Consider the following 105,806-nt stretch of genomic DNA (forward strand, 5'->3'; position numbering starts at 1 on the left):
GCGGCGATCTCTACGCGGAAGATGTCGAAGGACACCTAGCGGTACTTCCGGAAGTCACACCCACAACAGAAGATGTCAAGATTGAAGACCTTCAGGTGGGAGACTCAAGAGACAACACTCAGGAAGAGATCGACCAGCTACGGAGCATCATCTGGCGCCGGCGGCATTTACTGATAGGCAAAGGCAACGCCTTACCACCAGCCGCAAAAGGGGCGATCTGCGACATAGATGTGGGGAACGCCAAGCCTATCGCTCAACGGGTCAGGAAAGTCGCACCGCAGTTTCGCGAGAAGCTCTTTCAATTGATCAAGGGTCTTTTGTCAGCCAAGATCATCAAGCACTCTACTTCACCATGGGCATCACCTATTGTTGTGATCATCAAGAAGAATGGGATCGACATCAGACTTTGCATCGATTATCGCGTGGTCAACAGCTTGACACGCCTGATGGTCTATCCCATGCCATTGATCAATGACCTACTAGACGATCTCGACAAAGTACTATGGTATTGCTCACTGGATATGGCAAGCGGGTTCTGGGTCGTATCTATGACAGATCGAGCCCGTGCGATATCAGCATTTATCACACCATTTGGACTGTTCGAATGGAACCGAATGCCCTTTGGATTGAAGAATGCACCTCAAATCTATCAGCGACTACTTGATAACGCGCTGTATGGCTTCTTGAAGATCACCAACGACCAAGATCAACAGGTCCAAGACTTGGGAGATCGGGATCAACCCAACCCGGTAGATCTGTTTCGCGAAGGTGAACCCGACGTGGGGAAGAAGACCTCAGTACTAGGTCGTAGATCTTATATCGACGATATCTTGGTCACGGCAGGGTCGTGGGATATGCTGTGTATCCGTGTGGATAAACTTCTGGATGCCTGTGATGAGTGGAATCTGTCTATTAGTGTGGCGAAGAGCTTTTGGGGGTTGAAGAAGGTTGATTACCTGGGACATAAGGTCTCTGCGAAAGGGATGGAGGCTCAGCCGAAAGACTTGTCGTCCCTTGCTGGCTTGCCCTTCCCAACGACCCTGAGATCGATGCAATCATTCCTGGGTAGCCTCAACTACTATAGCAGGTTCATCGAAGATTTCGCGATCTACGCGTCAATCTTGTACGAACTCCGGGAGGCTGACTTTTTCGAAGCGAGTAAGGTGTCTAAGAGCAATACCGCAGTCAACCCGACAGGGGACGATGACGAGGAGCAAGATAAGTGGATCCGAGCAACCGAAGCATTCGCGGTACTGAAGAGCAAGATCATCAACGCACCCATCCTGCAACATTTCGATCCCGAGCGAGAACCAGTGGTGATAGTGTATGCTAGCAAGTGGGCGATCTCGGCTGCATTGGTGCAAGAACATGATGGCATTTATTACCCGGTGACCTTTACCAGCCGCACACTTAAGGCAAACGAGATTAACTACGGTATTGTGGATAAGGAAGTGTTGGCACTGCTCAGAATGTTGGATATTTGCTACACGCAACTCGTGACAAGATCGACCAAGGTGTTGACACGCCACTCGACGTTGGCGTGACTGATGAATTCTGCAGGGTTGCAAGGCCGGTTAGGTAGATGGGCGGCATTGCTTTCGAGCTGGACGTTGGAGATTGTGAAATGTACAAAAGGCGAAGATGAGATTTTGGGTGTGATGGCTGCAAGCATCACGCCCCGAGAGGAAGTCGATTCGATTCTGACCTCGATAGCACCCAGGAAGCAGCCTCGCCAGACCATCTCGATGCCCCCACCCACGGTGGAACCCGACGAAGAACCGTTAGTGGTTAGTTTCGATGGATAAGCCCGGGTGAAACGCAATGGCGGAGCCTTCAGCGCGATTGTGTGGAGTCTGCCCGGATGGCAAGTAATTTCGGCCGCCTCAGAGTATACGATGGATCTTACGGTGAATGAAGCAGAATATCACGGTCTGCTCCTATGTTTCGATCTACTGGCCGATCTACATGCAGACCGGGGGTGATTGATAATCTACTACATGACTACCTGCGAGAGCAGGCCAACCAGCATCGATTTGAGGTTATGCAGTCACATGAAGATCACTAGGCGTGAAATCGCGGATGAGTTGGTCTTTGCGCGAATGTAGTTGGGATGAATGGCTTGTAGGAAGGCTGCAAGTCAGTTGGACCGGTGGTGTATGTGCACGTTTGTATATGGTCAATCTGGGTGTCACCTAAGTTCGACGTGACGACTACGGTCGCCTAAGAAGGAAGTTGATGCAAAGAATACGTGTATTACTACGGGGAAAAACTCAAGTCGACCGCATCGGTCTAATGGAATGGAGATTATGAATTATAGATCGACGACAGCAGTGCCCTGAGCATGCCGAGGGTCGAGGAACTTGTGCTTCTCTCACCCTCGATCTCCGGTATTACATCGTCGGAGAATTCATCCGTGACCTCGATCTCTTCATCCTGGCTCGATCCTGAACGGTGCCGATCTTCGGGCCTTCGACTCGCAGGTCCCGCGACCTCGGTGACGGCGTCATCACTTGCAGCTGTGAGATTACCTCCTGTAGGGGGTCTGACGCTGGTAGATGTCTTCCACGTAGGCGATCGAGATCGTGGAGTGGGCACATTTCGAAGTGCCGCGGGGGACGCACCTGTGCGTGGAATTTTTCGGGCCCTCCCAATGTGCGTGTGCAAATCATGATGTGTGAATGAGGAAGGATCCGGGAGACCAGCATCCATGCCCATGACAGCGGCCACAGCTGAGAAGCGGTTATAGGCATCGAGACAGTGAGTCTGGAGCGAATGGTAGTCGGCGACAACGGCATTGCGATCTTGGGCGGCAGCGTCACGATCCTGGACAGCGGTATCACGATCTTGGCGATGTAAGTCGGCCTCCTGTTGCGCGACATCTCGAAGGCGCCCGTTTTCAATGCTGGTACTACGCCACTGCGCCATCTGCTGCTCCAGTCGCGCAATAGAAGCCCTCATCGAGGTGACATGCGCCTCTGAAGACGAAGACAACAGGAAGATCAGGGTGAGCATTAAAGCCGAGACAGATCAATGTACCGCGGGGCGGAAACGAACCTTGAGCCTGCAGATCAGCCCGTCGCCTGATCACCCGCTCGGACTCCATCTTGCGCATGTCCTCCGCTCGATCACGCTGGCGTAAAGCATCCGTTAGACCATCCTGAAGACTGTCCCTCTCCTCCCGAAGGCGAGATACTCGGCGGCTGAGAGACTCGGTTTATGATCGAAGCCTGGCGGCAGCCTCGACTAAGGCGATCTCGGACTCCTCGAGCGTCTGACAACGTTGCTGCGCCGTAGTGAGGGCGGCAGCAAGGTCTTGCAGCTCTCGATCTTGGGCCTGCAGTCAGAGTGCCAAAGCTGGAGGTGGGACCGGACCTATATCGGGGTGATTCGTCACCGCTGTGATCTGGGCTTCAAGATCACGAACATGGTCGCGCAGGTGCTGGATGGTATTGTCGGATTCTGATTGCCGCTGCTCCAACTCACCCCGGCGCTTGTCCACGCGTTCAATCTGCTCACCGAGGGCGTCTACATCCGCCGTGCGCGAAACTAACAGCGAATTCGCCAACTCGAGCTCTTGAATCAGCGCGTCATGGCGATCTTGGCAAAATCGAATGAATAGATGGGCGCTGGCTTCTGCTGAATAAAGGCGACGGTGCAGCTCGGCTGAATGACGAAGAGAGGTTGTGTGGGCACGCTGGAGATCGGCGTGTTCATCCTGAAGTTCGCGGGACAGCGTGTCCCGCGCCACAGCCTCTTCCACACGCTGGATTGAAGCTTGGATAGCTTGGACGGAGGTGCGGATTCCAGCGAGGTCAAGAGGGGGCCGATCTACATGCACGGTCGGTGCGCACGCAGCCTGGGCGCATACAGGACACGGTAACGGGTCTTCCGGTGACGGGTGCTCGTCGAAAGCGCCACCAGCGTCCTCGAAGCCCGCAGCAGCCGCCACCACATGCAAGCCCAAGCCTGTCGACGACGATCTGGAGCTGGAAGGAGGCACGCGATCTGCGGAAGACGACGGAGGCTGATCCCTGGAGCCTTGATCTGGAGAGCCTTGATCTGGAGAGCCTTGATCTGGAGTACCTCGATCTGGAGTGCGCTGGCCGCCGGGCATGGTATCACTGCGATCCATCGCCAGCAAGGACACGAAGCGCGCGAATGGGAGAGGATACTACGCGACTGAGAGACGATGCAGCGAGCGAATACCGTTGCGCGGTGTTCTCTCGTGCAGGGGACGATTGTGGTGGAGCGGGGAATTAAATTATGCCGCGATCTCAACCCATCGATCAAGGGCAAGGGATGTAATACCTCGGAAGAGTGTCAAGGTCACAAGAGAGATGCCACGGAAGCCGAAAACCAATACCTGACATATTCGATCAGAATCGACGATATCGATCTCGAAAGGGATGACGCTGATCTTGAAGATAGACACCGAATCTCAGTCCCACTGATGACGCAAACACCGTAGAGAGAGTCAGCGAGGTCCAAGGAGCCAGTAATAACGCGCCAAGATTAGCGGTGTAGGAGAACAAGCAGGGTCAGTAATAGGACATGGCAACACATTAAACAGAGTTGATTTTTCCTTCTTCCTCACAAGTGGTCTTCGCCTTCGCGCTACCGGGCACGGGATATACTTTGGCCCACCCGACGTTCCGCCAAGTCAGCGACGCCACCACCCCGGACGCCAGGATTGCTTGGCCCAGCGTCCGTCAACCCTCGTTTCAACCCACCGCTAGAGGAAGCGGCAAGCAAGGAAAGGCAAGACAAGGTCACACACGAAACAAAAGGCAACCCCAGGCCAAGATCAACATCGGCCTACGAGTCTCGATCCAGGTAACCCAAGATCAACGACTCGAACCTATACCGGCGCAGCGCGTAGAAGTATCCCCGCTGCTGCCACAAGTACCCGCTGTCCGCCAGACAGTCCAAGTCTCGACCGCAAGCGCGTCTTCCGAGGTCACCCCAAGAGCGATCCAGCCCACCGACGGGTACACAAGGTGCGGATCAGCAACTTCACGGAAGATCGGAGTACCCCCTCCGTTAGTCGGCAGTTCGGGCGCCGTGTACGAGAGGAACCCCGCGATCTGCAAATTTCGCGGAGCCACTTCGCCACAAAACCGTGAAGAACCATCTGGATGCAAGTTTCATTACGATGAAGCAGTTCCACAAGGAGCCTCAGTTCATGAACACTGAGCAAAACAAAATCAAGCGCAGGGACTTCCTCGTCCGATTGGAACAGCTGCAGGCCGATGGAAATTCCATTATCTACATGGACGAGACCAATTTTAATCTTTGGCCGTCCCGCACGCGTAGTCGCAGCATTTGCAGTCGTCGCGCTGTCAAGAAAGTGCTTGCAGGGGGTAGCCAAAATCTGCAGGTGATTGCCTGTGTGGGCAAGGGTGGGGTCATTCACTACGAGACGAAGCTGGGCAGCAACAAGTACCACCACTCGAATGACTTCATTCGCAACACATTGCGAAAGTTCGCGGACGTGAGCAAGGTGGTGGTGGTGCTAGATAATGCACAATGCCACGCCCGCGCAGAGGCCGTCTTCGAGGAGCCGGAGTTTGCGGCAGCAACTCTCCTACGTTTGGGCCCCTATTCACCTATGCTTAACCCGATTGAGAACGTGTTTTCAACGTTCAAGTCGGCTGTTAAGGACTTCATGACAGAGCACCGGGCGGAGATCCTCTCTGTTCCGCCTGGTACAACGATGAAAGCGCACCGCCAACGCTTCCTGATCGAGGCTGCCGAAACGCTCTTCCCCCGCGTTGCGACCGCGCAGCTTTGTGCGTCATGCTACCGCCACACGCTCAGATTCCCCGTCAAGGTGGCGGCGCTCGAGGACATGCCAGTTGGTCGCTAAACTGCAGCAAGAAGCAAGTACTTACAATTTTCATATTTGTCAGGGTATTTGATTTGGAAGGTCTACTGTACTTGCTTAAATGCACTTGAACTTGCACATTGTGCATTTGATTTGGGTTCCAGTGCATTTGATTTTGTTCTTTGTTAACTTGGCCTTGTTCTTTGTGAACTTGGCCTGGAAAAGGTGTAGTTCGTATGTTAAATGATAGGTTTCCTCTCCATGTACCCCATGCGGAATAGTAGTTTGTATGTTAAATGATAGGTTCCCTCTTATAACAGCAATAAATCTATAAGAGAGCTTCGGGGGTTGGTGACCAAACACCTCCACTATAACCGGTGTTCTCTGTAGTCATCAAGGAGAGCTTCACGTCAACAGGGCGTCAACTGGCAGCTGGTGATGCGTCAAGGTGCGTTAGAGTTTGTCTTGATTCGAAGCTATTTTTTTCGCGTTTCCTTTTTTCATAGAATCATTCAATAGCCGCGGTTTGGCTTGACACGTCGTTCATGAACTACCATTTCACGAGCAAAGTATCAGCAGACTGAAGAGAACTGTCTTCTCAGTTTGACCCTGATAGGTTAGGTGGGCTTCCTCGAAAAGCCATGGCAGCTTCCCAATCGCACAGTCTAGGCTTCTCCTTTTAAATTTTAGCTTCATTAGACGCCTTATTATCTACTTCGACGTACTAACGGATTTCACCGATTACAAACCCTTCACAAAATAGAAACCCGGTCACGTTTTAAAATTTGGATCAGAGAATAAAAGCCCTGCACAAAATATGAACCCGGTGGAACAGTTGGTATCGAACGAATAGCAGAGGTGAGAGCTTTATTTTTCAGCCACCAATGCACCCGGTGCATTGCATTGCACCGGACCAATGGCACGCGCGTCGCTGATTGAGGAGCCCGGTAACGGACTTGGCGACGTCGAATCGTTGACGAGTAGGGCGAATATGTATTTTGTTATAACGTGACGTCATATAGAACAGGCTTTGATATACCCTTTTTCGAATGATCGCAGAAGCTCGTTAAACACGGTGCTCGACGAGATAATATACACGATATTTGAAGTATTGTAGCACAGTCAATCTTACGAAATACTTCGAAGTAAGTAACACGTTTTGATCCGATACATTTGTAGCGGAGGATTTTCCCTGCAGTTGTTATGGAGTGATTCTGAAAAGGTATTCTTTGTCGAGTTGGAGTTATTCTCTACGAGTGCCTCCCATCAAGGCGCTTACCGCATTTTTGTAACCCTACACAATTTAGAAGCCCCCCCCCCCCCAACTGTGATTGCTTTTTGTGGGCAAAAGTAAATTGTGACCCGGGTACTACTGTATTCCGTGAAATCCGTTACTTTCTTCTGGTCTGTGTCGCTTTTCGTCGCTACCGTAGGGACACTTGTACAAACTATTTGTACCATTAAAACAATAGCCCAACACAGCAAAACTTGTTATCATCGGTTAGAATTTCATCTCCGTTGCTCCCTTGTAATCTCACCGTCCTTTTGCCACGAGCGAAAATGTAGCGCTTCCCACAACAACACAGGAACAGATATTCGATGGCGCTCTCAACCCAGCAAAAGAATAGCCCTCAATATGACCAGCTTTGAAGCATCATTTCGAAGTACGGTGTCGTCACGCGTCACAACAATGTGTTCTCTCTCCATCGTCGGTTGAGGTGAAGCAAATGCACCAAACTCAGTCAGACTCTCTCTTTCATACCTCAGTCGATCGACTCGGATCGCAATTTGTCGGCGTCGTAACGGACCAGTGATACCAGACCCGGTATCACAAACCTGCAGCGCATTCTCCAATTTGCGAGCGACAAAGCTGTCATCCTCCCCATCGACACCTTATTTTCTCTGTCCCTCCAAGTCGCCGGTTTTCGACAATGAAGAGCACCGCTGCCGTTGCTGTATTCATAGCGCTGAGCATTCTAGCCGTCACGGATAGAGAGCAACCTTCGCCGAATACGCCCGCACTTCGTGGTTTACGACAGAGCGCTGACACACCAGCGACTGAAGGCGACGAAGACTTCCACCACCATCACCATCACCACCACGTGAAGAAAGTCAAGAAGATCGCCATTCCTGTTCCCGTTGAAGTGCCGCAGTATATCCCTGTTCCGGTCAGCGTTCCGTCCACGGTGGTGGCTAGCACCAACACCGCAGTGGTTGCCCCTGGAGCACCTGGAGCCCCTGGAGCACCCGGAGCTCCCGGAGCACCTGGAGCACCTGGAACACCTGGAGCAGCTGCGGCCCCCGGAACTCCCGGTGCACCTGGATCACCCGCCACTCCTGCTCCGACAACTACGGGCGGGCGCCCCGCAGCAACCCCAGCTGCGACGGTGCCCCGAAAGGCGAGGGCCACACCAGCACCGACTAGCTTTGCGGGTGCAACCACACCTGCAGCTCAACAACCCGGTGCATTCTTGCCCCCAGCAGGCGCCGCTAGTAACACCAACAACGCTCTTGGTGCTGGACTTGGTGCGACTGGTGCAACTGGTGGTGCCTTCGGTGGCAGTCCGATGGGCGGCTTCGGGGCTGGCGGTCCGATGAATGGCTTCGGCGCTGGCAACCCGATGAGTGGTCTCGGTGGCGGGATGTTCGGCGGTGCTGGTGCTGGGATGAACGTCGGTGGTGGATTCAACGGAAACGGCATGGGTGGCTTCGGTATGCAAGGCGGGAATGGAATCAGCGGCCAAGGCGCAAATGGGAACTTCGGCTCGGTTGGTGGTAACGGACTCGCGGGTGCAGCCGGAGGCCAAGGTGCGGCAGGTTTTGGAGGTGGTGTGCCCATGGGCTCTGGCAATGGCTTCGGAAGAGGATTCAATCGCCAACGCCGTCGTTAACGTCACAGTTGAGTGAAATCGTGAAGCGCAGAGCTGGCGCATTGTTCATGTTCCATACAACTTGAAATTTTGTTTCGGAAGTTGAAGATAAAAAGAAAACTTAGTTGTAGCGCGGCCACAAAAGCATCTCAAAACGGTTGTACAGTGTCTATCCACATTATTCACCAGTGGACGAGTTGTCATATGCATATTTTATGAAGGACCTCGACGCACAATTTTAAACAGTTCTTCCGCTGGAAATGTCCGAAATCTGGAGGAGGCACTACTTGTGTTAGTCCGCGATCGACATCATACGCTCATTGCGTAAGAATGTGTGGTGTGACGTTGGGTGTCAGTTCGGCGCTTGCGTTTCCTACCAGAGGACACCGACTCCAGTTGCAAAGGCAGCACCTCGCGACGGACAGCTTGTGACGGGCTGCTCAGATACTCAAGTGTGCGTGAAGGCGAAGTATACTGCGAATGGCGAACTCCAGCTTCGGTTTTTGCATGCTTCAGTTTTCGCTTCCTCAAGGGAGTCGTGACAAGGCAACGGGGAGATAGCGACTGGAAAACCTTGGCTGCACCGCCATCCGACTCAGACTCCGTTGTAATATCACTGACGACATCGTTTGCACTCAACTTTCCTCCGCTAACGTGGCCGGGTATGACATCGGGCTCGCTAGGCACTGTCGGTTCGCTCTTTTCAGAGCTCTTCTTCGGGGATGCCAAGGCTCTCGTTTTGACCTTGTCCATCGCGTTATGAACGGGACTAACTACCATGGACCCACTGCCCCCTTTCAGACTGCTGCCATTTGCCTTCGTCTTCGGTTTCAACGCTGGTTTGATGGTACTTGGACCACGTACAGCAACATCACCACTGGATTGGACAGCCGTTGGCTGCGAAAGAGCATCCCGACAGCAGGAACAGAACCAGTCGCCCTCGGGGACATCTAACAGAGCTGGTCGTACACAGTTGAGGTGATATGCCCGTTCACAGCCATCACAGCACAGTAGCTTGCCGCCCTTCAAGCACATCTCGCAGTATTCCCTGTGTTGGTCTGCACCAGGCCGCAGTCGAGCCAGTCGCTTGGCTTCCTTTGTTCTCTTTTTCTCCCGCTGTCGCTCATGCCATTGCTCGTAGTCAGGCGTTTTCTTCCACAAGTAAAACTTGCTCACCAACTCGCGAGTTGTCACCTGCCGACCAAGTCTCCTCTGATCATTGAGCACATGTGAAAGTTAGTCGTCATATTTGCTGCCAAATGCCGAAACTTGGCCCATCTACCTTGACGAGGTGAAATTTCTTGCCGTGTCTATCGATGGCCTTCTCAAATATGAATTTGTGAATCCGTTCCGCCTCTTCTCGTTTTAGCCTCAACTTCTCCCGACGAGCGTCGTGGATGATCTCCACTGCAGCAGGGACGGCATAGTCCGCTTCGAACAGGGATTGCAGTGCCTAAACAACACAATACATTCAGCCCCCACAATTCAACAATCCGTTCATTGCAAAGCATAATTCACCATCTCCGTCTCTTTGGGCCACGCATACGTTTCAACGAATTCCACAATCTGGACAGCGGAGAGTTTGGGGCGCTCGCCGCCGCGCCAGCCCCACCGCTGGCAACACTGCGGCGCGTATAGCTGCTGGTCCCGCTGTTGCTCGGCCGCGGTCAGCAGCGCCGGGATCTCCGCTCGACAATCGGCGGCGTCCGGCTCGGACACGGCCATTCTCGAATTGATGACACTCCACCCACCCACTGATTTGGTCTTATCCTGTGTTCTTGAGAAATGAATCAATTTTTCTGTCGCATCTCTGGAAACAGCTTTCAAAAAATAGGCTTGCTCTACGATCGATGACCAATGAGCTCCACCTGTTTGCTGTAAACTTCTACTGTACATGTACAAAGGTATAATAGTACCGATGAGCTTCAGAGGATGTTTTGCATCTGGTGTTGGGGACACAACGCTGCCGGAGTCTCGATCCATATTACGGCAACGAAAAAAAATAATAAAAAACAGAAACATTATCCTGACGATTCAGCTGTCGAACCGGGATGGAGGGATGCGACGCGGTGCCAGCATCTTCCGATGACGCTTCCTGCCCGAGCCCGGCCTCTCCAACTGCGCAGGTGCAGCTCTCCTTACGCCAGCTGGAGAAGACTCGACAGAATGCTCCACGAACCCGCTTGGTGCCGCGTGAGATGAGTCACTTGTCGGCCCAGTAGGCTGGATTTCTGCTCTGGGTTGCCGTTGCTGCCCAGCAGGTGAGCCCTCTGCAGGGCTTCTTGACTGCTGAGCCGCTCCACTGCTTCGACTACTACCTGCTCCAGAAGACGATGACGGAATTTTTATGCCGGTACTATCCGACTCGTTGTCTGTCAGGCTTCCAGGGTTTCCGGCGCTCGGGCTCAGCTCTTCTGTACTGGGAAATTCAGATGTGTTGCTGCCATGATCGCTCCGTGAATCGTCATTAGAGTCTGAACCAGCACCTTCGTCGTCATCTTCATCATCATCCGAGTAATCGCTTTGGTCGTCTTCGTCCTCGTAGCTACTGGCATCCGTAATTGCTTCGCTCAACGAGCGCGCGACACCAGGGAAAGGGGCACTAGCAAGACCGAACTCGCTTGGCATAAGCTTCGGCTTTGGACCTCCAAATGCCTTCTGGCAGTGCGCGCAGAACCAGTCTTCATCTTGGCGGGGTATTTTAGTGATCGGCGGCTGGACGCAGCTGAAGTGGTATGCACGCGCACAGCCGTCGCAGCAGAGCAACTTCCCTCCCGTCGCGCACAGCTCGCAGCGCTCGTTGTGGTAGCCCAGGAATGTCTTCGTCTCGGAATCTTCATCCGAATCGTCGCCCCAGTGGCGCATCAGTGCGGCTTCCTTCTTTTTCTTCTTGGTCCTCTTCACCGTCTGTCGTAGCCTCCACTCCCTGAACTCCGGCGTGCGCTTCCACAGGTAATACTTACTCACTACCTCGCGCGTTATCACCTTCTTCCCAAGCGCCTTCTGCTCAAGAAAAAAAAAATATCAATGTGAATATTTATCTGACCCCACGGGGGTTAGCACTGCTAACTTAGCAGCTCCGTACGTACCTTTACAAGGTGGAACTTCTTGCCGTGCGTCGTCACTGCATTTGTAAACTCTTCGGACGGCAGACGCTCGTCCCGATCACGTCGCGCCTTGTATTGTTCTCGGCGGGCAGCGCGGAGCAGTCGCACGGCCTTGGGCACGTCGAACTCGCCCTCAAACAGGCACTGCAGCGCCTGCAAACCATGGCAAATGGACATGCCGGTGGTTAGAGTGATATCGCGTCACAATGCGTTCCACTATTGCTGCGGACCAACGCACCAGCTCCGTCTCCTTGAGCCACGCGAACTCCTTGAGGAACTCCTCGATGTCTTCCGCTGGTGGCGGCGGCGCGGCGCCTTCGTCCCGCCGCTCGCCCCACCGCTGCTGGCACTGTGGTGTGTACACCAGCGCGTCGCGCTCCTGCTGCGACAGCATGGGCGGGATCTCCGCTCGACAGGCGGCGGCGTCCGCCTCCTCCGCCATCACGTTGCTTTGGTCCGCGCGATGGTCGTTTGTGCCTTCAAGACTCTAAATTTGGTCCCCTGGACCAAAAAAAAGAGACTTCAACTTGCGGGCTGCAACGTACTGTGGACGCTAAAGCCATATAGTCGAGAAGCTACATGTATTTCCTGTTGAGAAAATCTCCAGTGGGGAGAGCTGGTAAGCCGCGAAAGTTACAACAATAGCATGCTCCGAAAAAATTGTTCGCACACAACACCAGAAACGTCTTTCCTGCAATGGGGTAGTCGCTCTGGGAGGTTTTGCGTCCACGCCCTGTACCAAGGCTATTGAAACTACTGAGGTCTAACGCACGGCAGCTAATACCCCGTCGCGAAAGCGTCTCGCTTGCAGATCGATGCGGCACGGCAAAAGGTGCCAGCGCATGTAACCCCGCTCAGTGAGTCGTAGGCACACATCGCATTACCTCCCACCCTGGCGCCTCCGATGACCGGGAATATTGTTTCCAGCGTCTCGCGTGTCTTTGAGGCGACCTCGGCGACTCATTTGGGGGCCGGTGGATGTTACTCCAGCGAGCGAACCGTTCCGGACTCCGTCCTCGCCCTCTTCTGCGCAACCGTTACCACGTGCTCGCGGCCTCGCTCAGGGCCCTGAGTTCATCATTTGCGCTCGGCACCGCAGATCGGAAGAGCCCGCGTGCAACAGTTGCGCCAGACTCAATGGCGACGTTCCAGTATGACGCCGTTATGCCCGTCACCGCAGTTGCGGCGCTGCTGCACATGCAAGACAAGCCCGAGGTCCTGACGCCCGAGGAGGAGGCGCAGCACCGTCGGGAGCGCCGCCGTCGCCAGTGCCGCATGAGTCAGCGGCGCTACCGCGACAAGAAGGGTTCGGCTGAGTACAACCTCAAGCTGGACGTCAACAACCTGCGCGAGCACGTGCAGCGCCTGCAGGGTATGCGCGAACTGCTGGAGACCAAAATCTGGAGCACACGCCTGGCGCGCGAGGGCGCCGTGCTCAAAGCCGCCGAGCAATACTACACGGTCTTCGCACACGGGCTGCACAACCCCGAGGCGGGCGGTGACCGAGTGCAGAAGTGCTTCGACATGCAAGTGGGCTTCGTGAGGGCCTTCATGGACAAGGACGTCGAGTTCGGCGACTCCCGAGGAGTCTCGGCCGTGATCGATCAGTGGCATCTGTACACGCAGTTCCACGCCAACCTGTCAGTGCGCATGCTGTCGGCCGAGGTTTGCGGCACCGAGAACGCGCCCATCGTCGTGGCGAAGGGGATACTCGCCGTCCGGCTGAACCGCGGCTCCATCGAGCACATGTTCCCACACATCCTCGCGAACGAGGAGCTGGTGCAGGTTCTGCTCAGCCGCGAGATCGAGTACCCGACCTGCACCACGTACGTGTTCAACGAGCGCTCGCAAGTGGAGCGCCAGGACCTCGACGTCGACTTCATCGCCGGCATCAACCAGCGCCTGGGCAGCACCTACGCCACCTCGCGCATCATGCAGCGCGCGCTGATCTCCGACTGCTGCAAGCTCGGCCAAGTCACGCCCGTCGAGCTGGACGAGAGCAACGACAGACTCGGCCTGTCCTACATTATGTCGTAGGAGTGTCGTCAAACTTAGCCTCTGCTCGCAGGCAAATCTATCCCCATGTTTTACAAACCAAGTTGAAGTCGTCACGGAGGCCTTTTTGTTTTCACCTGGAGTCCCCGAGCCAGGACTGCGTCGCGCTAATCCGCCAAGGTGCTTTCACACCCAACAGGCGCTAGCAGGCCGGCAGGATCATGGAGCCAGGCAGCCTCACGGCGAGGCAGTGCTCGACTTCAGTCGGCTTCCACCAGTAGTTGAAGCGGTTGAACCGCCGCGTGTCTATAGCGGATGGCGTTCAGCTATAAAAGTACAGTACAGTATTGTCCTCCGTCAAGGTGAATCGAGCTAACACTTATATTATTGATGCGCTGTCCAGCGAGATAGTTCTCCAGGGCCAGCGAGGTCTTTCATACGGCGAGACTAAAACTAATAGGTTGTGCGGGCATCGGATCCTTGCTGCGCTGTCAGGTCATGATAAAATCCGGGTCCAGGCGCGACGAGTCGTTCAGCCCGGCCCGCTCCAGCTCGCGGTCCACCATGCCGCGCTGTCGCCGACCGTCTGCGGTGTCATCCTCAACGCTCGCACTCAGCTTGGAGCCTTCAGCGAGCAACGCGCCTTGCAGAACATACGACGCGTCGATAGCGCTGCCGAGCAAATTGCTGAGTCCGCCGAGATAGTCCACCTCCCAGTCGAGACGCTCGACCTGCGCGCGGTCGTTGAAGGAAAAGGTGGTGGTCGTCCGGTACTCGACCACGTGGTCGATCAGCATGGACGCGAGCTCCGGGTTGTCGAGTGCGCGCGGGTAGATCTTCTCGAGGGTGACGCGGTTGATCAGTACGGTGAGCGTGCCCTGCGCCACGACGACGGGCGAGTCGTTGGAGCCGAAGACCTCCGCGGACACGAAGCCCGACTCGATCCACGCGTGGAACTGCGTGCGGCGGTGCCACTGCTCGAGCACGTCTCGTAGCCCGTGCGCGTCTCCAAACTGCACGTTCGGATCCAGGAACGCGCCGAGGAAGCCCAGCTGCATTTGGAAGCATCGGCGCACGTTCTCGCCGCCGGCCTCGGGGTTGTGCAGCCCCTGCTCGAACACGGAGTAGTACTGCTCCACGGCCTTGAGCACGGCCGCGTTCTGCGCGAGCTTGGAGCTCCAGAGCTTGGTCTCCAGCAGCTCTCGCAGGCCCTTGAGCGACTGCACGCTCTCGCGCAGGCTGTTGACATCCAGCTTGAGGTTGTACTCGGTCGAGCCCTTCTTGTCGCGGTAGCGCCGCTGGCTCACGCGGCACTGCTTGCGACGCCGCTCCAGGCGCGAGGCCTCGTCCGTGGGCGTGGGCGTGGGGTACTGGGCCATCGCGCGTGTCCTGGCGGCGCGTGCGTTTCACGAACTCGGATGCGCGGCACGAGGCAAAACGTTTAATGAGGTGTGCCATTCTGTGGAGACCGGCCTCCGGCTATTTCGAGTCGAAACGCGGCGACAAGAGACGCGCGCCATGTCGTTTCGTTCGTGTGTGGCTAGTTTTGAAATTTGCAGAAAATAGATGTCAAGTAGTGATGCTATTGGCATCGAAGTATCAGAACTTCAGTTAGGAAAGCACCACCTTTTGTCAAATAGAAGAATCATGGTCGCACTCGTTAAGAAAACCAAAGAAGTTAAAATGGCTTAAAAGTTAGGACGACAGGCCCCTGACTCACTGAACTCATGAGCGTCATATTTTTCACGACACCGCGCTGCTTGGGTCGGCAACAGGGCTCGGCGCCAGCGTCGGGACGGCCTGCGCTGCCTCTGCTTGTGTTACGCTTAGCCGCTCGGCGAGCAGAAGCTGCGCCGTGCTCTCAGCGCGTGCAACCTGCAAGTTCGCAGAGCGCCCTGAAGGATCGCAGCCAACGGGGCAATGCTTGGTTTTACTTGCGAGCGTCAATCTGCCGTTACGACCGCCTGGAATGGGACGAGCTCCGCGTGGGTATGTAGCGGTACCTATCATTGCGGCCGGCAGACAACTTAGCAGGTAGACTAGCGCTAGCGCGGTTTGCAGGGGGACAAGTTGCCGCGCTCAATTGACCAGCAGCCCCAAATTGGGGCTGCTACAGTAGTCAATTCGGGGCCCAAAGACACGAGCTGTCGTCCTGCCACAGTTGAACCTCGTTGCAGTGGCCGCGCCGCATAGAGATGCAGTGATGACAGAGTGTATCCATTTGTTAAAGATTTCCAACCTGTGGTCCAGAGCTGCTTGCTGCGTGCTCTTGAGCTTTTGAGCCCGCAGCATAGGGATTTTGCGAACCCCGTCAAGCTGAGCCGAGCCAAGATCAACAGACGCTCAATTAACTGGTCTCCTTCTCATCTCTCCAGTCGCCACCTCAGATGGCACACGCCTGGGCGGTGCTGCGACCGAATTTAAACGGATACCGCAAGCGCGACATTGCCCGGTGAACGCGGGCGTCTTCCATTCTGTCGGGCCGAGTGCTGAACTCTGGCTTCTCCTGACGAAACGCGGCAGTCGTCCACTGGCTGCAGCGATCTTCTACATTCGCCATCTGGGCAACGTGAGCACGAGTTGGTGGTACTGTACTTGCTCTCTGCTCGCTGCTACAGTATCAGATGAGTCGTCATTCGTCATGGGGCAAAGGGGTCTCTATTTCCAGTTAATCGGTGGACGGGGATACAGATTCAGCCGCTGGGTACACCTGCCGCACGTTGATGTTAATGCGCTGGGTGCCCAGGTACGTGCGCACAGCTTCATACTCCTCCCGGTCATCCTCGTCCTGAGGAAGCGCGTCGAATGTGTCGCTCGGCAGGTCAAATGGGGTGGGCAGCACGCGAGCCACGCCGTGGTAGCACGTCCTGGATTCCCCGCCCATGATGGCGATGTCACCGCTGCGCAGCAGAATCTCAAGCGGTGGGTCGTCCTTGGTGTGTCCACCCATGAGGAACACACAGCAACTGCCGAGCGAGAGCGACACTACGGGGTGATCCATCGTGTACTCGACGTCGTCTAGATGGCCGCCCATGGCCGACTTGCTCTTGTAGAAGTTGACAATCACCGCCTCGGCCGAAAGCGTCATGCCACACGCGCTTGCGCAGCGAGCACCGAGCTGCTGCAACAACTTGGGCACGGCGGAAAAGCTGTGTCGATAGTATTTCCGTGCAGTCCAGTCGTAGTGGTAGCCCAAGGCCGCCCAGCACAACTTCGAGAGCAGTGGAGACGCCGCCGGGTCCAGCGGGTGCGACTCGCGCGCCTTGCGCCAAATGTCTGTCATTTGCTTGTTCTGCTGGTGCATGTTGGTCACGTGCGGCTCCTCCGTAAACTCGGTCCTGCAGCCATGGAAGATGACGACAAACACCAGTGATCAGCACTCGCTCTCGTAGCGACAGCAACCGGCGGCACCTCACGTACAGGCAGGCGTGCGCGAATTGCAGCTGCGTCTTGGCGTCAAGGGCGTCGGGGATCACGCAGAAGCCGCGGTGCGAGGCGCCGAACGCGTCGAAGGCCAGCACAGGCCGCTCCTCGTCCTCCGGGCCCCACTTCCAGGAGCCCACGCGCCGCACTTTTGCATGCTGCTCCTTGGTCAGGTTGCGCGGGTCCAGCAGCGCCTCGTCGGTCAGCAGATCCGCGTCCGTCGCGCGCTTCCAGCGCTTCTCGCTCGCCTTGTACGCCGCCGCCATTTGCTCTGTCACCGCTGGAGTGGCCGCATTTCGGTGCCGTAGAAATGCACAAATAACCGAAACGTTACGGTTTCGATATTTAACTGTGTGTGGTGTGTATTTCAGATAGGAACGCAATACCAGATATGTTAGTTTTGTTTTACAGTTAGTGATAGATTTCTGCCCAGCAGCTGGTTTCCACTCAGCAGCATGTTTCTCCGTGAAAAAGAAACCTATTTGAAAACCTCTTAGCTGAAAAGCAGCGGCAGTATTTCACACATGATGAGGGAATGAACTTTACTTCGAGTCTGAGAACTGTCCGCAACTGTGTGAAATCTGCACCGACCAACTTCCGGCCCCACGAACCCAAAGTCATCTCCGCGTTCGAAAGCATAAATATTGTTGAGCTGGAAGGTTTCCCCCTTTTTGAACCGGATTATTATCTTAGCTTCTCAAATGAGGAGTGATTGGGATTGCACCGATAGCAGCCCAGGAATCGTGAAGCTACTGCACTGCAGTACACTGTAGCTGGTTCCTGGAGCTACCTCTGGATTGCGGTACGCTAGTGTGTGTACCATACCACAGCACAAGTATGCGTCGTTCTCATTTGATAATACTTCCAACTTTAGACTACGTGTATTATACATGCACTGATCAGCCAGCAATTGCCTGTTCGCGCACTGCACCGCCTTTGCGGAAGATTGGAGGCTCCGGCTCATGCTGTGGCAGAATGTCCGCATGTAATAGTCGCGCAAGTCCTTGACAGGCCCATCCCGAGTGCTTGCAGAGCTTCTACAGCTCGTGCCAAGAGTATCTTGGTAGTACATGTAACAGAACTTACGTTTGTAGTAGGATGCATTCCCGTCCTCGGTTGAGAAGAAAACGTTTTAACTTTTATATTACTGCGGCGTCGCTCTGCTTTCCTTTTCTAGCAATGATAGATAAACTCGGAGCTCGTTGCGACAGCCTCTGTCCATTTCACGCATCTTATCAACCAACGACCAGCACACCATCAACACGCATTCCCAACGAGGCGTCTAGAGCAGCAGCAAAGCCGAGGCCGACACGGCGACCACCGTCAAACTGGAGAGGGCTACCTCCGCGGCTCCACTTGTACCACTGCCACTAGCGTCCCCGGACGATGACTTGGAGGCAGTCGAGAGCGACGGGCACGGAGCTGCCGTCGCGGTCTTTAACGTAGGGCAAGGTGCCGCCACCGAACCATCAGATGAAGTCGACGCCGTCTGCAACGATGGACACGGGCTTTTGCCAGACGTGCTGCTGCTGCTGCTGCTGCTACTGCTGTAGTCGGTTGCGCCGCTGGAGCTGCTGGACAGCGCAGGCTGCGGCAATGATGGACAGGGGGTCTTCGCTGTGGTCGCAGCAGCAGGCGGGGCCGCTGTTGCTTCCGGTGCAGCTGGAGTCGCCGGGGCTTCTGTCGCTACTGGAGCCTCGGTGGCTGCTGGGGCTGCAGGGACCTCGGTGGCTGCCGGGGCTGCTGCCGGTGAATTGGCGGCGCTGGTGGCCTGCGGCAGTGAAGGACACGGCGTCTTGCCTGTGTCAGCGTCGGACGCCACCAAGCCGGCGTTGCCGGCGGCCGACAGGTCTGTGTTGCCGAAGGTGATGGAATTGGTGTCCGCGGCGTCAACGCCTCCGGGGTTCGAGGCCAGCGCCACGCAAGCCGCCGCGATCACCGCGAGCTTCGTCACTTGCATTCTCCGCTGGTTGGTACGGTCCTGTGCGGCGTCAAGTCGGTCGGCTCCTCTGCGGAGATTGTCGAGTGGGCAGCGCCTGCGGGCATGGCGCCAGAGTGGTTTGGCCCAGACATCCGCGTCGTGGTCAAGCACTTCGCGCAGAGGCGAAAACAGACCCTGGGAATCGCGAAAGCAGCTGGCGGCATTCTGGTGGTGTCTGGTGGGTATCGAACGGTAACTGATATTGCGCGGTAAATGGTGATGCTTCCAAGTTGGAATTTCCGACGCGGAAGCAGGCTGCGTTCACGACAGGGTTATAGTTTGGCCGTCGAAGCGAAGTTTTACTCCAGAAGATAAGCAAGGAGGGTCGCTTGGGTACATTCATGTATTGCGAAGGATGGTTATTGGCTTTGACCCGCCTCAGTCGCTGCAGCGACGCAGTTGTAAAGCGGTACCGTGGCTCTCGAAAGTGTTGGCAATGCCTTTTCAAAAGGCAGGAAGATCATAGGATGGTGATGCAGAGGCTGGTCCGTCTGAACCTCGGCCCGGCGACGGCGTGGGGGGGGACAAGAATGGTTGATTAGCTTTAAATGGCGCCGGCGATCTCTCTCACTGTATCGACGAGCTCTACTGCACTTCTGTCTGCAGTAATGACATCTCGGAACATTTGACGCACATACATGGACGGCACGAGACTTCTGGTTAGTGGATCGCTGACCACGGAGCAACTCTATAGGAGCAGGTAGACGGCCGAGACAGCCACCGCTGCCAGCGCAGGCGCAATCCGATCGGCGGCAGCGGAGCTCTGCACGTTGGCGCTGCCGGAGGTCTGCTGCTTCTGAACGGCGTTGTCCGGGGTGGTGGTGGACGGCTCTGTCGGCTGCGGCAACGACGGGCACGGTGTCTTGGGCTGCGGGAGCGACGGACACGGCGTCTTGGTGTTGTTGTCGTCCGGCTGCGGCAGCGTGGGGCACGGAGTCCTTGCCGTGGACGTCGATCCATCTTCCTCATCGATGGAGGTGGGCGCCGGCGTCACATCGCCGCCGCTCTGGTCTTCCGTTGTGCTAGATTCCTCCGTCTCGCCAGCGCTGCCCTGGTCTTCCGTCGCGCCAGACTCCTCCGTCTCATCGTCGCCAGTCGGAGTGGTTGGCTCCGGGGTGACATCTCCAGATTCATCCACCGAGGTATCCGTGGACGTGTCCGTCGTGGTTTCTGTAGTTTCGTCGGTAGACCCAGTGGCGGCCGGAGTGGCTTGCGGCAGTGACGGGCACGGGGTCTTGGCCGGTGTAGAGTCCTCACTTGCCGGCGTACTCGGCGCAGGGGTCACCTCGGCCGTCGGCGCCTCAGGTGTTGTCGGTGCAGGAGTCACTTCAGCGGCAGGTGTCGCTGGCGCTGGAGTCCCCTCAGCGGTGGGCGTCGCGGGAGCAGGAGTTTTCTCAGCGGTGGGCGTGGTTGCCGCTGGTGTTGCCTGAGGCAGTGTCGGGCACGGTGTTTTTGCTGGAGCTGGTGTCACATCGGTCTGCTGCACCGAGGTGTCCGTGTACTTGTCCGGGTTGTCATCTGAGAAGGTTGGAAGTAGCGTCGCGGCGGTGTCGATCCCCTTCTTGCTGGTCACCGCCTTGTTTTTTAACGCGGTGTCCGGCTTAGAGAACGTCTCCGTTTGCTGCGTTTGCTCCGTCGAGTCGGTCTGCTGTATGGACTGGGTCGCGTCATCTGAGAAGGTTGGAAGTAGCGTCGCGGCGGTGTCGATCCCCTTCTTGCTGGTCACCGCCTTGTTCTCGAGCGAAACATCGGCGGGCACGACGACTCCGACCGTGTCGCTCTCGCCTGCGACTTTCGAGTCCTGGAACGAGACAGCTGACGAGGTCGAAATAGCAACCGAGGCCATGGCCATCACGAGCGCCAACTTCATCGGTGTGCGCATGGTTCAATCGTCGACTAGAGTTAATCAATCGCCCTGTGGTTTGCTCTTCCTTTCCTGCTGTGAAGTCGGAGGTTCGGACAGCAAGCCGGCGGATCTGCGAATGCCCTGGTCTCCGTGCACTGGTCTGGGGCTGGGCACATAACCGGATGGTGAAGGGGGAGACACTTCCGTTGATCACTGTACGCGCCATTAATCGGCCTCGATTCGACGAGAGAGGAGTCGCTTTTTTAGCGTTGCAGGCGAAAGTACATGTACCAACGGGATTTTTTTCTCGTTCGCACTGCCGCTCGACTCGGTGCATGTTGCAGTGAGCTGTACCCCCATGAAGCGGAGTCGTTGAATGGTATTGCAACGAAATATTCCTGCCGGCCACAGAAAGCCGTGATGAACGCATGTCTCGCGACATTGTGAGCAGGGCTCGAGCACGAGGACACGTGAGCTGCAACTTGCAACTTGTACAAGCTGTAGAAGTTGTGTGGCTTAGCCTGCCGGTACACCCACAAGTCGCCGTGGCTTTCATTTCAGCGTGAAGAAAAGCGCACACACACAACTTCAATTCCCGCGACGTCAAGTGTTTGAGTTCACCTTGGTGCCTAAACTGAGAACGTTTGTCTATTGCCAAGACCACTGTGTGATATTTGTATCAAAATGAAGATGTAAATGCATAAATGAATAGCAGTTGATTCGAACGTAACGGCCAGTTATTTGGGGTTGTGGCATTTTCATCCATCGTCGTAGCTACAGCAATGGGCCCCAAGAAGAAGTGCGTACGAACGCGGTAGTCGTTGCAGCATCTGCGGTTTTATTGACCGCACTTGGATGCGTGAACCTTTGATGCAGAAACAAGAAGGCGGGAGCGTCAACTACGAGCACAAATGCTGCCATCGCTACGAATGAATATCCTTTCCCTACAAATTTATCTGCTTAGTGACTGTATCATTTAAGCTCAGGAACGTTAGACGCCTTGACCGTGTTTATGGTTCTTGTCGGTTTGCACGGATGAGCTTCGTAAGCGGGTCGAGGAAGCGGAGGCCCAATTACGCGAGGAGGCCAAAATCATCGAACGTATGACCCGCGACAACAAGAGTAAGCAGGACCAGATCAACGCAATGGAGAATTTGCTGCAGCGGGAGGCTGAAAAGCACCAGGAAACACTTCGCCTACTGGAGGACGAGCACGCAACGCAGAAACAGCAAGCTGAGCATGAGATCGACGTTCTGCGCCGTCAAGTTTGCCAGCTAGAGCTGCATGTAGAGGCCTATGATGTCCTGGAAGCAGCCAACGTCAAGCTGCGCGATCGTGTTGAGCAACTTATGCAAGAAATGGAGCAAGAGAACAAGACTCACGCCGAGGAAATCCACAAAGTGCGGCTCGACATGTTTAATCACAAAATGGCGCTAGAAAAGGTAGTCTCACCTCAGTTTGCTGCGAGTGCGAAGTTTCATCATCATCTCATTTGATATCTGTAGACGTTTCGTAAAGCCCTTCAAGAACTCGATGCAGATTATCTCAAGAAGGCATTTAATGCCATGTCGGAAGAAAGCAAGGTATTCTGCAGTAACGTAGTGGTATTTTTTCTGCTGCCTGTAACGCTGACACGCAGGTTTTACTTGCTAGAACGCACTGGTGGCAAATGCCAAACTGAAGGACGAACTCCAACTACAGAGTATCGGTGTGGACAATTTGATGCACCGATTCACGCAGCAGGCAAAGCACTTCCAGCGAATGGTGAGCTTCTACTATCTCCCCATCTGGCTGTCGTAATGTCATTGACAAGAATGGGGTTGTCATTAATTCATCTCGCAGAAAGTAGAGAATGAGATTTTGGAGCAAGAAAGCCACCTTCGGTTGAGAGAGGTGGCCACGATGAAGAAAATGCACTTAACAGCTGCCCGAACTATCGATAAGCTAAAGGGAGATGTCAGTAAAGAAGAACAGGAGTGGAAAGAGCATACGAACAAAGTAATCGAAGACCTTCGGCACGATAATCAGCATCTTCAGAAACTTCACGAGCTCACGCAGGTATAGCAACCAATTCCCGCAATTCATACTTTGTCGCGATGAGCTAACGTATTTGGTTCTTACCTCAGAAACGTTGCAACAAGTGGAAGTCAAGATGTATGGAACTTACCGAACGTGAGGCAGCCCGACGAATGGATGAACAACGTGTCAAGACTGCCCCAACTGCAGCCACAGCACTGTCGTCCATGATTCGTGCTCATAGCCAACCGGCATTTTCTCCACATGTGACACCAACAGCAATCTTCTCTGCCCAAGAAAGAGTTCCCTCTATCAACTACGACGAAATGTGGAGTCACAGTTTTGCTGTGAGAACTAACCAGCAACACGACCTTCCCGTGGGTGACAACGAAAAGCTCAACAAGAAGAAGAAAAAGCAAGGCAAGATTGTCTTCCAGCCAGTCGATGGTGATGTTCCTGCTAACTCGATCGAGCAACTGAATCGAATTGCTAGCTCGGATCTAGATATGGTTTTGACCCGAGCAGTCGACACCTCAACCACACGGAGAAAAACGCACCGCCTTCCTCAAACCGTTCTTCCTCGTAAAGGACAGAGCGTCGATGCGTTCAATTTCTCAGGTTAGGATAGTAGTGATCGCAACGACAAGGTAAAGATTTGGTTTTAGACTACAATCTTGCTCCAGGGGCTTGTTGCGGGGACAATGCCGTTGAAATGGGGTTAAGTGAATATCCATATTATAATGCTGAATCGATCGCTGATAAATAAAGCAAAGCATTTTTAACGTTCAGAAATACTTCGGCTTCAATCGCACGAGGAAGGCGGAATGAGGTCACCGGACGCTGCGTTTATCCGTGCCCGGGCCAAGGCACCGCTGCCGGATCTGCTGGTGCTGCACTTGTCCGATTCAGACATCGAGCGCATCAAACACCTAGAGTTATGCAGAAACCTTCGATCGCTCTACGTGGACAGCAACCAAATTAAGGACATCGAAGGGATTATCGCGCTAAGGAAGATTTGGAGGATTGATCTCACTGGCAACCAGCTCAAGAATCTTGAACCGCTAGCATCTTTCCGAGCATTGGGCTTTTTGTACTTAGAACGAAATCGAATTTGTTTTGAAGATTTGGTGTGCATTCGAGATGTGCATTTGCTGGAGGTGCGCTTGGTAGGGAACACTGCCCTGTTCAAAGGCAACACTGTCGATGCTTATCGAAAGAAAGTGGTCGCATTGTTATCCAATGTGTGGATTTTGGATGGCCACTTCATCTCAACAGCCGAGAGACAGCAAGCGGTTGAAGAATTCGATGAGTTCGTTACTAGTCTACTCAAACTTCCCAAGAAATCGGTAGCGAGTGGAAGCAAATTTGGTTCGGTATGTGATGTGTGGGTGGAATCAGAAGTCGCTGTGGATGACTCAACCGAGTTAAGTTGCACCGCAAGCTTGATCGATATTGCTTACAAGGTATCGCCCCCTGAGGAACAACCGGATCTCAGGAGACTTCAGGCTATCGTTACGTTTCACAATACTGAAAGTTATCTCCACAATGCACATAGTCACTTTGCGCCTGCTCGGCAAGCTCAAAACGCGCGATTAATGCCAAAGATATGGATAGATGAAATTTTAGCGCTCCCACGACGAACAAGACTCGAAGTGGTCATTCTTGTTGCTACCTTCCTTGAGTGTCGATATCCGAAAGTTCTTTTGTCGGAAGCATTGACAATACGACAGCTGGATGCTCCGCATTTCCCGTCTGAGGCTATCCGGGATACTGTCAATCTCCCTGCGTACGGTCTGGTAGCTTTGATTGCTATCGCTCGACAGATGTCACTTAAAGAAGAAAAGACAATGCAAGAAGATTTTAAACCCGAAGCTGCAACACGCGAATTTCAAGACGAAAGCGAGATGCTCGCTGCTATCCCACCGCTCTTTGAAACTCTTCTCAACATCAAAGAAGCTGGCATAAATGACTCAAAACTTCAAGCAAAGGCGGTGCGGTGTCGTCGAGCAATTAAACTTCTGGCCAACGTCGCCTCTTTTCCTGACCCGGAAATCGTTGCGTTCAAGGGTAAAGGCAAACGAGACGCTATTATCCGTGACATGATGCCGCTTATTCGCGCTGCCGAGTTAGCACCGGTCAGCCCTGCTACATCAAGCGGACATAAAGTCGTGGTGCCGCGCCCGAAAAAATCTGATCACTCTAAAATGGTATGGCAACGAAATGCACCAACACAAACCAGAGAACAAGCCAATGATTCTCCTGTGCTACCTATAGAAGACTCCGAAAGACGACATTACGGTGTGAGTCTAGATCGAGTTGAGGCAACGGGTAGTGCAGCTAGGAGGAAGCCCAAATCAGGAGACTGGGTGGAAGTCAATCTGAAGCAGTTCGTGAAAATTCAGTTTTTGTCTGAAGATGGACTCTTTGTCGTTGGGGCGTTGCCCACGGACACATCTCGGACGATCACAATAGCGCTCCAACAAATGTCTCGGATTTCCAACACGGTGTGGCGTGTGAAATACCTCACTAAGCAGCAGTCTGAAGCACTGCTCCCTAGTACTCAACACCCGAAGACAGACGGCGCTTCAACAAACAACGCGCGAATTGGCAAGCTTCACCGCGACAGCGAGGCGTTCCATCGGCATGGTGCTGCTCGCAACCAGGGGTTCCCCAACCATTTTGTAACGAGTCGAATGCTAAATGACTTGGATCGTCAACAAAACAGCCACACGCTGTCGTCCAGCCAGACGAAGGCAGTTGAGATCTTCAGCTCCAACGACACACTCGACGCCAACTATGTGCTCACCTCACCAGAGCACATCTCAGCACAAAACTACTGTGCGGTCAGCTCGTTTGAACAACAGCGTCTCGCGCCGATGGGACTATGGAGTCCCGTGAAACAACCCGCCCCCTACTGCGTTCTAGGCGGGGATTTACTGAGCAAGTCCTCGTCGCTCAAAGAGCTAAAGGCCAGGAAACAGCGAGCATCGTATGCAGCGCCGTCCCAGCAGCCAGACGACTGGCTCGAAATCCGACGCGAGATGCAGGCCCAGCTGGGCATTGTGGATCCTGCAGACCATTCCGCTGGTACACGTGACCGCCCGATGACAGGCTGCAGCTCGTGCTCCTCCGACTCGGACATGATGATCCACACTGACGTCTCCACTTTCCTGACAGCCGCGTCGGACGCGGACGCTGTCATTGCAGTCCAGTCGCTGAGCCAAGAGGCGAGCAACTACGCTCAGGAGCCGAGTGGCAAGGGAGACCGCATCCGACTGAAGACTCCGCCGCAGAAGACCGTGATCGGCGGCGGTGCGAAGCTCGCGGCCGCGCGCGGGTGGCACCAGGTGGCCACCAAGACCGAGTTCGTCGTGGCCGCCCCGCTCAGCGTCTCGCGCAGTGCGCCGATACTGCGGCATATCCCTCCGCCCGCAGCGGGCACTGTACCGCCCAAGTTGAAGTTGGCCGTGCTACCATCACTCCTGCCATCACTCAGCCCTCAAACGGCAACCACACGATGCAATCTGTCAGGATAACCAAACATAGAGGTCGTCAGAGACATTGAATCGTCGATTTATATTATCGAATAATACAGGAAACCGGATTTGCAAATGATGGCTCGTTTCTTTGACCAGGCAGCTAAAAGCGCAACCAATCAGCGCGCAGGTCCATCCCCCTGACGTTGAAGTCGTGCCTCTTGATCTGAGTATGCAGGCACCACCGCTAGGAGAGCCCGTCCTCACAACCCAAGAAGCCAGCAACAGCCCAAGCAGCAGCAGCCAATCCGCCCCCCACGATGGCGACGATGTCCATGATGGTCGACAGCGACAGCGTGCTGCTGGACTCGATCCCGCGCCTGCGCTGGAGCCCCAAGAACAACCGCTTCCACTACAACATGCCCGTGGCGGCCGAGCCGGGCGCCGACGGCTTCGTGCTGCTGCAGGAGTTCGAGCACTCGGACTCGCTCAGCTCGTGGAAGCTGCCGGCCAAGGAGCGCCACCACCTGGAGGAGATGGAGCGCATCAATCACCTCATCCACGACGTGGAGAACTCGATGCACCTGCGCGAGACCGTCAAGGTGCTCGAGCAGAAGCGCATGCACCACGACGAGTACCACGAGCGCGCCGTGAACGACGAGGAGGAGCGGCCGCAGGGTCTGCGGAAGAAGGACAGCTTCCGCCAGCGCCAGCCGCCCAAGCGCTCGTTCGAGGGCCGGCGACAGAAGCCCACGCGCATGGGCCGCGTGCACCAGCCCAAGTGAGCGGCAGCGCCGTCGCATCATGTCGTGTGCCGCGACTGAAGTGGATCTCAGCCTCAGTGGGAGGAAAATGCGTGAGGAGGTGAAAACGTAAAAAGAAGAAGACAATTCGTCGGGCGTGTACTTCTGCGCCGAGTTGTAAACTATCAGGAGCCGACAGAAGTTGCCCGAACCAATATATTACCAAGTTGATGCCTGATAGTCGGTCGGTCGGTAGCTGTTGCGACAGCGATGGGGGTCTCAAATGGCCTTGCCAAGCACCCCCCAAATAGGTCTGTTCATCTCAAGGTGCTAGTTGATCTGCAGCAAAATATTCCATCACGGCAAAAACCTTCTCACATGGGCTTGTGCGCACTCGGAAAGGAAGGTTGCAAGTTGCAACTTGCAATGCGTGAGCAAGGTGATAGAGATCAAAGGAAGCTGAGTTAAGGGCTAAACTTTTTTCCTTTCTTGGGTTACCAGTATCGTACTGTACGCCTATGGTTAGCCTGATGCTACATCATGTAGCCTACATGTAACATGAACAAAGATGGGTGCTCGCCATCAAAGACGAAAACTCCTGCGTTAACGACGGTTGAAGCCTCCAAAGCCATTGCCAGCGTCCATCGCGCCAGCACCTCCAAAACCTGCAGCACCTTGGCCTCCGGCTGCACCCGCGAATCCGTTGCCACCAACCGGGCCGAAGTTCCCCATTGCACCTTGGCCGCCGATCCCACCGAATGCATTCCCGACTTGCATACCGAAGCCACCCACGCCGTTTCCGTTGATGCCGCCACCGCCGTTCATCCCAGCACCAGCACCGCCGAACATCCCGCCACCGAGACCGCCCATCGGGTTGCCAGCGCCGAAGCCATTCATCGGACCGCCAGCCCCGAAGCCGCCCATCGGACTGCCACCGAAGGCACCACCAGTTGCACCAGTCGCACCAAGTCCAGCACCAAGAGCGTTGTTGGTGTTACCAGCGGCGCCTGCTGGGGGCAAGAATGCACCAGGTTGTTGAGCTGCAGGTGCGGTTGCACCCGCAAAGCTAGTCGGTGCTGGTGTGGCCCTCGCCCTTCGGGGCACCGTCGCAGCTGGGGTTGCTGCGGGGCGTCCGCGTGTAGTTGTCGGAGCAGGAGTGGCGGGTGATCCAGGTGCACCGGGAGTTCCGGGGGCCGCAGGTGCTCCAGGTGCTCCAGGTGCTCCAGGTGCTCCGGGTGCTCCAGGGGCTCCAGGAGCTCCAGGGGCAACCACTGCAGTGTTGGTGTTAGCCACCACTGTGGACGGAACGCTGACCGGAACAGGGATATACTGCGGCACTTCAACGGGAACAGGAATGGCGATCTTCTTGACTTTCTTCACGTGGTGGTGATGGTGATGGTGGTGGAAGTCTTCATCGCCTTCAGTCGCTGGCATGTCGGATCCCTGCTGCAGGCCGCGAGGCACAGATTCAGCTCCATTCGTGACGGTCACACCGGTCAACGCTAGGATGGCAGCAATAACCGCGGCGCTCTTCATCGCTTGTGGTTGTTGCGTTATTGAAGAAGTGAAATGCTTTGTCGCTCGCGAAATGGAGAATGACAAGAGAGCTTGTGCAACTACTCCGCGAGAAACTAAAGACTGGGCTGTCCTCTTCCTGTCAGCATCGTGGATGATGGAGAAATTCGCAGGTGACCCGAGAGTATTTCATTTCACTCATCTGTCTAGTTAGTCTTCGGGGCTAAGTGAGCACCCCCCGAAACTAGAAGACGAGGTTTAGGTGCGCATTCGGCGCGAGGCAGTCAGCCTCGAGTCCCTGGAGCAGCTTCACGTCCACGCCCGCGTCTTGGAGCAGTTTGACCCCCTCGCAAATGACGAACGTCTTGGGCTCCATGACGCCGATGACCACGCGCGCGACGCCCGCGCGAAGACAGCTTTGCACGCACGGGACGTTGCCCGACACGCGCTTGCTGCAGGGCTCCATGGTGGTGTAGACGGTGGCCCCCTGCGCCTCGAAGTTGAGCTTGTGCAGCGCCACCTGCTCCGCGTGCGTGTTGCCCGGCAGCTCGCGCGAGAAGCCGGCGCTCAGCACTTCACCATCGCGGACCACAACGCAGCCCACGCAGTAGGCGTTCTCCGACGGCTGGGAGCGGTGCGCCTCCGCGATCGCCAGGCGCATGAACGCCACGTCCGCCTCGTCCTGCGCCATCTTGACCTCCTATTGACGCCTTATGACAAATATCGCAATAGAAATGTCAAGTTGGAAATATTCGATGAGCGTGCGGTGGCGAGGATAAGCTCATCTCGAGTATCACCACGAGCAACTCGGTGCCATGAAGTTAAGACTGAGTGAGGGAACGATACTTGCTCTTATATATTTCATACGTTTCGGGGGCTCGAGTGGGCTATGGCTAGCGACAAGAGCTGCCGAGTTTCTTCCCGTTCGCGCGACTACGCGGACTAGGCTGGCTGGGGGCTCTGGGACCAACTTCATGGCGCGAACGCAGCCAGCGTCTTGCGGCTGGTCAGCTCGTCCAGCACGTGGACGACGGCGCGCTCCATCTGGTCGGCGTTGGCCTTCTGCGTGGCCTTGAAGGCCTCGAGCGTGAGTGGGTCGCCGATGCCGTTGGCCAGGTTGTCCACGATGGAGAACATGGCGAAGGGCACGCGCAGTTCGTTGAGCAGCTCGGCCTCGTTGGCGCCCGTCATGCCGATGAGCTGGCCGAACTGCGCGAAGAAGCGCACCTCGGACTTGGTCTCGAAGCGAGGGCCCGCCGTCTGCACGTAGACGCCGCCGTCGTGCGGGTGGAAGCCGCCGTCCTGCAGTGCCAGCACGATGGCCTGCTGCAGCTTCGGGTGCAGCTCGGGCACCACGTGCGCGTCGTAGTCCTTGGACAGGTGCATGATGTCGAAGGGGCTGAAGAAGTCCTCGGGCACCACGAAGCGCCCCACGCCGATCTGCGCCGTCATGGAGCCCACCGAGTAGATGCCCACAACGGCCTCGCAGCGCAGCGTCTTGAGCGCCAGCGCGATGGCGCGGAAGTTGATCTGGCGCGGCTGGCGGTACTCGCCGTCCGGGTCGGCGTGGTGGCGCTGCACGAACACGAGCTGCAGCGAGGACGCCACCTCGTCCTGCGGCTGCTCGGCGGTGGTGGTGGCGGTGGCGGAGACCTGCGGCTGCCAGGCGCCGACGTGACACACGACGGCGCCGAACTCGGTCTCCACGACCTGCTCCACCAGGTTGGCCGAGAAGCTCTTGGCGTGGAAGAGGCTGGAGCCGCCGATCACGCCCAGGACGTGTGTGCGCGAGATCATTGGACGTGTGGACAGGAGGACGGGAGGATGGGCAGGTGGGGGTGCGTCCTCTGGGGCAAACTGGCAAGTGCGTCGAAGGATTGCATGGGCGCAACGGATCGATGGACGAACTGCTGCCACAGGCGGGTCACAGATCGGTGTTAAAAGGTGGTAGACAGCCAATGAACGACGAGATGGATACATGTGCGACACCGAATCCGTGCTGTCTACGATTCCTGAGCCGCTGTAATCAAGTCTCAACCGACATCGATGCAACGTAGGACGAGGCAGCGACTGGCTGCCCCCAGGCAATGATGGCACGAATGGGAATGGGTGGTTGCTATTGCTCAGTGTCAAGCTCGTTATCTCGCACGTCGTCTTCGAACTGGTCGGACGCGTAGCTCATGACGGTGCCGGGCCGCGACTCCGGCGGCACCACCGCCGCATCGACCTCCGGAACGTCAGCGTCTCTGCTGTCGGGCTCATCGATTGCGTCGCAGCTTTCGTCCTCGTCAGTCTCCGGGACAGCGTCGGCCTGCTGCGCCCTCTCAACCCGTACGCGGTCCACCTTGAGTCGAGCTTGCTTCTGCCGTGCCGCACACTGGATCCGTAGTGCCGACGCGTCCATGTTCTCTGCCTGCTTCTTTTGAGTGCGAACGCGGTTCACCTTGCCGCGTGCTTGCTGCTGCCGTGCTGCGCACTGGATCTTCAGGGCCGAAGCTTCCAGGGTCTCAACATCCAGGGAATTGTTGGGCGGTGATGACGATGTCGATGTCGGTTCATCCGCGGTCGGTTCATCGACGACCTCAGGTCGGTCGACGCGATCCTCGTAATCGCCGTCTGAATCCTGTAACAGCAAATCGACCGCGCTTGCTTGCTTCCGGCCCCCATCTTGAAGCAACGGAGACTCCACTGCTGCCTCTCCTGCAGCTGTCGGTATCGTGTCCTTGGGAGGCTGAGGTGGTGTCGGTGGGGCAGCTTTCGTGCCCATCATCCGGTCAAGCTGCTGCAGCATGAGATCGCAGAGAGTTCGGTACTGGCCGCTTTGAAACGCCACCAGCGCTTGTTCGCCGAAGTCTTGGCGCAAGTCCTCAGTGTCCACAGACATCTGCGACTCCACAGAGCTCATGGGTTCGTAGATTTTGATCATCAGCCGACGGTCATCGGGCTCGTCGGCAGATTCCTCTTCGTCCTGCTGCTGCAATCGCTCTTTCACCTGCTGAAGGAAGAAGGACACGAAGTAAACTACTCCACGATACGTCCACGGACTGGTGCGCAGAAGAGCGTTGCTCTCTCCACCGCTGTGCAAACTGGTGACGGTGAAGTTGCTTTTCTTGCTGGTAGTGACGGGACTCTCACTTCGTCGGGATGAAGAGCGCGAGCTACCCCGCGGTGTACTCATCATGACTGGCTGGTTTTCGTTAATGAAAAGAACCTCAGCGTTGCCGATGCTCACACGCTTACTGCTTCTTGACCGTTGTAGTGGCGGTAACAGTCCCTCATTATCTCCATTAGCGTTCCACGAAGTAGGGTTGTCTTTGCTCGGCTCTGGACTTGTTGGGGCAGCGTCGACCTCCAGCTCTGAAAGCAATTCGAGACGGTCCTCATCACCACCCGCATCAAGGCCGCTACTTGTGTGTAACCCGAGGCGCTCGTAGTCCTGCTGTTGAGCGGCCCGCAAAACCGAGAACACCCAGGCACACATGCTGCTAGCAGCACAGGAAAATTGTGCAAGAAACTTGGGCTGGAAGTGTTCGTTTTGCAGGAATGGCACAAGTGCCTTCCACTTGAAGCCCGGTACAGCCGTCACATCAAACACTTGCACCCGCTGGATTAATTTCTTGCCGTGCCGAAGCATTTTCTGGCATGAACGCCACGATAAATCTTTTGGAAGTTGGTCAGCGGGGCTGAGAAGGATTAGAACGCTTGCGGCAACCAATGTTACCATGTGATGCGGAGGTGCATCCAGTGCCCCAAGTGCCTCAAAATCAGCGGCGTTAGCTGAGAACTCCTCCCCACTCCAGCGTGTCCGAAGCAGTTTGCTACGGTTGTTATCACTGCGTCTGTAGTCTTCTTCCTCGCCTCCGCTGTGGTGTACATTCTCCATAAGTTGTCTAAGGTTTTTTGGGGGAGACTGTGGTAACGACGGAAGCATTCCTTTTCTCTTCATCATTTTTGACGAGTCTTGAATGTACGTTGGTCCCGATAGCGATTCCAGGGGCATCGATAGCAGCTCAAGTTGCTTTTCTGCCCGTTTTTGCCAGGTCACTTTTTGCTGCTGCTCTTTCTTGCGAAGTGATGACGAGGAAGGCGAGTTGCCACCATAAACAGAGCGAGTAGGAGACGCTAGCCCAGGTGGCAGTGAGTCCTGCAAATTGAGAAGGCACCACACTAGATATTTTTCAGCATCCGCAACACGCTGAACTGGATCTCCTTTGCTTACAAACAGGCGTAAGCTTCGCCACGGTTTTTCGCGCAGTCCTTGAAAGTTTCGTTCAGGGATTGGTGCAGGCATCATAAAGGGATTCTGCTTCATCGTTGACGGATTCACGCCCAACACCGATCCGAGCGTTTTGATAGTGCTCAAAAAGTTTAAATCCGACAACATCTTGGCGCAGTAGTTGTGGTTCTCAAAACAAAACGGAGCTAACGGTACCATTGGTGCGAGCCGCACACGTAGCTCATGCCATCGCAAAATACTTTCCATCACAAGCACGCCCACATCACGCAACTGTAGCAGCAAGTGAAGCACCTCAGTGCCCTTCGAAACATCAAATACCGGTTCTTTTGGAGGAAGATGGGGTTGGAGCAGCGACTGCGGTGGAGTGGCTGCCTTGATCAAATCATACAGCTTCGCCAGCAAGCCCTCCCGCAACATCGTGTTTTTCAGCAGTGTGCGTTCCTCGTCGCATTGCGCTGAGCCTACCTCGGCGATACCGCGAGTGGTAGCAGTCGTTGTCGTGTTGGAAAAGCTGGTGGATCGAGGAAAGTACCCTCCTTTTATGGGGGACTTGCCTACTCTAGCCCCGCTCGTTGTATCGATTGGATCCAGCAACTCTTGCCTTTGCCGAAGTTCTTCAGAGTATGCCAGTGTCTGTTTATAGTCTTTATTGTTCGCCTGCAGCAAATACTCCGCCGGGTAGGATGTGTTCCAGCCCATTTCGCGCCATTTGTGTTCGTTTGGGAGATCCAGCGCCCAATTTTCACGATCAATGTTTTGTGGTCGGCATTCCTTGGGTTTATGGAGAGGAGTTATCTGACCGGGATATGACCCCGGGCCACTTGGGAATAGCGCTTGACGGACAACCGTGGATGGTGCGTTGAGTGGGTACTCCGACACCTTGCTTTTTCTGCCGACTCGTTTTCGAGGCAACTCCATTGGTGGCCGGGGTAGTGTCGAGTATACGAGTTGTGTCACGTTACGAGAAGTCTCTGGCAGTAGTAGTTCGTCCAAGAAAGCGTCGTCAAGCCCTGGTGGATGGGCCCACTGCATCCACAGGATGTCGGTGGCAACAAATTAGAATGAGCGCCACTCGTCTTTCCGGCGCTTTACTCACTTAAACAGCCAGCAGCAACAGGTGAACCTCTAAGGCTTCAAGTCACTATTGGGTAGGAACTTCTTCTGATGTTACACGTTGTCGGAGCGCCACACTTTTTTTCAGTGGTGATATTTACCAGCAATCCGGTAATAATAGCTGCGTAGTAGCACCTTACGGGAAAGCATGCATAGTCCCTATCTTTAGACGTATTCACCGCGCACGCACTGGTGCTTTCATTCAAATGTCGACTTAAATATGGCGAGCGCACTTTTCTGAGCTTTCTTCATGCGCCCATAAAGCGAAATCGATCCTTTTCTCCCGCGATGCATCCCCTCAGCCTCGCCCGCGAAGCTATTCCGCACCGGTGCCTCTAATGAACCAGGTGCGCTGTTCGTATAGCCTTCGCCGCCGCTCCGTTCGCAATAAGTGTGTTTTACAGACTGCACTCGAACCATTGCGGACTGTGGTGAGTTCATGCCCTTGCACCATTTACGTACGATTTGCGCCCGAATGCACGAGTGCTCCTTTTCGTCGATCTTTCCACGAAGAAATAAATCCGCAAGGTCCTCCAGCTGGTCCTCCATCTTCTCTAAATCCTCGCTGAAACTGTGGTGCGTTTGCAGAACATCTACTCGCTGATAACGTTTGCGATGTTCATCACCTGATCCTCCGGTCGTCGTTTTGCCACCCCCGCTGCCTCGCAGTGGGTTGCTAATATATGAAGACAAACCTGATTTCCGATTATGTGTGTTGGCTTTGCCCGACATAATACTCGATGCTGACAAGGTAGAAAGCCGGTCGATTTTTGAAGGTGACGGGGGGGCACTAGTCGCTTTTCGCTGCTTTGCTTTCGCCTCTTCCAGTTGCTGCCGCATTTCGATTTTCTTGGCTTCAAACGCAGCGAACCGCTCCATCACTTCGTCCTTATGCACCATGCGGAACTCCTCAACAATGTCTGGCTCCAGTTGGTCCGTAATAATGAGGCAAAAGTGAAGGAATTTATCCATCTCAACCGTAGTCTTCGTCATTTCGCGTGCGAAGTACTCATTGATGGCTAATAACACCTCCCCTGCATCCTTAGCCTCTAGTAGGGTCCCGCGTAGCGTGAAGAAGATGGACATTCCTACTCCAAGCAATACGCGAGAAGCACGCTGCTTTTCCTTTGAACGGGCAAGGAGCATGTCGATCACCTTGAGTCCGCAAAAGGATGGAAGAGACGTAAGAAAGCACGTCACGAGCCACTTCGTGCAGAGGATTTCCATGTTTAGTCCAAGCTCGTTGAGGTGGGCATGTAGCTCTGCATCGTTCTGCCGCAACAGCGTATTCATTACCGCACAGTCCGTATGAAGTCCAATCATAGAATCAACATGGTAGGCAGGCAGGAGGACTTCAATCAGTAAAGTAAGTGCTCGAAGCGCCTGGTCCTCGTCTAAATACTGCAAAAGCACTACCAAGATTTCGTTCATGCCCTGGCAGTATCCCACACGCCGATTGCGATTGGCAAACGCCGTGAGTACTCGCCGCATCGGAACCACTTGATCATTTCGCAAATTTCTTGTTCTTGTGATGTCATTTTCAATCGACTTGGCGATTTCACGGTCTAAGAGCGCCTCTTCGTCTTCATTTTTTACTGCCGCAAGGTTTCGAGGTAGATCTGGTGGTGCTGGGAGCTGGTTAATCAAAATTGGCCATACCCACGATCGATGTGCATCTGGTACACCGTTCTTACTGTGGCGGATAACAACCTTAGGAGTTCCTGATACTCGAAGGCGCTCCCACAGTGCCTCTTCATCTTCTGGATCCATCTCACCCGGTTGGCTCGTGTCGTCCCCTTCTCTAGTTGATGAGGTATTGCTGAGAACCGAGTTGGACAGGGACAGGCTACGAGAAGACATCGAGCCAAGCGGCCCATCTGCGCCTTTTAGAGAAAAATTTCGCATCGACGACGATGTACGTGACCGCCGACGATTTATCTTGCTGATACCTTGGTAAACTCTAGCCAACATTTCCTTTTCTGATGGAGTCGTCACGATTTCAAGTCCTGCTTCTCCACTTTCTTCACCTCGAGATTCGTCACCGCTGCTTGACGATGAGCTTTCTTGCTCACGACTGCGTGTCCTACTGCCGCGACCACATCGATTTTTTTCGCTCGAGTCACTGCTTACCCTGCTGCTAATTCTTCTCTTTGTCTGGCCCGCTGGTGCATCGGGGTCATCGATCATGTGCTTCCTCCACTGAATAAGCAATTTGATGCTGTGAATTCTGCCTTTGCGTGGCTGTTCCTGCTGCTCGGCAGATCCCTGTTTATCCAGCTTAAGCTTTTTGCTGCTTTTTTTCGTCTGAATTTTCCGCTGCATAGTCTTCCGCTGCTCTTCCTCCTGCGCTAATTGTGCTCTGTACTTTTGGCGTAGCCCACCCAACTCACCATCGTCAATTTGTTCGTGCATGAACATGGCAAGATCTAAAAAAGACTCCGCCACGGAATACTCGTTCAGTGTCGTCCAGCAAAATTCGTTGATAACCTCCAGCACCACGTTCACATCCTGAATCTCCACGAGCGCCGAGCTTAGATATAATAATACTGACAGCGATGTCGAAAAGATAATCTTCGAGCTCATCTGCAGACTGCAGATATCCACAAACATGATATCATAGAGTCGGCACACAACGTCGAACGGCATGGACTCGGCGAAAAACGAGAAGAACCACTTTGTGCACAGCAGCTGAATCGACACACCGAGCATTGCGAAATGTTCACTTAGGGCCGGATCATGCACACGGAGCAGCTCCTGCAGCACGAGGCAGTCTGTGTGGAAATCCACGACGGATTCGTCAAAGTACTTCGGCAGCAGCGTCTCTAGCAGCATCCGGAAGCCCCAGAAGGCATCCTCCTCCACGAGAAACGTGCTGAGCACAACGCACGACTCCACCATACCGTGGCAGTAGTAGAACGCCTCCTTGGACTTGGCGTAGGCCAGCAGGATGCGTCTGATTTTGCGCTCCTGGAAGGGGTTCAAGTGGTGGAACCGCTCCATGGCTTCCTCCTGCGCCTGCTCCAGCGAGCTGCTGGTCTCCGGGTCCGTCTTCTCCTGCAGGTCCTCGTCCATGCCGTGCAGTAGCTGGCTGTAGGTGGCGCTGCCCTCGCTCTGCCGCTGCAGCTTCATACTCTGCACAAGAAAATGATAAGAACAATAAATGATAACACGTTAGAAACTCTGGGAGTTCGTCGCGGGGCCTCCGAGGGACGCAGACGTGCCTGGTCGTGCAGCAGGATGGGCCAGACCCACTCGCGGTGCTCGGGCGGCACGCCGTGGGCGCGGATGGCGGCCCAGGCGGCGCGGCTGTTGGCCAGCGAGTGGTGCTCGCGCCCGGACTGGCCGATGTCCTGCGCCAGGCGCCGCGCCTCCTCCCGCAGCTGGCTCCATGCGACCTCCATGGGCGGCGAAGTGTGGTGGCGTGTGGCGCTCTGCGTGCTCGGCGGCGGCCTCCTTCCTCTTCGTTCGCTGCGGGCGGCGCCGCTCTTCTATTATGCAGAAACGCGTGTGGAACGCCACGAACTTAACGCGTTATAAAACCGTTAGGTACAGACAGACTGAGAAAATGGGTTCATAGGCAAATCGGAATCAGATGAAGAAATAAATAAAAAATAAACAGGATACCTGGGTTCGGCGCCAGCCATCGGACGAGGTTGCTCTCTATCCGTGACTTGGAGAGAGAAAAAGTCGGGGTGTCGATGGGAGAAGGGCTGTGTTGTCGCTCTCAAATTGGGGAATGCGTTGTGGGTTTGCGACACCGGGCGTGATATCACTGGTTTCACTGGTGCGTTACGACGCGATCCAAGTCAAATGGACGAAGTATGAAAGAGAGAGGTTGACCGAGTGTACGTGCATTTGCTTCACGTCAGTCGAAACGCCTGGTGATGGAGAAGTGTCGTTGCGCGTGACCACATCGCACCTCGAATGATGCTTTAGAAATGGCTATGGTGATGAAGCTTTTTTGCTGACAAAATGTACTGTAGTGCTTTCATTTCAGTCTCGTTGCGTATTGATTGAGTTGATGGTTTACACCGTCAACACAATGTATATTTTTCATATGCGTTATCTTGTCCTGGGGCTGGCACGAAAATGACGATGTCTGTCGCTGAATTCACGTTGTTGTTACCGGTGTTGCTGTGAACAAGAAGGCATGCACGATTTGAGGGACCAAAGTCTGCGCTGAGCAGCAACCTTGAGTATCCACGCATGCATGCTGCACTGTACGCGCGAGTAGATCCTCCATGAATTTTGTGAGCTTGCGCACTACGCGCTCCTCGCCAAAGAGAGTAAAGAATACTCCGCCAGGGTCCACTCCATTTACCACCGCGTCCAGTACCTCCAAACAGAAGTTGCAGTACCGCTTGTAATGAGACTGAAACATGCAGTTATACACTTTGTCGCGCAGGTCGACGAATTCAACTAGATCCCGTTCGATTCGCAGCGTCGACCCGTGCGAATGCGTTTCATCTTGAATTGTAGGAGCACTAGTAGCAGATGAGCTTGAAGCGGTTGAGCATGAGTTGGTGGTCACTCGAGTGTGTGACGAATCCGCGAAAATATCGATCTTGTAGCGCACCTTGGCGTCTTGTCCGGAGCGCGAAATGCGAATGGCATCGACACTCCTGAGTTCCAAGAGCGCGTTTCGTCGAGCAGTCACAAATGCAGGCTCTAGCTGCGTTGACACGAACTTGACGCTGTGTTTTTCAGTCAGCTTTGGTAACATGGTTTCGATGGTCGGAATCGCACAGGTCCACGGGTGGATTGGAGGCAACTGCTGTGTGGTGCGATGCACATTCGAAAGTGACCATCCTCAACAAAGATGCTGTACTAAATAGTGCGCTGGGCATTTTGCGTATCATATGATACGATGTACTACGTTTTGTACTGTAACACTACAATGTGCAGGCTAAGGACACCGATAAAGCAGTCACATCCAACATGGTTGATTACCGCAAAATCGTACTACAAGTAATCCTGTCGATAGGATGAGCAATTTTTACACTGTTGTCCTCGATGCATTCCACACAAATAGTCAACGATGCATTCCACACAAATGGTCAAGATGCATTCCACACAAATGGTCGACCACAGTCTGTAACATACGCATAAAAACAGCTAACCTCATCCAACCAGGGTGATTACAGCGGCATACGAAAAGTCTCATCGTGAAATCTTTGCTGGTGGAAAAAGAACTAACTACAAGACGTCCACGTTTGATTATGGTTGTATTGAATGAGCTACAGGACGTACAGTAACGCGTTGACTCGAGGACAACAGTGTAAAATTTGCTCATCCTATCGACAAGATTACTTGTAGTACGATTTTGCGGTAATCAACCATGTTGGATGTGACTGCTTTATCGGTGTCCTTAGCCTGCACATTGTAGTGTTACAGTACAAAACGTAGTACATCGTATCATATGATACGCAAAATGCCCAGCGCACTATTTAGTACAGCATCTTTGTTGAGGATGGTCACTTTCGAATGTGCATCGCACCACACAGCAGTTGCCTCCAATCCACCCGTGGACCTGTGCGATTCCGACCATCGAAACCATGTTACCAAAGCTGACTGAAAAACACAGCGTCAAGTTCGTGTCAACGCAGCTAGAGCCTGCATTTGTGACTGCTCGACGAAACGCGCTCTTGGAACTCAGGAGTGTCGATGCCATTCGCATTTCGCGCTCCGGACAAGACGCCAAGGTGCGCTACAAGATCGATATTTTCGCGGATTCGTCACACACTCGAGTGACCACCAACTCATGCTCAACCGCTTCAAGCTCATCTGCTACTAGTGCTCCTACAATTCAAGATGGAACGCATTCGCACGGGTCGACGCTGCGAATCGAACGGGATCTAGTTGAATTCGTCGACCTGCGCGACAAAGTGTATAACTGCATGTTTCAGGCTCATTACAAGCGGTACTGCAAGTTCTGTTTGGAGGTACTGGACGCGGTGGTAAATGGAGTGGACCCTGGCGGAGTATTCTTTACTCTCTTTGGCGAGGAGCGCGTAGTGCGCAAGCTCACAAACTTTGGTCCCTCAAATCGTGCATGCCTTCTTGTTCACAGCAACACCGGTAACAACAGCGTGAATTCAGCGACAGACATCGTCATTTTCGTGCCAGCCCCAGGACAAGATAACGCATATGAAAAATATACATTGTGTTGACGGTGTAAACCATCAACTCAATCAATACGCAACGAGACTGAAATGAAAGCACTACAGTACATTTTGTCAGCAAAAAAGCTTCAGCACCATAGCCATTTCTAAAGCATCATTCGAGGTGCGATGTGGTCACGCGCAACGACACTTCTCCATCACCAGGCGTTTCGACTGACGTGAAGCAAATGCACGTACACTCGGTCAACCTCTCTCTTTCATACTTCGTCCATTTGACTTGGATCGCGTCGTAACGCACCAGTGAAACCAGTGATATCACGCCCGGTGTCGCAAACCCACAACGCATTCCCCAATTTGAGAGCGACAACACAGCCCTTCTCCCATCGACACCCCGACTTTTTCTCTCTCCAAGTCACCGGTATTCGACAATGAAGAGCGCCGCCACCGTTGCTGTAATCCTAGCGCTGAGTGTTCTGGCTGTCACGGATAGCGAGCAACCTTTGCCGAATACGCCCGCACTTCGCGGGTTACGACAGAGCGCTGACACATCAGCAGCTGAAGGTGACGAAGACTTCCACCACCAACACCATCACCACCACGTGAAGAAAGTCAAGAAGATCGCCATTCCTGTTCCCGTTGAAGTGCCGCAGTATATCCCTGTTCCGGTCAGCGTTCCGTCCACGGTGGTGGCTAGCACCAACACTGCAGTGGTTGCCCCTGGAGCTCCTGGAGCTCCTGGAGCCCCAGGAGCACCCGGAGCACCTGGAGCACCTGGAGCACCTGCGGCCCCCGGAACTCCCGGTGCGCCTGGATCACCCGCCACTCCTGCTCCAACAACTACGCGCGGACACCCTGCAGCAACCCCAGCTGCGACGGTGCCTCGAAGGGCGAGGGCCACACCAGCACCGACTAGGTTTGCGGGCGCAACCGCACCTGCAGCTCAACAACCTGGTGCATTCTTGCCCCCAGCAGGCGCCGCTGGTAACACCAACAACGCTCTTGGTGCTGGACTTGGTGCGATTGGTGCAACTGGTGGTGCCTTCGGTGGCAGTCCGATGGGCGGCTTCGGGGCTGGCGGTCCGATGAATGGCTTCGGCGCTGGCAACCCGATGAGCGGTCTCGGTGGCGGGGTGTTCGGCGGTGCTGGTGCTGGGATGAACGGCGGTGGCGGCATCAACGGAAACGGCATGGGTGGCTTCGGTATGCAAGGCGGGAATGCATTCGGTGGGATCGGCGGCCAAGGTGCGATGGGGAACTTCGGCCTGGCTGGCGCCAACGGATTCGCGGGTGTAGCTGGTGGTCAAGGTGCTGCAGGTTTTGGAGGTGCTGGCGCGATGGGCGCTGGCGGAGCCTTCAACCGCCAGCGCCGTCGCTAGGATTATCGCTGCTGTCGAATTCTTAACGCTCGCTCGATCATGCCTCGAGCGGCTTGTCGAATCTTGATGTCTTTTCTTGTAGTAACTAGCTCGCTCTGCACACGTTGAAAAAAAACACCAGTAGTGCCCGCAGATAATAATGCTTGAGTTTGGTAGTGGAACAGTTGGAAGCCAGGCAGCGTGGTATTTTGCAATCGTGCGACTCCGAACAGGTTGTATTGGCGAGGTCGGATCTTGTTATTTTTTTTCTCCTGATAGACTTCATGGCAATAGATTCCAAATGAACTGGGTGAAAGACAAGTGAATTATGGCTCTTCACTCATTTGGCCATCTTCATGCATCATACACCTTTCCTCACTCCTTCACGAGTGTTCTTCGTCACAGACCGCTCCTGCCTCGCTCTCCATTTCTCTCGATTTCGAGTCATAACTTAAGTAACCATAGGCCGACGGGCGAACAGGTAGCATTCCGCTTCATATTGTTTCTCTTGTCGTGCTCACTTGGCCGCAGCAGTCTTCGAGCCTGTCGTCGCAGCCTCCACCGGGGGTTTCACGAACTGCAGCGACTTGGCCGAGTGGAAGCGGCACCGGTTGTCCGTCTTGGCGAAGCGTTTGCAGCCGAGCACGCCGCAGAAAACCTCGAGCGGCTGCGGTCGCGCGTTGACGTCCGGCAGCGGCTCTTCGGCCGGCGGTTTCTGCGCCGCGAAGTAGGCCATCGGGTCCTTCTCCATCTCGGCGCGCTTGAGGTTGTCTCGCCACAGGTGCTTGCTCTTCTCCAGCGGCAGGTTGCCCAGGCTCCACTCGAACGCGAGCATCTGCTCCTTCTGCACGTGCTGCTTCACGAAGCGACTGGACTTGCGCAGCGGCCGCGGCCGCTTCCCAGGCGCCACACGGGCGCGCACGGGCACAGGCGGCGCGTCCGCGTCCGCGTCCGACGACGTCGGCGGCCGGACGCGCCGCTCGACGCCGTGGGCGCCACGTGTGAGCTCGCCCGCCTCCAGGATGAACCACACGTCGCTCTTCTCGCCGTAGAGCTGCAGGGCGCTGACGCGGCAGCCGTGGCACGCTCGCACCGTGTAGTGGCCCTGCCAGGACAGCTCCAGCTCCAGCACGTGCTCCACGCACAGGTGGCCGCGCACCTGCAGCCGCGGGCAGCTCGGCCGCACGCACACGTCGCGCACCAGCAGCGCGCCGTCCTCTGCGCAGCGCAGCGGCAGCCAGCGCCGCTCCTCGCGGTCCATGCAGGCGCCGCACAGCACGAGCGCCGGCTCCCCGAGCGCTCGCTCCATCGGTCTCAATGCGATCTGCCCCTGCCTTACCCTTGAGCCGATGGATCAGCGTGGCCTGCGCTGATTGGGCGGTTCGTTATTGTCCTGGGCGACAGGGGGAGGCGATGGCGCATAGCACGGCCAGCGTAATCCTGTCTTACGGCATGTTTAATCCCCCGGCAAACAGCCTGTTCGGCCGGCGGCCGCCGCCTCCATTGTCCAAGCGCGCGCCAGGAAGAGAAAGCCCCCCGATAGGTTATCACAGAGGAGGGTCACTCACTCAGTCGCAGCCGCAGTATTCTTAGAGAGAGAGATCGACGCCATGGCCGAGGACTCGTCCAGGGCCTCGTCGCCCGAGCCCGGCGAGGCGGCGCCGCCCAGAGGCCGCATCGTCCAGCTCAAGGCGTCGTCCCGCGGCTCCATGGAGCGCCAGTCGCTCGAGTCGGCGCGCGCGGGCGCGTCGCCCGCCTACAGCCAGCAGAGCCAGCAGTGGCGCGGCTCTCCGCCGCGCAGCCGCTTCCCGCGGCCGTCCTACAGCGGCTCGGGCGGCCGCGGGGGCTACTTCAAGCGCCAGCAGCAACAGCAGCAGCAGCAGCCCGTGGGCTACGACGCTGGCACGCGGGAGCGCGTGTTCTCGCGCGCCAGAGGCCGCTCCGTGTCGCGCTCGCCCTCGAGGGCCTCGCAGCGCACGCGCTCGCGCTCCAGGTCGCACTCGCCCAAGTCTCCGCCGCGCTCGCGCTCCAGGTCGCGCTCCAGGTCCTTCTCGCCCAGAGGCCACCGCACCTTCGCCAACTGGGAGCGCGGCGGCCGCAACCCGCCGGCGGCGGGGCCCTACGCCTCCTCTGGGCGCGGAGGGCGCGGCGGCAGCTTCGACGGCCGCCAGCGCGCGAGAGAGCGCGACTCGTGGCCCAGAGGAGGCGGACGCGGCGGCGGTGGACGCTACGCCGGCTACCAGCGGGGCGGCAACCGCTTCTACCCCAAGGAGGTGCGGTACAAAGCGTCGGCGATGCCGCATCGACGCTCCATCAGCCGGGACCGCAGCGGCGGCGAGGGCGCCGCCCAGGCCACCGGCTTCCGCGACCGACAGACACGAGACAGAGACCAGCGCGAACGCGACTACGAGCAGGCATATCGCGGACGCACGAGAGAGAGCAACAGGTCCACGTCGCTTGCGCGCACGGCGAGCTACTCGTCGGATTATTACAGGGACAGCGAGCCGTCGGCGAGCGCCGAGGAGGGCGAGGAGAAGCCCGAGGAGTGCCATGTTACGACCAGTGAGAGGTCGCTCGGCTCGCGCTCCCCAAGTGATACAGGCAGCACGGACCGCGATATGACCAGCGCCACGGACAACAGCTTGAAGCGGACGGCGAGTGTGTCTGCCAGACCGCCTCGGCCAAGTGCGGACAGCTACTCGTCGTTTCGGAGGGAGGCGAGCTCGCCAATTGCAAGTGACGAATACAGATCTCCAGCCGACAGGAGGGACAGATACCCTAGCGAAACCGTGTCAAGGAGCTCCATTGCTGAGAGGGCCGAAGTGGAGCCTACTGTGCAGTCAAGGTCACGGATGGAGTCGAGGGAAGTGGACAGGCACGAGGCGAAAAGTAGGGCGGATGGATCGCCTTCAGTGGATGGAGATGATGAGGGGAAACAGAGATCTCGTGCGGAATCGATGGATAGAATGGCTAGTACTGGAGTGGATACTGGAGATCGACACGAACGTTCAAGTCCAGAAACAAACAGTGTGTCGGCGCAATCTTGGGAGGACAAAAAGATGCCCAAACATGCGGAAGAAACCACGACAGACGATCAAGTCGACAAGACTACGTCTAAGGCTAAGGAACTGTTAAGCACAGCCAAAGACGCTTCCACAACCAGTGCGCGTGTTGAGATTGGTTCAGCTGATGCTTCATCGGACGCTGCTGAAGTATCGGGTGCAGCAGCAGAGCTAAACGAAGTCGAAGACAAACACTCCGCTGCGGTGGTGGTGAATAAAGAGCAGTTGTGTACGGAAATTCTACATGATCCTGAATCGAAGGCAAATGTTGAAAACACGATAACAGCTCCGGCCGCCCCTGCTTCTAAAATGCCGGACCTCGAAGAAAGTAAGAGCCCTTTCGCTAAGGAGAATCATGATCGAGAGTTGATGGACGAGGTCAGGGCCGACAAAGAAGCCGTTTCCGCACACGACGTTGACGTGGATATGAGTGGAGTCTCAGTTGAGGATCAATCAGGTTCTAGTCAACGGGAGGTCTCAGCATCTGACGTGGCGATGAAAATCGCTGGCGATGATGACGAGCCAAGCAGTGCTCAAAATGCACCTCGAAAGGATGTAACAGGTTCCACTCACCCTGAACATGTCCAGCAGAGGCTGGATGTTGAAGAGTCTGGTGTTACGATGTCAACAGCGAAAGTCCAGGAGGCAATTCACCGCGCAACACCCGACGCAAAAGAAGTTGAAGAAGGTGAGATGGTGATGTCGCCAAGTCAAAATGATTCGTTGAGTCATTCCAACAACTCTGTGGGGCAACATCAAGAAGGAAAGCGTGCTGTAGCCACTGATACAATCAGCACTTCGCCTGAGGTTGGAACAGGTCGTCAGAAGCGAGCTAAACTTGAGCGTAGCAGGACTGACCCATCATCCACCGAGTACACTGACAGCAATAAACCTCGGTCAACGTCGTTTTCCTCGTTCGGTTTACCGGATAGCCGGCGACGGGAGGAGGAGGAGGAAAAAAGATCGCTTCACGCCGAGGTTTCGTTGGCATCAGCGCATGGAGAGAAACAGGTACTAAAACAGCGAGCTGAATCGTCATCTCTAGCACAGAAGAACTCACCTGTACGCAGCGGACGTCCTGCGCTCGATCGACGTGCATCCTTTTCAACACTTCCAGAACGCACTCACTACTCCTCGACACATAGTCCTTCGGATGTTCGTTTGACGGCAAACTCAATGGGTTATGCTGGTGGAAGTAAAACTTCTCGCGCAAGTTCATCTCTTTCGAACAAGTCATCTCCTCCAAAACCCAATTTCACTACATCAGAAATCAACGCTGAAGGTCGACGAAGAACACCCCACGATGGCTTGAAGAAAGAAGACGCGGTGAGGAGAGAGTTGATGCGAGCAGGTTCAATGGATAGTATGATGGACAGACGCTCATTCTCAGGAGCTGAACGAGTGCAAGCAATTAAGGAATCATCTACCAGTGCGTCCAATTCCCCAAGTCGTAGAAGTTTTACCGACGTACGGGAGTCACAGTTACGTGAAGAGTTGCCTGCGCTACCAGATATCCCTCTTCCCAGTGGTGTGATTCGTGGAACTCCGTCTCCAAACTTGCTTGGGGAAGGAACACCAACAAAGCGCCAGAGACCCCGGTTGGGCTGGGGCCAAGGTTTAGTAGCCCCGTCGCCACCACAACCTACAAAGCGGCCACGTATTGGATGGGGTCAGGGCCTGATGCAGCAAAACGATGACAATTCGTGTGAAAAAGCGGATACTACCAGTGAAGTTGCTGCATCTGTTGGTGTCACCGATTCCAGTCCAGCGAAAACTGGAGAAGCCAATGCAACGGTTGATGTACCTGGAGAGGAGCAGCAGTCAGCAATTCAAGCTGAAATGGAAAAGCCTCATCCAAACGTTACTGGGGAGATCGATGAACAGCACAGTCAATTTGCGGAGGAAAAGACTGTCGTCATGTCCACTCCGGAAAAAGTGAAGTCGCCTATGTCCATACTTGCGAAGGAGTCTCCTACACCTGTGACAAATGCAACAGAAGTGAATGGTGACCAGGTGAGCGTGGAGGGTGGCAGTGTTATGGAAGATGATGTCATTGCGCCGACAAAACCGTCAAAGGAGGAAATTCTTTCCACAATTGATGTTTTGGACTCAGACATTTCGGGTGTGAAGAAGCAGATCAAAGCGCTGCAGAGAACAATTGCAAGTGCTGGGGTCAAGCAGGAATCATCTCCAAAACCGGTCGATGCGAAGGTTGTGTCTGCGGGAGAAACTGAGACTGCAAAGACGGGTAGTGCAGCTGCTGATCGTGGCGTAGAAAACTCCCCTACCGATACTTCTGATTTTTCGGTTCGTCAAGTGTCTGTGCCTTCTCCAGTGAAAGTAGCTGTAGATGCCAGGTTTGTCGAGTTGTTAGCGGGCGTGTTTTCAGATAATTTGCGAAAGACGGCTGCTGCTAATGAGCAGCTTCCAAAGAGAATGGAGCAAGGTCAGTTGGCGACGAAAGTCTACCACCAACCCAGTGATTACGCATTTTACCAGGCGAACATTGATCGCGGGTCTGCAATTTCAGACCAGGTTCGCTTAAAGGTACGGATGCGGAATCGTGCTCGTCATGAGTACATGAAGAAACTTGCCCGAGATTACGTCGACCTGAAGAAGTCGTGGAAGATGGGAGTGAAAAAGATGGAGAAGGACCGGAAACGGCAGGACAAATTACGTCTGAAACAGCTCCAGAAGCAGAAATTGAAAAGTATGGGTGAAAGTGGACCTATTCGAACGACGAACACTAACCACCAAAGCCCTCATGTCCAGCAGTTAGTTGCAGCCGAGAAGGCTGCTGAAGCTGCTGGCAGTGAGGGTGCTGTGCGAACTTCCTCCCGGTTAACAAATAATTCTAGTGGTGACTTGGATAACAACGATCTGGAGAAAATTGAGCAGGCGAAAGCTCAAGCACTTATCGACCAAGAAGTTCGGAAGAAACGACTTAAAAATGCATTGTCAACAGTCATTCCTGATATGTTGATCACGCCGGCAGAGCGACAGCAACGTTACTTTACACGTTTTGTAAATGGTCAAAGTTGTATGGCGGATGGCCTTGTGACGGACTGGAAACTGAAGGAGAAGGCCGAGATGAAGATAAACCCGTGGAATGATTTGGAAAAATGCATTTACATGGACAAGTTTTTGCAATTTCCCAAAAACTTCCCGCAAATCTCATCTTTCTTGAGAAATAAGACAACCGGAGATGTGATAGCCTTTTACTATCGGACTAAGAAAGTGGCCGATTACAAGGCGCTGCTACGAGAACAGCAATTGAGACGCCGGGGAGCAGGATCTAAGAACACATGGAGTTGTTGGAATCTGTCAGCTTGTGCAGCAATTTGTCTCGGTGTTCAGTTCCCGGAGCACGTCGCGAAATTGTTGCTTCACCCATCAAACTTTCGCTCTCACCAAGCCTCAGACAATATTCTCAATTCTGCAGGTGCCCAGCGTTTGTTACGAGGTTCTGTTTCAAAGGTGGATGGAAATGGTACTATTACGTCAAATACGGAAGGAACTAGTAGTGGTGCTGCCGAGGCTTTGTCTGCCTTGAAGTTGGTGTCTGGTTCGGACCATACACCGTGCGTTCGATCGTCATCGTCAGAGGTGGGTGTGCAGCTTGATGATGTCGTCAACTCGGGAGACTCTGATACTTCAGACGAAGAGAAGTTCAACTTGTACACGCAGCAGCTGGAACAATTCATCGCGGGGCAGCAACGGCCATTCCTGGTGGATTATACATCTTTACTCAGTGATAATTCGTACAGTACGGGTTACGAAGTTTCTACCTTATCCATCGAAGAACGGTTGAAGAAATATCCAACCCCGAGCAAGGAGCTGGAATCTGCGGTTAGTGGTGTGGCGGCAGGCAGCAGCGCGGGCTGCACATCCCAAGAAACCACGTCCTCAAAGAATAAGCAACAGGGGCACGCAGCAGGCTCCAGTGGAAACTCAAAGAATGGAGGATCTCACTTGACGAAGAAGGAGCTAAAACAGCAGCGAAAAATGAAGAAGATGCAAGAAGGGGGTGCGGCGGCAGCGACAGCAAATACTCCGACAGGTGTAAACTCCTCTCAGTCTATTGGTAACGCGGGGGGAGAAAAAGGTGGGAACCACAGCAGGAAGAAAGGTGCCGGTGGTTCCTCAACAACCCCAAGCGCTGCATCAAACACCCGTACTACGCCTCGTATTTCCATTCCAGGCGATGACAGGGTTACACAAGGTGGAAAGAAGACAAGTCGGAGCGGTGGTGCCACTCCTGCTTCACGACGGAACAGCCAGCAAAGTGCTGCAAATGTTTCACCGAAGACCAATGTGATCTCAAGCTCGGCAACGGTAGCTGGATCCGTATCGGTTTCAGCACCAGGATCAGGCCCAACGAAAAAAGGTGCAGGCGGGAACATTACACCTCATGCGAAGTCCTTATCCCCATCAGCGAATGCAGTTGGCAGCAGCAATGCGAATGCAGCAGCGCCGGCTAAACGCGTGGTACAAAAGTGGACGGAAGGAGAGAAGGCGGATTTCCTGAAGTACTTCTCGGTACGCTCTGCCTGCTATTAAATGGTATGCTTTGACTTGTGTGACCTTTGTGCTGACTCTTGTGTTGTTATGAATTAGCAATACGGAAAGGATTGGGCGACGCTTACGGAAAACATTCCAACAAAGACGGCAGCCCAAATCAAGAACTATTACCAGAACTACAAGAACCGGCTCAACCTGCAAGACATTCTAAAGCGCCGCATCGAAAACGCTGCCACAACTGGAGCGGCTAAAGGTGCCGCACACCCGGGGGCCGCGTCAGCGGCTGTAAGCGGTAACATGGCTACATCTCCTCGGTCTGCTGCCGCTGGGCTTATGAGCGGCACACTACGCCAAATGGGTCGTCCGGGTGAACTTCCCAGCGGGCTCTCTATGGGAATGCCGAGTGGATCAGTGACAATGGGAGTTAGTGATAACATGTCTTTCCAGGCGGCGCTAAACGCAGCGCAGCCCGGAATGCATAACGTGGGAGTTCTGTCCGAGCTCTCTGTGAACCAGTTCGGAATGCAACCCCATCAAGATCCGCAACAGCAGCAGCAACAGTCTCGCGAAATGATGAATCCAGCGTCCAACTCAGAGCGATATTTGAAGCTGCTGAATATGCAACATCAATTGCAAATCATGCAGTTCCAACAGCAACAAAAGTCCCAGGGAATGGTGTCCGAAGCTGGTGGTGCTGGAAGCAATAACACTGCGTACCACGAGGGTCAGATGAATGCTGCGAATGCGCAACGGCTTTATCAATTTTCTCGTCAGCAGCAGCAGCAGCAGCAACAACAACAACAACAGCACCAAGTGCCCCCGCAGCACTTGTCACTGCAAGCTCTTCAGCAACTTGGGATCTCAACGCACCCTCAGGCGTCGTCGCACAACCAAATGATGCAGCATCCGATACAGCAGCAAGCAAGGGGGGCCTACGCCGAGATGGGCCATCCGAACAATATGTATCAAATGGCTCAGATGCAGACTCAACAACATCCTCAAGCAGTGGCTTCTGCTACACAGATCGGTTTATCACCAACAAGCGCTCAGCAGTACGAAAGGCCAGTTGACACGAGTACAAGTGTTGCTGCGGATGGAATGGGTCCAGCAAGAGGTAACGCTGGAAGTGTCCCGAATCAAATGGGGCGCCACGAAGGCTCGCAGCGTTCGATGATGAATATGGCAATGATGAATAACGCACCTGCTGGAACTGTTGGAGCAATTTCACAGACTGCCGCAACCAGTAGTCCTCGCCAACCTCCAGGAGTCCCTCCTCGTTCGATGCCAATAGAAACAAACAGACAGGCAGATGTGCAAAGTGCATGGCAGCCTCCTCCTGCTACGAGTGCTTCTCCCACAGACGCGAAAGCACATGAATCCACAACCAGTGCATCCCAGCAAGACAGCGCTCTTAAGGGCCGCGAAGCGCTCGCTCCACCAGCACCTCCTCCCGTGCAAGCTGTTCGCAGTCGGATGTCGTTCTCATCGATTCTGAACGAGTCGGAGTCACCGAGAGATGATACCCCCAGAGGAAATGGATCGATGATAATTCGGCAACAGGAATCACCACGTATGTCTGAACAGCAACGCCAACAGCAAGAACAGCAACAGCGGGAGCAACAGCAGCGAGAACAGCAGCAACGGGAGCAGCAACAACGCGAACAACAGCAACGGGAACAGCAACAGCGAGAGCAACAACAACGGGAGCTCCAACAACGAGAGCAGCAGCAGCGACAACAGCCGCAGCTTCACCTCGAGCATGCTCGTGCGATGCCTTCTTCTTCTGCCGAGCTGGCACGATCTCCTGTTTCTGCGCCGAGCCCGACCGCACACTTGCTGCCACGAAGGTCTTCCGCGCCTGCTCCGCATAACAGGATGGGGTTGATGTCAAGTCTCCTGAATGTTCCATCACCTGAGCGCAGAACTTCCACCCCCGGCCAACAATCCCCCCTAATGCACCAACAGCAGCAAATGCAGCGCCAAATACAGGCGGCTCGCTACTACGATCCAAGCGCAAGCAGTGCTGATAGCACGGGGGCAACTTCTCGAGGTTCTATTGCAACGATGGTGAGTGGTATTCCTGTTTCGTCTACAATGTCATCCGCGATGGCGCGCAGCAGTCCAAGCGACAAAATGTCGAATGCAGCGAGTATGGCAAACTACACCAACACGTCCGCGCAGATGGTTGTGGCGTTGTCACGAAGCGGCTCTGGTTCTTCCACGTCGTCGGCAGTTTCGGCAAATGCTGTGAAGGTGGATCCACATGCTCAACAGCTTCAGCAACAGCAACAGCAACAGCAGCAACAGCAACAGCAGCAGCAGCAGCAGCAGATGTGGAACTATGCGCCGCAGATGCGCTACGAAGAGGCTGAACTGCTCCTGCGAGCTCAGCGTGCAGAGGAAGAAGCAGCTAGAGCTGCAGCAGCTGCCGCCGCCGCTGCACGGGCACTGCAGGAGGCACAGAAAGCGCGTCAGCAAGCGCTAGACATGGCTGCCAATATGGCGCGGTACAACAGTGCGATGCAGCAGCAGCAAGTCCAACATCAGCAGCAGCAGCAGCAGCAGCAGCAGCAGCAGCAGCAGCAACAGCAGCAAGCCCAGCATCAACAGGTTCAACAGTACCAGCAACTTCAGCAGTATCAGCAGCTTCAGACTCACCACCAGCAGATGCAGCAGCAACAACAGCACGAGTACCATCACCAGCACCAAGCCCAGCAGCTCCACCAGCAGCAAATGCAGCAGCAAGCGCTGCACCACCACTTGCAGCTGATGCAGCAACAGCAGCAGCAACGGCCACAGCAGCTGCACCAGCAACAACAGCCTCCTCGGCAGCCTGAACGGTAGACCGAGCCGACTCTGAAGCTGGCTGGAAGCGATTTGATAGAAGATCACGGAGCAAGTAGCAGTCACAGCCCACGTAACGTTATTATCTATGGGGTCAATGTGCTACGTATATGTGTTTGCTCTTTGTATGTTTTCGTGTTGTGTTGCTGTGTGCCTGCTCAGCTATCGTTGCCCATGGATGGAGAAGCTGTGAGTCTCACGTATGGTTTGATTTCGTGCGTTCCTTGAGGGAAAAGCTTCTTGGCGGCGTCGGCAGTGACGTCGGGCTGGACGAAGACGTCGTCGCTCACCTTCCAGTTCACGGGAGTGACCACCTGCTCGAAGGTGCTGAGCTGCAGAGCGTCCAGGGCTCGCAGCACCTCGTAGAAGTTGCGGCCGACTCCCATGGGGTAGTACGTCAGCATACGCACCGTCAAGTCGAGGTCCAGGACGAGAGTGCAGCTGAACGGCAGGCGTCCTGCGTCGGCGGCGTGCTTCGGAGCTCCGGCTGCCACGAGTCCCAGTCGTCGAGACAACTCGCCGTCTTCATCGGCCATCACCGGGAAGCCCAGCTTGACCTCTTGGGTCTCATTGACGTCGGCCAGGAACGGGGTCTGCTCCCTCAGCGAGGAGACGTGGAGTGCCAGGACGCGAGCGTTGCGCGCCTCGAACTGGTCGTGCAGCTTCTGCAGCGCTCCGAGTTCCGACAGCCACACGGGGTGCTTCGCTTGCGGGAACGAGCAGATGATGCCCCAGCAACCTGACAGGTAGTCTTGTGCGCGCACGACACCGACTTGAGATTCACACACCAAGTCGGGCAGTTTGGAGCCGACTTGCACCTGGCGCGACGCAGCAGCCATCTCGCCACTTTTTGGATAGACCCGACCTTTCAAGATCAGTCGTTGGCGAGCAGGAGACGGTATGGCGAAGGGAGAAGACACCGACGGGCAGTCGGATGCAGCTGCAGACCAGCCGAAAACGACGGCGAAGGGGAAGAGCAAGCGGAAGGAACTCCGAATTCGTAGTCGACGAAGCCCTGCTTCGCCTGAAAACAACTCGAACGATGAGCAGATTGGAGATAAACAAAACAAGGCAAAGTCTCCAAAGTCCCGAACGCGCAATGAGGCTGAAAAGCGCAACCAAATTGAGAAAGAGCGAAAACTTCGTCATGATGTGCACGAGCGCGATAACTATACCAACAATCGCTTTCTTCGAGCGATTTCGGGGCAGAAAGCGATTCCTGAGAAGGAGGACATTCAGGAGAAGAAGAAGCGCGGTGATGAAGATGGCGACGATGACTGTGATGACGCAGATACAACCACAAGTTTGTTGAAGAAGAGGGAGACAACGGCGATTGTGAAGTCCACCGAAGGTATTATCGTGACACCTGCAGCTCCATATTCAGGTTGGTTCCACCGGCGTCCGTTGTCACTGCCAGCAGCTAAAAGGTGGACAGAGCAACTGATGCAGCAAGAAGAAGCGGGGCTGTTTGTCGAGGAAGAGAGAAAACAGTTTGAACGACTGGAGCACAGCACGCTTGATCGTCTGGAGGAACGCCTTCAGAGAGAATTATTCGCCGCGAAAAAGCCAAGCTCTACCGATCCAAATGTTTCTTTTACGGGTGCAAGTCGCCGAGGTGGACTCATGGAGGACCTGCTTTTATTTGAGCCACCAAGCTCAGACGCAATTACGGATAATGTTTTAACTGGCGATGAGAGCGCGGGTAACAGCATCTCTACACAACTTAAAGACAGCTCAAATATTGATTCGTGCCAAGGAAAAAGGACGATAAATTTTGCAATGCTGGAGATTTTTGTTGATCGTGTTGTACTCGACGATCACCCAACATTTGCGTTGGCAGATCGATTGGCTGCTCAATTGCGAGCTTTGTACACGGCCTACGTTCGAATGCAACAACTACAACCATGGCAACTCTCACTACAACGCCTCGACGAGTTCTTTTCTATTAGTACAGATAAACTCGCAGATATATCGAAGAGCAAGCGCGCAAGAACTGATCTATCAATTCGCCAGGGGATTCAAGAAGTCAATCAACTGCTATCAAATTTGGAGGCACTAAGCCTGCTTCACCAGCAAATTATTGGCAAAAGTAATGAATTGCGCGATGCAGGTTCTCGCGCTGGATCTGTTACTTCTCTCCGAGTGAAGCAGCGACAGCGCACGAAACCGATTGATCTATCTCGTGTTGAGGCAGCACTGGAACTCCTCCAAGTCGGCACAGGTAATCAGGAAGATGATTCTACTGGGCAGGATATCGATAGCTCCCACACATTTCGAAAAACCTCGGAGTGGCTGGCTACGTTTGTCTCGACGTCGGCTCAGGTATTGCAAACTGTCCTACAACTGGAGAGCATAAGTGGTGATAATCATGTGAACGAAGTGTCATTTTGGACCCCTAGATTTTATGTGGTGCTTCGCGTGAACGGGAAAATCGCATGTACGACGAAAGTTCGTCCGTGGACTCGAGGTGACGTCCGATTCTCTGAAAAACTGTGTTTCACCCTACCATTCTTTCCGTCTTCGGTTTGTGCTGAAGTTTACGAGCGTCGGAGGCTTCTTCGAGACGAGCTTATCTCCACAAATGCTGTCCCAGTGGTTATACCTGGAGAAAGTGTGGCTAAGAACGCATCCTCCAGATCACGATTATTGCTCTTGGATAGTTGGGGAGAAAATGACACGCATCACCTGGTCCCGGCAGCTAGTCTCACACCCAGTGACGAATGGTACCAGTTCAGTAGCACGACATCCATCGCGCGGTCGCAGTGGCATCGATCCTTCCACAACTCACCGTTGTTTGTTCACTCTAGTCGGAGGACCCAGGGTCGATTGCACCTACGAGCATCCTGGGTATCCGAGACCGCACCTTCCGGCTCGCACCATAGTACTGGAGATACTGTGTATCTTCCTTCAAAGCGTCCCGAGACTGCTGGCGACCGGCAAGTGTCTTCCGCAGTCCAACTCATTGGAAAATCTATGAAGCGCGATTCCACTCATCTATCCCAGTATCTTTGCGACTCCGGCTTTAGTAGTGAACGTGACTTTCTTCGCCTTGTTGAACCCAAGGAGCTTTTGCTTGACCCGAACGATCCTGAAAATGTAGCAGTTAGGCGTTTGCAGATCTATTACATGCAGCAACAACAGGAAGCGAAGGCAGTGGGCTTGGGTCGACGTGAAGTATTTCGTACAAGTGAGATATCTGGGCCCTTGGCAGGTAGTGGTCGCGGACTCACGAAGCGCAATCGACTGTTGCGACTTCGAGATCGTGAGTTCGTGTCTCGACACGGAACAAGTTTCTGCGATGCGATTACTAGACATGACAGCGACAAAGTGGAGCCACCACGGTGGATACCTCAGCACGCAGTGTTTGATGAACCTTTGCCGCTGTTAGAGCACGAACTGCTGGCTGATGAGCGACTACTCCGGCTTTTGCGTCCAGAATTACATGCATTCGACCGCCGTCTGCTCTCCGAGGAGGCCGAACGCGCTGATGCGTCCATTGTTGAACGCCATCGAGTCCGACAGCTTTTGAAGCTTCAAGACTTCCGCGAGCGAGTGAGACAGACGCAGATTGTGAGCAACTACAATACCGACAGCAGCAACCAGGAAGTAAGAGCTGGCCACTCGAAACCTCTGGCAGCTATTGTGCAGGAAAACCCTTTGCCATTATTCCCAGGAACGTTCGAGTTCCCAGCGATTGGAGCACTCTTTGCTCCACGACGGCGATTGCGTCCTCGTGCTCGAGTACCGGCAGCTGTGCCCTCGGCACAGACAGCGGCACATTGGCCTACTGCGTGTACACTGTATGTACAGGTTCAAAAGGCGACGAACGTGCCGGTACGAATTAAACCACCTCGGAACGCAGCTGAAGCTGAAGAAATCGCAGCAACAGGAATGCGACGTCGTGATACGTTGCAACGAACAAGGAAGAGTCCACGCGTGATGACCATGCCTCAAGGTAACCAGAGCGACGAGGCCGAAACACCACGTGGGGGACTTGAATATGAGAGCCACGTATTCGTACAGGTTAGTTTTCAGGGCAAGACTCGCCAAACTTCGTGCTCCGCTATCATGGGAACTGTAGGCAAGGGAGATCACGGTGGCGGCGCCCACCCAATGTGGATGGAAACGGTAGCTCTACCATTTCGCCCTCCACAGGATGACTGGAGTCCGCAAGGCATCGAAAGTACACAGGACATTATTCGGTTCAGCATTTTTGATCAAGTGACTCGCCCTGCCTCGACGTCAGGAGCTGACGAGGATCGGCAAGAAGGAGAAGAACGTCTTGGTGTACAAACACGAGCACTACATCGCGAAAACTGTTTCCTCGGTAGCCTTGAGGTGCCGTTCGCGACGCTGTACCATGCGGGTCGTCTGGAAGCTTCCATGCGCTGCGAGATGCCTGTTGAACACTTAGGATATGCGAACCTCCAAATCGGATCCACTAACGGGGCTATGTCGAGCATAATAAAATCCTCGACAGGACCGCCTTCAGCTGCTTCATCGGACGGTGAGGGTGGTTCTCCAAGACAGCGTCGTAAACGAGCAACATCCCGCAGCGGTCCTACCGAGAATCGTTCATCAATGAGTCTGAAGAGCCCACGGAGTCCTGAAGCTAGCGATATCGAGGGCGACGAAGATGACGATGCCGAAGGACTTGGTGTTAAACAAGCTGCTCGTGAAGCAACATTCTTGAAATTAACACTGCTTCTGGATCCAGTACTTCCCGTGGATAACCAGACACCCGATGACGATGAAAAAGAAGCGCGGACCTCAGGTATTGGAAATGCTCAAGACAAGCAATTTCTAGCCCATGCCCAGCGCTGGACAACTAGTGTAAGAAATTCTGTCCCAGCTAATGCGGCACGTCGTCGGAATTATAACGTGTTTGTTCACAACTTGAGCCATGGAGCCACCTTCCTGCCTCGTTTCCTGCGAGCGCAGCCACCACCCTCCGAGCTTCAGTCGGCGTCTTTAGCAACTCTCGTGCGCTATGTGAGCTTAATACCGTTCTTAGACGATTGGCTAGCCTTTGACGGCGATAAGGATGTCTGGAGCACTGCGCAGGAGTTTTTGAACATGGGCGCGGGAGATCATGAGGAGCATGCGGTGCTGCTGGCGAACTATTTTATGTGGTACGATCGTCGTCACCGTAAAAATGTGGATCACAACCGCTCCAGGAGTTATCTTGTTCTCGGCCATTCTGTGCCGGAAGGCAATATCGTCTTCGTGCTCCGATGTGGCGTACTATGGAATGCCAGCAGTGGGGTGGGATACGCTGTTTCAGACCCTCGATGCCCGCTTCGCGACGTCTTCCTTGTTGTGTCAAGTAAGAACGTTTTCGCGAATGTTCAGCCGTTGACTTTTTCATCTGGGGTTCTTGTAGGCAACTCTTCTGACCTCAATTGGGATATCGAGAGCAACACCAAGTGCTGGAAACCATTCTTTACTGCTAGGAATATCACCTTGCCACCAAGCGTACAGCGCCGTGAGTTAATTTACGGCGAAACACCACCGGAATTTGTAGAGCAGGTGGAACGAGAACTACGAGAGGCTCTTAAACTTGCCGTACGCCGTTGGCGTAGCACTCATTTCGCTACCAGCTTCAACGAAGCTGCAGGTCTACAGCTTCGAGAGCACTTAATTGTTCTTGAACGTGAAGCTAATGGCCAGCACAGCACGCAGGCATCGCCAGCTGCACCGCCAGCTAATGCTGCTCAGATGAGTCCACGATCAACCAACAGGCTCAAGCAAAAATTGAAGATGAAACTTGCCCTGCCATTACGGAGAGTGCACCCCGGCAGCAGTGTCTTGCGCGAGCTACAGCGTTCAAAGGAGGTCTGCGGCTTGCCACTTCACGTATCTTTCACCGACATCCCGCGAGTGCTTGAGATCGTCGAGAACACGGTAGGCTCGAGTCTTGCAGCTGCTATTGTACTATATTTTGTGTGACGTAGAGCTAACGCATTCGTGTCTTCGCTAATGGCCAGAACATCCACTACAACGAGCGACCGGGCGTTGAGTTTGCACTTGCCGTTTACGTATGTGGATACCCCAACTGCGTGCTGTCCGTGTGGGTGTATCTGGCAGCCCTTGTGCCGCTTTAGCGCGCACAGGGGTTAATCTGGCGTAATAGTTGTGCCACCTTAGCCTGTAATGCCTTCAGTTTTGACGTGGCTTCTCCGCGCGATTCTGCCGATAGCTCTTCCGGCCGAGATAGATCGAGGACCCGTTCACTATCAAGACGCAAGCACGTAGTGGGTTCGAGACCGTCAAACGTGGCTACCAACGACCCAGCAGGAGCCTTCGCCACTGTGTCGGGCATGATCGGTGAGCCTCGAACCGAATAGGTTGTTTCGCCTTTGCGTGCTGTGCGCAAGACAGTACTGGGTGCTGCTGCTCCTCCACCTCGTCGGGTCATGGGCGTCGTAAACGCCGACAAGCGCCGATTCCCCGACTCTTGATAGTCTTCGTCCTCGTCTGCATCGTCTTCACTTTCTTCCACATCAGCGACGCTGCATGGAGTAGCAGCCACGATGTCGTGTCCGTGAGCCACGGAAGACCTCGTGCGTGGTGGCGACGGCTGCGACTGTGACAGACTGTGGATGACGTTCTGCAAGTCCCCGCCGAAGTCCTCCACGAAGGTCTTCCAGGGCATCTGACGCACAGCCTCCGGCAAGAACAGCAGCTGCACCTTCAGCTCCATCTCGAGCTCCTGTGCGCGGCGCTCGGCGTCCGCCACCAGCTCGTCGCACTGCTCCTGCACTGGAAATACATAGAGAAAGAGAGTAAGGCTCTAGCAACTCCACAGTCTAATGGCAGCAGAGCCGCGTCGCACCTTGCGTCTCGAGCTCGTCCAGCAGCGTGTCCAGCTGCTGCTTGCGCCGCTTCTCGGAGCGGAAGAGCGCGGACTCGCGCGGCCGCTTCTTCTTCTTCTTGGCCTTCTTGCTCTGCTTCTGCGGCGACGGACTCGTGAGCGTCGGCGGCGCGAGGCCCAAGCCGTTGTTGGCGTCCAGCGCGTCGTCCGCCGTGAGCTCCACGACGGTGTTCTCCCCGATGGCCTGCAGCGGCCCCGCTCCCGCTGTCGAGCGAGTGCTGGCGCCACCGTTGACGGCGCTGCGGCGGCGGGGGCGGCGCAGCGTGCGCCCGACGCGTCGGCGCCCAGAGGAGGCCATTATTACCGCTACAGCTGCTGCTGGAGTGTTCGGACGTTTGAAAAAGTGCGCGCAGGCTTGTAATTGGGCGATTTGAATCTTACTTGAGTTCACTATGGAGGGGCCACTATTTACGCGAAATTGTCGATGATCATCCTTGCCAAGTGCTACCTGGACAGAAAACCCCTGCCATCGTCTGTATTCCGACCGTCAAGATGGCTACTATCCATACTAAACGGAGCTACCACTGGCATGTAGTAGCGAAGTCGTGCAAGCAGATTTTTTTCGGGCGCGTCCAAGTCGAGGTCAAGAGTCTTGCTTCGCACTCGTAGCTTCCGACAATCAACAAGCCCGCACATCGTGGAACTACCTGCAACCACCTTTCTATTCGAGCGTGACGCCAACTCTGCGCTGTAGCAAACATACCCTCCTTCTTGCTGTTGAATCTCACCAGTCGTCTTGGCCCCCTTTTGGAGTACCAAGAGGTCTGCAAAGCGATGCATCAACCGTCCACCGCCACAGCATCTACTGCTCCGCGGGCGGTGCCGTCCCTTTGACCCACTTGGCCACTTTGCTGAAGATCACGCCCACCACAATGCCCATGACGAAGATAAGCCCCATGGAGCTGAGGTACTCGAAGGCCGTGACCATGCCCTGCTCCGCCTCTGTCTGTTCCTCCGCGTACCAGCCCGCCGTGAGCATCTTCCGCTTGGTCCAGACCTTGTGCGCCAGGTACGACGCCACGCCCACCGTCAGCACGCGCACCATGAACGGCCGCTCTTCGCGCTCTTCAGCAGCAGCGGCGGCGGCTGGAGCAGCTGCATTCTTCTTGGCCTTGGGCTTCGGTCGGCGCTTGGGCTCCGTCTTCCACTTGGCAGACGTCTTGGTCGCCGTCTTGGGCTTGTTCTCCGCCGCGTCCTTCGCCATCGCGGTCGCTTGTATCAAAGTGCGAGCGGGTCACGACGACGTTGACGGTATCATTGACATGCAACGGCGGTGTGGCGCACACCAAGTGCAGCTGATCGTACCCCAGGTTACGTTGGGGGGTACGATGGCCGAAAGTGCGGCTGTAAGTCACTCGTGGACACGGAGGACAAGCAGCAGGAGCCACTCGACAGCCATGAAGGTCCGCTCGTCCGTGAAGCGCATGTGCGACGGCTGCAAGATCGTCCGCCGGCGGAGGAAAGTGTATGTGATCTGCGACCGCAGCCCCAAGCACAAGCAGCGCCAGGGCTTCCACACCGCCGCCGCCGCCCCGCAGGAGGCCACCGTCGCCGTCGCTGCGGTCTCGCCCAACGCGAGCTTCCAGGCCGCGCTCAAGCAGCTGCAGTTCCCGGGTCTTGCCCCCTTCAAGGCCTTCCGCGACGCCGCCATCGAGATCCCCAAGCTCTGCTAGACAGCGGCCGCCTCGGACAGACGGTAGGCAGGCCGGCACTCTGGCAGACAGGTCAGGTCAGGTCTGGCCACACAGGGCAGCGATGGCTCGGATAGCGCTCGGCTTAGACATAACTCCAGATAATCCCATTGCGCTGGCACTTTAACCCTTCCCGTCGTGCGTCAGCACCCACTGCATTGGCAGTGAACTTCCGCGCAGACTTCTCCGTGGATTGGTGCGGCTAGAATTGAAATTACGGTAAACTGCCGTGGTTCAGTCGGACAGTATTTTACCACGCGAACAGTTGAAGATTTTCCTCCTGCCACGTGCTCATGGCGCGCCCTCGACGACACTCGCCGCTGCTGGCGCTGGCGCTGGCCGCGTGCGCCCACGTCTGCGACTCCGCAGCCGCCCGGACGCATGCGCGGTTCTTCCTGCCTGACGCGACGGCGCAGCAGCAGAGCCTCAAGCCGGTGCTGCAGCAGCTGGAGGCGCTGGGCATCTCGCAGTTCGAAGCCGACGCCTCGTGGGGACGAGTGGCCACTGACAGCGCCGAGTTCGACCTCGTGTGGAGCGCAGCAGCCCCGCCCTTCGCGCAGCTGGAGCTGCCGCACCAGTTCCAAGCCAAGGTGAACCACCTGCCGGGCGCCGAGCAGCTCACGTCCCCCGACGCGCTGAACCAGCACGTGGCGGCGCAGAAGAAGCACGCCAAGTTCTTCTTCGACTTCGTGCCCGAGCACTTCGAGCTGCCGCGCGACCAGGACAAGCTCACCGCCGCCTACGCGGACGTGAAGAAGAGGTTCCAGTTCTCGCCCAAGCGCGGACTGGACGGGAACGTGTACCGGCGCTTCCTGCTGCGCCAAAAGGTGGCTAACGGCGATGACGACACGAGCAAACGCGCCGAAGTGTTCGTCACGGACAAGGAGCTGCAGACCAAGCTGCAGTCGAGCGAGTTCAGTGGGAAGACAGTCGTGGTCGACCACTATGTGGAACCGCTACTGTTGGACAACCACAAATTCCGTGTTGGATTCTACGTTGCAGTGACGTCGACAGACCCCCTACGCGTCTATGAGTACGACCATCCGCAGATCAAGATCGCCAAGGCCGAGTACCCGAACAAGCTGAAAGTTGACAGCGACCCAGCCGCCTACAACTTTGATCAGTACATCGCTCCATGGGACTTCCCGGATCTGCAGGCGGATTTTTACGAGCTCCCATCAGCTACACGGGTTGGAACCAACGCGTGGCATGTTCTTAAGAAGTACTTGCGGAAGCAGGGTATCGACACGAAGCACTTGCAAGATGAAGTGGACGCTTCAATCGCTAAGATTGTACTCAGCAGCCGCGATAACTTCCGAAGCGAACAGGCCAAAGTGAAGCGTTCAGCTGCACGTGAAGGAGAAAAAGGCTCGCCGTCAGATCTCAATGACAGTTTCTTCGACATGTGGAAGTTTGATTTCGAATTCGACGACATGGGCAAGCCGTGGCTTGTTCGCGTAGTTTCTAACCCGTCGATGGAGGGCTCGCAGTCCGTGCTTGCTACTGATGAGGCCATCAAGAAACGTATGTTGCACGACCTATTGAACCTCGTTGGCGTGCACCCTCAGGCTCGCCTTCCATTCGAAAAGTTTTTTCGCCCAGCTGACGGAAGTTTTTGCTCGGACAAATGCCGTGACAAGAATCGTGCATGGGATACTTCGTGTTGGGCTTGCCCCGGTTGGTTTGCGCCTAATGTTGCGCAGAAACTGTTTGCAGCGTCAACCGAATACGCACGACGAGGTAGTTTCAATCTGATTTTCCCGTCCTTCGAGCAAGAGTTGTCCAAATACTTGAGCAGCGAACTATCCGAGCATGACATTGCTTTTGACCGATACCTGAAGTCGCTCTCTAGTGGGTACTCAGATCTGGAGGACTTCCCGGCATCCGATCGTGCAGTCGTGTGCGTGTACCGCGAACACTGCAGCAACCATGGCGACTGCGTAAACGGCGCGTGCTCATGTGACTCCAACTATGAAGGCCGGACATGCTACATCCCGAAGGATTTCGACCACGAGGAACACATTCAGCAGGAGACTGGAGACGCGGGGGGCCAGGACGCGGAGACGTGGAAGGAAAAGGTTGAAAACCTTGTGTGGAACCGCGGCGACAGTCCTGACGGCTCTAAGAGACCAATGAACGGGGTTGGAGATGCGTCCGCGTCCGGCACGGTGTTCCTATTGGTATTGCTAGGAGTGTTCCTGTTTGTGATCTATCGCGTCTTCATGGCAACCGGGTCCAGCGCGGGCTCGGAACTTCCTCACGACGGGAAGGCCATGTAGCAAGGTTTGCCATGTTGCAGCGCTTAATTGATAGAACAAATGCTTCAGTCAAAGGATGTCACCGTTGAGTAAAGATAGCGTTAGCTGGCATGCGCGGTGACTACGAACCCTTTCAAGTATCAACAGCTTGTACTTCGAAGTACAACGTAGTAGCAAGTACCAAACCGGTAAGGTAGTGTTGTCTGAATAGCCGGTACAATTTTTCGAGCCAAAACCGGGTATCGCTTTGCCCTGTTGTGATTTTCCCTTTTGCTCGGACGAAAATGGTGGCGACATCGCGCGTGATGCCGATCGCCTTCCTGGGGCTGTTCAACGAGAACGTGTCGCTGGCGGCGGTGGAGGGGACCACGTACCTGAGCGTCTTCCTGCTCATGCTGCACGTACACTCGTCCGGCAAGCGCAACGCCACGATGCTGGCCGCCGCAGTGCTCCAGGTGCTCGTGGTGGAGCTGCTCTTCTACTGCCACAGCCGCTGGCACGCGCAGGCGCTGGTGATGCTGGTATCCGATCGGCTGCCACTGTACAACGTGCTGCTGCAGGCGCAGCTATATTACATGTAAGTGCTGGCGGATCTAGGACGTCGTGTTGAGCTTTGTTGGTAATCGCTGTGGGGTTTTGCCTTGCCCAGAGCATTCGTAGCAACCTCCAGGCTGCGGGTCGACCCATTCTTCCAGCCTTTCGCAATGGGGTCGCTAGTGGTGATGCTGGTCTTCCCGTTTGAGCTGCTGGGCACCAAGTTCCTCTGGTGGACGTGGCATGACAGCGACCCGCTGCTCGCCGACCGGCTGATGGGCGTGCCCTGCCACGTCCTCTTCTACTACTTCTTCTTCGCATTCGCATTCCTCTGCGTGCATCACATTCTGCGAAGGTAAGGTGCTTGTGCAGACTCCCTCCAGAAGACATTGGAATGCATGGGTAAAAGTGGTCGATCCGCTAACTTTGTGGTGATGTTACCAGCACCTGGCTCACGAGCGACTATTACGAGGAGGAGCACTGGAAAACGGAGTGGAGCTATGTGCTGCTGATGCCATTGCTGAGCACCATTTTCGCCGCGGGCTTTCTCATCTTGGGCTACTACGCGACGGTTCATCTAATGGGGATCCAAGCACAGGTGACACATATTTCAACATGCTTCCACATAGTTTGCAATCTGACTGTGTTGCTTCCGTGGCTGTGTAGGTGTGCTTCATCATGTGGATTGGTCTGAGTCTGCTGCTTTTCTGGATGGCTGACCGAGAACGAGGTGCGTAAGCGTATCGCTTGACCTACTGGTCATCACATTTAAGTTTTCACTAACAGTTTTTGTGTGTCTACTTGCAGACTCTCCGGACGTCCAGAAAGCGCTGGAGCCTGTGGATCTCTACGACAGCGACTGGCTGTACCCGTGCGTCGATCACGCCGTGAACCAAATGGCGTTCTTGCTCTACCTGGTCCTGGTGCTGCTGGCGCTGTTCATCAACCCGACGGAGATCGTGTCGCTGGGCAACCACCAGCCTCTGGGTAACTGTCTCGAGAGCGAGTCATTCTACTCGCTCATAGGAATGGAGCACCGCCGCAAGAAGTATCTGTGCGTGCACGACTTCGACGAAGAGTTCAACCTGTGCAACTACCCGGTAACGCAGCTGCTGTACGAGAACTCGTGGTACATGATCTGCGGCCGCGGCTACAGCGACTTCGCCACGTACTTGGCGCTGGTGGTCGGCAGCTTCCTGGGGCTCAACCTGCTGCTCTTCCAGGCGCTCAAGCGGCCGCAGCGCACGCGCATCGTCTCGTTCAGGCGTCAATAAAAAAAAGTATCTTGGCCCTGGCTTTTCTCTTGTCAGGGATTCCTGGCAGCGCTTGATTGGTCAGTCATATTGTTATTTTTAGCCACTGGATTAGCGACAAAGTTCAGTTACCGCGTAACGGCTGACCGGTTTGCTGCTGCTGATCGCGCTCTCTTTGATTCCGCGACTTCCGGCCTCTTTCTCACGTACGTCGCTCGGCTGCGGCCTTGCGCTCGAAGGCGAGCGTCTCTCACCTCCTTGCTCTGTGCTCGCAGCCCCCACATAGACTAGACTCGCAGCAGGATGGCGCACCAAATGCCCATGGAGACCCAGCAGGAGCTGCGGCGCCTGCCGGGCAACAACGTACGTCTGCCGCCCACTGGCTGGCTGGCTGTGCGCTGTATTGTAGCTGTGGAGACTAACCATTTACACTGCCTTACTGCCTTCAGCGCTGCGTGGACTGCGACGCGCCATACCCTCAGTGGGCGACCGTGTCGTACGGCACCTTCATGTGCCTCGAGTGCTCCGGCCGCCACCGCGGACTGGGCGTGCACATCTCGTTCGTGCGCTCGGTCACCATGGACTCGTGGACGGACAAGCAGGTGCTGCAGATGCAGAAGGGCGGCAACGACTCGTTCCGCGCCGCCTTCTCCGCCGCCGGCGTGCCCACCGACCTCTCCATCAGCGAGAAGTACAACACGCCCCAGGCCGAGGCTTATCGCCAGCGGCTGACGGCCATCGTCGAGGGACGCTCTCCGCCGTCGCTGCCCCAGTGGGACCCGAGTATGCGCAAGCCGGCGTCGTCCTCCTTCTCGTCGGCCTCGTACTCTGGCGGTGGCTCGGCTGGCGGCGACACGCGTGGCGTCGAGGCCCTCAAGGGCGAGTCCGAGCAGGACTACGTGGCCCGCCAGATGAAGCTGCGCGAGGAGGCGCGTGCCCGCATGGCTGCAAAGTTTGGCGCCAACGGAATGCAAGGCATTGGAAGCAGCGGCGAGACGCGCGCGCCGCAGGCCCAGGCTGGAGGCCTCGGAGACCTCTCGGGTGCCTTCAGCTACTTCACCAGCACAGTTACGTCGGCTGCCACCACGGCTGCCAGTATTGTCAAAGACCAAGACCTGGGGTCGAAGGTGTCATCTGGCTGGTCTTACGTGCAGAGTGCGGCACTCTCAGACAATGTCAAATCCTCTGCCACCACGGGTTGGTCGGCACTGTCTAATGGCGCCTCGGCCCTGTTGCAGACTGCGCAGACCGCAGTAAACGGCAACGGAAGCGCGTATGGCAACTCGAACGGCATGCCCAGTGCATTCCCTCGCACAAACGCCGAGCTGTCGACGACTGGAAAGTACGCAGGAGTCGGCAGCAGCAGCAGCAGCACGAGCTCGTCGAGCCGTGACCACGACAATGACTCCTGGCTGGACTCGCAGCTCGGCAGCAGCAGCAACAGCAGTCGCTCCAACAGCAGCAGTTTCTACGCGCCGCCGCCGCAGCAGCAGCAGCCTAAGCCTGCCCAGACGGCCGACCTGTTCGTGTCGTCGTCCTCCAGTTCAAACAACGGAAGCAGTCACGATCTGCTGGGGCTTTCTTCGTCGTCCGTAGTGTCGGCCACCAGCAGCGATGGTTCGTCGACTACCGCTACTCCTGCCCCTGTTCCAGCTGTAGCTCCCCCAGCTCCTGTTGTGAAAAAGGAGAAGCCCAAGAAGGATGTTGACTTCTTCGGGGAGTTTGGCTTTTAAGCTGACAATATTTTGCATAAAGAGTAAGCCCAGTGTGGGGGGAGGCCGAATGTCATTTGTGTTTTTGCGTGTGTATTATTTCCACTCGCAAGATGCTCGCTTCGAGCCTCGAGCGGAGTCAAACCAGTCTCTGGTGCTTGGTACACTGCAGATGTTTGTGCGTGACGCTCTCACGATCACATGCATACGGCACTCGCCAAGTGCAGGTACGATGGGTAACTGCAGGGCCTGCACTGCGCAGCACTCCTGCTTGCCAAAGCAAGCCTTCGATTAAACTAACGCAGCGTTGGGACGTGTAGACGGCTGGCAGCCAAAGCCTGCCAAGTGGAAAATGGCATAAAGTACTAAACGTACGTTGTGGTCTATCGGGTTCGATTAGTTAGCACCCTTCCTACTGTCAACCACTCCACTCTTCTGCTCTTCCGCACAATGTTGCATGCGCTGCGTAGTTTTGAGTGAGCAAGTGCTCAGCCCTCGCCCTGCTTTCCTTCATAGCGCGAGGTTCTTCAGATCAGATCGAGATGGGGACGACGACGTTGTCCATGGTTTGCTGCTCCTCGAATATCGGGGCTGCTTTGCTTACAGGTTGCGCGCCAGCGTGCGCTTGGCGGCGGCAATAACGTCCTCGACCTGCGGCAGGCACACCTTCTCCAAGTTCTCGGCGTACGGCATGGGGACGTCCGTGCCCGTCACGCGCTCAAGGGGAGCGTCCAGGTAGTCGAAGGCCTCGGTCTCCATGATGATGCCGGCAATCTCGGCACCGATGCCGGACTGGCCCCAGCCCTCCTCGATGGACACGATGCGGTTGGTCTTCTTCACGGAGTCAATGATGGCCTGACGGTCGAAGGGGCGGATCGAGCGGAGGTTGATCACCTCAGCGTCAATGCCCTCCTTGGCGAGGGCGGCGGCAGCCTCGAGGGCCTCGCCCACCATGCGGGAGAAGGCCACCAGGGTGACGTCCTTGCCGGGCTTCATGATCTTGGCCTTGCCGATCTCGATCGTGAAGTCCTTGTCCTGGGCCTCCTTGGACACGGGGAACGAGACGCCGTACACCAGCTCGTTCTCGAGCACCACAACCGGGTTGGGGTCGCGGATGGCGGCCTTCAGCAGACCACGGGCGTCCTCCGAGTCGTACGGGGCCACGACCTTGAGGCCGGGCACGCTGCCGTACCAGGCGGCGTAGCACTGGGAGTGCTGGGCGGCTGAATAGGATCAAAACAAGCAGCAGGCAGGTTTGTTAGTGTATGGATCCATGGCTCCGGACCATCCGGAGAAGATACGTACCGACACCGGCGGCGGGGCCGTTGGAGCCGCGGAAGACGATGGGCACGGCGATGTCGCCGTTGGACATGTAGAACTGCTTGGCGGCCGAGTTGATGATCTGGTCGATGGCCTGCATGGCGAAGTTGAACGTCATGAACTCGACGATGGGCTTCGTGCCGTGGTAGGCGGCGCCGACGGCCAGGCCCGTGAAGCCCTGCTCCGTGATGGGCGTGTCGATGATGCGCTTGTCGCCGTACTTCTCCCACAGGCCCTTGGACACCTTGTAGGCGCCGTTGTACTGGGCGACCTCCTCGCCCATGAGGAACACCTCCTCGTCGCGCTCGAGCTCCTCGTCCATGGCCGTGTTGAGGGCGTCGCGCACGGTCATCTCGTCGGCCACGGTGGCCATGGAGCGGCGCAGCAGGCTCGGGGCCGCCTTGAAGGCCTTGCTGGTGGTCAGGACGCGACGGAGAGCCATGATCTTCGGTCGGAGGGGGGGGAGTGGTCGGTCTGCTTCCTACGGTGCAAACTTGAAAGTCACGCTCGGGGGCCAACAGCGAGCGCTCTGAGCCCTCCAAGCACCAGTCAGTCTCGGGCTCAGTATAGTATACTGGGCGCGGGTGACGCTCTCGCAACTTAGATCTTCAAAGCGCAACATCCCGCAACTCAGCGGCCCTGGAGCAACATCTGTGCCCATCTTCGACGCTGTGCTGCTTGGTTTGTTGGGTAAGAGCGACGTCGGTGTGCGCAGATCATCGACACACCCACCCATAAAGCTTGCCCGGCGGTTCTTTGGCGTGCGCTATAGACTTGAGCGACCTGCAGGCTCGATTTGGAGGTGATGGATGGAACGCACGCGTCACAGACGAATGGAAAGCATTTGTGTTTGGGCCTGATGAGTGCTATGCTGCTACGTGGTCTACGCGCTCGTTGTCTGCCTCCTCCTCCTTCTCCTCCTCCTCGTCTCCGAAGAGGATCGTCGCGCCCGTGTCCGCCTCGCCGCCGTCGTCGCCGTGGCTAGGTGATCCTGCGTCGGAGCCTTCCTCGCCGGCTTCGCTCCCGGCTGACGTGGTCATGGGCTCCGGCAGGTCGGACGCCAGCTCCACGGGGCCGAACCTCGGCTCGCTCATCTGCTGCCGCCGCACGCCGATGAGCACGGCAGCGATCACGATCACGAACAGCGCGGCGACCGAGAGGATCGCAAGGAGAAGGTACGACTCGGCCGTCTCGACGCTGAAGGGCATCGCAGCGGTCGCCACACTCTCCACCTTGTCCAGCATCTCCTTCGCCGCCGCAGGGAGGTCCCCCACCGTGGGTTCGTGCGCGCCGCTGCCGCTTGCAGAGCTGGGGGCATTGCTGCGCGGATCGCGCTGTGCTTGAGCATAGTGGCTGTCCCAGGAGCCCCAAAAGTCCTCGCTCTCGCCGAGATCGTCGTCACGCAGGTCTGTTTCGATCGCGTCGGGCGATGTCTCAACGCGAAGGTTGCGCTGGGTAACGTCGTTGAGCGTCTGCGAAGTCGTGTCAGCGGCGCTTGCTCCTGCCAGCGCAGCTGCAGAGATCAGGAGGGCGATCGCGGAGACCTTCATCGTTTGTTGTCTTGAGCGCGATGAGGTTCCGACAGTTGGGTAAGCGAGCAATAGAAGAATGGAAGGAGTCTCCGCGACGAGGATCGAGCGCCGTCGTTTCCTTCTCGAGAACCTCGCACCCTCGCATGCGGCCACCACATGACAGGGCTAAGTTGAAGCCGTTAGAAACCAAACCTGCGAGAGTCCATATTACCTCCTATACTCTATTGCGAAACGACGTTGACGTCTCTTCAATCCAACGGTTGGCCACCTCGTACCCCGCGAGTCTTTCAATGGAATCTCTCGCCTGATCCAGTCTTGGTGCCAGTATGATGCCCCCTTCAAGTTGGCTGCTCTGCGACGAGAGCGAGCGCCATGTCGCCCTCGGTTCTTGGTGGGGCGGGGGAGTGAGAGCTCGTTGAGGCTGGCCAAACCTGATTCTGCCGTCTAGGAGACACGAGCAAGACACCAGAGCGTGAAGAATCCGACTGACAACATGGAAGCTGCCAGCAAGATGATGAGTGCTCACACTCACGGGCAAGACACGTGCTCCAAGGACCCGGCCGGCTGCATGCGTGCTGTGGTATGGACGGGCAAGTCCGTCAAACTGGAGCACGTCCCCAAGCCGAAGATCATGGAGGCGTCCGATGTGGTGGTGAAGGTCATGGCATGCTCCGTGAGCCCCGACTTCGCGACAGATGTGTGCGGTGATGCTGCTGGGTTGGGGAAGAACCAAATTCTGGGCAGCGAAGCCGTTGGCGTCGTGGAGGCCGTGGGCGCTGAAGTGCACAAGGTCAAGGAGGGCGACCGTGTGGCTGTGAGCTTTGTGCTTGCTTGCGGAAAATGCAAGCACTGCCGCCGACACGAGTACGCAGCCTGCAACTGCACGAATTCGTCCCAGGAGTTTAAGCAGACCTACGGTGGATGGGCTCCTGCAGCCGTGCTTGGGAGCACCCGCATGCTGGGAAACGTTCCCGGTGTCCAGGCTGAGTATGTGCGCGTGCCGTTCGGCGACATGAACTGTTTCAAGCTCCCGTCGGGTGTGAGCGATGACAAGGCGCTGCTGGGAGTGGAGACGACTGCGACCGCGCTGCACGCTGTGGACATGGCTAAGGTAAAGGAGGGTGATCATGTTGTCATTTGGGGTCTTGGCCCTATCGGACTTCAGGCAGCTCACTGGTGCAAGCTGCGTGGTGCCAAGACTGTGCTTGGAGTAGAGCACTGTCCGGAGAGACTCAAGTTTGCCCACGATCACATGAACTTGGAGGTGGTGGATCGTCGCGAACTGTCCAGCGCTCAGGTGGTGGAGAAATTGCAGCGAATGCTGCCACCTGCCGGCGCCGACGTTGTGATCGATGCAAGCGGATGCTCTACCTCAAGCGGGTGGATGGCCAAACTCGAAAAGACAATTGGCATGGAGACTCAGCCCGAGCCAACGGATACGTTCAAGGAGTTGCTGATGATAGTGCGCAAGTGCGGCCACATTTCAATCGCGTCAGACTACATGTGCTCGGTGCAGTCGTTCCCAATCGGCCACGTCGCAATGAAGAGCGTGACGGTGCATGCTGGACGAACCCCGGCGCAGAAGTACTATCCGCAGGTGTTCGACGCCATCGAAAGTGGCGAGCTCGACCCGTCAGTGCTGATTTCGCACCGCTTGGCGCTTGAGGAGGTGCCCGAGGCGTACTCTCGCATTGCCAAGAAGGACAGTGGGTTCCTGAAAGTGTTCGTGGCGCCGCACGAAATGCGCTCCAAGTCGTAAGCGACAAGATCCAGCCAGGTTGTTCTGAGATGCTCCGCCAGACTTGAGGGATGAAGCAACGAGAACACTAGCTTAGCACAGTTGGTGGAGATCCGATTCCTTTTATTCTTTTGAGTTGTCTAAGCGGTTAGCGGTCGCCGCCTAATGGTTTTCAGTGCTCAAGCGTTGGTCTTCCGTTTTAATGTGACTATATTAAAAAAAAAACATGTCACGCCACTCTGAACAGCCCAACTAAACCGTTAACGAGCAAGCCTAGCGAAGTCGCTGGGTGTGAAGTACATCGAGAGGGGCCCACTCGACCAACGGGCTCGGGGATTTAAGTGGTTGGGGAATCGGGGCTGCTGCATGTATCCATAAATGTTGCCCCTGATGGGTTTGGTACGGAACCAAGGATGCGCGACCTGATCAAGCTCGCGAACTTCGTGAAAACCGGAGCCACCAGGGTTGATCACAGTCGCCATAAGGTTTTTACTAAAGCCTTCCGAATCAGAAGATATTTCGACTTCGACGAACGGTAAAACGCTCGACACGTCTTGAGCTTCATCGACACTTGACATTGCAGGAACGGAAAATAGTGGAATGATGTCACCACTAGAAGACGATGGGCCACTAGGGCTGAGTTGGTGTTCTTTAGCTGCAGGGGTGATTTCGGAGTTAGCAGATGAAGCATCGCTGGAAGTGGAGAACTCTGTCACCGCAGTGACAACATCATCGGAAAGCATGACGTTGGCATCTTCAACACGACGTAAATGGAATCTTGCACACACACCTGAAGCCCCTTCAGATAAGAACAATGCTGCCGCGACCACAATGCCAGGATTCTTCATTGACGCCCTGAGAGTTGCTGCTCTGAGGCAGGAAGCAAAATGGCTTTTGTGCATGAGAACACCACATCAAAATGCAATTGAATGATCACCTCTGACCTCTATTTTTCCCTCGTGACGCAACTGGGTGCGATGTGGTCACGGGCTCTGCATTCTCCATCTCCGGCGATGAAGCGGATGCACGGTCAACTCACCTCTTTCATTCCCAGCAATTTGGTTGATTTTATACTGTGGTGTCGTGCAGTCATTCTCCAATTTGTGAGCGACAAAGCAGCCCTTCTCCTCATCGACATACTCTTTCTCCAAGTCACCGGTATTCGACAATGAAGAGCACCGCCTCCGTTGCTGTATTCCTAGTGCTGAGCTTTCTGGCCGTCACGGATGGAGAAATCTCGAATGTGCCTGTACTTCGCGGCCTACGACAGAACGCTGACACACCCGCAACCGAAGATGACGAAGACTTCCACCACCAACACCACCACGTGAAAAACCACCACATGAAAAAAGTCAAGAAGATCGCCATTCCTGTTCCCGTTGAAGTGCCGCAGTATATCCCTGTTCCGGTCAGCGTTCCGTCCACGGTGGTGGCTAGCACCAACACTGCAGTGGTTGCCCCTGGAGCTCCTGGAGCTCCTGGAGCCCCTGGAGCACCCGGAGCACCTGGAGCACCCGGAGCACCTGGAGCACCTGCGGCCCCCGGAACTCCCGGTGCGCCTGGATCACCCGCCACTCCTGCTCCGACAACTACACGCGGACGCCCCGCAGCAACCCCAGCTGCGACGGTGCCTCGAAGGGCGAGGGCCACACCAGCACCGACTAGCTTTGCGGGTGCAACCGCACCTGCAGCTCAACAACCTGGTGCATTCTTGCCCCCAGCAGGCGCCGCTGGTAACACCAACAACACTCTTGGTGCTGGACTTGGCACGACTGGTGCAGCTGGTGGTACTTTCGGTGGCAGTCCGATGGGCGGCTTCGGGGCTGGCGGTCCGATGAATGGCTTCGGCGCTGGCAACTCGATGAGCGGTCTCGGTGGCGGGGTGTTCGGCGGTGCTGGTCCTGGGATGAACGGTGGCGGCATCAACGGAAACGGCATGGGTGGCGTCGGTATGCAAGGCGGGAATGCATTCGGCGGGATCGGCGGGCAAGGTGCAATGGGGAACTTTGGCCCGGTTGGAGGCAACGGATTCGCGGGTGCAGCCGGAGGCCAAGGTGCTGCAGGTTTTGGGGGTGCTGGCGCGATGGGCGCTGGCAATGGCTTCGGTGGAGGCTTCAACCGCCAGCGCCGCCGCTAACTGGAGAGGATGACTTTCAGCTTCTCCGCATTATTTCTTCTTGCGCTGTTCATATCCATGTAGCTTTCGGACTCAAGCACAAGAAAATTCACTTGTTAGCTACAACGAGATAACATTGAAACGCAGTTTTTTTGCCTACCATAGTATTGTAGCATCTGTTACCTTGACTGTTATTTTGGCACATAACGAATAATCAAGAAACAAAACCAAGAAACACATCCAGCACGTTGTTGATGTAAGTAGCTCGCTCTATATTGCAAAAAGGAACGTGAAATGGCAGAAGCCGTTGTTTACATAGTAGCTCAGTGAGCAAACTGGCGCTTGTCACCAGATGCACGCTTACCGTACGGGTTGTCGGCACTAAATGCGTGGCCCGAGCGCTGGAACTTGCCACCGCGCGAGCTGCCGTCGTTGTCGAACGATGTACCCTTGCGCTTTCCAGTCTTGCCGTTTGTCTTCACCGGAAGCGTCACCTTGGGCGGAACTTGTAGACCAAAAGACTTGGCCACTCCCTGCAGGTCGAGACGACCCACGTCGAAAATACCTTTCAACGAATGCGACGCGTATGCCAAGAGGTATCCACGGTAAGCATCCTTGGCAGACTTGTGAAGGTAGTACGTCTTCTCCACAAGTTTCATGAGCTGGGATTCGACGTTGGCAATCTTCGATACAGGGAACTCGTATTCATTGAGTGCCACCTTCGATGCCTTTAAGTACTTCAGGAATCCAAGCTCATCGGGCAGAAGCATAAGCAGCGCTTTACCCTTGCCCTTAGCGCCACGCGCGGTACGACCCACACGGTGGATGTATTCGCGCGGATCATCAGGCGGGTCAAACTGAATAATCCAGTCCACCGCCGGAATATCGAGACCACGCGCAGCCACATCGGTACAAAGCAAGATGCCAGTTTTCGCGTTACAGAACTGGAAGAACGTAGTAGTACGCTTGTTCTGTTTCTGCTTGCCGTGAATGTCCAGCACCGGAATGTCGATGTAGTTGAGCAGTTCTCCGTAAAACTTAACAGCACTGCACGAGGAAAAGAAAACCATCACCTTCTTCTTCAGATTCTTCTTGAGGAACGTGAACAGAAGCAAGAAGCGTTTGTCACTTGGCGTCACAACGTAGCCTTGCTCAAGCGTAGCGACCGTCGCCTTGGTGTCCTCCTCTTCCACGCCAACGTACACGGGCTTCTCCTTAATGGAAAGGCGAGCAAGATCCTCCACCTTCTTCGTCTGAGTAGCACTGAACAGCATTGTCTGGCGCTCCTTCGGAATGCACTTGATAATCTGGCGCATTTCCTCCTCGAAACCGATGGAGAGGATTCGGTCGGCCTCATCAATCACGAGAATCTGCAGGTTGTGGTAGATGAACGCCTTGGTGTTCTGCAAATGATCCAGCAGACGACCAGGCGTGGAAATCAGAATGTTCACACCCTTCACCAGGCGCTCCGCCTCAGCGCGGCGGTTTGCTCCGCCCATGACGATACCGTGCGTTTGCGAGTGGTACTTGCAGATGTCACGGACAACACCGTAAATCTGCAGTGCTAGCTCGCGCGTGGGCGAGATGACAATGCATCCCGTGCCCTTGCGCGCCGTAAAGCGCACCTTGTGCAGCAGCTCCACAGCCGGGATGAGGAACGACAGCGTCTTACCGGAACCGGTCTTGGCGGCTCCCAGCAGATCCTGGCCGGCCAGCAGCGGACGAATCGACTTGGACTGGATCTTCGTCATCTTGGTGAAGCCCATGTCGGCCAGCGCCTTGCGCGTGGGCTCAGACAGCGGCAGGGACGCGAACTCCTCGTTGGAGAAGTAACGCTGGTCCACGGTGCCCTCGGCCAGGCTGTGGTTGGCGGCGTCGGCGATGGCCTGCTCTGTCTCCTCGTCCTGCTCGTCGTCCACATTCGGCTCTGCGGTCTCCTCCTCCTCCTGTTCAGCCTCAGCCTCAACCTCGACATCGGCATCCTCGGACTCCTGCTCCTTCTTGGCCTTCTTGGCCTTTTTCTTCTTCTGCTTCTTGCTCGCAGACTCAGCAGCGGCCTCCACCTGCGGCGTCGCCTTCTCGGCGGCGACCGGCTCGGCCGCCGGCGCCTTCTCCTCGGCCGAGCTCGTTCCTCTGCGTCGCGTCTTGCCCATTTTGCCAACTAGCGCCAGCCAGTGGAATGTGTGACGTTTCACGAATCAAACTCCGCAATACGCACACAAGCTCGTGCGCGATTATCTACAAGCGTTTGGCTGGTGGGGACGCGGCGTGTCAAATGGCGCCCGCGGATTGGTCAAAAGTGGTGGGGAGGTCTTTGTACCGCTTTTCTGGAACAGCCTGTCAAATGCGGGAGTGACCCAGCCACCGCACATCCACCGTCACCGCGGCCCTGAACCAGCAGCCCGATGCTTCGCCTCTCCTCGCGCGCCTTGCGTCGCGCGCGCCTCGCCGCGCCCCGCAACAGCCAACTGGCACTCTCGAGCCGCGTGCAGTCGCAGTCGCGCGCCATGGGCTTCTTCTCGGACCTGAAGAACCAGCTCAAGAACGAGATGGAGAAGAACGAGGAGCTCAAGAAGTCGTTCGAAGAACTGGAGAAGACCAAGGAGCAGTTCAAGAACGTGGAGAAGGCCGCCAAGGAGAAGATGAACGAGATGAGCTCCATGACCGAGGAGGCGGCCAAGAACCTGCAGGAGCAGGCCACGCAGGCCTCGCAGAAGATCAAGGAGTCGTACGAGGAGACCGCTAAGGCGGCCTCAGCTGCCGCCAGAAAGGAGGAGGAGGACAGCAAGACCAATGCGGAGGAAACCTCCGGCGCTACGGCGGAGGGATCGGAGCAGGAGGCCAAGAAGGACAAGGAGGAGGGCGAGGTGCGTTGCACGTCGAGTTTGGATATCAAAGCTGGTACGTTTGTTGGAGCACCAACTAACATCGATGCCTTTTGTATTTCATGACCTACAGAAAATCGAGCAGACGGAGGAGAACGCGGAAGGCGCTCGTGCTTTTGTGAAGAACTTCTTTGCTGGCATCACTGCCCAGAAGAACAAAATCATTAACCCCAACAAATTCCCCAAGCTGCGTGATGAGTGGAAGGAGGCGGCGCAGGAGCTTTTTGGTAAGCGGGAAAAGCAGACGGTTGACGAAGCCTTGGCTTCGGTTCGTACCCCGTCCGTGCAGAAACCGAAGAAGTCCGAGGGTGACGACGAGGAGCCGACGGAGTACACTGGCACCAGTGCATTGGTAGCGGTGAAGGAGGAGGAGAGCGCTTGGCAGCGTGTGAGCGCTCGCTTCCGCGAAGCCCCTATTATCCAGGGTATCCTTGATGCCGCGAAGCAGGCCGCCAAGACGGAGGCCGGAAAGAAGGTGCAGAAGACGACGAAGCAGGTGAAGGACAAGATTAGCGATGCCCAGGAAGAGGTTCTCGAAGTCTGGGAGACCAGTCAGAACCCGTGGGTGTACCGACTGTCGTCGATTTATGACGGCCTCTTCGGTGAGACACCGATGGGTGTTGCCATCAAGGAGATTCGCCGTGCGGAGCCCGATTTTATCCTGGAAGAGTGGAAAGAGAACATCGAGGAGATTGTTCTGCCGGGCGTTCTGGAGGCGTTCCTGCGCGGTAACAGCCGCGACCTGAAAAAGTGGTTCGGTGAGGCCGCATACTCGCGGGTCAACATTGCTATCCGTGAGCGCAAATCGGAGGGCTTGGTCATGGACCCGCACGTGCTCAGTATTGACAACGTGGAAGTGATTGAGGCCACGGTACGAGTTACTTTTCATTCGGCGCACCTGACGAACTTTCACGGGCTAACCATTTGCTATTGTTTAGGCTGAGGACAAGCAGGCTCCCATCATTCTGATGCGGTTCCAGGCACAGCAGATTAACTGCATTCGCAACCGTGAGGGCGAAGTCGTGGAGGGATCCGAGGACGAGGTGCTGGCGTACTACTACATTTTCGCCTTCCAGCGCGACTACGATGATGAGCAGGAGACTCTCCGCTGGAGAATCGTGGATCTGCACATGCAGCGCGGTGGTCGGTATTATTAGAGAAATAGGTCCAGCGGCAAGATGCACCACCAGGTTTCGCCAAGTTCACGGTGGGCGTTTGGTTCTGACCACGGGTGTAGCGAAAACGCGAATGGACTCGTGAATAGACAGCAAATATACTCGTTCTCCCCCATCTACTTTACCCATATATTTTAATTTAACCACTGAGATCCATCCACTTCAACTTGAAGTTTCCGTGACCATCATTCTGTTCCGCACTAGTGGCTCCGGTGGCGGTGGCTCATTCCCGAATCTGCGCGGTCAAGCACAAGAGCGAACAAGAGCAACAGGTCTGATGGGTATCTCGAGAAGGTATGTTTGAAGAGTAAGTAGAGATTGATGCAGAGCACACTGACATGGTTGTCTACAGCGAGCATAGAACTAGGGAGACAGCGCTGCAGATGACTGCCACGCCGCGCGTCTACGAAAGCGATGACGAAGAGGAAGATAGCTTGCGCTCGTACGAGCCTATCGACCTGTTACAGGACGCCGGGATCAACACTACAGATATCGCCAAGCTCAAAAGCGATGGCTTCGCAACCATCGGACAGCTCTTCCAGGTGTCACAAAGGAAGCTGTTGGACGTGAAGGGGATCAGCGAGGCCAAGATGGACAAGGTATTATCTATCCAATTGCTTTCGTACACGCATTCCTTAACGCGATACGTTACGTGCTTAGCTCCTTCAAGCAGGCAGAAGGGTAAGTGCTCTGCATTAAAGTCATTTCGGAGGAGTATGGGGTTTTACTCATGCAATTCCAACACAGTTGATGCCCGAGAAGAGCGGATTTGTCTCTGCCAACACGCTGTACCAGCAGTGTCAGAACAAGATCTTTATCACCACCGGATCAAAGCGTGAGGCAATTCGTTGTTTCGCGCTCTTTTGCATTGTTTAATGGGGTATAACCAGCGTTTGCAATGCAGAGTTGGACCAGATTCTTGGAGGTGGCTTGGAAACGATGTCTGTCACGGAGGTAAATCCTTGGCATTACGCGCCCGCTTTACTCTTGTGAAGTGTGACAAGGAAACATTGTGTGGAAAGGTTCATGGAGAGTTCCGAACGGGCAAAACCCAGTTGTGCCACACGGTAATGTCCTCCTCGTGACAGGCACGTGCACGGAGTTGGCTTGACGTTTGATGAACGATTGTGTTTTTCAAGCTATGTGTGACAGCTCAGTTACCTCGTTATCGAGGCGGAGGGGCAGGTATGAGCAATTCTACACTACACGAATCGGAAAACTAAGATAATGTCTCGTTGTGCATCTAGGGAAAATTGCTTTCATTGACACTGAGGGCACTTTTCGTCCAAACCGCGTGGCTGAGATTGCAAAGGAACGATTCAACATGGTACGTCACGTGCCGAATAACGCGTTTTATCATGTACAGTTGATGTACGCGACCTAAAATGAAATGTTTTCAGGACTCAGAAGACGTTCTCGCCAACATCATTGTGGCGAGGTATGTTTTGTCGTTGACTGGAGCAAAATTTGTGGTGAACTTAATATTTGCTGAAAGAGCCCATAGCCACGACGCTCAAATGGACCTTGTGATCAAGCTTGGGGTGCTATTCGCGGTAAGCATTATTACGGAAGGAGGTATGCGGGGTTATCTTGTTCTCATAGTTGCTATCTTTGCAGGATCCTGAGCAGGGACCCTTTCGTCTGCTGATCATCGACTCGGTGACTGCATTATTTCGAACGGACTTCTCCGGAAGGTAGCGTATGTAGGAGTTAAATCGCACTGTCGGCAGCACTCACATACGTGCATGAATAGAGGAGAACTTAGCGAGAGGCAGCAACGACTCAACCAACATCTTGTTCGACTTGTAAAGCACGCTGAGGTACGAGCAAGAACCGTGCGCCGAACTCACGGATAGGTTAACAGTGTCGTTCAATGTAGGAATTCAACATCGCGGTTCTAGTGGTGAACCAAGTTATGGCAGACCCCGGGGCCAACGTAATGTTCGGCTCCGGAATGAAGCCTGCTGGTACGCTTCGAGCCGAATGCCCGGCCAGAGGAAATATTGCTAACTTTTTTTCTATAGGTGGTCACGTGATGTCCCACGGAGTACACACACGTGTGCTGGTGCGCCGAGTCTGAGTCGCTACAAACTACGGGCATGTTGAACTAACTCACTTTTTACGATGAGCTACAGATGAAGAAGGGGCGGGCTGAAAATCGCATCTGGTAATGATGAAGTGCTTGGCGCTCTTTGCTGGCTTCGTCGTCCCTGACGTATGTTATGTAGCAAAATCATCGACAGTCCGTGCATGCCAGAGGCGGAGTGCACTATTCAACTCTACACAGGGGGAATCAGGGACTCGGACGAGTGAACCAAGCGCGAGCAGCTTTGCGCTCTTTCATTTACTTAAGTAATTTATCGTACAATTTATCCGCTCGCTCTACATAACTGGCGCCGCATTAGCTTGCTTCTGATCTTCTAGCATATACCAAGTGGGATTGTAGGAGCACTCCACGTCGGGATTAATGTTTTCCACGCCGATCTTCAGTTCCACGGGTAGCGCTTCCAGATCCTCTTTCGGTATGTAGTCGAGGTTCTGGTGTAGAACCTGCATGGCGAGGATCAGTAGCGTCGACGGCTGGTGCATCATCGAGTACCTGAAAACATCGTTGTTGCGCTCCACGCCGTTGGATCCACCAAACACGAAGATTTGGTTATTGTGCACGACACTCGTGTGGAAGTCGCGAGCATCGGGCTGGAAGCCCTCCTCGTTGTAGAAGATGCGCCATTCCCCAGTCCGCAAGTTCAGTTCACTAAGCTCGTTCTGCCGCGAGCCACTGTCGTCGCGTCCTCCAAACATAATCAATCGGTAAGGGTCATTCGACAACTGCGAAATAGTGTGCGCAATGCGCGACTTCGGAATATCACCGCCACACTCTACTTCGTGCCACGTGAGTGTGTCCACATCGAGGTAGTACGTGTCGATGGGTCCCTTTGGAGGGTCGTAGAGGCCTCCACCCACGACGTACATGCGGTTACCGATCATGGCCACTTGATGTTTGTATCGCGGACTGGGGCGCTTGCCGCCGGTCTCTTCCTTCTTCCAGATCTTTGTCACTTCGTCGAACACGTACAGGTCGTTCACGTAGACGTGCCCAGAGGTGCCACCGAAGAGGTACAGCTTGTTGTTGATCGCGCACAGACTCTGCCCGTAGCCGGGCGGCGGCTGTGTGCCTTCGGCCTCGACAATCGTCCAGTTCTTATCACGAATGCTGAACTGCAGCAGCTTGCCCATGTTAGTTTGGCCCCAGTGAGGGCCCGATCCACCGAACAGATAGAGCTTCGTCTTATCCGTAGAAGTACACCAGGCGTGGGAGGCACGGCCGTCTGCGAGAGTTGACAAGAGCGATCCAGTGAGCAAACGACTACGTAGCTAATATGCGACGGATAATGTACGAATTCGTACCGGGAGAAATGCCGTTTGACGTCTCGATGTGCATCCAGTGGTGGCGGATCAGGTCGAACGCGTAGATGTCGTTGTGGCAGTTCCCGTCGTTGTATCCGCCGAAGACGTACATCATGTCGCCGACTGCAATAGCGAAGCGAGGACAACGGTTAGCATGTGACGCGCGCACGAGCCAAGTGCAGCAGCAAGCACCAGGGAACGCACCGACGAGGGACGAGTGGCCGCTTCGCACTGGGGGGCGGTGGCCCGACGTCGAGATTTTGGTCCAGTTGGACGGCGCGTCTTCTGCAAGAACAAATAGCAACACCAGAGCAGCAGCGTGAGACTCGGGGTCGCGCTCTCGGTCCGCAGGGGCAGCGGCACGCACCCAGCTCGTCCTCCTCGTACGACAGCTCCGAGCCGAAGCCGAAGCGCCGCGCGATGGGCGAGTTGACCCAGCGCGGGCTGCGCAGCATCTTGAACAGGTCGTCGAACATGGTCGGCTAGCGCGTGCGTGCGTGCAGGGGGCGGCAGGTTCGGTTGTGCCGGTCGTTTCCGCTCTTCCGACTCCGCGCAAGTGCGAAATGTGAGTGCCAGTAGCAGTGCCACTCTTGCCGCTTTTGCTTGGCTTCTGCCCTATCTTTGGATCTTCCGCCTGAGTCTATTTTTAGTCGCACTTGGCGTTTGTATGCCACCCGCTCTTTGCGCGGCCGTTTTCTTCAAGTCGCCGCTATATTTGGCCGCCGTCTTATTACCCGGCGCTGAACGGTTCGGTGCAGTTGCCGCCGCTGAGGTGGTCGGGTGGGTGGGGGCGACGCGTATGTGACGCCGAGGGCTGTCTCCGCAGAGCTTGCGACCTGAGGCAAGCAGCACCGTCCAAAACAGCCAGCGGTTCAGCTGCTGGTTTAACTGCTGCGGGCGGCCGCTCGCTGCTCTCGAACGCGACGACGTTGCGCGCCCGGATATGACCGCTCGCGCCTCATGCGCTCGCTGCACCAGCCACCACGCGCCTGCAGCCGTGTCTGCCGGAGCAGCTCTCGCGTGCATGCCCCGCCGCGCACTGTTTGCCAACGAGGGGGCGCACAACGCGCACAACGCGCACACGACGCGGCGATCGAGGGCGGACTATCCATGCCGGCTTTGCGTGTATCTCCATATGGACCCTGCCGGGTGGCTGGCAAGCGACTTCCGCCCCGGCGACTTTAGCACGCGGCAGTCTCTTTTGCGGCGGCGGAGAGCGGTCTCGACAAGCACCAGGTCCTGTGTGAAGCTGGCGGCTTCAAGTTGGCGCTCCTTTTGCATTGCATAACGTAACCTTGGTTACGTTCAGCAGGGGTACCCCGGCCCGATCTGGGGTACACTGGAGGGCACACACCCAACGCGCCGATGGAGTCGAGGCCCGCAGGCAAGTCGCAGCGCAAGCGGCTGCAGCGACAGCTGGAGTTCTACCTGGGCGAGAGCAACCTCCGCCAGGACAAGTTCCTGCAGCAGGCCATGGACGAGCAGGGCTTCGTGCCCGTGCGCGTGTTCCTGTCCTTCAACAAGTGCGTTCGCATCTTGACTGTGGGCAGGTTGGCGCCAAACGGCCAACTGACAAGACCGCGCTGCTTTGAATGGACAGGCTGAAGACGCTCAAGGCGACGGAGCGGATGATCCTGGACGAGGCCGAGAAATCGTCGCTGATCCGGGTCGACCGCTCGCGCTCGTGCATTGCGCCGAAGGTCCTGCCAGTGACAGGCGAGGACAACGAAGCAGGTGCGCCGCCAACCCGCGAGTTCCCCAGCTCAACTGCACACAACTAGCTAACACAATCACCACCACCCCCTCTTTGATATAGATGCCCGCACGATCTACATCGACAGCTTCGGCACCGCGGACGACCACGACTCACTGCGCCGAACCTTCGCCAAGTTTGGTAAGGTGAACTTGGTGAGCCTGCCGAGGTTCCCGCAGAGCAAAAAGTTCAAAGGCTTCGGCTTCGTGGAGTTTGCGGAACAAAGAGCAGCGGAAGAAGCTGTTGCCGGGGCCTCGGATGGTGCTGACCTGCGTGGCATTCGTGCTATGAGCAAGCGCCGATGGCTCGAGATGAAGGAGCAGCTGAAACTCCGCCTATCCTGCTCTGACACTTCGGAAGGCAATACCTGCAGCGCCAAGGCAGACGACGCCAATGCATCAGACGACCCCAACAAGTGTGCTCACTTGGTGAGCAGAACTGCTACCGACAAGAAGTTGAAGAAGAAGCGCCAGAAGCCAGCATCAGGCGGTCATATTCACTTCGGCGACGGAGACAGTGACGAACAGCCTGCCAACAGCGATAGCAACGATAATCAGGAGGCATCGGCGAAGAAACAGAAACTATAAAGCAGAGTTTGTTATTGCCCCGAATTAAATGCGGTAGGCGGCCGGGTCAACATGCTCTAGATCGTACAAATGAGCTATCTTCTTCATCATTTCTTTTCGACTTTTGCTTGTTGCGTTGTCAAACAAAAGGTCGTAGAGCGAGCTGAGGTTGAAAATGACCACGCCATTGAGAAATCGCTGCGGGTTTGACCTGATCATCCGCTCTAATGCTGCCACGGCTGCCTTCACATCGCAACAGTAAAGCGCACAAATTGCATAGTTGTTGACAGCCGAACAAACAACGTCCTCCTCCAGGAAAATTTCTCCATCCGAGCTCTCGGTAGTCGTGTCTTGAGCGTTCTGCAAATACAGAATCGAATCAAATGCACTCAGTGCCTCTTGAAGCTTGTTCTGCGCAAATAGCAGCAGTCCGTCATTCAACAGCAGTCGTGCTTCCAGTTCTCCCAGATCCTTCATCGTTACGCCTGCCTCATTGCCGCCGACTGCCCTTAACTGGCCGGTGTGGTACCGGGCGGCCTCAAACAGCTTTTCCGCGGCCGCGAGGTCGCCCATTTGCAGACGGATGCGCCCCACGCGGGACAGCACAACAACCTTATCACGACCCTCCAAGTATTTGTCCTGTTAAAACCCACATGAAACATCACTCCTGTCAGTCACGTCAACATACCATACCAATATCATTCACTAAGAACGTACATCGATCTGCGAGCAGATACGCAGGGCCAGCATGAACTTTTGCTGGTGCACAAGGTGGTTTGCAAGAGCAAACTGTGCGATTCGCAGCCACCGTGCTGCTGCCTTTTCCTCGACACCCAGGAGTCCCATCGTCTCGTTTTGCTGAATTGCAGTTCGGAGCCGCATTATCAGGTGGAACAACTGCTTTTCGTGGTTCACCGGCTTTCCTTGGCACTTGCTCAGAAGCGCTTGAAGCAGAAGTAGACGAATCGGCACAAACGGAGTCTTCCCAGCCGAGCCAGATTTCTCGTTGAGGTCCCCGATTTGATCCAACACACTTGCTGCATTGTCGTAGTGACCCTCCTTGATAAGCCCGGCAAGCCACCAAGACTTAATTTCCAGTGTCACATTAATATCTTTCGATGGATTCTGCAGCATTGAAAGCGACTTTTTCGTCAACGATTTCCATCGCTTCTGCGCATACAACGCTTCTAAGCCCTCAACCGTGTCCGGAACGTCAGCAAGAAGCAGCTTGCTCGCGGGTGGGTTTGCATTTTCAGCCCTCGCAAAACGCTCATCAACTTCCATTTTCAAAAACTCTTCCACAAGATCATCCGGGGATGGGGCTTCTAGCGTGATTCGAGGGGGAGACGGAGGCGGTACCGACGCAGCTGTGGGTGGCGACCGTGCTGGAGAGGGTATCTTTCGGACGTCAGGGAACAGCGATCCTGGTGTCGATGTTGGAGCTGCAGGAGTCCGAAAAGACTGCGACCGACCGGTGTCCGCGTAGCCCAGGAACGGTGCAGCAGGAGGCGGTGCTTGTCCGAATGGTTGCGAAGATGCCTGTTGATGCTGCTGCTGATAAGCAGCATACGGTTGGTTATGTTGAGCTTGAGCTTGAGGTGGGAGCGACCCGCTAAATGGCGATGGCGTCGGACCCTGTGAGGAGCTAAGCGATGAATGTCGTGAAAGCTTCGGCACAGAGGTTGACGCCTTTTCTGGGCTGCCAAAGATACTTTCGTAGGCATTCCGCTGGCTAGGCTGCCCAGGTGCTGAAGCCGAACCAAACAGATCTTCAGGAAGCGTTCGCGTAGGTTCTTGTGGCATACCACTATGCGCCTGCTGCATCTGGAATGGTGGGGCCGGGCCTGAGGGACTGCCAAAGGGGTCGGTGCTAGAACGATACCGATGGGATGACGACGGCACGGCCAGCCCAAAGAGTTCGGTCGCAGGTTGAGCCGGTGGCAGTGGAGCTTGGCCAAACAAATCGTTTTGTAAGTCAGAAGACCTGTCAGCGACAAACGATGGCGTGGACTCAGACGCAGCGCTACTCGCCGACGCCGATAGATTCCTCTGGGGGACGAGGGGTGTCGATAGCTGCGTCGGCGCAGCTCGAACCGCGTGACCTTCACACCGTGATCAGCTTCTACGTGAGATACACAGTGTCCTACAGCTGATACTGGTCAAACTAAAGAACGCACCAGGGAACTGCCCGGGGACGCCGAAGCCAGGGCGAACCTGATTCACCATCGCTACGGGACTACGCAGCACCAAGTGAGGAACAGCGATACGACGATAACTAAGCAGCAGCAGAGAGGGGCGCACCCGGAAGCGAAAGGAGAAGGTCTTGCGGCTGAAGGGGCTGCAGCCCCGCCAGCGGTTGTTGGGTCCGCTATCGGCTGCTGCGGCGGGGGGAAGCGGCTTGCCATACTGGCGGCGATCTCTTGCTGGCAAGATTAACGAAGGGAGTTGTTTGGAGTTTTAGCCTATCAGATGCAGCCTTGGAATGAAAAGCTGAAAGTGAAATCAATACTGTGGTCTGGAGCAGGGTGCAATTCATATAATGGTCGACGCCAAAACACAAAATTATTAGTACAGATTCGATATGGGTTGCGCGTTGGTATTGTTGCTGCTACCCGTGACGACGATGGTGCTGCTGGAACGGATGGGGCCAGCGGAAACGGATGGAAAACAATAATTACTACTTGTTTGTATTTTTGCCATCTATGTTAGACCCTTACGGTTTACAAAAATCGGGGGTTGGATGCATATAATTGACTTGCCAAAGGCCCGATATGCACACTGCCAGCACTTCATTTCCGAGTTTTCACGCTCATAACCGAGTTTTAGCCACCAGTCGTGATCACAGAACAGACTTTTGCAAAGCCTTAATTTTGAGTTCACCCCAATAAAAACAAGTTTACAACCGAGTTTTGTTATCTGATTTGCCAAAATACATGTATATGCAATGCACAATAGACGCAGATTTCGGGTTTGAGTGGGCACGTGCAAACTGGGATCTACCGGACCAGGGACAAGCTTCGCTCAAGTGGATCAAGCAGCAGCTAGTGTGGCCAACCCACGTCTGGGCTCACAGCGTAGCTCCCGTCAAGAACCACCCAAGCGATTACAAGCAACGCCCTCCCGACGCGTTCCGAGCATTGAGTGATTCCGGGATCAAGGGTTTGGGTTCTGGAATCCCCGGGTTGTTAACCTGGGATCTGAGGTTGCGATTTCTGGAAGGCGCGTCACACACAAACATACATTCGCAACTACGCCGACGACAGCTTCCCATTAGACGAGTGCCCTACAAATATCGTGGATGGCCACAAAGACCGCGGAAGGTATCCTAGAATGATGCCTGAAGACATATTTACACCGGAGGTTGTACAGGAAGTGTCGGCAGTACAGGCAGGTGTGAGAATGCGAATCGCCCGTAATTGGCGGCTCGAACTTGGTTCGGAGGTCACGGTGAAGGAAAGCATGCGACTGCGCTTGGCGACATACATTTTCCTCGGCGCAGCGAGAAGGAGTTACATTAGTCTCGGCGGGTCCTAATAAAACCACGATCGAGGACCCACAGGTTTCGCATTCAGTCTGTACCAACACTCTGGTACGGCCGAGCTTAGTGTCGTAGACTCAGTCGTACTTATTCGCGTAGCCTCGGTCACCATCTGATGTGTCCGAGGTTGGAGTCTCGTTGAGACTCGTTTATAATAGATATTTGTATAGAGACATAGGAATAGCTGTAGGATGATGTGTGTGGCGATGCGGGCTCCAAAATCAGGGAATAGCCTCGCGGCTAGACCTCGATCTCAGACCACTCAACTCAGAATCTGAGATTAGATCTCAGATCCCAAGCTGGGTGAGGCGTGTGTTCCTCACTCTTGCAATCCCTTGACTTGGTTCTTCCTAAGGCTACGCTGTGGGCCCAGACTTGCGTCGGCCACACCAGCTGCCTCCGAACTCGACAGTTCCCAGATGCCCCCAGACGAAGCTTGCTCCTTGCTTGGAAGGCCCTTGTACGCACGTGCTGAGTCCGCTGTGCCCCGTTTTCTTGAATATAAACACGTTCACTCCACACACACTTAGTCCACTTCTCTTCTCAGGCCCTTGGACTCTGGGCCTTAACAGCCTCCTCCTTGCTCAGCGACTCCGGCTTCGAGTCGCTTCCAGTCACGACACTTCCTCCGGCGGCTCAGACTGAGAGCCGCACAACGGTCTTCACTCGCCCCTCAGACCAGAGTGGCCCCGAGAGTTGGCTCGGTCTGAGCCTGCCTTGATCCAGGGTTCTCGCTCTGCACCCTGGGACTTCCGCGCACCACGCCTTGATGTAGGCGACACAGCGAAGCTGGGAACCACTATCCCAGACTATTCGCGCCACACGGATACCACCAGCAACCCCAGAAACCACTATCCCAGGTGTTGCTCTGCCGAAACCTCAGAGCGGAGCACCTTCCGCCCGAAAATATGAAGCACCGCCAGGAAACCGGCCAACCAGCACGAAAAACCAGCCAAACCAATGTCCCGCGTGTGGAAATACAACAACGAAGGCAAACCGGGCCGAAACACGAAAAGGCTTGGTTGTTGAACTTGAATTTATTTGGAGTTAGCTGAGCTTGACCGTAGAACACTCGTAGCGACTCCACTTGACCTTGCGCGCGCCGCCAAGGGGCAGGGACTTGGTCCCTGTGAAGCAACACGCCCGTCGGCGCAAGACGAACTCCGCAGCTTGCGGTCTTCGGGGCAAAACAAACTCTGATTATTATCATGCACATGCACATACAAAGGGCCTATCAAGTAAGGGTGCAAACATCTCCTGGGTACACCTTGAACAAGGGTGAGACACCCACTAAGCTACTGGCTTGGCGGCGCCCGTGAATGCGCGTCGGCCCTTCCATTGGCCTGTCTGTGTCAGTCATCACTTGATTACACTGATTACACCTGGGTGCAAATCAGTGATATCCTGATTACGCCAGGATCTTGTGGCCGGGATTGGGCGGACTTGGTCTGTCATCACCTGATTACACTGATTACTCTGGGTACAAATCAGTGTGTAATCAGGATGACGCCAAGATTCTGCGGCTCCCGTTGGCCCAAATCCATAGGCGACTGGTCAGGCCGAATCTTGTGTGCCCGACACCAGGGGCCGAAAAAGCCACAACGGGGCGACCCTTCAGAGTGACCTTCCAAGCGGCAACCGCCAACTCCAAAGAGCAACTACCGCAGCTCCCAGACCGGCAATGTAGCCATCGCTGTGTACCCACTTCATAGGCGAGACCACGAAGTCGCACTTCAGGCCCTGCAGGCACGCCGTAGGCTTTTAGTCACGTCCTAGGCTTGGAGCGTCAGCTGTCTTTCACCAGTTGCCACTTATCCTCACGAACATCGTGCATCCAGACACCAACTTGCGCCCACAATCACCGTGTCTCAGTTTTGGCACAAGTTGAGGGACTGCCGGGCTGAAAACCTGAGCTGGGGGCAAAAATACGATGTTGATTCCATACCCCGGCTGTCCAACCGATTTGACATGTCTCAATTCTGGCTCGAATTCTGGGACTCTGAGGCCGGGAATCTGAGCTGGGGGCAAAATTACGATGTTGATTCCATACCCCGGCTGTCCAACCAATTTGACGAGTCTCAGTTTTGGTTCAACTTCTGGGACTCTGAGTCTGGGAATCTGAGCTGGGGGCAAAATTACGATGTTGACTCCATATCTCAGTCGTGGCACCCCAAAGCCGAGATGAAATCAGACGCCGCACGCCACGCCTTCTTCCCAGACCCCAGACTGCACATCTCATGGTCTGGTCCACAGGCAAACCTCAGACCGAACTCCAAATCACCAAGTCTCAGACTTTTGCCACCACTCTCAGGTCTCAGAACTCCGGGCATTCCAAACTGTGAGATCACCAATCTGAGACCTGAGGTCTGAGACTTAAGCAACCATGGGACTTCAAATCACAGACCCAGAAGGCCAGGGCTCAATTCGTCACCCAGAGCCCGATCCAAGGCCTGGAACCTCAGATCTGTGGCCTCTAGAGCGATTCTCAGACCTCAGACTCCAGACCGAATTCAAATCTCAGACCTGGGGATCTGGGGTCGCCGCAACTCAACGTTGGCAGAGCTCAGTTTCCAGATGTAGCCAGCACAACTTGAAGTATGTACAAAAACCAGACTTGGATCAAGAAATATCCACGTTCCAAGTGACATGTGGCCGGTACGTGGTAGGGTTTGGGCCTCTGACTGATGGGTCCTGGCCAAGAATTGGCTCGGACCTCGTCACAACCGTCCCTTATGTGCGCTGGGTCCAAAGAGATCATTCTCGAGTTGGCCCCGGCGCACATAACCGGAAGATGCCCACACTCGCCCCGTCCCGGCCGCGAAATCTCTTGCCGCGGCTCCCGGGTCTCGGGCCCAGCCATTTCGTGAACAGTCCGGAGTCACAAAACTTCATATTGCAGCGCTGGCACGCGCAGCACATTTTCGGATGGCCGACGACCACGCGGACGACCAGCGGCTCCCCGTGCCATCGCAAGGTGGCGGCGGACAAGACGCGGGGTCGCGGGGCGCTCCTGCGGCTCCCACAACCTCCGGCAGCGTGTCCACGTCCACAAGCAGCACGTTCACGGCCTCTGGCAGCACTCCCACGGCTTCCGCCTCCGTGTTCACGGCGACGGCGACCTCCACAAGCGCGTTTGCGTCGTCGGCGACCTCCACGAGGGCGCACACGGGCTCCACGACATCTTCGGCAGCTTCCAGCATGTCTCCAGTGACTCCAGCATCCGCCTCGACGGTCCCGCGCTCTGCACCGGCACTGCCGGCTTCGCAGCCACCGTACGGCAGCACCACGAGCTCCTGCACGTCGATCACACCGCCATCCGCATCCACGACGCTCGCATCAGTGAGCACGGCAGCTTGACGCCACCGCCAGCGTTGCAAACGCCTTCGGCGACGTCTCCGGCGGGTCCACGGCGGTCGTTCACGCTCTTCAGTCCCTCGCAACGCCACCCGTCGCCCGTGCCGTCCACCATTCGGGTCCCCGCGACGCTTGACGACGTGGAGAACCGCGCAAACCTCGTTGATGGGTTGGATGGGGTCGCGCGCATCGAAGATGTTACGCGCTTCTCGAGCACCGAGTTGGCGTGGTTAAGCAGGATGGCACACGTCACTGCTTCGCAGGACGTGATCCAGCCAGTCGCTTCCGTGCCGCTGAACTTCTCGGATCCAAGATCGCGTATCCGCTTCGAGCGAGAGACCGTCCCTCTGGTGCAATGTTTCGGCGTGGAGCACTTCGCGCGCCGCGTTGTCGGCACGGCCCAGTGCTTGCAGCGCGTGCTGAACTACGCTCAAGCACTCGAGCGTCCCAGTCCCGGTGGTGCGGCCCACATTCAAGTCGGGCAGCTCTCGGCCGAGATCAATCGGCTGACCGTGGAGCTGAAGCGCGAGCGCGAGCGCCACGCTCAGGAGATGCGCGACTATCAAGGCTCTCACCAGTACGACGCTGCCGCAGCCGGGCGAGAACAAGTGGTCCGTGGTGAGCTCCAGGCCGCTGAGGCTCAGCTCAAGTTCCAGCTGTCCGAGAACAAGAAGCTTCGGGCTCAGCTCAGGGCGCAGCCACCAGCCCCACCTCCGGCCAGCAGTCCGGATCGGCTACTTCGAGCTGAAGTTCAAGCGCTAACCAAGAGGCTGGACGACGTGCAGGCTGAGAACCAAGCGCTTTGCGGGCAGCTGAAGAAGTGCGGTAGCGACCTCGCCGCCTGCCAGAGCACCCTGCACGCCAGCGACGTCTACACCACGCAACTCAAGCACCAGCTACTGAGCGCGGTCCCGTTCTCAGCTGAGGCGCTGATGAACTTCCTGATGGCGAACTGCAGCGCTTCGGGGCACTGGGCGCGCCTGTATGAGCTGCTTCAGCGTTTCCAGAGCCAGACAGACGTCCCAGCCAGCTTCAGGACGACGCTCCAAATCTCGGCGCGGGACCAGACTTCGGATGACTGTGGGCCCTACGTTCCGCTCAACACCGCCGACCCAGTTCCAAGCCCAGCGTCCGCGATCGTTCTCAGCGCTGCGGCTTCGACGTTGACGTCTCTCCTGGGTTCGGCTGTGCCTCCGGCGGCGTCAGCGACATCGGCTCAGGTTACCACTTCGGTCCCGATCCAAACTCAAGCCTCAGCTCAGCCCAGCAGCACGTTAGCTCAGCCCAAGGCCACGTCGACAGCAAAGCCGAGCAAGAAGAAGAACAAGAAGCCAAGCTCCGCCCGGACTCCTTCGCTGAGCAGCGCTCGAAAGGCTGGTGGCAAGGTAGCCAAAACTCCAGCCCAGCCAAGCAAGTCTTCAGGTCTTCTCGCCGCTTCCAGCACAAGTCCATCCAAGCACCTCAGGATCAAGCGTATCAACGATCGGATGAGTCTGCCCGGCTACCCTTCGTCCCATTCGCCCCAGAAGGTTCGCGCCTCCAAGGAATCTCCGTCCCGGGTCTCAGATCGTCTGGCAGCGCTCAAACTCCCCCGACATCTGCCGTGGGAGCATGTCCGTGGCGACGTCAGGGAGTTGATGCGCGCCGGCGTCGACTTCTGGGACGCCGTGGACCAAGCCGGGAAGTCGCAACTCCTGCATGACCAATTTGGGAAGAAGGCCCTCGTGAGCATGCTGGTCTCGGCGATCTACTGGGAGCAATTGGACTCCACGCCTTGGCTGGCGTACGTGCCGTCAGCGTACTACGAGGCAGCGATCAAGCGGGTCCGCGACGTGCACTTGAGCCAGCGGCCGCCCAACTGGGATCCATTGCCTGAGAAGCCCAGCCCGGAGGACGAGGACGACGACTCTTCAATCGACACTGACTTCTCAGATGTCGACGACGATGCCGATGACGATGATGATGAGCTGGGCAGTGGCGGGCACTACCAAGTCAAGAGCTCCAAGTCAGGTGCCGCTTCAGGGAGAAGCTCCAGTGGGGGCAAAAGGATACGCGACCCAACTTCGTCCGCCGGTGGCTCAACTTCCAAGCGCGGCAAGACTTCGTCCCGTACAACTTCGCATGGTAGGTCCAGTCCTGTTGATCTGCAGGTTCCAGTGTCTGACCAAGCGATTGACCCAGCTCGTGCATTGGCTCCGCAGCAGATCTCAGCTCGCTCGAGTGGACGCTCTAAGGCAGGGCTCGCAGCGCGCCCAGATGATGGAGTTATCGAAGAACCGCAACCGGGCCAAGGTAGCTGGCTGCATTATGGCATCAGAGTCCAAGACCTTCCTCGGCAGACGTTTGGCTTCCCCAGATACGCGCCGTGCAAGAGCCATATTCAGCACCTGCACCAGCGCTGGGAACCGGTCGAGTACTTGGAACTTCTCAAGACAAAGCCCTGGGATGCCATGTGGAATCAGCGAATCCAGACTCTGGTATTCTTTCGATGTCGCGACTTGGGCCCGGTTATGGTTCGCGCTCTGAAGCGCGTGGTCAACTTCATGAGCCTCTGGCGACGAGCTTACTGGGAACGCTTGCACTGGGTCACGATGGATACACGTTTTGATTATGAAGCCATGGCTGCACTTTTGGGCATTCCTGAGCTTGTGGATCTCTACCGTGACCGCAAGGAGCGCAGTGCCGAGTTCGAGGTTCGACGTCGGGAGCTCATGGATGATCTGGGACGCGTCAAGGGCTACACGGATGATATCTGGTACGAGCCTGGACTCTGGGTCGTCCCTCACGATCCTTGTCATTGGATCCTTCGCGACCCAAGTCGCCAGATCTCGCTCCCGGATCAGCTCGAGACTTTGGACGATGCTGAGCCGGCTCGCACGCAATTCGCCACTCGCAGCTCGGACGACGCGTTTCTGGACCTGGCCCCGGCCGAGCTCCAAAGAGACCCACTGGACGATGAAGAGCGAGCCCAGAATCCGATCGACCCAAGCATCATTTACGATCAAGCTGAGTTGGAGAGAGTTTTGGAGAGCCTTCGGCGCCACCGAGGAGAGGAGGATGAGTAGTTCACAGAGATGTAGCGTTTTTAACTTAATATGACGTCCTCACAATTTTGCATTGCGTGTGTCACTTGAGTTCTTATGCATCTCAGCTTGTTTTCACTTCCTCAGCTAGGAACCGCTTCGGCTCACTCCAGGTATCTTCAGAATAGGGTAAACATGTAAAACTTCAACAAATTTCAAACACGAAGCAACACTAACACATGCACGGTTTAGGCTGAATACCTCTACTGAGCCTCAGGCTCAGGAGGTTCATCACCAGCCTGCATAGCTTTAAACCGTGCCTGCGCTCGCGTGCTCTTGTTGAATTCGTAAAGTAAAGCTCCACAGTTCAGCTGCGACATCGGCAGCCACTCCAACTCGAATAACCCTTCCACTTTACCAAATACTCTCGGACTCTTCTCGACGTCCGGGTTCTCTTGACCCAGCGGACATCCCGGATGGCCTCAACCTCATAGACATCCTGAGTTTCATCAGGCTCGTCAATATCCTCGGGCAGTAAGGCTGCATCTAGATCATCTTCCTCAGACACTTCAATCTCAGCTGTGGGTCGGTCTGGGAACAGCGCTCGCGGCTTGAGTCGACTCACGTGGACCCACGGGTAGAGCTTGTAGCCAGTCCCCTCGATTTTCAGCTTGCACCGATAGTCATCTGAGACTTCCAAGATCCGGAACGGCCCATGCCAGAGATGAGCAAATTTCTTGCTCAGTCCAGGTTGCACTCGGGCCAGGTATAACCAAACAGCATCACCGACAGCAAACCCTGACTTCAGCCTCTCAGAGAGTTCAGCCCAGACCTTAGTCTGAGCTTTCGAACGTTTCTCTTTGGCTTTAGCTTGGAGGTCCTTAGCCCAAGCTTGGGCGTACTCATATTGCCTCTGCACGTTCCGTCGCCACTCATAAGCGGTCCTTTGATCCAGCCCAGCTGGGGGAGATCCCAGCATAGCTGAGACTGTGCTTTTCGGGTCCCAACCGTGAACCAAATAAAATGGAGTGTCGAGACGAGTAGCGTCGAAGGACGTGTTCAGAGCCCACATCAACTTCTCCACTTGGTCGTCCCAGTCGCTTTGGTCAGGTTCGGAGACGTAAGCTCGGATAGCTCGGACTACGGTTTGCACAGAGCGTTCTTGCTGGCCATTGGCCTGAGGGCGATAGGCTAGGGTCGCACGCTGTCGGCTTCCCAGCATTTCCCGGAACTTGGTGAAAACCTCACTCATAAACCGAGGATCTCGGTCATGACGCAGCATTTCACTCGCTCCAAACCTCTGAAAGACATATTCCATGTAAACCTCAGCCACATCCTGAGCTGTAGTAGAACTCATAGGCCGCCCAATAACATACCCTGAGAAAGCACACTGGAAAAGCAGCAGAAATACATTGCCACGGTCTGACTTAGGAAGATGTGTCACAAAGTCCATAGAGACCACCTCAAAGGGCCGAGACGCCAGAATATTTCCGGGTGAAGGCCCTGGGTTGGGCGGAGCTCCTTTAGCAGTGACACAATCCACACATTCCTTGACATAGCGTTCCACATCTGCATACATCCCAGGCCAATAGTATTCTTGGCGAAGTCTCTCGAAGGTGCGAGTAATTCCCTGATGGCAGCCTTGATAATCTTCATGGCTCAGCTGCAACAGGTCGTCCCTGAGAGCGGAAGGTACTACCAATCTCAGATTCCCAGCAGCGTCCCTGGGTCGACCTGGGGTAGGACGGCTCAGATAATACAGGATATCCCGAGAGTCTAGCACGTAACGATCCACAACCTTCGCCACATCTTCAGCTTCGGCCGCGGACATGTCTTCAAGTTCACCTTTAAGATACGCTCTGAGCTGTTTTGTCCAGGGCTCAGCTTCTTGCTGCACGAGGATTCGTCGCCACCTTTCGGCTATTGATGCGGCGGGTGTCGTCATCTCAGGTACATACCTGGGTTCTGCTTCAGCCTGGATTTCTGAAGTCTCCGTTGGGGTTCCCTGTCTGCATCAGCGCCCGCTTCTTGGCGCCGGGCTTGATTACGAGTGACCACAAAAATCTTTGCGTCAGGAGTCAATGGTTCAGCCGCAGCTTCGAGAGAGGTTGGTTCTGTCTTGGGTCCGGGCGCAGTTTTGTGACAACTAAGTGTTCCGCCGCGGAGTTAGCAGGTTCAGGTGCCTCAGATTTCACCAATTTCTCAGGGATTCGATTCATCTGTCTGAGCTGACTCAGCTCCACCGGGTCATCAACCACTACTGGGCCCTTAGCAAGGAGTGTCTTTGAGGTCAAATAATCTGCGGCAGCATTGAATTCTCGCTTGACATGTACTAGTCTCAGCGATTTAAACTTGAGGCGGGTAGACTCGAACTGAGCCAGCAATAATTGAAGCCCAGGGTTCAAACATTGAATCAAACCTTGTGCCTGCTGAATAGCAATTCGAGAATCTCCAACTACAACCAAATTTGATATTCCACGTTCTAAGGCCATGCGAGTGCCCTCGATTAGACCATGATACTCGGCTTCATTCACCGTGACACCTTCGAAATGAAAACCTCGAGCTTCTACAACGTCCCAGGACGGCAACTTCCACAGGATGCATCCAGAACTGCCTCGCCGATCTGAAAGTTTAGCTGCTCCGTCAAAACTAAGCAGCCATCCCTCGTAATCAGCTTCAAGCATCTCCAGACTGATGGGTGGAGCTCGGACTACACGTCCCTTAGCCGGGATCAGGTTCTCAGCGATTTTATCAAGCTGCTCTCGGGGGTAATCCCAGCTCCCAGAATTGCAGCGAGTCCGTCTTCATCACGCTCTACTCTGTAAATCTCCAAGGGCCATGGAGCCAAGCGAGCAGCCCATTGCTCACAGCGACCTTCCAGGGACTGAGACCTAAACAACCACTTCAGAACTGAATACCGGGTGTAGACTTTCAGCAATTTGCATCCAACCAGCATTGTGTAGAAAACTCTGAGAACCCTGAGTAGGGCTACGACCTCTTTCTCAGCTGGGTGGTATCTGAGCTCCTGATCATGAAGAACCCTTCCGGTGTAACGCACCGGATGAATTACTCCATCGTATTCTTGTCCCAGCACGGCACAGACAGCCCAAGGATTAGCGTGAACTATGATCACAAACGGCTTTTCCCTGTCTGGGTGTCTGAGCAATGGCGTCGAAACAATTTTCTCTTTCAGGATCCCAAACGCCTCCTTAGCTCGACTGAGATCTCGGCCTTCCCGGACTTGATCGTCGGTCAACTCGTAGAGGACAGAGGCTACAACTGGGAGGTCTTCAATAAACTTATTGTAGTAATTGAGACTTCCCAGAAAAGACTGAACTCCCTTTAAAGTCGACGGGAACGGCAAATCTCGGACTCCCTTGGCGATCTTCGGCTTAGCTCGGATCCCCTCAGCCCCAATTTCGTGGGACAAATACGAGATCGTCTTTTTACCGAATTCACTCTTAGGTAGGCTCACAGAAATTCCCCAGTATCGCAGTCGGTACAACAATCGATTCAGGTCGATACACAGTTGATCCCAGGTTTCAGCACCATAGGCGATGTCATCGATGTACGAACTTCGTCCCAGAACTGGGTTCAGCTGAGGAGGGGCTGGTATGTTTCTCCGAAACACCGTCAGCTCTGCACACAACACCGGCAATTCATTCTCAACTCCATCTGAGCCCTTTGGCTCAATCCCCAGAAACCTCAACACATCTGGGTCCACCTGAGCCTCTTCCGAGGCTGGGAGGCGGACAAACCCCCACAGACAGTTGTCCAGCATTTGTTGGTAGATCAGCGGGGCATTTTTCAGTCCAAACGGCATGCGGGTCCACTGGTAATGGCCTAACGGGCAAATAAAAGCTGATATGAGCTTAGCCCTGATCGTCATAGGCACAGCCCAGAATCCACTAGCCATGTCCAAGCTGAGAAACCACATCGCACTCTCAAACCCGATCAATAAGTCATCGATCAAAGGCAGAGGGTAATGCATTAGCTTGATCAGCTGGTTCACCAGTCTGTAGTCAATGCAAAGTCGAATATCAACTCCATTCTTCTTCATCACAATGACAATGGGTGATGCCCAATCTGAGTGTGAAGTCTCGATCAGTCCAGTTTCCAGTAACTTCTTGAGAAGATCGTACACCTTCGGCAACAGATGCGGAGGAATCGATCTCGAGCGCTGAGCTATAGGCTTGGCGTCACCAACATCTAAGTCACAGACAACACCTCGCGCAGGGGCTGGGACTGCATTCCCATCTCCCAGAAAACTTGCGTGATGTCTTTCCAAGATCTCCCGGATCTGGGAGTCCATCTCAGGTGTAGTTTCACCAACTTCGCCGATGTCAGCTGAGTTCAGGTCCGCTTTGGGGTTCAAGTCCTTCAGTTCAGGGAGAGCCGCTAGTTGATCTCGGAGATCGCTCAGCAGCGCGCTTCCTTCGTGATAAAACACCGTAGCTTCTTCATCTATTTCAGCCTCCATTCTCAGACATCGAGAAAACGTCTCGTCCAACTGAGATCTGGGGTTGCTCACAAAAGTCTCCGATTGTCTCGAAAAACTCTCTTCAGTTCCTGATCAGCATTCTCAGAGGTCTCTGGCTCAGATTTTCGCGCAAATCTCGGGTTCGTTAGGATCTTCTGAGGCCAAGGATAAGAATGCTTCTCAACGGCAGGGGTTCGTTCAACTCCCGAAGTTTCTCAGCTTCCTCTTCTCGCCTCAGAAAATCCTCAGAGGGCTCAGCTTCAAAAATCAACTGTGCCCATTCTCGATACTTCCGAGATCGCGGCCGCACAAAAAAGTCTCCATGTGGCAGGTAATCCTTCTCCACCAAACAAGCAACCACAGTGTGTTGATATACTGGGGTCAACCGGTCTGAGATATTGACAATCTTGACTGCTTTCGGTTTCCGCCCAGCTCCATAGATGAATTGTGTCACCCATTGCTTGCCCCTCCCAGCCCATTCCTGGACTTTCTGAGGGTCGGCACGGTCATACTTCACAGGGCGAATCACAGATTCTCCTGGTTGTAGCCAGGCGGTCTCCAACATTCTGACTCCGATTTCCAAACCAATATGATCCACCTCAGGTCCTCCAACTAAGAAAAGACTTTCCTCATCTGGGAGTTGAACCATGCCTTCGCGTGCACAGAGGCGAACCCCAGCAGCAATCATGAAGTCCATTCCCAGAAGACAGTCGACACCTTCTCCAACATTACCAACCCAGATATCCATGATGTAAACAACCCGAGTTCCGAGCGTCAACTTGATCTTAGCTTGAGCTGAAACATAAGTGGGAACGTCCCCGACCCCAGTTACTTTGAGTCTGTAACCACGTCTGAGCTTGAGCCTTAACCTGCGTGCAAGGTCTAAGCTCATAAAACTCGTAGTAGCCCCAGAATCCAACATAATCTGTAATCTGTGATCGAAAATCGCTCCATGCACCTTTGCCACCGCCCGTTTTTCACCAAGTAAAGTGTGATTGCTCCACCAGCCATATCTCTGACCTGGGACTAGGGCAAACTCGAGATGGTTCTCAAGCTCAGCCTCAGAGTCTGGGTCTTCGAGGTCAGCTCCAACGGAATAGACACATCCTTGCTCAGATGAAGACATACATTTGGGGTTATTACTGCGCCAACATGGAAGGGCAGAGCCCACATATGCATATGCGCAGCATGCTTGGGACTTCGGCTCGTCACGCACTGGTTCCCAGACCAGCGAGCCTAGTGGTTTAACGGCATCCCAGACTCCGGGCCATCCAATAGAGCTTGGACTACTTCAGGAGCGAGGCCCTCGACGGAACCCCCAGCACGGATGACATCCTGTACTGCTTTTAGAGCCGACCACATGTCGCATAAACCCCGGCGATGGTATTCGCCGCACTTGGAACATGGTTGGCGTCGACAGAACTGAGTCGGGTGACCCTCTTCGTGACAACGTCCACAGATGAGCTTGCTCCAGCATTTCTCCGTAGTATGGCGGCTGCTGCCGCATTCTCCACAAGTCTCAGCATGCTGGTACTCATCGCTTCTGGGCTGGGATCTGGGCTTCCAAGCCAATTTCTCAGCAACTCGGTAAATCTCCTCATCCAGCAGGGCTGTTGTACAGCTTAGCTCAGATGGTTCTGTGATCTCCTTCCCGGACATCTGTGCCTCTTTGGGGCTTAGATTCTCAGCTCCGGTCTCAGTTTCGGTCTCAGCTTTATTATCTGAGGGAATCTCCGAGTCATCCTTGAAATGGACATGTCGTCTCAGATCTGAGTCGAAATTTCCTCCATCAGCCAAGAACGCCCGGCCCTCAGCTCGTCGTTGCTGAGGCTTAAACCTGCCAAACTGCACAGTCTGGGATGGGCTTCGCTTTTGCTGAGCATCCCGGCTTTCATCTCGCTGCAGAGCTTCAATACGTTTCAAAGTCTCCTCCAACTCGCTCAGCGTGTCAAACTTCTGACCTTGCAGAGTGGTTCTCAGCCGAGAATCACCCACAGCTTTGATGAAGCGCCTAATATGCGCTTCACGGTCTGGGGTTGGCTTCAGATAAGCGATGTTGGCCTTCTTTGCAGCACGGTTGAGGCGGTAGAAGAACATTCTGGGGGTCTCTCGGTCTCGGATCCTCATCTCGTAGTACCGCTCAGCCTTGGAACCAATGCTTCGGCACCATTCCTTCTTGAAAACGTGTGAAAGCTGTTTCCAGTCTGAGCGGACATCATCTGAGAGCTGAGTACACCAGTCTTTCAGAGAACCTGAGAGTCTCATACGAAGCTGGACAATCCGAGTTCGTTCATCCCAGGGTGCCATGGTAGCATAGTACATGAAACGCTCCCACCAGTTGACTCGGTCCTCCAGGGGTGCATATTCATTGAACTTTTCCAGAGCATCATGGGGAATCATCGCTTGGACTACCACTCGAGTCCCAGAGCTGGGATCGGCACTCTTGGACTGGGCCACAGCTCCAAACTGATTTTCGAGCTCATCCTGAGAAGAGTCACTTGAGCTGGAATCGTCTGACTCAGATCCGCTATCATCTGGGCCTTCTGGCGGCGACGTCCGAGATTTCTGACTTCGGCGAGACGCTGAGCCTGACTTCATCTCAGACCTGGTCTCAGATTTGGTCTCAGAAGTCTTGGTCCTGGTTGAAGCCTGGGCTTTCCCAGCTGAACTTGGCTTGCTTTGACTGGCTTTTACCAATTGTTGCACAATACTCGTCAGCTGAGCAAGCTGGGCCGTCACAGAGTCTCCAGGAGTCTGAGATGTAACCGGGATGGCTGGGATAATCTGAGCTGGGGTCTCAGGCTGAGATCGAGAAACAGCAGTTTGGCGAAGTTGGTCTTGAGTCGCTTGGAAGCGGCGGATTTTCTCTTCTTGGATCGCCACTGCCTTCTTGTGGTCGATCTGAGCTTGGGCATATTTCTCATTCATCATTCTCAGCTCAGATTCGTATTCGGCTCGAATGCGGCTCGCTTCAGCTTCCTCAGCTCTCTTCCGCTCAGCCTGCCGAGCTCGATCCTCAGCTTCTCTGAGACTTTGTTGCACACCCAAGAGATACCGAGCTCGGGTTTCGTCTTCCTTGCGTTTCTGAGACTCCTCCTCAGCCCTCTGCTTGGCCAACCGCTCGAGTGCTTCCAACTGAAGTTGTTGCTCTGACTTCTGAGATCTGGGAGCTGAGTTTAAACTTGTTTGGGGAATGTACTGCTGAGAGCGGTGATCAATCGTCTCGGCTCCTTGCTCCACAAGTAAAGTTCTCAGCTCAGCCTCGAGCTCAGCTCGTCTTGCCTGAGCCGCAGCAATTCTGGCTTCCGCCTCAGCTCGGACTCGGGCTATCTCGCGTTGATACACACTCTCCAGTTCAGTGTCAGTCACAGGAGGCTGAGAAATTTTCGGAAAAACATATTGCGGGGTCTGACGAATTTCCCAGGTCGGCTTCACAGATGGGGTCACAGTTCTCTGAGGTTCCGCATCATTCATGCCGCTGAGAGCGTCCTTCTCAGATTCTGGTGTGCCAGGCAATGGCACTTGCGAGGGGTTCACGTCCCTGGCCGTCCCAGTCTCAGACCGAGCTGAGGCTGAAGTAGTCTGGGGTGTAACTGAGACCATTACAGCTGGGAAATTACTCCGCGCGGCTGAGGTCACAGATCCCATCATCACCGTTGCACCTGAAGTGGGTCCAAACGTTCCAGCTCCAACACCATAATCTGAGAAAGACATCAGAGACGATCCCGAGGAACTTAATCCAGACAGGTCCGTCCCTTGGTCATTCCCAGCCATGGAGGCATCAGAACCAGCTTTTGCACCAACCACACTTGGAACTGTGCCCGATCTTGCACTTCGCATAGCATCCGAATCACTCCCAGACCCGTGCCAGGATAGCAGAGATGTTGAGGGGATCGAAGGATCTGAGCGTAACGAGGGCAGCGGAATCTCAGCCGGTTCATGGCTCAGCTGGGGTTTCTTGCGAATTGGTTCTTCATCCAAGCTCGAAGCTGGGCTTCTCGGCCGAAGACCAGTCAGCTGAAGACGCATTACCACTTCTGGGCCAAGGAAAAGCTGGGCATCCTCACCCATAGCCACATCTCCATCTCGATCAACTGGAATCCGAGTTGGGTCTCAGATCTCTGAGCGGCAGACTGGGTCTGAAGAGAATCTGAGGTTTGTCGAACATAGTATGCTGTAGTACCAACCACAGATTTCCAAGTTGCCAGCTCAATGCCGAGGAAATGAGCGATTCGCTCGATCTCAACTCGGACCCGAGAATCTGGGACCCCAGACACTTCATTCAAGCTGGACCAAGCTGGGACTCGGTTCACAAATTCATACCCAGCTTCCCAGAGCATAGTCTGCAACAGCGCCACGCAGGCAATCGGTGGAAGCAATTTCAGCGAAACTTTCACAGCTCTCAGGTCTGAGATGACCGGGAGTCGACGTCGCTCAGCTCGAAACACGTTCAGCCACCTAGCGGCAGGCGACCGGGTCACAGAAAACAAGTGTCGACCGGTCGACTCAGCAGCTTTGATGAATCCCCACAGGTCGTAACCACCATGACACGGGTTGTACGCGATGTCGACCGGGTGAACAGTCTCAGCTGGGACTCCCATCCACATCTCAAACTGAGATCGCGCATAGCTCAGCATTTCTTCGTCAGTCATCTCTGGGAGTGGGGCTAGAGCCCAAGTCTCAGCTTCTCCCTCAGGCACACCTTGCAATCTGCGAGTGGTTCTCTGCTCAGGCCACAGAGTACTTGACCAAGCACCGCCACCACTTGCATAGCTGGGAAGTGTGACACCAGGCGCATAACTCAGCCTTGTAGGGGTCGTCCCAGCCCCAGAAACACTTTTCGTTCTCAGATGTAGCTCGCGCTTACCCAAAAGGCTGAGCGCACCACCCTCGGCTTGGCTACCGGGATTACTCCCAGTAGTTGGCTCTGGGCTGAGACTCGGCGCTTGAGCAGTGGTCATCTCAGCTGAGAAACTTCCTCGATGTGTCGAACTGTGACTCGCTGGTGGTAATCCCAGACTCGGACCATCATTTCTCGGAACATCTTGTCTTGGATCCGAATCTCGACCAGTCTCAGCTTGCTTCTTCACAGGCGAGCTGGGCGGCGGCTCGGCATCCTCAGTTTTGGGCGCAGCTTCAGGTTCAGCACTCATCTCAGCTTCTTCCTCAGCAGATACGCTCAGATCATCACTTTCTGGGACCCTTTCCGACTTCCTGGATCTGGGCGTCCCAGCATTTTCCGTCATTACTTCAGCCGGCAAACCAGCAACTCTGAGACTTCGCCGAAGCGAAGACTCAGACATCTCACCACTTGTCTTGGAAACTTTCGAGTCGGGAGCAGTCGACATGACTTGCACACGTCCGTCACCAAAGTCGTTTCCTGATCCGGGCACGCGCACCAGCTGTGGCGATGCGGGCTCCAAAATCAGGGAATAGCCTCGCGGCTAGACCTCGATCTCAGACCACTCAACTCAGAATCTGAGATTAGATCTCAGATCCCAAGCTGGGTGAGGCGTGTGTTCCTCACTCTTGCAATCCCTTGACTTGGTTCTTCCTAAGGCTACGCTGTGGGCCCAGACTTGCGTCGGCCACACCAGCTGCCTCCGAACTCGACAGTTCCCAGATGCCCCCAGACGAAGCTTGCTCCTTGCTTGGAAGGCCCTTGTACGCACGTGCTGAGTCCGCTGTGCCCCGTTTTCTTGAATATAAACACGTTCACTCCACACACACTTAGTCCACTTCTCTTCTCAGGCCCTTGGACTCTGGGCCTTAACAGCCTCCTCCTTGCTCAGCGACTCCGGCTTCGAGTCGCTTCCAGTCACGACACTTCCTCCGGCGGCTCAGACTGAGAGCCGCACAACGGTCTTCACTCGCCCCTCAGACCAGAGTGGCCCCGAGAGTTGGCTCGGTCTGAGCCTGCCTTGATCCAGGGTTCTCGCTCTGCACCCTGGGACTTCCGCGCACCACGCCTTGATGTAGGCGACACAGCGAAGCTGGGAACCACTATCCCAGACTATTCGCGCCACACGGATACCACCAGCAACCCCAGAAACCACTATCCCAGGTGTTGCTCTGCCGAAACCTCAGAGCGGAGCACCTTCCGCCCGAAAATATGAAGCACCGCCAGGAAACCAGCCAACCAGCACGAAAAACCAGCCAAACCAATGTCCCGCGTGTGGAAATACAACAACGAAGGCAAACCGGGCCGAAACACGAAAAGGCTTGGTTGTTGAACTTGAATTTATTTGGAGTTAGCTGAGCTTGACCGTAGAACACTCGTAGCGACTCCACTTGACCTTGCGCGCGCCGCCGGGGGCAGGGACTTGGTCCCTGTGAAGCAACACGCCCGTCGGCGCAAGACGAACTCCGCAGCTTGCGGTCTTCGGGGCAAAACAAACTCTGATTATTATCATGCACATGCACATACAAAGGGCCTATCAAGTAAGGGTGCAAACATCTCCTGGGTACACCTTGAACAAGGGTGAGACACCCACTAAGCTACTGGCTTGGCGGCGCCCGTGAATGCGCGTCGGCCCTTCCATTGGCCTGTCTGTGTCAGTCATCACTTGATTACACTGATTACACCTGGGTGCAAATCAGTGATATCCTGATTACGCCAGGATCTTGTGGCCGGGATTGGGCGGACTTGGTCTGTCATCACCTGATTACACTGATTACTCTGGGTACAAATCAGTGTGTAATCAGGATGACGCCAAGATTCTGCGGCTCCCGTTGGCCCAAATCCATAGGCGACTGGTCAGGCCGAATCTTGTGTGCCCGACACCAGGGGCCGAAAAGCCACAACGGGGCGACCCTTCAGAGTGACCTTCCAAGCGGCAACCGCCAACTCCAAAGAGCAACTACCGCAGCTCCCAGACCGGCAATGTAGCCATCGCTGTGTACCCACTTCATAGGCGAGACCACGAAGTCGCACTTCAGGCCCTGCAGGCACGCCGTAGGCTTTTAGTCACGTCCTAGGCTTGGAGCGTCAGCTGTCTTTCACCAGTTGCCACTTATCCTCACGAACATCGTGCATCCAGACACCAACTTGCGCCCACAATCACCGTGTCTCAGTTTTGGCACAAGTTGAGGGACTGCCGGGCTGAAAACCTGAGCTGGGGGCAAAAATACGATGTTGATTCCATACCCCGGCTGTCCAACCGATTTGACATGTCTCAATTCTGGCTCGAATTCTGGGACTCTGAGGCCGGGAATCTGAGCTGGGGGCAAAATTACGATGTTGATTCCATACCCCGGCTGTCCAACCAATTTGACGAGTCTCAGTTTTGGTTCAACTTCTGGGACTCTGAGTCTGGGAATCTGAGCTGGGGGCAAAATTACGATGTTGACTCCATATCTCAGTCGTGGCACCCCAAAGCCGAGATGAAATCAGACGCCGCACGCCACGCCTTCTTCCCAGACCCCAGACTGCACATCTCATGGTCTGGTCCACAGGCAAACCTCAGACCGAACTCCAAATCACCAAGTCTCAGACTTTTGCCACCACTCTCAGGTCTCAGAACTCCGGGCATTCCAAACTGTGAGATCACCAATCTGAGACCTGAGGTCTGAGACTTAAGCAACCATGGGACTTCAAATCACAGACCCAGAAGGCCAGGGCTCAATTCGTCACCCAGAGCCCGATCCAAGGCCTGGAACCTCAGATCTGTGGCCTCTAGAGCGATTCTCAGACCTCAGACTCCAGACCGAATTCAAATCTCAGACCTGGGGATCTGGGGTCGCCGCAACTCAACGTTCGCAGAGCTCAGTTTCCAGATGTAGCCAGCACAACTTGAAGTATGTACAAAAACCAGACTTGGATCAAGAAATATCCACGTTCCAAGTGACATGTGGCCGGTACGTGGTAGGGTTTGGGCCTCTGACTGATGGGTCCTGGCCAAGAATTGGCTCGGACCTCGTCACAACCGTCCCTTATGTGCGCTGGGTCCAAAGAGATCATTCTCGAGTTGGCCCCGGCGCACATAACCGGAAGATGCCCACACTCGCCCCGTCCCGGCCGCGAAATCTCTTGCCGCGGCTCCCGGGTCTCGGGCCCAGCCATTTCGTGAACAGTCCGGAGTCACAAAACTTCATATTGCAGCGCTGGCACGCGCAGCACATTTTTCGGATGGCCGACGACCACGCGGACGACCAGCGGCTCCCCGTGCCATCGCAAGGTGGCGGCGGACAAGACGCGGGGTCGCGGGGCGCTCCTGCGGCTCCCACAACCTCCGGCAGCGTGTCCACGTCCACAAGCAGCACGTTCACGGCCTCTGGCAGCACTCCCACGGCTTCCGCCTCCGTGTTCACGGCGACGGCGACCTCCACAAGCGCGTTTGCGTCGTCGGCGACCTCCACGAGGGCGCACACGGGCTCCACGACATCTTCGGCAGCTTCCAGCATGTCTCCAGTGACTCCAGCATCCGCCTCGACGGTCCCGCGCTCTGCACCGGCACTGCCGGCTTCGCAGCCACCGTCCGGCAGCACCACGAGCTCCTGCACGTCGATCACACCGCCATCCGCATCCACGACGCTCGCATCAGTGA

The 105,806-nt window shown here is 55.4% G+C and overlaps 38 protein-coding genes across 42 annotated transcripts; 18 read left to right on the top strand and 20 right to left on the bottom strand.

Moving 5' to 3' along the window:
* Window positions 1-5,152: 5,152 nt before the first annotated feature.
* IUM83_08447 (Replication protein A 70 kDa DNA-binding subunit) lies at window positions 5,153-5,866 on the top strand (the record flags this gene model as incomplete). Its single annotated transcript, XM_067932820.1, has 1 exon — window positions 5,153-5,866. The coding sequence occupies one exon, from the start codon at window positions 5,153-5,155 to the stop codon at window positions 5,864-5,866; it is 714 nt and encodes a 237-aa protein (XP_067783488.1).
* A 2,525-nt stretch (window positions 5,867-8,391) lies between these two features.
* IUM83_08448 (uncharacterized protein) lies at window positions 8,392-8,715 on the top strand (the record flags this gene model as incomplete). The annotated part of the gene is made up of 1 exon (XM_067932821.1): window positions 8,392-8,715. One exon carries the CDS (start codon window positions 8,392-8,394, stop codon window positions 8,713-8,715), a length of 324 nt encoding a protein of 107 aa, XP_067783405.1.
* An 850-nt stretch (window positions 8,716-9,565) lies between these two features.
* Window positions 9,566-10,419, bottom strand: IUM83_08449 (putative helicase; the record flags this gene model as incomplete). Its single annotated transcript, XM_067932822.1, has 4 exons — window positions 9,566-9,571; window positions 9,664-9,906; window positions 9,977-10,147; window positions 10,213-10,419. 4 exons carry the CDS (start codon window positions 10,417-10,419, stop codon window positions 9,566-9,568), a joined length of 627 nt encoding a protein of 208 aa, XP_067783543.1.
* Window positions 10,420-11,099: 680 nt separating this feature from the next.
* On the bottom strand, window positions 11,100-12,243 carry IUM83_08450 (putative helicase; the record flags this gene model as incomplete). Its single annotated transcript, XM_067932823.1, has 4 exons — window positions 11,100-11,113; window positions 11,181-11,697; window positions 11,784-11,954; window positions 12,040-12,243. 4 exons carry the CDS (start codon window positions 12,241-12,243, stop codon window positions 11,100-11,102), a joined length of 906 nt encoding a protein of 301 aa, XP_067783361.1.
* Window positions 12,244-13,547: 1,304 nt separating this feature from the next.
* Window positions 13,548-13,838, top strand: IUM83_08451 (Bzip transcription factor; the record flags this gene model as incomplete). The annotated part of the gene is made up of 1 exon (XM_067932824.1): window positions 13,548-13,838. One exon carries the CDS (start codon window positions 13,548-13,550, stop codon window positions 13,836-13,838), a length of 291 nt encoding a protein of 96 aa, XP_067783367.1.
* A 449-nt stretch (window positions 13,839-14,287) lies between these two features.
* Window positions 14,288-15,175, bottom strand: IUM83_08452 (Bzip transcription factor; the record flags this gene model as incomplete). Its single annotated transcript, XM_067932825.1, has 1 exon — window positions 14,288-15,175. The coding sequence occupies one exon, from the start codon at window positions 15,173-15,175 to the stop codon at window positions 14,288-14,290; it is 888 nt and encodes a 295-aa protein (XP_067783354.1).
* A 1,289-nt stretch (window positions 15,176-16,464) lies between these two features.
* IUM83_08453 (alkylated DNA repair protein AlkB) lies at window positions 16,465-17,485 on the bottom strand (the record flags this gene model as incomplete). Its single annotated transcript, XM_067932826.1, has 2 exons — window positions 16,465-17,134; window positions 17,217-17,485. The coding sequence occupies 2 exons, from the start codon at window positions 17,483-17,485 to the stop codon at window positions 16,465-16,467; spliced, it is 939 nt and encodes a 312-aa protein (XP_067783362.1).
* Window positions 17,486-18,501: 1,016 nt separating this feature from the next.
* On the bottom strand, window positions 18,502-19,179 carry IUM83_08454 (uncharacterized protein; the record flags this gene model as incomplete). Its single annotated transcript, XM_067932827.1, has 1 exon — window positions 18,502-19,179. The coding sequence occupies one exon, from the start codon at window positions 19,177-19,179 to the stop codon at window positions 18,502-18,504; it is 678 nt and encodes a 225-aa protein (XP_067783490.1).
* Window positions 19,180-19,888: 709 nt separating this feature from the next.
* On the bottom strand, window positions 19,889-21,082 carry IUM83_08455 (uncharacterized protein; the record flags this gene model as incomplete). The annotated part of the gene is made up of 1 exon (XM_067932828.1): window positions 19,889-21,082. The coding sequence occupies one exon, from the start codon at window positions 21,080-21,082 to the stop codon at window positions 19,889-19,891; it is 1,194 nt and encodes a 397-aa protein (XP_067783358.1).
* Window positions 21,083-21,828: 746 nt separating this feature from the next.
* Window positions 21,829-23,110, top strand: IUM83_08456 (protein kinase; the record flags this gene model as incomplete). The annotated part of the gene is made up of 6 exons (XM_067932829.1): window positions 21,829-21,845; window positions 22,042-22,090; window positions 22,168-22,488; window positions 22,552-22,629; window positions 22,700-22,810; window positions 22,889-23,110. The coding sequence occupies 6 exons, from the start codon at window positions 21,829-21,831 to the stop codon at window positions 23,108-23,110; spliced, it is 798 nt and encodes a 265-aa protein (XP_067783360.1).
* Window positions 23,111-25,545: 2,435 nt separating this feature from the next.
* Window positions 25,546-26,598, top strand: IUM83_08457 (tilB protein; the record flags this gene model as incomplete). The annotated part of the gene is made up of 1 exon (XM_067932830.1): window positions 25,546-26,598. The coding sequence occupies one exon, from the start codon at window positions 25,546-25,548 to the stop codon at window positions 26,596-26,598; it is 1,053 nt and encodes a 350-aa protein (XP_067783359.1).
* Window positions 26,599-26,858: 260 nt separating this feature from the next.
* On the top strand, window positions 26,859-27,323 carry IUM83_08458 (uncharacterized protein; the record flags this gene model as incomplete). Its single annotated transcript, XM_067932831.1, has 1 exon — window positions 26,859-27,323. The coding sequence occupies one exon, from the start codon at window positions 26,859-26,861 to the stop codon at window positions 27,321-27,323; it is 465 nt and encodes a 154-aa protein (XP_067783366.1).
* Window positions 27,324-27,884: 561 nt separating this feature from the next.
* IUM83_08459 (uncharacterized protein) lies at window positions 27,885-28,205 on the bottom strand (the record flags this gene model as incomplete). The annotated part of the gene is made up of 1 exon (XM_067932832.1): window positions 27,885-28,205. The coding sequence occupies one exon, from the start codon at window positions 28,203-28,205 to the stop codon at window positions 27,885-27,887; it is 321 nt and encodes a 106-aa protein (XP_067783365.1).
* Window positions 28,206-29,040: 835 nt separating this feature from the next.
* IUM83_08460 (Cytidine deaminase-like protein) lies at window positions 29,041-29,487 on the bottom strand (the record flags this gene model as incomplete). Its single annotated transcript, XM_067932833.1, has 1 exon — window positions 29,041-29,487. The coding sequence occupies one exon, from the start codon at window positions 29,485-29,487 to the stop codon at window positions 29,041-29,043; it is 447 nt and encodes a 148-aa protein (XP_067783479.1).
* Window positions 29,488-29,768: 281 nt separating this feature from the next.
* On the bottom strand, window positions 29,769-30,593 carry IUM83_08461 (methylthioadenosine phosphorylase; the record flags this gene model as incomplete). The annotated part of the gene is made up of 1 exon (XM_067932834.1): window positions 29,769-30,593. The coding sequence occupies one exon, from the start codon at window positions 30,591-30,593 to the stop codon at window positions 29,769-29,771; it is 825 nt and encodes a 274-aa protein (XP_067783348.1).
* Window positions 30,594-30,912: 319 nt separating this feature from the next.
* On the bottom strand, window positions 30,913-32,430 carry IUM83_08462 (Dynein heavy chain 17; the record flags this gene model as incomplete). 2 transcript variants are annotated; one of them, XM_067932836.1, is made up of 2 exons in its annotated part: window positions 31,281-31,292; window positions 31,378-32,430. In XM_067932836.1, 2 exons carry the CDS (start codon window positions 32,428-32,430, stop codon window positions 31,281-31,283), a joined length of 1,065 nt encoding a protein of 354 aa, XP_067783480.1. The 2 variants fall into 2 exon arrangements, with proteins under 2 accessions (XP_067783481.1, XP_067783480.1); XM_067932835.1 differs by having other exon boundaries at window positions 30,913-31,977.
* A 1,914-nt stretch (window positions 32,431-34,344) lies between these two features.
* IUM83_08463 (GTPase activating protein) lies at window positions 34,345-37,547 on the bottom strand (the record flags this gene model as incomplete). 3 transcript variants are annotated; one of them, XM_067932838.1, is made up of 4 exons in its annotated part: window positions 34,345-35,580; window positions 36,277-36,654; window positions 36,889-37,278; window positions 37,368-37,547. In XM_067932838.1, 4 exons carry the CDS (start codon window positions 37,545-37,547, stop codon window positions 34,345-34,347), a joined length of 2,184 nt encoding a protein of 727 aa, XP_067783558.1. The 3 variants fall into 3 exon arrangements, with proteins under 3 accessions (XP_067783558.1, XP_067783559.1, XP_067783557.1); XM_067932839.1 differs by lacking the exon at window positions 34,345-35,580 and having other exon boundaries at window positions 36,648-36,654; window positions 36,845-37,278; window positions 37,395-37,547; XM_067932837.1 differs by lacking the exons at window positions 36,277-36,654; window positions 36,889-37,278; window positions 37,368-37,547 and having other exon boundaries at window positions 34,345-35,469.
* A 3,776-nt stretch (window positions 37,548-41,323) lies between these two features.
* IUM83_08464 (uncharacterized protein) lies at window positions 41,324-41,644 on the top strand (the record flags this gene model as incomplete). Its single annotated transcript, XM_067932840.1, has 1 exon — window positions 41,324-41,644. The coding sequence occupies one exon, from the start codon at window positions 41,324-41,326 to the stop codon at window positions 41,642-41,644; it is 321 nt and encodes a 106-aa protein (XP_067783483.1).
* Window positions 41,645-42,140: 496 nt separating this feature from the next.
* Window positions 42,141-42,932, bottom strand: IUM83_08465 (uncharacterized protein; the record flags this gene model as incomplete). Its single annotated transcript, XM_067932841.1, has 1 exon — window positions 42,141-42,932. One exon carries the CDS (start codon window positions 42,930-42,932, stop codon window positions 42,141-42,143), a length of 792 nt encoding a protein of 263 aa, XP_067783472.1.
* Window positions 42,933-43,233: 301 nt separating this feature from the next.
* IUM83_08466 (Nuclear receptor coregulator SMRT/SMRTER) lies at window positions 43,234-49,634 on the top strand (the record flags this gene model as incomplete). The annotated part of the gene is made up of 4 exons (XM_067932842.1): window positions 43,234-44,281; window positions 49,121-49,224; window positions 49,303-49,491; window positions 49,587-49,634. 4 exons carry the CDS (start codon window positions 43,234-43,236, stop codon window positions 49,632-49,634), a joined length of 1,389 nt encoding a protein of 462 aa, XP_067783482.1.
* Window positions 49,635-51,687: 2,053 nt separating this feature from the next.
* IUM83_08467 (Peroxidase) lies at window positions 51,688-52,889 on the bottom strand (the record flags this gene model as incomplete). Its single annotated transcript, XM_067932843.1, has 2 exons — window positions 51,688-51,972; window positions 52,251-52,889. The coding sequence occupies 2 exons, from the start codon at window positions 52,887-52,889 to the stop codon at window positions 51,688-51,690; spliced, it is 924 nt and encodes a 307-aa protein (XP_067783349.1).
* Window positions 52,890-52,950: 61 nt separating this feature from the next.
* Window positions 52,951-58,154, top strand: IUM83_08468 (Coiled-coil and C2 domain-containing protein 2A; the record flags this gene model as incomplete). Its single annotated transcript, XM_067932844.1, has 3 exons — window positions 52,951-53,434; window positions 57,710-57,954; window positions 58,038-58,154. The coding sequence occupies 3 exons, from the start codon at window positions 52,951-52,953 to the stop codon at window positions 58,152-58,154; spliced, it is 846 nt and encodes a 281-aa protein (XP_067783347.1).
* Window positions 58,151-59,222, bottom strand: IUM83_08469 (Cell division protein borealin; the record flags this gene model as incomplete). Its single annotated transcript, XM_067932845.1, has 2 exons — window positions 58,151-58,812; window positions 58,886-59,222. The coding sequence occupies 2 exons, from the start codon at window positions 59,220-59,222 to the stop codon at window positions 58,151-58,153; spliced, it is 999 nt and encodes a 332-aa protein (XP_067783478.1).
* A 504-nt stretch (window positions 59,223-59,726) lies between these two features.
* On the bottom strand, window positions 59,727-60,128 carry IUM83_08470 (ribosomal protein L36; the record flags this gene model as incomplete). Its single annotated transcript, XM_067932846.1, has 1 exon — window positions 59,727-60,128. The coding sequence occupies one exon, from the start codon at window positions 60,126-60,128 to the stop codon at window positions 59,727-59,729; it is 402 nt and encodes a 133-aa protein (XP_067783315.1).
* A 193-nt stretch (window positions 60,129-60,321) lies between these two features.
* IUM83_08471 (ribosomal protein L36) lies at window positions 60,322-60,597 on the top strand (the record flags this gene model as incomplete). Its single annotated transcript, XM_067932847.1, has 1 exon — window positions 60,322-60,597. The coding sequence occupies one exon, from the start codon at window positions 60,322-60,324 to the stop codon at window positions 60,595-60,597; it is 276 nt and encodes a 91-aa protein (XP_067783314.1).
* A 311-nt stretch (window positions 60,598-60,908) lies between these two features.
* IUM83_08472 (RxLR-like protein) lies at window positions 60,909-62,894 on the top strand (the record flags this gene model as incomplete). The annotated part of the gene is made up of 2 exons (XM_067932848.1): window positions 60,909-62,139; window positions 62,332-62,894. The coding sequence occupies 2 exons, from the start codon at window positions 60,909-60,911 to the stop codon at window positions 62,892-62,894; spliced, it is 1,794 nt and encodes a 597-aa protein (XP_067783437.1).
* A 263-nt stretch (window positions 62,895-63,157) lies between these two features.
* Window positions 63,158-64,951, top strand: IUM83_08473 (uncharacterized protein; the record flags this gene model as incomplete). Its single annotated transcript, XM_067932849.1, has 7 exons — window positions 63,158-63,450; window positions 63,523-63,762; window positions 63,852-64,005; window positions 64,074-64,137; window positions 64,215-64,673; window positions 64,776-64,866; window positions 64,936-64,951. The coding sequence occupies 7 exons, from the start codon at window positions 63,158-63,160 to the stop codon at window positions 64,949-64,951; spliced, it is 1,317 nt and encodes a 438-aa protein (XP_067783356.1).
* A 30-nt stretch (window positions 64,952-64,981) lies between these two features.
* Window positions 64,982-66,393, top strand: IUM83_08474 (pde1 suppressor 1 family protein; the record flags this gene model as incomplete). Its single annotated transcript, XM_067932850.1, has 3 exons — window positions 64,982-65,023; window positions 65,110-66,012; window positions 66,085-66,393. The coding sequence occupies 3 exons, from the start codon at window positions 64,982-64,984 to the stop codon at window positions 66,391-66,393; spliced, it is 1,254 nt and encodes a 417-aa protein (XP_067783440.1).
* Window positions 66,394-66,972: 579 nt separating this feature from the next.
* On the bottom strand, window positions 66,973-68,134 carry IUM83_08475 (Pyruvate dehydrogenase E1 component subunit beta; the record flags this gene model as incomplete). Of its 2 annotated transcripts, XM_067932851.1 has the most annotated exons (3): window positions 66,973-67,227; window positions 67,324-67,595; window positions 67,678-68,134. In XM_067932851.1, 3 exons carry the CDS (start codon window positions 68,132-68,134, stop codon window positions 66,973-66,975), a joined length of 984 nt encoding a protein of 327 aa, XP_067783439.1. The 2 variants fall into 2 exon arrangements, with proteins under 2 accessions (XP_067783439.1, XP_067783438.1); XM_067932852.1 differs by having other exon boundaries at window positions 66,973-67,595.
* Window positions 68,135-68,558: 424 nt separating this feature from the next.
* On the bottom strand, window positions 68,559-69,242 carry IUM83_08476 (putative secreted RxLR effector protein; the record flags this gene model as incomplete). The annotated part of the gene is made up of 1 exon (XM_067932853.1): window positions 68,559-69,242. One exon carries the CDS (start codon window positions 69,240-69,242, stop codon window positions 68,559-68,561), a length of 684 nt encoding a protein of 227 aa, XP_067783357.1.
* Window positions 69,243-69,717: 475 nt separating this feature from the next.
* On the top strand, window positions 69,718-70,983 carry IUM83_08477 (glutathione-dependent formaldehyde dehydrogenase; the record flags this gene model as incomplete). The annotated part of the gene is made up of 1 exon (XM_067932854.1): window positions 69,718-70,983. One exon carries the CDS (start codon window positions 69,718-69,720, stop codon window positions 70,981-70,983), a length of 1,266 nt encoding a protein of 421 aa, XP_067783385.1.
* A 1,786-nt stretch (window positions 70,984-72,769) lies between these two features.
* On the top strand, window positions 72,770-73,099 carry IUM83_08478 (uncharacterized protein; the record flags this gene model as incomplete). The annotated part of the gene is made up of 1 exon (XM_067932855.1): window positions 72,770-73,099. The coding sequence occupies one exon, from the start codon at window positions 72,770-72,772 to the stop codon at window positions 73,097-73,099; it is 330 nt and encodes a 109-aa protein (XP_067783313.1).
* IUM83_08479 (ATP-dependent RNA helicase) lies at window positions 73,096-75,231 on the bottom strand (the record flags this gene model as incomplete). The annotated part of the gene is made up of 3 exons (XM_067932856.1): window positions 73,096-73,162; window positions 73,239-73,266; window positions 73,443-75,231. 3 exons carry the CDS (start codon window positions 75,229-75,231, stop codon window positions 73,096-73,098), a joined length of 1,884 nt encoding a protein of 627 aa, XP_067783355.1.
* A 252-nt stretch (window positions 75,232-75,483) lies between these two features.
* IUM83_08480 (Mitochondrial Protein Translocase (MPT) Family) lies at window positions 75,484-77,120 on the top strand (the record flags this gene model as incomplete). The annotated part of the gene is made up of 3 exons (XM_067932857.1): window positions 75,484-75,945; window positions 76,037-76,834; window positions 76,902-77,120. 3 exons carry the CDS (start codon window positions 75,484-75,486, stop codon window positions 77,118-77,120), a joined length of 1,479 nt encoding a protein of 492 aa, XP_067783554.1.
* A 295-nt stretch (window positions 77,121-77,415) lies between these two features.
* IUM83_08481 (putative Meiotic recombination protein DMC1) lies at window positions 77,416-79,451 on the top strand (the record flags this gene model as incomplete). Its single annotated transcript, XM_067932858.1, has 16 exons — window positions 77,416-77,432; window positions 77,491-77,737; window positions 77,799-77,819; window positions 77,886-77,973; window positions 78,043-78,092; window positions 78,161-78,205; window positions 78,278-78,323; window positions 78,386-78,465; window positions 78,539-78,576; window positions 78,634-78,691; window positions 78,756-78,832; window positions 78,892-78,958; window positions 79,018-79,105; window positions 79,163-79,203; window positions 79,274-79,305; window positions 79,367-79,451. 16 exons carry the CDS (start codon window positions 77,416-77,418, stop codon window positions 79,449-79,451), a joined length of 1,080 nt encoding a protein of 359 aa, XP_067783555.1.
* Window positions 79,412-81,022, bottom strand: IUM83_08482 (Kelch repeat-containing protein; the record flags this gene model as incomplete). Its single annotated transcript, XM_067932859.1, has 5 exons — window positions 79,412-79,417; window positions 79,536-80,467; window positions 80,547-80,669; window positions 80,751-80,831; window positions 80,914-81,022. The coding sequence occupies 5 exons, from the start codon at window positions 81,020-81,022 to the stop codon at window positions 79,412-79,414; spliced, it is 1,251 nt and encodes a 416-aa protein (XP_067783552.1).
* A 666-nt stretch (window positions 81,023-81,688) lies between these two features.
* On the top strand, window positions 81,689-82,886 carry IUM83_08483 (la-related protein 7-like; the record flags this gene model as incomplete). The annotated part of the gene is made up of 4 exons (XM_067932860.1): window positions 81,689-81,782; window positions 81,859-82,069; window positions 82,147-82,280; window positions 82,363-82,886. 4 exons carry the CDS (start codon window positions 81,689-81,691, stop codon window positions 82,884-82,886), a joined length of 963 nt encoding a protein of 320 aa, XP_067783553.1.
* A 24-nt stretch (window positions 82,887-82,910) lies between these two features.
* On the bottom strand, window positions 82,911-84,149 carry IUM83_08484 (uncharacterized protein; the record flags this gene model as incomplete). The annotated part of the gene is made up of 2 exons (XM_067932861.1): window positions 82,911-83,504; window positions 83,583-84,149. The coding sequence occupies 2 exons, from the start codon at window positions 84,147-84,149 to the stop codon at window positions 82,911-82,913; spliced, it is 1,161 nt and encodes a 386-aa protein (XP_067783550.1).
* Window positions 84,150-105,806: the final 21,657 nt, after the last annotated feature.

Source organism: Phytophthora cinnamomi (assembly GCF_018691715.1).
Source record: "Phytophthora cinnamomi strain GKB4 chromosome Unknown Contig99, whole genome shotgun sequence".
Taxonomy (NCBI): domain Eukaryota; phylum Oomycota; class Peronosporomycetes; order Peronosporales; family Peronosporaceae; genus Phytophthora; species Phytophthora cinnamomi.